The sequence below is a fragment of the Sus scrofa genome, chromosome 14 (assembly GCF_000003025.6).
Source record: "Sus scrofa isolate TJ Tabasco breed Duroc chromosome 14, Sscrofa11.1, whole genome shotgun sequence".
NCBI classification, from domain to species: Eukaryota; Metazoa; Chordata; class Mammalia; order Artiodactyla; family Suidae; genus Sus; species Sus scrofa.
The window spans coordinates 141,086,649-141,219,814 of NC_010456.5; the positions used below are offsets into that span (position 1 = coordinate 141,086,649).

Genomic DNA, 133,166 nt, shown 5'->3' on the forward strand with positions numbered 1-133,166 from the left:
CAGCTGGAGAGAAGAGGACTCGAAGGTCAGCGTGAGGCCAGCGAGCACGGCACCGGCACGTCCTGGGGTCTGGGCGCCTGCCCTCTGCCCTCCCGGGACCTGACGTCCCCACAGACGCCTTTGTCAGGGCTTCTCATCACACAAGTGATGGGGGAGCAGTGCTTGTCACCACCGTGTCCCTGGTCCCCCCACAGGCATGCAGTCCAGGGAAGTCTGCCCACTGCTGTCGTGGGTCCCAGGTGGAGTGAGTGGGGATTTTGAAAAGCATTCCTTGTGCTCACAAGTTGTGCTCCTTTTTCAAAATTCAAGGGTTTTTCTACTTTTATTGCTGTTTATCATGTTTCCTTTTTCTTATTTCATGATTTTTTTTGGTTTGTAACCAGGTTTTTTTTCTGGTGGTTTTTTGTTTGTTTGTTTTTTGTTTTTTGGCCGCACCTGTGACAGGTGGATATTCCCAGACCAGGGATTGAACCTGTGCCACAGCAGCACCAACACCAGATCCTTAACCCGCTGAGCCACAAAGGAACTCTGGGTTGTAACTAATTTCAGTTCTTTTGCCAGCCCTGTTTTGTAACAGAGTAAAGCAAGTAACTACACCTAAGGAGCTGATCGAAAAAACCTCCAAGTCATGACGACTAAAATGTTATCTGTTCTGTTGTTTAAACTGATTCGATTGAGGTTTTTCTTTAGAGGAAAATAGGCCGAGTCAGGTAAGTAGTATCTAATACAAGGGTGCAGCTGAATAATGCACCAACGCCCAGCCGTGAGTACCCTGCCACCCCCGGTCCCCCGAAGGTCCCCAAGCAGGCACAGGTGCACACACATCACACAGGCCACGCTCACAGGCTGGTCCTCGCGCCTTCTTTCCGGGGGCTGCTGATCGGTCACCAGCCAGCAGGTGTCGGTTACCCCAAGCGAGACATTTAGATTGTTTCAAACCCCTGCTACACCAACGGCTCAAAGCAGGAATAACTGGCTGGAAAATGATTAGAAAGTAAAATATAAAGATTATTTTTAGGCTTAGGGAGATTTTAAAAGGAGAGGAAGAAATGGTTCAAGCTACAAAGCGTTGGAAGCCTGTGCTGCTGTGTGCCAAAACGGCTAAAAAACCAGTGACTTGGGAATATTCTCAAACAAATCATTATTTTAACAAAATTGCAACGTGGAGTGACTTGCTTTTGACCACATCTAATTTGGTAGAATTGCTTCCGCCCAAATGCCAGAGGCGTTGGCAGGCACCGGGGCAGGAGGCAGCGGGCAGCCCGGGGAGGGGAGTGGGAGCCAGGAGGGCGGGCTGAGCCAGGCTGGTACCAAGGGCAGCTCAGACCTGGTGGACCGGCCACCTCGTCCTCCCGCGTCCACTGGCCCAGGATGGAGGGCTGCTGGGCGGTGTCCCAGCCTTGGCAGAGCAGGGGCAGCAGAGAAAGGCCCTCCTAGAAAGATTTCTCCCTAAGACCCAGCCCTCCTGGGCGGGTGGACAGGCAAACTCAGCCCCCAAGGCCCCGGGAAGCCAGCGTTTCCACGAAGCAGTGACTTTGTTTAATGACATGGGTCTGGAAACTGCACTCGTCGCCCCTCAGGGTTAACGTCACCGGACACTGGATGACCTGTTTCTGTCCGGATCCTGGGTTTGAGGCCACACGGGCAACCTCCACGCCACCCGGTGGGAAGAGGTGATTTGACAGGGATGGTTGGAGCAGAAGTCCGTGGTTATAAAGCTACACGTTCACAGCAGCCCAAGGACCCACACTCACTTCCGAGAGCAGGAGTTCCCCTGTGCCCTCCACGCCTGCAGAGCCAGCGTCGGGGCCATGGGCCAGCTGTCCGCTTGATGGACCCTGCACCCGAGATAGGCGGGTGCGCCGCCGGTTCTGGGCTCAGCCCTGTGGAAACTCTGCTGCAGGTGAAGCTGCCAGGGGGACCGAACAGGACGCCCCCTGCCCGAGCCACGGGCGGCTGGGCTGGGCTCTCCCCAGCACCTGCAAGGTGAACCGGCCAGATGCCCCTGGTCTGTAGGAGCCCAGCCCCTGTGGAGGGACCAGGCGTCTCCAGGGCCACCATGCATGCCCAGCACTGCCTGGGCCCTCGAAGAGGGGAGTGGGTGGAGGCTGGTTTACCGCTCGGGGTCACAGGGCCCGGAGCCCATCTGGAGGGCAGGTGGCGTGTTTGTTCCTGCAGCAATACGGTCCCCAGCAAGCGTTCTGCTTTCAGAGTTCACGAGGAAAGCTCACACCTGTTCTCTCCCACAAATTAGGGATGCCACTGAGGGCTCCACTGCGTGATGCTCACTCCGGTGCCCACGGCGGGCACTGCCTTTGGGATGTACCACGGCGCAGGGGCCTTGCAGAGAACCGCCGTGGACCCACTGTCTCCCGTGGCTGTGTGCACGGTTTGTTCCCACACCCACTGCCCCAGGTGTCACAGAGAGTCTGGGTCACCACAGGGGTCCCACCTATGGGCTAACCCAGGATATGTGGGGGAGGGGCTGGGTCCTGGGTGGGAGGGTGTGGCCTGTGTGGCCTCAAGGGAGAGCAGGTGGGGGAGCTGAGAGGCGGCAAGCTGATCCCAGGGCTCCAAGCAACAAAGTGGGACATCCTGCCTCACGGCGCAGCTGAGGGCAGCCTGCCCTCCTCTCTCCCTCCCCCCAGCACCAGCCATGACTCCCAGGCACCCTCAGAACCAGCAAGGGTTTGCCGGTGCCAGCCCTCCCAATCTGGTCCCAAACGGCATCCCAGGCTGTTCTCCCTACAAGCCCATCCTCCAGGCAAACCGGTGCCCTGGGTGCCCAGCAAGGCCAGAGCCTCTCCCCGCGCCCAGTACCCTGGCCCCGCCCCCCTCGGGTCAGGCCCCGCCCAGCAGCCCCGGGCCCTGCGCACCTGTGGCTCCAGACACGCCCCTGAAGGGGGGCTCCAGTGAGGGTCTGGGCTCCAGGAGCGTCTGAAGGAGAACAGACGATGGGCTTTGAGGGGAGGAAGCAAGTAAAAGCGGAGTAAATTGGGAGGTGCCAGAAGCGGAAAGAGACACAGGTGGTGCAGTGGTGACCTCCGTCCCCGGCACCTGTCTCTCCCTTCAAGCGGCTCCTCGCAGCCCCACCCCCACCGCCGCAAGGCCGCAGCCGGGGAGTCAGAGCCCAGAGCACCTGGGAGGCAGGGGCTGCGGGGCTCCGGTCAGCACCAGCCACTCAAGATAAAAGATGGGGTGCCGCCCACGCCCAGCCTGACCCCTTGGCTTGCAGGGCCCAGGGTGGGCTGCTCAGGCTCAGGCCACTGTGCCCCTGACCCATGAGCTGGGATGCGCCAAGGAGCCCCGGAGGGGAAGTGCAGACCCCCCCAATGCCTCTCGGGGGCAAGACCTCTGAGCCCCCCCCCCTTCTGTGAGGGCTGCAAACACCCGCTGCCCTTGGTCACCAGTGGCAGTGAGGAGTAGCCCGGGGGTGGCCTGGGCTCCCAGGGGCTCCAAGAGGCTCCATGGGGGAAGGGCCTGTGTGCAGAGAGGCTAAGTTTGCTAATTGTACTGTTTGCTTCTCAGGCTCGGCTTCACCTCAGGGCAGAAGGAATTTGTTGGCGTAAATCTTTGTTAGTAAGTGTTGGGCACGAATTCAAACTGACGCTGCGGGGGGGAGGCTGCTGGTTGCCACGGCAACCGGAGAGCAGTTTTAATTCTGCTCTGTGAGCCTCGGATGCTGAACACAGGATGCGCCAGCGTCCGGCCTCCGGGGCCAGGCTGCCCACGGCCCGGAAGCACCACCTCCGTCCAGTGCACGCGGCTCCCGTTCTGGCCCTCAGCCTCCCACCAGCCACAGGAGAGTGAGCAGCCCCGAGAGCCCTGGAGCCTCCGCAGAAGAGGCAAGTCCGGCCTGAGACCCAGCAGCTCACCTGAGCCAGTCTCAGGGCAATGTGCACCTTTTGCAGGCAGGCGGAGGTGCGGCTGCCCGTGTCCCCCAGAGCTGACCCCCAGCCCACCCTCTGACCCGATACCGCCACCGCAAGGGCGTCCAGGGGCAGCCCAGCATTGTCACCGGGCCATTTCCTGGCCGCCCACAAGCAGCCTGCAGGTTCCGAAACCCAAAGGTACAGAGAGAAGCCCCCCAGGCCTGGGGACAAGGACCCCAGCCCTCCCGCCCCACTCTCCGGGGTGCAGCGGCCTGCTCTCCACCCCATGGGTCCCCTCCCTGAGCGGGCGCACAGGCCACACACGGCCACCCCAGGCCTGCAAAAAGCAGGGGTCCCCTCTGCATCAGCAGTGACTGTCCCTCAGAGGGGCTGCATAAGGGGCAGGGGGCGGCCAGCAGGGGTCGGAGCCCCACCATGTGAGCCAACCAGCGCCTGCGCTCTGAAGACCTTTGGGGGCAGGGTGTCCTGAGCTCACGGAATGTGCCGGAACCTGGCATTTCTGGAAGGGAGGTGGAGCCTCAGTGTGGTGAGGGGCCAGAGAGCTGCAGCCTCCCGGAGATGCGTGTTTTACGTGATGAAGCGAGTCTCTGGATTAAAGTGCAGCCGCTCTCGCAGAGCTCTCGGGCCCATGAGAGGCTGGAGCCAGTGACTATTACGCTCTGAAGACGAGTCTTCAGCGCATTAGAGACAGTGGAGGGCCAGGCCTCCACGGAAGCGATCCACGGTCAGCGGCAAACTCTAGAAAGCAGAGGCTCCGCTCCTGCATGGCAGAGCTGCTCAGGGGCCAGGCCCCTGTTTCCGTGCAGGCCTCGTGCAGAAGGCAGCCTGCAGCTCAGCCAGCCAAGGCCCCCTGGGTCCCGGAGCAAAGCGAGGGTGCCTGTGACTCCCAGGGCGCAGCCGCATCCACGGGGACCCCTCTGGGTCCTCAGAGTTGAGGTCACCGTATTAGAAGGAGTCCTGAGGCCCCCGCAGTGCCTGCACTGGGGGCAGAGGCTGGCCACGGTGTCCTGCCAGTCCCAGCCTGTTGCTGCCACTCTAACCGGTGGCCAGCAGAGCAGCTGACAGCTGGGGGTCTGTTTGCCCATCTTGCAGGTGAGCTGCTCTCGGCTGAGCATGGAGCCCAGCCACCTGTGGGGCTGCGAGAGGCTGGTTGGGCCCATGCCCCCGCCGAGGGCAGCTCCAAGGCCTGGGCACCAGGTAGCCAAGCCCGAGGAGTGGCTGGTGAGGCAGCCATGAGGGCGGCCAGGCCCCCCAACCCCTCACAAAGCCCGTGGTCTGAAGATGTGGCTCCCAGGATGGCCTATTTCTGAGAGAGACCCCCTCACCCAGGCCAACACTGGGATCCAGGGTGCCGGCCTTCACAGTCCCCAGGCCCCAAATCAGGATGTTAGCAGCCAGATAGGCCTGTCTACCTGAAGTGCCCCCCTCCTCCCCCAAAGCACCCAGGGCCCCTCTGCGCACCCCATCCAGCCCCTGGGCCCCCCCCCAAAGCACCCAGGGCCCCTCTGTGCCCCTCCTGGGCCCCTGGCGAGTCTGGGGCTTGTTAGTCTTTGCCTTTGGCATCTGAAGGCCCAGCCCAGGCATATAAGGTGGGGCTGAGGCCTGAGCTAAAGGGGCACCCCCACCCCACTGTCTCTGTGCATCCCTGGGTCATCTCCTGTAAGTTCTCCCAGACATCACCTCAGGGCCCGGCCACCACCTGCTCTGACACCAAAGTGGGTCACTGACTCTCAGGGAGAGGGCACAGGGACAGCTCCCCACAGGGCTTCTGCCTGGGCCCCGTGATGGCCATTCTGTCATCTCTGGGCTGGGAGGCCCCGTGGGCTGACTTGTGTTCACCTGCCTCCCTTTCCTCATCCCTCGCCCTCTCTGGAGGGACCCGCTGGTGGGCACAAGCCTATACGGACCACCGGCCCGGGGAGCCGAGCAGGATGCCCCCCAGTTCAGGATGGCCTTTCCGCCTCCCCCACCCCACCTGTCCAGGACTCGCACCCGGCCCCGGGCATCCTGTGAAACACCATCTCCAGGGAGCAGCCCCAGGAGGCCGGGGGTCCGGGCCTGGGGAGGGTCTCCGCTCAGCGGGGAACTGAAAAATCATGTCAGCGCTGGGGCCCTTGTCCCCTGCCTGAAGTTCGGGCCGGCCGCAGCATCCTGCAGGGGACAAGGGAATACTGGGAGGCTGGGGACATGGAGTGCTGGGGTCCCGGGTGGGCTGGGGCCCCGGAGCAGAGGGGTGCCGGCTCAGAGGTCCTGCTGGCCGGGGGCCCGCCCCCACCGCAGGCAGGACGCCGCTGTGTCCCCCGATCTCCCCTCCTCCCCTCCACGGCTCGCCGTTCTTCTGGGCGCCTGATCACGGGGCTCTAACGCCTGGGGTTGAAGCCCGGGACCCTGGACGGGGCGGGGGTGTCTCCGCACAACCAAGGCTCCTTGGCAAGCTTGCCCTGCTGACTCCCTCGGGCCGGGATGGGCTCGCGGGTTCACCTCTGTGGGGCCAGATTTGGATTCGAGACTCTTTTAAGGCGAGGACGGTGGAGACCCCTCCAAAATCAATGTCCTTGCTGGTATGTGTGTTCCCAGAGCCCTGGACGGACAGGGCTTTCCTTTAAGAAGAAAGGCAGCCACGCAGTCCTCCCTCCGCCTCCTCTCGGGGAGCCGGTTCCGTGCGCCTTGTCCTGCCGGTTGTCTCTTTAAATCAGCTCCGCAGTGTGACGGGCGGGCGGGCAGCCGGCCGGCCGGGAAGAACCCCTCCCGCCCCGCCTGCCGCAGGGAGCCGGGCCACCGCGCCGCCGCCATCGGCGCCTCCCCCATCCCCATGGTTACGGCGCCTGCTTCCGACCGACCGACCGTCCCTCGGCCCCGGCTGTCGCCTGTCGCCCGCCCGCCGCCGCCGCCGAGGGAGCAGGCGCCGCGGCCGCGGGCCTTCCTCCCGCGGAGTTCGGGGGAGCCGCCCGCGGAGACTCGCCTTGAAGGTCTGCGCCTCGGCTCCGACTCCTTCTCCCCGAGCGCAGCCCCGCCGCCGCCGCGTCGCCGGCCGCAGCCTTGCAATCTGTTGATAACTCGCCCTGCGGGCTGCCGCCGGGGGAGGGAAGACTGCCCCCCGGACCCCAGGACGCGCCCCATCCCGCCGCCCACCCGAAGCCCAGGACCGTGGCCGCTCCAGCCGTTTTCGCCCAAATAGGTGAGAAGTTGGGCTGCGTTTCCCCGGGGTCGCCGGGGGTCTGCGCGGCAGGTGGGCCCCGGGCAGGGAGGCGGCGGGTCGTGGGGAGGCAAGGTCGGAGCCCCGGCCGCAGCGTCCACGCCCCCAGCTGTTTCCTGGGCTCCAGTGCCAACCAGGGAGGCGATTCCTGCTTTTCCAAATGCAGATTCTGAATAACTTTGGGTCACGCTGAAGGTGTGAGGCCACCAATGAAAGCAGTCTCGGGGGCAGACTCCGGCCGTACGGGTCTGGCCACATCCAGGCAGCAGGAGCTTCCTCCTGCCCGGGGTCTGGCTGTTTGCTGGGAGATTCATTCAAGGTTTATTTGAGTCTCTCGACTTAAGCTGACAGACAGACATGCCACGCGAGTCTTCTGCAGCCTGAGATGGGGCTGAGTGTCTTGTGCTGGGATGAGGAGCGGGGGTGAGATTGTTAGCTACGGAGAGGGATGCTTGTCCTGGGGGCAGTGACCCAGGCCCTGAGGCCCCAGGTCGTCACCAGAACCTCTGCCTACCCCAGACATGCCCTGAGCCAGACTCTGCAACAGGCTGGCTGGGTTGAAAGCAGTGGGGGGGAGGGGGGGCAAACTTCGGGAGGTGCTGCTGCCAGCTGCGCTGGGGTGGGGGCTGCCCTCAAGTGGGGGTGAGGGGGTGGGGGAGTGAGATGCAGGTGGCAGGGAGGACCCCCCCAACCCTGACCGTGCCGTCTTCCCAGATGGGGGCGGCCTCTCCACTCTCACCCGCCCCATCGCCGGCTCCCGGGCCTCGACCCCGTGGCGACTGTTGGGGACTTTGACCTTCTGGGTGGCCATGGAGGCTGGTGGGGAGAAAGGTGCGACGTAAGCAGCTGGGCCGGCGCCGTCTCCATCCCCGCTGACACTTCGGCAACTTCGCTGTGCTCATGGTGAGTACACGCCCTGGGGTCGGGGCAGGGGGTGGCTGCCGCCCCCGCTACAGGGTCCCAGGCAGGAAAAGCAAAAGCTAGTCACCGGGGGTCAGACTCGGTGGGGGGCACGTGCTCATCCTGCAGCGAGGAGCCGGTGCCGGTGGGGGGCCCCGGCCGGGAGGGGCAGACTGCAGGCCGCCGCTCCGTTGCTCCTCTGCTGGCGGCTCGGTGTGGATCATACTAATTAGTTGCAGGCGAGCTGCAAGGTTGAATCACTGAATCCACGGAGGAGACATGGCCCTGCCCCCACCCAGGCTCGACCTGTGATCTGTGAGGACCTCCCCCGGGCCCGGGCTGGGGTCCCCCCGCCCCTGTAGCCCCAGGCCCCACGTGTGGCCCTCGCATTGCAGCCCTGCCAGCCCCCTTGCCGTCAGAAAGTTGGCTGAGCGGCAGGACGTAGGTGGGCTCCAGCAGAAAGGGGGTGCAGCTGCTGTGGGCAGGGAATGGGGCCATGTGGGGCTCGGCCTGAAGGACTCTGGAGAGGCTGATGCCAAGTAAAATATCGCGTTGTGTGTGGCGGGGGAGGGACAGCAGCTGGGCACGTGCAGAGAATGCCAATGGCCACGGGACAGTGTGGCTGCGGTGGCCACGGCCTGGGCGCCGACAGTGGGTTGGGACTGTGAGCCTGACTCTTCACAAGGGAGGGGACGCGTGAGTCACTTGGTCATTTTCTTCCTGTTCAACCTGAAATGTCCAAACAAGGACAAGGAGGAGCTTTGGCCGAATGTCAGCACTGCCTGGCAGAGCTACCACGAGGCTCAGAGGCTGCGAGCTGCAGCACCTGCCCTCCAGGGTCGGAGGGTGTGTGTCCCAGGCCCAGCCTGGCAGCACCCCCAGCTCTGCGCCCGTTACCCGTTGCCCCACAGGCACCCCCCAACACGGCCAGGGCCTCAGAGTTGGCTGTGCCTGAAGCTTTGCACCCTCAAATTTAGCTCCTCATTTGCAGAATGGATCCTGCCACTGGGTGAACAGAGCTGTCCGGGGTCGGGGGGAGGGGGGGACTGACCCTCAGGGCCCACCCCATGTAGTCCAGGCGTCCCAGTGCCAAGGGGTTGCTCAAGTCCATCCTGTTCCAAGCTGGCCTCTCTAGTACTGTGAGGACAGCTGAGTCGCCCTTGCCGGGAGAGTTTGGGATCTCGGCCGGGAGTTGGGTTTTTATTCCACAAATAACATTCACCCTGGAGAGAGTTCCTGAAAGGAATAGAGGTCGCCCAGCCTAACCTGTGGGGCTGCGGTTCTGCTGGGAGCACTTCCTGCACGTCTGTGAGCCTGCGGTGTAGACACCTGGGCAGGTTCACCCCGCAGCCCCTGGGACGATGGGGAGGAAAGCCAGTGAGGACATCACCGGCCCTGCCCCCGAGGCTGCCACAAGCGGGGCACCTGCTTGGCCCTGGCATCGGTGACACCTGTGGGCGGCCAACCAGCCTCCCTGCTCTGAGTTGAGGACTCCGTGGTCTCCCGGAGGCTGAGACTGGAGCTAAAATTGCCCTGAGCTCCAAGCACCTTCCAGCCGGCTCGCTGGGGTCCGCACCTCCTTCTGAACCTTCTACCTGGTGCCCCAGGCCATAGGATGGGGAATACCCAGCCCTGCCCCTGGTGGGCCGGGGGCTGCAGGTAAAGTCGGGGCCACCCCCGCCGCGGCCCTGCCAGCGGCTCTGTCACAGCAGGTGAACAGGAGCTGGGCCACCCTGGGCTTCTGCGGGTGCTGTGGGGGCTCCAACACAAGCAGCTCCCAAACGCATGAGGCTTTGTGACCCTCGCCCGAGGCTCAGGTGGCAGCGCCCTCCAAGGGAACGAAGAGGCGGGCTGGCTCTGGAATGGGAGTGAAAGTGTCCTTTCTGTGTATGGAGCCTGGCAGCACAGCCTCTGCTCTCTGGCCACCCTGTCACGGGATTAGCTGGGTGACAGCACTGGCCTGTGCGGTGCGGCCTCCTCACCCAGCATCCCCGCAGCCCGCATAGCCTCAAGCGGCGCTGGGAGGGCGAGGTCACCGGTCCCCTGCTCACTGACGCTGCGGCTCCCGCACCACAAAGACCCTCCAGGCGACTTCACTCCACGTGGCCCAGGCCCAGGAGGCAGCCGGAGCAGCAGAGCCCCCACTCGCTGAGTCCGGGGATGACGTCGTGTGTCAGGATGACCTTGGCCACGTCCTGCAGGGTGAGAGGCCCGGCCTGCCCCAAAGGCTGATGCTCAGGACAGCCCTGGTCCACACAGAAGGACCCACATCCGAACAAGCAAGGATGGACTCAAACCCCTGGGAGACCAGGGCTGGACGCAGGGTGGAGACCGGCGGCCTGGTGCCAAGGGTCAGTGGGGAGGCGGGGGCCCGGCCGGTGGGACCAGGGCCAGGGCTGGGAGGGGCTCCCGCAGCAACCTGCCCGCCACCTGCCCATGACACCCCCTGTTGCTTCTGAGGTTCAGTGATTTCCTCCAGTTCGCTGCTTTTTATTCAGGCCAGCATTTAAATGCCTAAAAACTTATAAAACCTGCCTTCATTTCACAGCAGAGAGGTTGTCGCCCACCTAACGCTTTCCCCTTAGTGTTGACGGTTTTAGGCAAGTAACCCCCCGTCTGGAAGGAAACTCCGTGCTGTCTCTCCCTGTCCTTTCTCCGAAGTTCTTCATAATCCGACAGCCCACACAGCCTCAAAAGAAGACGGCAACAAACCACGTGAATGTCCAATTAGGGTAATTTGTGCTCCGAATAAACAAATTACTTATCTTTGCATCCGCCTCTCCCCCGGGACGTCCTCACACAAGGTTGGCGGATCCATCGGAAGGAATCAACATGAAAAAGCAGACAGGGACCGCAGGCTCACCGAGATCCGTCTCAGTCGAGCCCAGGAGAAGGGCCAGGCCTGCCCCCTCCAGCCGCCCACAGGCCGGGCCTGGCCGCCTCGCCACGCGGGGGGACGCCGCGCCCGGGCGCACCTCGGCCCGGACCGGAGGAGCTGCTTTGCCGGGTCTGATCGGACCATCGACGGCCGGCCTGACCGCTTCTCTCCTTTCTTCTTATCTCTCTTAACATCCTGATCTGTTTGCAGAACATCCCAGAAAGGATAGGTCCGACTAAAACAGAGAAAGGGGACATGCCCGCAGACCAGCGGGGACGGCGGCCGCTCCCTGGGACAGCGCCTTGTGGCGCGAGGCCTCGCGGCTCCAGGGGAGACCAGGCTGGCTTTCCCCGGAGAAGGAGACCCGCCTTTGCCGCGGCTCCTACAGCATCTCTGCCCACCGCCTGCAGGCACAGAAGGAGCTGAACCTGGGCTCTGGCCCCACAGGGGGCGGCTGGCCTGGAGCCTCGTCCCCTGGACGGCTGGTGGTGGCCTTTGCCTCCCCTTCCCCGGGTGGCCTCTCTGACCGCTCACCTGCCTTTCTGCCCCGCGGCCCATGCTCCATCCACCGCCACTGGTTCCCAAGGCTCTGCCAGCCCCCAAGCCTCCGAGGGCCGGTCCAGAGGCGCCCGTCCGACACCGTCTGACCACACGTGGGCTGTAGCGGGGTGTTGCCTGTGGAACACTTGCCAAGCAAATTCTTCCAAGAGGAACTTGAACATGTGTGAACTTTAAAATATAAAATATATCTCCCTTTTGTGTTACCTACTTTGAATTTTAAATGTCACCTCTAAAAATGTAGACGGCAATGTTGATAACTCGTTTGGAGAAAGAAAAAAATGACAGACCAAGTGGGATCGAATCTCTGTTCTCCTAAAACAGATATTGTGGGTGCATCTGCTCGGGGTTCAGAGACACCCCCCCCCCGTGAAGCCTCGGAGCAGGGCTCTGGATGAGAAGGAAGGGGCCCCTAAGGTGGGCAACCTCCGGGCCGTTCGGACGCCGGCCGGGCGTCATCCTTGGACGCGTCTCCAAGAAGTTCTCCTGCTACTGGAAAACCGTTCTGATTCTTTCTCGGCTTGACATCAAGGTTTGCGAACAAAAACTGGCCCATGGCTGCGTCTGGAGGTGAGCTTGCCGCCGAGTTTCCCGGCCACTGCTCCTGCTTCCCGGTCCCAGGCCAGATGAGCGGGTGGCCCTGGGACCCAGCACTTCTGGCTTTACCCGGCCCCTCCCCAGAGAAGAGTCCCAGGTCTGACCTCAGTCCCGCCATCCACCAAGGCAACCGCTCCAGAATTCAAGGTACGAGAGTGCCCAGGGCAGGCAGGACGCCAGCGGGAGCCAGGCACCCCCGGGGCAACAAGGGCTGTGGTTTCGGGCCCCGCCCCCTCCGTGTTCCTATAAAGCAGCCCTTCTCCCCCAGGAGACCGTGCTCGCTTGGCACAGAGGCCCATCCTCACCCAGGCGGAGGCTCCTGGTTGCAGGATGAGCGCCGTGGACTCCGCTGCTGTGGTGTCAGACCAGCGGGCCAGGCCGGGCCTGCCGAGATCTGACCACAGACCCTCCCCGAGCCCGGCCTTCCGGGCCAGCTGGAGCGGGCGGGAGCTCCAGGTCTCCCTTGGGGCCGCTGCAGCCTCTGTGTCCCGGTCACCTTGAGGCTGGTGTCTCTGGGCCGTCTCTCCTCCTGAGCTCGTGGTTTTGTGGAACTTGGGCTGTGTGCACCGCGTGCGTCCTTCTAAAACCCTGTGGGTCCAGCTGGGAGCCGTGTGTTCTGTGCCACCCACAGCTGCCTGAAGATGCCCTGGCCCGTGGACGGTCAGAGCTGATGCAGGAGGGCAGCCGTGGTGTTCGGCCTGTCGTGTCCCAAGTGGCGTGCGCCCCTCCCTGGCCATCTGCTTATGCGGGGACAGGGCGTGACTTCTGGCTTCACTTGTCAACCGGGCCTCTGGGCAGCAGACACGGAGGGACCCTCTCGGCATCAAGTCACTCAGAGCCTTTTCCCAGGTGACTGGATCCTATCCACTGTGGTCACAACTGCGGAGACCGCCTCACCAAAGTCCCTGCGCCGGGGCAAAGTCGGGGAGCAGAGCCCTGGCCGGGCCCTGGGTGGCTCCCCTGAGCACCTGCCCTGACCCACTGACGGGGAGTGTCCATCACAAGAGAAGCGGCTTGGGCCCAGACACGCTGGCTTCCTGCCTCCCGCCGCCAATGGGCCAAGGCCCTCTGGGCTCGCCTCTCTGCTCCTGGCCTGACTCTGTCCTGGAGGAGCCACCAGCCACCTCCTGCTGCCCTCACTGCCCAGGAAGTGCCCATGGCACGTCGGGTCTGCCCTTGGCCTGGGCAGGTGCGTCAGCCGTGGACACCGCTGTGGTCTGGGGGAAGAGGGCCAGCATGGCGGCAGCCCCCCAGCCCTGACCCCAGCCCTGTCACAGCTGGGGCAGCCCAGGGCGTCTCACAGCGGATGCCGGTCAGCCGTCTGCAGGCCCAGCCTCCAGCCTGCCCTCCCAGAGCCCAGCATGCCCCTGGGGCCAGGGGAGCAGAGCAGGGGATCCAGAGCAAGGTCACCCTGATCTGGGCAGTGGAGGCAGAGCGCCCACCCCGGGGGGGCGGGGTCCGTCCCCTGGAGCGGCCGTAGCAAAGCCCACAGAGCAGGCAGTTTCCTCCTCACGCGCCTGGAGGCTGCACGTCAGGGTCCAGGTGCCCGCAGGTTGGTTTCAGCCGCGGCCCTGCCCCTGGTGTGTAGACGGCCCCTCCCCCGGCACTCGGTGGCCTCCCTCTGGGCGAGGGCTGCTGTCCCCCTCTCACGGGGACGCCAGTCCTTCTGGGTCAGGGACATCCGTCTATCTTCTCTAACCTGAGCTGTGACCTTAAATGCCCATCCCCCATGACTGTGCGGCAGCTCGGCCCCTAGCAGGGTCCTCGCCATATGAAACGTGCAGAAGGGGCTGATGCGGCAGAGGGTCAGGGGTCAGAGGTGGATGCCACCGGGTCCTGCCTCCCAGCCTCCAGCGCCTGCACAGCAGAGGAGGATCTGGCCCCTCGGAGTCTTCCTCCAGCCCTGGGCGCACCTGGGAGGGTGCCTGGAGGGATGTGTCTGGAGGGGGTACCTGGACGGGTATACCTGGAAGGGGCACCTGGTGGGGGGTGTGCCTGGCGTGGGCGCCTGGCTGGGTACACCAACTCTCCTGTAGGCACATGTCCCTGCTACGTGTCCCGTCCTTGCCCTGAGAAGGCAGCTCCGAGGCAGCGCCCTCCTGGCCTGCGTTTGGGTGGCCTGGCCGCTGAAGCCGAGCACCCAACACAGTGGGGCTCACCTCCCTTGCAGACAAAGGAAAAGGCCGACCTCCCTCAGCTCCGGCCGTGCAGCAAGGGGCATCCTGCCCTCGGTTTTACATCCTCGCAGGGGAAATCTGTGTCCTTTGAGCTCTGACCTTCGCCCCGTCGCCTGGGCTGGGGGACACAGTGCAGGGGGAGCCCCGGGGTTCTCAGTGGCTGCTCTTTCTTCACTGACCTGAGTCAACTCCGGGCGGACTTGCTGAAACTTGACAGAAAGCCCTCCTGGCAGACACTCAGGGCTGCATTTCGGTGGGTGTGAGGCTTAGAGGGGGGTTGCAGTACGTCTGAGCTGCTGCCTCCTGGGGGCAGGTTTATGCCATCAGACACATGCATTGGATAGAAACGGGTGCCCGGAGCCCTGTCACCTCCGGGAGGCTGGGGCCAGGGCTGGGCTCTGCAGAAATGCTGCCCTCTGAGAGCTGGTAGTCAGAGCACCACAAAGATGCCCTCGGCTGGGGGGCCCGATGGGTGGCCCACGAGGCCCCTGCGGGGAGCGCTCCCAGGGGCCTTGCCCCCCCAGGCACGCTGCCTACTTCTGCTGAAACCTCCACTCACTCAGGAAACGCCTCCAGCGACGCGCAGGGCAGAAGCGGGACCTGGGAGGACCCTGGCAGCGCTGCCACCCAGGTCGCGTCCCGGCTTCTTGGGTCGCATGGTCTGCTCTCTGTCCTTTCCAGGATTTGAGGACCGTCCTCTCCCTGCCCCAGCCCCCCGGGGAGTTCCTGCACCCCGTGGTGTACGCCTGCACGGCCGTCATGCTGCTATGTGTGCTGGCCTCTGCTGTCACCTACATCGTCCACCAGAGGTAAGGCCCGCTGCCCCTTCGCCGTCAGCTGCAAGCCCCCCAGTGCCACCTCCGCCCTCACGTAGCAAGGAGGCCCTGGAAGGCACTTCACAGGTGGCCAGCCAGCTGGAGCCTGCCTGGTGCCCCAGGGGGCCTGGCAGCGGCTGCGGATGACCCAGTGCTGGGGGACAGCCGTGCCTTCCATCCCGGGTGCCCCTGTTCTGATGAAGTCAGGTGACACGCGTTCTTCCTCCAACGGCACCATGTCAGCTCAGGCACCCTGCCGGCCACATCGGTGGGAAGTTAGGGCAGCTGGCAGAGCCCTTCAGGCAGCTTTGCCCTCGGCCTTTCATCCCGAGGGGAGTCTGGCTGGTTTCCTCCTGGGCTGCGGTCCTGGCCGCCTCTGCACCAAGTGACGGCCTCACATGAAGACGCCCCGGGACATGCGGGGAGGGTCCTGGCCGCCACCTGCGTCAAGTCCATAATCAAAGTCACGGGTAGCCCCTCGGCTGTGGCCGTGCCGGCTTCGCCCAGAAAGGCCGGTTCCTGACCCGACACCTCTGTTCCCGCAGCGCCATCCGGATCAGCCAGAAAGGCCGGCACGCGCTCCTGAACTTCTGCTTCCACGCGGCACTGACCTTCTCCGTGTTCGCCGGCGGCATCAACCGCACCAAGTACCCCATCCTGTGCCAGGCGGTGAGTGCTGTCGGGCTGCGTGTCACTCCAAAGTCCAGTGTTCACCAGCTTTCCCACCAGAGGGGATGCGGTGATGATTAGCTTGGCTTCGAAGTAGTGCTCGGGCGTTTGTCCTGGTGCCTCTCGTGTCAGGGACATTTAGGCATCTGGTGTGTCTGGAGCAGCTCTTCCCTGTGTGAATCTGACTGCTTTGCTCGGGTATGATCGTGTCACGTCATTTATTTTCCAACTGGACAAGCTTTCTCCAAGGCCCACGGTGGGGTGTTGACTAGATGCTCATGTCCAGCCGGCGGGCTCGGGCAGAGCAGGATGTGGCGCCCTTCCTGCAGGGACCAGTGGGGCGGGACACCAGGGAGGTTGCTGATCCAGGAGGGCAAGCTCTGTTGCTGGCGGGTCCCCAGGAATTCCCAGCCTCGGAAGACCCCCAGGGACACGGCAGCACTCGCTCTGGGGTGGAGGGGGGCTTTGACCCTCTGGAGCGTGGAGAGAAGTCACAGAAGGACCTCCAGCTCCACAGCCCTGCCCGACCTTCCATGAAGGGCAGAGCAGGAGCTACCCTGGTCCTGATGGCACTCAGAAGAGGCCCTTCTGTCAACTGTGAGTCGAGGACAGGTGCCTTTGCAGCTGGACACCAAGTGGACACTGGGTCGGGGCGGCCCACAGCCCGCAGGGCATCCTGCTCCTCTGCTGGGACACCATCTGCCTGGACCACGTGGAGGGAGCATCTCACTGTCCACTAGGATGTCATAGGCTCCCTTACAGCCTTGGTTGAGTGAGTTCAACAAGAGTTTGTTCTAGCTACGGGGCTGCTGAGCCTAATTATCTGACACCTACTGACCTCAGTGGCCGTCTGTCCACACAAAATGACGTGTCCGCCGGCACAGATGGCAGCGGCTGGCAACTCATCTGGGTACCAGTGGGCAAGAGGCTGTTGCTGCAGGGGTGCCTCGGGGAAGAATTGGGCTGTGAGTCCTGGCCTCACACCCTCCCACCTGCAGGCAAGGGGCAGGCCGTGAGACAGGACCCAGGGGCCGGCAGCCCAGCCTTCCCAGTCCTCCACACAGCAAAGACGTCGCTTTTCTGCGAATCCATGTCAGGGCCAGCTGTCCCATCTTGGGAAGCCGATTCTGCCACCTGTTCCTGGGCCCCAGCAGAAAAGTCACCAGCACATCCCTGAAAAGCATGCTGAGAGGCAGACACGCTTCTGTAAGCCTCTTGATAGTGTGGAAACACCCACCGGAAGAGCCCTGAGAAATCCAATTTACCGTCCACCCGCGACCACCTGCGGAGGCCCGGAGCCGTCTGGAAGCAGTGAAATGGACTGTGATCTTCATGTCCACACTTTGCCTCCAGCGATCCACCTGCTGAGACCCTGCGGTGAAGCCAGCACCAGGCTCCTCCGAGCCTCAGCCAATCACGGCCCTGTGGCCTGGGAGCCCCCCATTGCACACACAGCTGGGCTCTGTCCCCAAGTCTGCCAGCCCAGACGGGGGCTCCAGGAGGCCAGGTGTCCTCGTGGTGACCAAGGCCCGACTGGTCCAGCCAGTTGGACCCCCGAAGTGTGGGGTGGGAAAGGGCAGGCCTGGGGTCTAGAGGGGCAGGGTCTGCAGAAGCCCCCTCGGTGTGAGACACACCCCGTCCGCCCGCAGTGATAGCCTCAGGCCCCAGCAGAGGAGCAGCCCCAGCTCCGAGTCAGCACCAGCCTGGCCAGAGACTGCGTTTCTGGAAGGAAGCGGGGGCGTCCCTCACCCACCTGCAGACATGGGGGGCGGCAGCCATAGCGCCCCTTGGGAGGGGCCCACTGGGCGCAGGCTGAACGCCACCCACGGAGAGTGGCGGGAGCCAAGAGCAGGTGCAGACCGCTGCTGGGGCGGGGTGGCCCCAGGCATGGGGACCTCAGGAGCCCTCAGGGGCCTTCTCCCAGTGCCTGCCCACTTGCAGACACAAAGAGGGGTCCGTTCCTACCTCCAAGGGTGAGCCAGGCCCGCCCACCACTCGTTGGAGGAGGGGGAGCCCAGGAGGCAGCCCAGAGCCAGGGTGGCGCCCGGGCATTTGGTCAGACGTCTTCCGGGGCGTGTCTGTGAAGGTGCTTCTGCCTGAGATGAGCATCTGAACCGTGGGCTCAGGAAAGCAGGACACTTCCCAACGCGGGCCTGGACAGAGCAGGATCTGAGTAAGAGACAGCCCTGGACGCCAGACCCTGCCCTTGCCCTCAGGCTCTGACGGAAACCACCACGGCCACACTGCCCGCTGCAGATGTGGGGCCTCTCAGCCTCCGTGATTACATGAGCCAATTCGTTAGAGTAAGTGTGGTTCTGCCCCGGTCAGCAGCCAGGCCTGTGGCCACTGCGACACCAGAACAAGCCACAGCTCAGCACCGCCCAGGGCTGGACGCAGCCAGGCTCCTGCAGCCAGCTCTCCCCATCCAAGCATCATTCAGCATCACAGGGAAATGATACACGAGCGAGGTCCAGAGCCCCCGATGGCTGGAGAGAACAGCGGTTGTTATGGCAATGGAGCGGTGACCGTGAGCCGTTGAAGGGCTGCGTGACATCATGAACACAGTGGCCACCCTGGGCCCAGCACGAGCCCCGTGCGTCAGCTCCGGCCTTGCATCCAGAAGCGTGGGCTGCAGCCAGGATGGCGGGGGAGGCTGCTGGGAGCCACGGTGATGACCCTGTGACCTCTCCACGTGTCCAGCCCAGAGCTGGCGACAGACCAATCCACAAACCTGCACAGTCTGGGCGACGCTCAGAGCAGAGGCCCGGGGGAGGGTGACTGCACCCGCCTCCCCTCCGGCCGTGGGTCAGCTCCTGGGCCCCAGGATAGGGCTCCCCCCGAGGGCTCACCTCTGACGGTTTCTCTTTATGAATGGTGGCAGCCCCTCTGCCGTCCCCTGAAAAGGAGGTCAGACAGTCCCTCAGTGGAGGGCTGGGCCTTCACGGTCCCCTTTCCTCCTTTTTCTGGCACAGGGACTCCCGGCCCCTCCCTTTCCAGCGTCTGCTCCTCTGGGCCAGGCTGGGGTGAGGCCGTGAGCTCGAGGCCACCAGCACACACGGCCTGTCACATGGCCCAGGCCAGGCCACACATAAGGCTGGACCGTCCGCCTGCAGGGGGCCGTCGGAACCTGTAAACACAGCCCGAGGATGCTCCCTCCCACTCATGAAACTCGCCAGTTTTTCCGGCGCTTTCTCCCAAGTAAAAGCTGCACTCTGGGTTCGATGCATCACTAGACCGGCTGGATGGTGCCTTCATTCAGAGAATCGCTGTATTCCTCAAATGTTCCAGTCCTTTCCAGTTACAGCCGTGTTTCACTTGTCATTGCGAGTGTCGGTCGGGTCGTTGCCTGGAGACGCCAGGGTGGAGAAGGCAGAAGAGCTGAGGCAGGGCCGCTGGCCATGGGCGGGCCCCTCACCTCCGGGCCCCACAGCACTTTACCTCGTCCCAGGGCCCCACACGGCGCCCTGAGCGACCCCGAGGGGCCGAGCCGCCCGCCCCGACCACAAGGCCCGGGTGCTCCACTCGGCCCGCGCCCCGTGCTGTGGGCCGCCCTCCCTGCCCTGCAGGAGAGCGGAGCGACCGGTCCTCGCAGCCCATGGTGGCCCTGGAGCTCAGAGGCCCCTGTGAGGCGTGGGGACTGCCCTCCTGCCAGACTCACTGTCGCTTCTGAGCTGCCTTCTGAGGATGCAAAGGAGGAGGGGCCGGGACCCGGGGGAGGGAGCGGGGGAGGGAGCGGGGGAGGGCTGGGACCTGGGGGCGGGGCGTGGTGGTCGGCTGACTGGCTCTCCCCCCAGGTGGGCATCCTGCTGCACTATGCCACACTGTCCACCATGCTGTGGATCGGAGTGACCGCCCGGAGCATCTACAAGCAGGTGACCAAGAAGGCCCCACTGTGCCCGGGGGCAGACCAGCCGCCGGAGCCCAAGCAGCCCCTGCTCAGGTACTGAGCGCCTGCCCGGCCGCCTCCACCCCCGGCCCTGGCCCTCCCCGGGGTCTCGGCAACCTGGCCGCAAGGAAACGTGAGGGGTGGCCTGGGACAGGGTGGGGCGCCGGGGCTGGGGGGAAGCCCGGGAACAGGGCGCAGGTGTGGGGAAGGGCAGCCCGCGGCTCCCAGGGGCTGAGCGACGGGTCTGCATTGATCTGTATGCTGGGTGCACCCTCCGGGGCTGCCGGGTGGCGGCTGGGAGACCCCTCCCTGCCCCGCGTGGGTGTGCGTGGAGCCGGCTCCGCGGGGGTTTTTCGTGGTCTCAGTGAGCTGAGAGGGGAACTTGTTCTCTAGGCGACCACAAGGCCTGGGCACGGATTTGCAAGGGGCCCTGTCCCAGCCAGTCAGCCTCTTCCTTCCCGGGCCAGGAGGGTTCCAGGAGGACCGGGTGGGAGCCCCAGACTCCAGGCTCTGAGCCAGGGACCCTAGGGGAGCCTGTGGGCGATCTCAGCTTCTTTAAATAAGGACACGCCTGCCCCTGTCACCAAGCAGCCGAACTCACACAGTTTTGCTGGGCTCTGCCGTTCACTTTTCTGAGCCAAGACTGAATCCAAATCAGCCATTGGCAAGAGCCAGGCTCAGAGGGGCCTGGTGGCCCTGAACCTGGGCACCGCCTGCCCAGAGCCGCCCGAACTGCCCCCTGAGCTCGGCGAGCAAGAGCCTTGACCACTTGCCGCTGTCGGCTCGTGCAGGCCCCCATCTTGGCCAGAGGCTGCCCTGGCCTGGGGCCGGGGGTGGGGGGGCGGGGGGCTGGACGTCTGGGAGACCTTTGTCTGGGGTCCCTGAGACGGCCTCACGCAGTTGTCCCCGTGAAGTTGTGGCCTGTGGGTGGGCCGCGCACACCAGCCCCTCAAACAGGCTCCGGCCTCAGATCTGAAGGGTGGCCGGTCCGGCCTCAGCGAGCCCGCAGCCTGGAAGACGTGAGCTCAGGCAGACGCACAGCTCGCTGGTTGTTCAAGCGAGTAGCGTGACCCCGGCAGAAGCGGCTGACACTGGCGTGCAGATGAGCGACCAGGGGGTGGCGCTCGGCCGTGGCTGGGGCGGGGGGTGGGGGTATCCCATCCTCTCCCCGCTCCTGCCGGGGAGGCCCCAGGCCCCCCGGGTTCAAAAACCACCCTCAGAATGGTCTGGAACTGACTGGCGCGTTGCCTGCTGTGTGGGGGGATGCGGTGGAGCCGAGTCATGCTGGGCTTTTCTCCGATGGCCTCCGTGTGCACGGAACCTGGCCGGGCCCCAGCCGCCCCGTCACAGCTTCGGGAAACCGGCGGCTCCTCCCGGTGCTGCCTGGAGACCACTGCCACTCCTCCCTCGGGGTCCCCTTCCTTTGGTACAAGAAGCCTTGACACCGGGCGACTTCCACCAAGGGCCGTGGCCCAGGAGCTCCCTGGGCGCTGGCACGCCCGTCACACCCCCTCTCGGCAGGTGCGAATGTGGGACATCGGCTTCGGGCTCTGTCTCGGGCCTGCCCCCCGCTGCTCTCCCACCCCGGCTGGTGGCGAACACGATGGGCCTGAGACGTCCCTGGGGGACCAGAGGCTGACTGCGGGGGCCCCAAAGCCTGGGAGACTCGGTCAGGGGATTTCAAAGCCAGGTTTCCTCACCGTAAACTGGGAAAGAAAGAATTCTTAAATGTGCTGAAACACGAGTTCCCGTGCAACTCAGCAGATTAAGAATCCAACTAGTATCCATCGGGACACAGGTTTGATCCCTGGCCTCGCTCAGTGGGTTAAGGATCCGGTGTTGCCGTGAGCTGTGGTGTAGGTCACAGACGTGGCTCAGATCCAGCATTGCTGTGGCTCTGGTGTAGGCCAGTGGCTACAGCTCTGATTAGACCCCTAGCCTGGGAACCCCCATATGCTGCAGGAGCGACCCTAGAAAAGGCAAAAAGACCCCCCCCAAAATAAATAAATAAATAATTAAAAATTTTTTTAAAAAAAGACAAGGAAAAAAAATAGCAAAGCTGAAGTGGGAGACCTCAATGCAGGAGTCAGAAACCCGAGGACGCGTGGTCATTGTCTGGCAAACAATTACTGGCCACACCCTAGAGGGCAGCATGCGTGGAACTGGGGACAGACGGGAGATGTGCGTCCCTGGGGGGGTGGAGGTGGGGGTGGCTTGCTGTCTCCTAGGGACATTTCATCCTGGGGACTTGTGCCTCTTTCCAGTGGACACGGCCTCGTGTCCTCCCAGAAGCAGATGCCACGATGGGGTGAAAGGCACCAGATGTGGGCCACGAAGCTGCCAGCCCAGGTCCCCAGTGGCAGAGGCCGGCTCCAGCCTGTGCACCTCGACCCCTCCAGGAGGGCCGGTGGGCCTGGGCCAGCGTGGACAACGGCTGTGTTTGCTGATGGAGCCCGTGCTGAGCCGTAATAAGTGGGCAGGGATCCTGGCAGGCGTCCGACCGCACCCCAGGCCACGCACAGCTGAACCTGACCAGCTCTGCCGGGGGCTCTGCAGGAGGCTCTGGTCTCTCCATCTCAGAACGAGGCTGTGAGAGCCTCTTCCCACCTTAGAATCCAGACTCCTGGGCTTTCCTGTCCTTTAAATGCTGAGACCCTTTGCACCTGCCAGGCGCTGGCTGTCCTTTGCTTCATCCCAGCGCCCACGTGCCCTGGGCAGGGCCTCGCCCTGTAATTCCACTTCCGCTCACAATTCTGTCATTTCCACCCGGGATGGCACATTTCTGAGTAGTGTATGCCAAGTTAGGTTTCTGTTTTCTCTCTCTCCTTTTTTTTTTTTTTTTTTTTTGTCTTTTTGCCTTTTTTAGGGCCGCTCCTATGGCACATGGAGGTTCCCAGGCTAGGGGTCTAATCAGAGCTGCAGCCACGGGCCTATGCCAGAGCCACAGCTCATGGCAACGCTGGATCCTTAACCCACTGAGCAAGGCCAGGGATCGAACCCGCAACCTCATGGTTCCTGGTCGGATTCGTTAACCACTGAGCCACGACGGGAACGCCTAGGTTTCTGCTCTTGATGTGACAAATTACTGCCAAATTAAAACAACACAGAGATCAGAAGTCCAAAGTCGGCCTCCCTGCTGTGGGCAGGGCTGGCCCTTCTGGGGGCACCAGCACGGGATCCTTTTCTGCGCTTTTTCCACCTTCCAGAGGAAGGCTTGTGGCCCTGCCAGCTCTGGGGTTACGACCTCACTGGCAAGGCTGTGGGGCTGGAGTGGCTGTGACCCGGTGAGGAGGGCTCCTGGCCACTGGCCAGCCTGGCTGCTGCAGGAGGGTCGGTGTCCAGCATGTCCACAGGGCTGAGCGCCCAGCCCTGAGCCGAGGTGCCGGCGACAGCCTCCAGTGCCCTCTGCTGACCGAGCCGGCCCTGCACCCAGGCCCTGAACTTGGCCGCTGGCCACAGCAGGTGTGGACTTGGAGCTATAACTGCTCAGGAAAAGGCCGGATGAAGCTCCCCGCCGAGGGGGAGGTGCCCACTGGCTGGAGGGGGCCTGGCCAGAGGTGACAGGGAGGCCTTGCAGGACTGGGGGGCGCGGCCTGGCCCAGGCTGCTGCTTCAAGGGCCTCCGGGAGGCAGTGGGCCAGGTGGGCCAGGACTGTCCACTGGCCTGGAGACCCGTCCAGCCCTGGGAAGCACTGGGGAAGGAAGAGGTGTCGGGGTGACTACGGTGGGGTCTCCAGGCAGGTTGTCCCCTGGGACTGTGACCCTTCTCCATCTTCCCTGACACCAGAGGAGAGACCACCCAGGGGCCGCTGCTGCGAGGTTTTGCGGGGGCTCCCCTGGGCCCTGGGGCCGGGCGGGGGGCTGCAGGCTTGAGCAAGGGGCCCTTCCACGCCTATCACATGGCTCAGGGATGCCCTCTGATGCCACGCGCTAAAGGGGCCTCCTAACTGTACCGGGATTTCTGTCCGTGGAGCCCTGTTAGCGGCGGGAGCAGGGCCGCGGCATCACAGGGCGGGGAGACCAGCAGGCCGGTCCCCCAGGCACGTGCTCCCCTGGGGAGGCTTCCTCAACTGCGTGACGCAGGCGGGGACGGTCCCTGTGGTTTTATCTGGCTTGGCCCGCGCCACGCTGCACTGGCTGAGCTGGAATCACCACGGCTGTGCGAGGCCTGCAGACACTGCTCGGTTCCCTCCAGCAGCACCACGTCCGTGGGACCAGCCCCGTGCATTTGGCCCGTGGGTGGCCCCTCACTCGGGCCTTAGGCCACACTGGCCTGGCTCCTTGGCCAGCTTCCTTCCCTTTTCCTTCTGCTCTGGCCTGGCCACGTGGGTCGCGCACTCACATCTGCAGCCCCGGCAAAGGCCCTGGGGGCTCAGGGCCTGCCCCCCTGTGGAGAGTGGCCACGGAAACAGATGAACCTGCTGCACTGGCAGCTGTGTGAAGGGGGCTGGCGGCGGGGGGCAAGACCCCCCCTTCACGGAGAACATGCAGGTGACAGGTGTGCATGGAGCAAAACAGAAGGTGGGGGCGAGTCTGGAGCCGCAGCAGGAGGGCCCTGGGGTCTGGGCAGAGGAGGAGAAGGGAGGCCCCAGGCAGGAGGCGGCAGGCAGGCATCCGAGGGCTGAGCCTGGAGGGGCTGCAGGCAGGGGACGGGAGGCGCCCGGTCACCCATCACCGGTTTTCATTGGACTGAAAGTGCTGCCCCAGCGGGCTTGGGTTTGCTGTTTCCCGTCTCCCCGACTCTTGCCTTCTCTGAGGAGCCCGGCCTCGCCCCTGGAGGGGGCCTGGTGGCGAGACCCCTCACTGGCCCAGGCGGCGGAGCCGGGCATCCTGTCAGCGGTCAGCATCCCTTCCAGGACCGCAGTGTCCTGAGCTGTGGCTTCACAGTACATCCTGCAGTTGAACAATGTGGCCCTCTGCCTTTTTCCAAGACGGCTTTAGCTGCTCTGGGCCCTCTACATTTTCTCGTAAATTTTAGAATAAACCTTTCGGCTTATAAAAAAGAACCTGCAGAGTTCCCATTGTGGCTCAGCGGGTGAGGCCCCGACGGAGTCTCCTTGAGGATGTGGGCTCCGTTCTGGGTCTCACTCAGTGGGCCAGGGACCCAGCATTGCCTGTGGCTGTGGCGAAGGCTGGCAGCTGCAGCTCCCATTCAGCCCCTGGCCCAGGAACTCCATATGCCACAGGTGCGGCTGTAAAAAGGAAAAAAAAGAATTTGCTGGGCCTCTGCTCTGGTGTCGTCATAAACAGCATTTTTATTTTCCAATGGTTTCCTGCTCATGTACAAACTGTAAGTGATTTTTGTGGAATAACCTTGCAACCTTCTACATTCACTTGGTCGTCCAAGCTGTCTCACTGTAGATTCCACAGCATCTTCAGGTAACCAGCAAACACAATCGTCCTCTCTTCGTTTCCACTGGTGCGTTGACGTCTTTCATGGGGCCAGGATGTCCAGGACAGTGCTTGGTGGGACGGGATGGGGCCGGGGGAGCCCGTCTGACTCCTGATATTGGGGACGTTCAACATCTCCTCAAGCATGACACTGGCTACTGGTTTTCATGGCTGCTTCCCAGCAGGTTGAGAAGACTCTGTGCCCGGTTTGCTGAGATTGTTTTGATGATGCCACATATGGAATTTTCTCAAATGCTTTTGCTACATCAATCAAACCGTCACATGATGTCCCCTTGTGTTTCTGCAAAGAACTGCATTGATCAGCGTTTAGGAAGAACAAGCTAACTTTGTTTTTGTTTGTTTGTTTGTTTTTTATGAGGTTTAAAATTGAAAGTTTTTTATTATGCAATGAATTTATTACATGTGTAGTTGTACAATGATCATCACAATCCAATTTTATAGGATTTCCAGCCCTCAACCCCAGCGCATCTCCCCACCCCCCGAACGGTCTCCTTTGGAAACCAGAAGTTTTTCAATGTCTGTGAGTCAGTTTCTGTTCTGAAAAGAAGTTCAGTCTGTCCTTTTTTCAGATTCCAAGTGTCAGTGAAAGCATTTGATGTTGGTGTCTCATTGTATGGCGGTCTTCACTTAGCATGATAATTTCTAGGTCCATCCATGTTGCTAAAAATGCCGGTATTTTCATTCCTTTTGATGGCCGAGTAATATTCCATTGTGTATGTGGACCACCTCTTCTGGATCCACTCCTCTGTCGATGGACATTTAGGTGGTTTCCATGTCTCGGCTACTGCAGATAGTGCTGCAATGAACATCGGAGTCCATGTGTCTTTGAGAACAAGCTCACTTTGCGTTTCTGTGATATTTCTTACTTGTCCCAGACGTTTTCTCCTCTTCACTAGGTCCTACATTTCATCAGCTGACGTGATGGCAGAGATGTTTGTGTCTGTGTGCATGAGGGCCATTGTTTGCTAGTAACTTTTCTAAGCGTCTCTGTCTGGATTTAGTGCTGGCCTCTTAGGCTGCGTCAGGTGGTGGCCCCTTCTCCTTCATTTTCTGCAAGAGCTGATGGCAGATTTGGTCCTTCCCTCTGTGGACATGTGACACTCAAGGGCCTGGTGTTTTCTCTGGGGGATGTTTGTGGTTATTAGAGTCAGTCTTTTTACTAGAAAGAGGGTATATTCAGATTTTCTAACACTTCTTGTTTCTGTCTTGGTAATTTGTTTTTTTCTCAAGTAATTTCCTCATTTCATCCAAGTTGCTGAATAGTTAGCCTACTATTGTCTAGAATATGCCCTTATCTTTCAGTGTCCATGGGGGGGCAACACTGACCCCTCTTTCTTGACGCAGTTTGTATTCTCTTTACCTCTGATCAATCTGGCTGGGAGGGCATAGTCTTGCTGGGGTTTTTTTGTTTTTTTTTTTCAGGAAATCAATTTTGGCATGATAATTTTCACTATTTTCTGTTTTCTTTTTTTGTTTCTTTCTGCTCTGATTTCTGTCCTCCCTTTCCTCCTGGTTACTTTGTGTTTTCTTCCTTGTCAACATGGACTCTTTGGTCCCTGAACTTTAAACCTTTCTTTTTCCCTCATAAAAGTATTCATAGCTATGAATGTACCTCTAAGCCCTGCTTTAGCTGCATCCCAGAAATAATTATGCCGTACTTTCTTTCTCATCCTTGTTAAAATACTTTCTAAATTCCCTTGTGATTTCTTCTTTGATTCATGAATTTTTTAGAAGTATGTCATTTCATTTTCCAAATATTTGTGGTTTTCTTAGTTATTGCTATTAAATTCTAAGTTAATCTCATCATGATCAGAGAATATACTCTGTAATTTCAATCATTTTAAACTTATTGAGACTCTTTTATGGAGCATCACATTGTCTGTGATGTTGGATATATCATGCACATTTGAAAAGAATGAATGCTGTGCAATTATTGGGTATGATGTTCTAAAAAGAGCAATTAAGAAAACGTGATTACTATTATTATTCAAATCTTTTTCTTTACTGATTTTTTTTTAACCTACTTGTTCTAGCAATTGCTAATAGAGGGGAATTCAAATTACCAACTATGATTTTGGAATTGTTTTTTCTCCTTTTAACTTTGCCCACTTTTGCCTGACATATTTTGAGTCCTCCCTATGGTGCCCACTGTGAACTAACATTATTATACAATGTCCCTCTTTCTTCTCTTAAAATTTACTGTCCAGTATTGATGCTGCCATTCTGGCTTTCTTGGGCTTAGTTAGTGTGGATAGCTTTTCCATCCATTCACTTTCAACTTCTCTGTGCCTTTTTATTTTAAATGTTTCCTTCTGTTGCAGACAGTACATAGCTGGGTCTTGCTTTCTTGCTATTGTTAATTAATTCTAATGATCTCTGCCTTTGAATTGGAGTGCCCAGTGGGATGAGCACATCTGCCTGAAGGGGGCCTGGGCAGCTGACCACAGTGTCCATTGCAGTTCTGTCCCCTGTGGAAGCACGCAGCCCCCTCCTACTATGACCACTTCCACTCAGGGGCTTCATATTGTTCTTGTTCTTTCTGCCGCATGAGCCAGAGCATAAGATGCCCCCAGACTCGTGTGCTGGGCCTGGCCAGGTCACCTCTGCATGGACGTGGCAGCTATGGGAGAGGACCTGGGGAACAGAGGGGGAAGGGGAGATGGGATGTTGGGGTTGGGGGGGGTGTGGGGGAACATGGGGGTATGGAGGTGGGGGTGTGGGAGGTGTGGGGATGTTCAGATGGGGGTGGGGACATGGGGGATGTGGGGAGGCCGAGTCAGGCTGGGCCGGTGCCACCCGGACAGCTGCTTGGCCAGGGAAGGCGAGGGGGTGGCTGCCCAGGACACAGGTGGTTCCGAGGCAGTGAGAAGCCCCTCCCACAGGTTCTACCTCGTCAGTGGAGGGGCTCCGTTCATCATCTGTGGTGTCACAGCTGCCACGAACATCAGGAACTACGGGATGGAGAACGAGGCCTCTGCATAGTGAGTACCAGTGCCGGGCGGGTGGAGGGTAGGCTGGGCTGCCACCCTGCGTGGACCCGGCCGTGCATGGGAGCCAAGACACACCTCTGGACCACCCCCACCCCATGGGCACCCGGCCCCTCTGAGCCCCTCCCTCTCAGCACCCCACACCTAGCTCTGTCACCTTCAGTGTCGCCCACATGCCCAAAGCTCCCCTGGCCTCCAAAGCAGGCCTCCCCAGAGGGTGGGGCGTGCCTCTGCTCAGTGGCCCTGCCCGCCCGCTGCTGCCTGACCCTGACCTCAGTGGGGTGGAGAGGGCCTGGGGGAGGGGGGCAGCACTGGGCTCTCCCCACAGCATCCCTCCTGCACTTCACAGGGTAGCCTCCGGGGAGCGGGGGGCAGCCCAGCACCTGCGCTCACATGCACGTAGTGCCAGGCCCAGGTTGCAGCATAGCCCCCAGCAGCCCCTATGACGCTGGAGCCCCTGGCACTCCTCCCTCAGTCACCCCGGGAGGACAAAGCCCTGTTCTTTCTGGGCCCCACCCCTTCCTGGGCTCAGCCCTGAGGATGCTGCTGAAGGTGAGAGGAGAGGCAGCCGCCTGAGAAAACACTAGCAGAAAAGCAAGACCGAAAGAGGTTCGAAACCCAGGCCACACCCCCGTGCCCCCAGGCTGCTGTCCCCGCCAGCTCTGCGACCACAGGGTGGGCGGGCCAGGTCCCGAGTTTGTGTGGTTCCTCATCACACAATGGCACTCCCAATAGAAAATGTCCTTGTCCCCAGAAGCTCAGGGACACAGTGACCCCTGGTCTGACCAGGTCCTCTGCCCTCTGTGAGCCCTCGCTGACGCGCTGTCCCCTCACAGCTGCTGGATGGCCTGGGAGCCCAGCCTGGGCGCCTTCTATGGGCCGGCGGCCTTCATCGCCCTGGTCACCTGCGTGTACTTCCTTGGCACCTACATCCAGCTGCGGCGCCACCCGGAGCGCAGGTACGAGCTTAGGGAGCGGACGGAGGAGCAGCAGCGGCTGGCGGGGCCGGAGGACGGCCAGGGCCCTGGGGCCCCGCCAGGGACCCCCGCCCGCGATGCCCTGGCTGCCTCGCTGCTGCAGAACGAGCACTCGTTCAAGGCCCAGCTGCGGGCCGCCGCCTTCACGCTGTTCCTGTTTGTGGCCACGTGGACCTTCGGGGCGCTGGCCGTGTCTCAGGGCCACTTCCTGGACATGATCTTCAGCTGCCTGTACGGCGCCTTCTGCGTGACTCTGGGGCTCTTCATACTCATCCACCACTGCGCCAAGCGGGATGACGTGTGGCATTGCTGGTGGTCCTGCTGTCCCTCCCGTGGGGACCCCCATGCCACGAAGCTCGGCGCCTGCCCTGCGCTTGATGCCAACGGGGATGCGCTGGGCCATACGGCCTGCCTGCAGGACTCGCCATGTCCTGGCAAGGCGCTGGGCTTCGGCCACCCACCAGCCAGCCACTGCAAGATGACCAACCTGCAGGCCAGCCAAAGCCATGTCAGCTGCCTGTCGCCGGCCACGCCCTGCTGCGCCAAGATGCACTGTGAGCAGCTGATGGAGGACGCGGCCCACGTCCACGTGCACGAGGAGGATGCCTTTGGGCATGACCCGCACCTGCACAGGTGCCTCCAGGGCAGGACTAAGCCTCCGTACTTCAGCCGACCCCGGGCGGCTGCGGCTGAGCAGGAGTGCGCCTTCCACATCCCGTCCAGCCTGGACGGCAGCCCCCGCAGCTCGCGTACGGACAGCCCCCCCAGCTCGCTCGAGGGTCCTGCAGGGCCACACCCACTGGCCTGCTGTGCCCAGGGCGACCCCTTCCCCCTGGTTAGCCAGCCCGAGGCTGCCGACGCCAGCCCCGTGCTCTACAGCTGCCCCCCGCGGCCAGGCAGGGAGGCGGCCCACGGCCCCGGCCACTTCCAGATGCTCCGGAGGACACAGTCCCTGCCCTTCGGAGGCCCCGGCCAGAACGGGTTGGTCAAGGGCGACCTGCGGGACGCCACACCCTACGGCTCTGACAGCACGGGCAATATCCGCACGGGGCCCTGGAGGAACGAGACCACAGTGTAGCAGGCAGGGCTCTGCCACCTTCGCCCACGTGGCCTGGGCGCACTTCAGAGCAGAGCCCGGCCCTCTGCCACACGACCAAGCCTGGTGGTGCCCCCCACTGACCCTTTGGTTGGCACGACCCCAGCAGGAAGACGCTTTGGGCCACGTCTGCCTCCACGAACCCCGAGCCAGACAAGGTGTCCCCGTGCAGAGTCCCTGCTTTCTGTCCCACGGTGCCCAGCCCCCAGGCAGCCCAGGGACAGATGGGGCAGGGGTTCTAGCAGGACCTACCCCTGGCGCCCAGTGTGCCTCCCTGCCACCCCACCTGCTGGTGACCAGCCCAGTCACCGCAGGAGGCACCACCCACATTCCTAGAGTTTCGCGTTTGTGCTGTCAGGTCTGGTTCCTGGGGGTGGGCAGCCTGCCAGTCAGTCCAGAGCACGCTGGGCAGTGGCTCTAGGCCCCTCCATGGCCGCAGGAGCTCGCGTCGGCACCTCCGCCCAGTGACGTCCCCACCTCGGCCCGTCCTGAGTGCAGGCCCAGCGCCCCCAGGCCTGAGAGCACCATGGACGCTAAGGTCACAAGGACGGAGGGGCCGCCGGTGACCCGAGGTTTTCCAGGGAGCCAGTGGGCCTCCGAGGGGCCCGTGCCTTTGGAAACACCCAAATGTCCTTTAATGTAGACTCGACTTCCGTCCAGTGCCACCAGGGCTGGCTCCCACCTCCTACCGTGGCCGTTCGGGACAATAAAGTTCCTGCCCCAGAAAGAGAGGGTCTATGAGCAGTTCCATGAACATCTGGGCACAAAGCTGGGCCTCAGAGAACCGTGATCCTTCTGTGACCGCAAGGGGCACATCCCACAGGAGGGCGTCACGGGTCCCCACGGAGACAGAAGCCCCGACGCCCAGGGGGGTGCGGGTGTGAGCCCTGCGGCCGTTCCTGCCTCCTCCCCGCCCCCAGGTCTGGACACATGTGCAGACAGATGCTACACACACACACACGCACACGTGACATGTGCCCACACGCACACAGTACCCCAACACACACACAAGCTCACACGTGTGCAGCGTGCACAGCATACCTCACTCGCGCTGCCCTGCACGCCTGTGCTGCACACGCCCGCACACTCAGGAGGCTGCTTCCCTGGCGTCCGGGCGTCGGGCTTTCTATGCCCCGCGCAGCCTCATCGTCAGCACTTGTCAGCATCTGCTTGGGGCGGGGGTGGGGGGTCCAGCGGGAGCAGATCCTTCCTCACAGCCTCAGGGGGTGGCGTCGGGTGAGGCAGGTGTGACACGTGTCTGAGTGATGCTGTAACAGAATGCGGGGTCTGGTCCCCACCCCGGGCCCGGGGGTCCTCACAGGCCGGCCAGGCGGTGGCTCCTGTCTGTGCCACGGTCCAGCCCGTTCACCTGCTTCCATAGCTGTCACGCCTGGAGTCAGGCGGAGCTGTGCACACGCTGTAGACGCAAAACCGTCCGCAAAATACAGTGTTTTCCTGTCGCGCTTGTGAGGTTGGTGAGTAGCATCGCGTGCGTTTCTCCGGCGAGGGGCAGGCCCACCTTGGTGCCGGGGCCGGGGGAGGCCAGGAGCCCGCGGGGCTGCCTTTCCCGGCCCCTCCCGAGGCATCCTTCCTGCCCCGCGCTCCCTGCAGAGCAGAGAGAGCAGCTCATCATTCAGACCAAAGAGGCTCCACGTTCAGTGTTAAACATCACGTGTTCCAATATTGGTTCAGCCTCCTGGGTCCGCTTGGGGACAGTGTTGTGACACGTTCCACTTGCAGGTAATGTTTTCCGGGTGTAAACAGCCACAGCACAACTACATCTGGCCCCCCCCCCACGGAAGCTGCTCCTGGAGGGATGCGGGCGGGGAGGTCCGAGCCACCGTCTCTGGTCTAATGTTGGCAGTCACCCCTTCCTGTGCGCCTGTGTGTGCACACGCGTGGGGGTGTGGTGTGAGGACGTGCACGAGCTTGCTGGCTCTGAGTTACCAAGGTGCTCGTAAGTGTGCACTGTGTGTCCAAGTCAGTGTGTGCACATGTGTGAGTGTGTGCGTGACACACAAGTCTGTCGCTTGTGGGTGTGCATGGTGAAGACACAAGGAGAGGAGTGTGTTTCCACATGAGCTGCATGGTGGGTGTGCGCACGAGGGATTATGCACACGTGTGTGTGGCGTGTGCGTGAGAGTATGTGTACAAGGGCGAGTGTGCGAACACAACGGTGAGTGTGTGCAGATGTGCACCCATGAATGTGGGTGTGTGCAGGGATTGTGTGGCTGTGGGGTGAGTGTGTTGTGAGGGTGTCAGACGTGCACACGTGATGCAATAGGAGTCCCTGGGTGTGCGTGTGTGAGCATGCCGGTCACAGGGAGCGTGCCGGGCCTTGCTGGGTGCTCCTGCCTCTCAGGGTGGAGGCTTGTGGCTGCACAGGGGTGTGTGACAACCTCCATCGGCCTGAGCACTCGGGGAACCTGGCAGGTGTAAGCACCTTTTCCCGGAGCTTCCGGCCGAGGACGCCTCGCGCAGCGTCCGGAGCGCTGACGTCTGCCGCGGGGAGCAGCGGCAGCAGGACCCAGGACCCCTGCCCGCGGCACGGCCGGCACTGTCTCCTGCCCCACACAAGATTAAGGGCAGCTCTGCCAGCCCCCAGTTTCTCCAAGGAGCCCGTTGAGCCTCCTCTGAACGAGCCGGCCCTGGAAGACCCTGGCGGGTTTGTGGGTGCTGGTGTTGCTGGGCCTGTGGGAAGGGGCTGGACCAGGGTTGGGGCCCAGCAGCTCTGCCCCTTGTCCTGCCTGCCCAGGGCACAGAGGGCCAAAGACAGCCCAGGACCCCAGGAGCCCACCTGGGGACAGGTCAGATTAGAGGACGTGGATGCCAGGAGAAGGCTCTGGGGCAGGGCGGGCACTGAGTCGAGGTTGCAGAGGCCCCGTGGGGCTGGGGTGGCAGCCGGCAGTGACATGACAGATTACCAAACTGGTGCCTTGGGCTCGTAATGTTGCCTGTTGGATCCAACTTTAAGAATGTTCTGGGGCCTGCAAGTTGGCGGGGGGAGGCCCTGGTCCTGACGAAGGCCAGCTCCGCAGCCCGGAAGGAAGGACAGAGGGGCAGGGTGAGAACCCCGTGAGGGCATGGGTGCAGCCCTGAGGGCACCGAGGCACCTGGGGAGGCCAGCTGGAAGCCCACGGGCACCGTGTCGTAGGCTTTGTCCTTTCAGGAGGAGGGGCGGACGGGGCCCCAGCACGAGCGGGAAAGGCATCCCCCAGACCCAACCTGGGGCCCCCGCATGGCCACTCCCGGTCAGCAGGTGTCCACCTCACAGTGGGCAGGTCAGCCTGCAGGCGTGAGGGTGGCAGCCGGACGGCTTCCCCCTCAAGCTCCGCATGCCCAGGTCCTGTGGATGGCCCAGCGTGCGCGTGCCCCCGGCCTGGGCCTCCTGTGGGCAGAGGAGCCGACGCCCTGAGCACAGACCCTGCGCAGGTCCTCTAGGGACGCGGGGGAGCATGGACAGGGGACGGGCAGCAGTGGACTCAAGAAGTAGAATTGGGGAGTTCCCGTCTTGGCGCAGCAGAAACAAATCCAACTAGGAACCATGAGGTTGCGGGTTCGACCCCTGGCCTCGCTCAGTGGGTTGAGGATCCAGCGTTGCCGTGAGCTGTGGTGTAGGTCGCAGACACAGCTCGGATCCCGCGTTGCTGTGGCTGTGGTGTAGGCCAGTGGCTACAGCTCCGATTCAACCCCTAGCCTGGGAACCTCCATATGCCACGTGTGCAGCCCTAAAAAGACAAAAGACAAAAAAAGAGAAGAAAAGAAATGGAATTTGGGAAGGAGGCCCCAGGAAGTGGGGACCAACGGGACATGGACTTGGGCCTTCAGCTGAGTGACCAAGGGGATGCGTTCATAGGTGGGCAGGGCCACAGCACCCAGAGCCGCTCACGCCGGCCCTGGAGCCACCAGCGGCTCCAAGGAAGCAGCCCTGAGGCCGGCAGTGGGGGACCCGCCTTTGTCCATCAGCTGGGGCTTCTGTCGCCACTCCACGAGCTGGTGGCCATGTCGGCTGTCTGCCACCCACTGTCCACGGCTGCGTCCCGTGTGGTTCACGTCTTCACATCTCGAGAGCAGCTGGGAGCCCAGCTGAACACCCAGGTGGGCACCTTGCAGGGGGGAGCCTGGAGGGGGAGGGGGAGCGTGGGGGGCGCCTCCTGGGCCAGGGAAGAGGCCCCGATGGGTGGATGGCGCTCTCGTGCTGACACCTCCCTCAGGGGCTCCGCCTGAGCCCGGGATGAGGATGGTGACAAGTGAAGAAGCAGCGTTCTCGTTTCCTACAGATGCTCCCAAAACCGAGGCAGGTGAATACACACACCTGCAAGGAGCGCCCTCGGAAAAGTCCGCGGACGTGTGGAACTTGCTGCAGAGCGGCGTGGAAACGTCCTGAACAGAAACCAGTGGCCTCGGGTTCGGGGGGGGGGCACCCCCAGCAGAGACACGTCGGGAGGAGCCGACCGGTGTTTGGGGATAAAAGATAGAACTGAACTCCTGGGAAAAGAAAAGACCCGTCAGTGCGCGGCTCCGACGGTCAGACGCACACGCAGCGGTGGCCGAGGGCACCACTGAGAAAGCTCCAGGGAAAAGTCCCCAAAGCTGTGTCCTGCAGAGCCTGGGAGCCGGAAGGGACCCTGAGCCTAGATGGGCACCCAGAGGGCACCCGGCACAGGGTTCAGAGCAAAGGGGAGATGGAGGCCCCGAGATGCAGGGGTCCCTGCCCTGCTCCTCCCTCGGCCAAGGGTCCTTGTGTCCAGTATGTCCAGAAACTGATAAAGAGCGAAAATAAGCATAAAACTAGGCATCCGAGTCTCAAATCTTCCGTCTTTTTCCGAGTAATGCATCTGCTGAAGTGAAAGAGATGGGGTGTCCCGCTGTCTTCCAAGGAACACAGGATGTGAGCAGCCATCCAGGAAAGGAGGCGGCATTTCAGCTTTTACTTCTCGGAACCTGCGGTATGAACTCGGTTCTGCCTTTCGTGCGTGGGGGAAATAGCCAGCCAACTCCAGGTCTTGGCGATGTCTTGTTTAAACTGGGTTTAATTGAATTTATATGGGAATTTTGTTTTTAAAGATAAACATGTGCTCATAATGGGTCAGTGTCAGTCTAGAGGCCAAGAAAGTCTCAGCTGGTCCCGCCTGGCAAACCCACGGACCCTCCTCACGTTACAAAGGGACAATCGCCCCCCTGCTGGGGACAGAAGTTCCTTTTTGAAGTTGGTTCCATGAGTAGGAACAAGAAAAGGAATGGTATGTGCCAAGTGAGGGGCATTGCTCTGCTTACAGACCCAAGACAGGAGCTTCCACTGCAAAGAGAACCTTGCCAGGACCCTCCAAACGTACCTGAAACCCAGGCTGGATCTTGCCCAATGGAGGGAGGGGGAGAGACGCCTCAGGGATGCCCCCGCCCTGCTGCCCACACAGGTGACTCTGCCCTTGAAGGACCGTGGTGTGTGGGCACCAGGAGGCCCTGGCCCCACCTGCCCCCCGCATGGGAGCAGCCTAAATGCCACGCCTGGCCAGGACTCAGTCATGGCCCGCCTGCCAGGAAGCACAGTGGGTTTCAATCGCTGAAGCTGAGGTTGGCACAGCGGCCGTCCAGCTTGGGAAACGGCCTGTTAGGTGGGTGGGCAGGAGGGCCCGGGGTTCCACCTGACACCTGAGCCCATCCCGTGAGCCAGCCCAAACCGAAGGGCCAGCTCTACTTGGCTGCCGGGAGACACCATGTCTGCCCAGTAAGCACAATCAGGTCACTCACGGCCCAGGAATAAAGACCCCCGGCCTTGGGCCTGCAAGCAGTCCCCCAGGGCGGGGCCCTGCTGCAGGGACTCTCTGACACAGGTCGTGACACAGGGGAGGCTACTTTCTGAAGCTTCTGCAGCGCCCATGGAAACGCAGATACTCCTGGCCAACTTGACAGTGAGGAGGAGAGCATCTCCCACGGTCCAGAGCAGGGACCCTGTGAGCAGGTGCTGAGCTCAAGCTGCACTCCTGGGACCAGACGGAGCTGCTCTCGGCGCCAGCAGAACTCACGGTCCAGAGAATGGCTGGGAATGTGGTAGTTGTTTCCTCACGGTACCAGGACCTGCTACGAGGACACTGTAGTGGGGCAAGCTATGTCCCCCAAAAGATATGTTGGCACCCTAATTCCAGACAGCTTTGGAATAAGGTCTTTGCAGATGTGATCCACCGTGACTGCTGTTCTCACAGAAAGAGGGAGACTTGAGAACAGACACACAGAGACACGGGGGAGGTGGCTGAGTAACAGCAGGGGCAGAGCCTGGAGCCAGTGTCCATAAACCAAGGATTAAGGACCAGAGGGAGCTGGGCGAGGCCGGGCAGATTCCACCCACGGCTTCCAAGGGAAGCAGCCTGCTGACACTCTATTCTAGATTCCCAGCCTCCGGAACCATCAGACAATACATGTCTCTGGTCCATCCCGTGTGTGAGCATCTGTCCTACAAGACACACGGACGCCAGCTCTCTGGAGGGCCCGCCTGACATCAGCAGCTTCTGTCACACATGATGCCTTCCACGCTGCAGGCCCTCTGGCCCCCCTGCTCTTTCCGAGCCAGGACAGGCCACTGCAGGGCTTTCCCTCGGCCACCCCTCCCCAGGTGCCTGCGTGGTCACTCCTCCACCTCCTCCTGACGACTAGCCACCTTGACCCCTGCGTGCCCCTCCCTGACCACCCATTTTAACGGTCATGGGCGCATCCTAACCCAGGCACCCCAACCTCAAGTGCTTTGTTTTTCTCCAAAGCACCTGTCAGTCTCCAATATATTGCAAGTTTTACTTCTTGCAGTCATGTACGAAAGCTACCTTAAAATATTTAGCATTGGGGGTGGTGCAGTGGCGCAGTGGAAGCAAATCCGACTAGTATCTATGAGGATGCGGGGTCCATCCCTGAGCTCGATCAGTGGGTTGGGGATCTGGCATTGCCGTGAGCTGTGGTGTAGGTTGCAGACGTGGCTCAGATCCCACATTGCTGTGGCTGTGGTGCAGACTGGCAGCTGTAGCTCTGATTCGACCCCAGCCCAGGATCTTCCATATGCTGCGGGTTTGGCCCTAAAAAGAAAGAAAAAATTAATGTAAATAAATCCTAGACCTTGAAAAGTTATAACTTAAAGAATGGACTAAATGAATGAGTTTATCATAGATTAGACACAGCTAAAGAAGAAATTCGTGAACTGGATTTTAGACCATATGAAAACATCCAGAATAAAGCCTAAAAAGAAAATATAGAAGAAAGAGTGAAAGACATGATAGTGTGAGGAGATCCGTCCCACGTGTAATTGGAGTCCCAGAATGGAGAGAGACAGAGACAGACGGACAGACAGACAGAGACAGAGAGAAACTGAAATAATATCTAAGGAAGTAGTGGCTAAAATCTTTCTAAAACTGATTTTAAAAACACAAGCCATGGATTCCAGAGGTTCTACAAATGTCTAAACTAATAGAGAAGATGAAATAATAAGAGAATAATGGATCAACACAAAATAAGACACAAGAGAGAGAACACGTAGAGCAAGTGAGAAATAGAAATCACTCAACAGCCATTCCCATCGTGGCTCAGCGGTTACTAAACCCGACTAGGACCCATGAGGAGGCAGGTTCGATCCCTGGCCTTGCCTAGTGGGTTAAGGATCCAGCGCTGCCATGCGCTGTGGCGTAGGCCGGCGGCCACAGCTCTGATTGGACCCCTAGCCTGGGAACCTCCACATGCCGCGGGTGTGGCTGCAGAAGGAAGGAAGACAGACAGAGGATCACTTCAAGATGAAACTGTAACAGCTGGACGTTTCACGTGCGCGTCGCAGCAAATGCGGCAAACACAGCCAGGCTCAACGGGAGAAACGGAGCAACTTCAGTCGTAGTGCAGTTTTCACACACCTCCTCAGAACTGAAAGAGCAGGCTACTAAAATCAAGAGAATAAGTAAACGGGAGCCGCACAGGCAGGAAATCTGAGCTCTGCACACAGACCATACCCCAAATGGAGCACATTCCGGGCCATAAACAAAGTCCTGAACCTTTTCTCACCACAGGGCACTTAGGCTAACACTTAAAACCACCAGCAATGAGATAGCTAGAGAATTCCCACGCATTTGGAAACTCAGAGAGAGAGAGCTAAACAAACCATGGTCCAAAAAGGAATCGCAGTGGACATTAGAAAATATTTTGACTTGAATGTTAACGAAAATATGACACATCAAACCTAGTCATTACATCCTAAAAGTTCTCACAAGGAAAAAAAGTGAACTTGTGAGGGGGCAGACATTAGCCGCACGCACTGTGCTCATCATTTTGCAGTAGACAACTATGGATCACTGTGTCCTACACCGGAAGCTAACATGATGTGATGCTTCAGTTTAAAAGATTGTTTCAGGAGCTCCTGTCGTGGTGCGGTGGTTAACGAATCCGACTAGGAACCATGAGGTTGTGGGTTCAATCCCTGGCCTCGTCCAGTGGGTGAAGGATCCGGCTGCTGTGAGCTGTGGTGTAGGCCAGTGGCTACAGCTCCGATTCGACCCCTAGCCTGGGAAACTCCATATGCCACAGGTGCAGCCCTAGAAAAGACAAAAAAAAAAAAAAATTGTTTTAAACCTTGTCTTGCTGAAACTGTGCTTAGAGAAAAGTTACAGCTTTAAATAAATTACATCACAATAGGAAAAGGCTGAAAATGAGTGAGTTATGCATTTCTCTCAAGCATCCAGAAAAATAATGGTAAATTAAAATCTCCCCAAGTACACGGAACGAATACTAAAGAGAAGAAATTGATAAAATAAATATGTATTCTGTAATAAAGTTAATTCAGTCCGCATTCCCCTGGCAAATCTGATCAAGACAGAAGACAGGCGGTACCCACAATGAGCGCCAGGAATGGAGGGAAGTTTCTGGAGATCGCACAGATACTGGGAGATAAGGGGAGGCTGCTACGTGCAACTTCCTGCCAGTAAGTTTGCAAAACTGGATGGAACAGACAAATCCCAGGAAAGCACAACTTAACGAGACTGACCTAAGAATATGTAGAAACACCTTGAAGTTGTATAACCACTGAAGAAGTGAATCTATAATTTAAAATCTTCTCAGTAAAAGAAAAAAAAAAAGGCCCAGGTCCAGATGGCCAGATGGATTCATCAGAGAATTCCACTAAACGTGTAAGGAAGAAATCATATGAATTTTACAAGAAGCCTTCCAGAGAACAGAAAAAGTAGACGCTCAGGAGTTGCCGCTGTGGCATAACAGGATCGGCAGCAGCACTGGGACGCAGGTTCGACCCCTGGCCAGGCACAGTGGGTTAAGGATCCGGCATGTGCGGTGCCGCGGCTGCGGCTTGGGTCAGTACTGCCGCTTGGATCTGATCCCTGGCTTGGGAGCTCCATATGCCGCGGGGCAGTCAAGAAAGAAAAAAAGCAGCAGCAGCAGCACAGCCCAATTGCTTCCTGAGGTGAGCACAACCTTGATGCAAGGACATCATGGGAAAAACAAACCAAATCAACACCAAAAATCCTTCCACAAAATATCAGCCAGTCAAACAGAGCAGCACCTACAGGAGAGGGTGTGTCTCAGTTGGGAGGTTTGCTCCCGGAACAAAAAGAGTCTAACTTAGATGTTAACACGTGAACAGAATGAAGGGGAGAGATCAAAGCGTCCCCTTAACTAAAACAGGCTGGGTAAAATGCAACATCCACTGGTGACTTTAAAAGAACACTTGGCAAATTAGCAACAGAAGGAACTTCATTAACCTACAAAACCAGCACATTTGTAGTTAACATGAACAGCCCCCGCCCCGCGCCCACTCACCCTGGGGGCTCAGCCAGGAGGAAAATTGTGCCACCTCTGCTCTGCACCGCACTGGGGGCTGACGGCCGGCCGGCCGCTGAGGGCGGGAGAGGTGCGCCAAGCTTGTTCCCGGGGATCGTGACCACGCACACGGGAATGCAAGTCGGTCAGCAGATTGGAACAACTCCGCGGGCCTGACACACCGCTGGACACAAGGTCTTGATGGTGCAAAAGCCGCTTTATTTCTATTCACCGTTGCCAAGCAGGAAACCAGTTCTTCACAGAGATGCATGCACAATAGCGCCAAAATACATCCTGCATTCGTGATACATGCAATAAAAGAGAAACAGAGAAAACTACAAAATACTATGAAGAGAACCAGAAGGGGTCTGGTGCCATGGGGAGGTACCACATTTGGGGTTGGAAGCTTCACTGCCACACAAGCTTGTGGGTGTGTAGACTGCTCAGTCCCAGCCACGTGCCAACAGGACCGTGAAGGCTCACAGAGGCCACCTCTCGCGGGCCCGAGAGCCAAGACATTCTTGGGGGAACAGGGGGCCCTCAGAGCCCCGGGACTTCGGGTGCTTCTGCAGGGCTGCCCAGACCAGTGGACACAGACTCACGCCCGTGCACACAGCAGACGGAGGCTGGTCAGCTGGGTACACGCGTGGATGTGAACACGAGCCTCTCCTCCAAGCCAGGAAGAACAGAAGCACTTGTGCAACGAAACTGGAGCAGAGCGATCTGAAGAGGACCGGCTGTCCGTCCGCGGGGGCGAGGGAGAGCAGCAGCGGCGAGCCAGCGTCTGTGACACAATTCAGCAGCGGCAACGAGCAGCTTCCCGCTCCCAGAACCACTCGGCGTGAGAGGAGCCAGACAGAAAAGAAAATGCACAGAGTGTGATTCCATTTATACAAATTACCAAAAAAGAAAGAATGAGCAAAACTGAGCTGTGTATTTAACAACATGTGCTTAGTGGTAAAACTACACGAAAGAGAGAGCAGGGGAGGTGCTTCCGCAAGGGCAGAGCCGCGACTGCTGTCGGGGTGCAGGCGGGATGGGTTGGGGGCGACCCCTGCTGTTCTGTCTGATAAACCAGGGGGGTGCTCCTCTCCCCCGGACGCGCAGTTTGCAAGCGACGGTAAGTTTCCCAGCCGTCCTTCTCTGGGGCCCCAGGACCTGCTTCCGTGGATCGTGACACCCCCTTGCCTGTGGTTTTATCTGCTGGTACCAAACAGGTGTCCCCGCCAGGGCCGAGGGGCTCGGAGGTCGACCCCCAGCCCTCCGGTCCAGCTCTGAGCTCCGGCGCCAAGGCCTCACCTGGTGTGCCCAGGGCCGCAAAAGCCACCAGTGTTGGGGAGGGGGGTCTCCAAGGTCAGGGTTAGAGACAGGTGGTCTGGCCCGGGGAGCCCCCACTGTGATGGCATCAGAATCACACAGCGTTGGTGGGGAGGGCTGGTTCCTGACCAGCTGCCAGCTGGGGGTGTGGCAGTCCTCAGGGGCAGATGGGACCAGGGCCCCTGCACTCGCTCCACTCACTATGATGGGTCCCGCTGACTCTGTCCAGAAGGGAACCCCAGTGGTGCTCCAGCTCCCCAGGTGTGAGACAGGGAGTTTAGGGTCTCTGAATGCTCCCAGTCAGGCCTGTTACAGAGCAGGGCAGCCGGACTGGGGATCTTTGTGTGCTGTGACCTCACCCCCCCTTCCCCCAAGTGGTCAATAAAGTGGCATCGTGGCCAGAGCAAGGGTTCGAGAAGGCAAAGGGAGCCGGGAGGAGCTCAGCCCAGGCAGCGCCAGCCTCGAGATGCATGCTCGCACACCCCGTGCGCGCTGCCTCCTGGGAACCGCAGAGGTCACTCGCGTGCCAAGCCTGTGCCCTGACTGCAATGACACAGAGGCGGCAGGTCCGCCCGATATCCCCAAGTGAAAGAACTGCGCCAGTCCGGACCCGTGCGGGGGTGGACACGCCGGTGACTTCGACAGGGAGGAGGTGTGCCGGAACGGGGTGCCGACGCCCAGGGCTGGAGGCAGGGGGGCAGGAGGCTCCTTGGCAACAGCGACTGCAGGAGGCGCTTCTAGGCCTGGGGGCTGTCTCTTGGGGCGTGGGGCCCAGGCGTCTGAGGAGGGCACCTCACCCAGCCTGGGGGTCCCTGGGGTGCAATGAGGCTTGTTCTGGAAGGGGGCCGGGAACAGGCCCAGCTGCCCCAGGGAAGGACAGGGGGTGGGCCCCCAAATCTCCAGGTCCTCACCCCCGCAGGGAAGCTGGGCAAGTACAGGAATGGTCCAGACGCGTGGAGAATAAGTGACAGCCAGGCAGTGATGGCCACCGAGCAACAGGTCAGCCCGGGCTGCCCCCCGGGGAGAAGGTCAGCAGTCCGGCTCCTTTGGGTTTGTTCCTGCTGCTGGCAGGACCTCGGTCAAAACAGTTCAATACTGTAAAGTGAGTCTTAGGGTCACTGGAAACAAAAATGCTTAAAATGTTTATCTCATTAATAGCTGACTGAGTCACATTCATTTTTGTTGCAAAGTTGCACAGAATCTGCACAAACGTCCAAGTGTAAACACGCATCACGGGGACGGTCCCGCGGAGCTTCCTGTGTCCCTCGCAGAGGCTGCACCCCAGGCTGCCGGCCTCTCAAGTCCTCTAGATCGAACCGCTCCTCAACTTTTAAAAATTGCAAAGACCTCACGGTAGGCTAGAGCCGTGGCCGACATCAGACGATGGCAGTGAGTCTGCGGGCGAGGTCGTGAGGACGCTTTTCCCATTAAAGGCTCGCGCGCGTGCTCCTCCTAAGTGGTCGCAGGCGGGCGTCGAAACCCGATGGCCGTTTCAGCTCCTTGGGTCCATGTACAAGAGGGACGGACGGCTCTATTTCAAAATGGAGATATTTACACCACAGCAGAAGTTACATTCTTTGCAACTGTTTACATTTTAATTTTTTCGAAAATTCTGATGATGAGACATTCCCGTTGTGGCTCAGTGGAAACGAATCTGACTAGGATCCATAAGGACGCAGGTTCGATCCCTGGCCTCGCTCCGTGGGTTAAGGCTCCGGCGTCGCTGTGAGCTGTGGTGTAGGTCACAGATGCGGCTCGGATCCGGCGTTGCTGTGGCTGTGGGGTAGGCCAGCAGCTGTAGCTCCAATTCGACCCCTAGCCTGGGAACCTCCATATGCCGTGGGTGCAGCCCTAAAAAGACAGCACGAAAAAACTTAGATGATGACTTCAAAATGTACAAATGGTGTGACAGCTTTTCAAAAATCTTTCAGGAAAAATAGGAGCAAAGCCTCTGCAAACCTTCTCCTTGCCCCCACACGTGGCTGGTCAAGCTGCCCCCACGGCGACGTCGTGGGGAAACCAGGAGAGAGCACACCTGCGAGGCGGGCTCAGAAGAACAAGACTGGGTCACAGAGGCGGCTTTGCAGGAGAACACGTCCTCCCTGGGCACTGACCCGGAGGGCGGCGGGGGCAGGGCAGAGGCCCGGGGCTGGCCGGGGGGCAGGCAGGGCGCTCCGACCTGGATCTGCACGGAGGCAGCGTGGATGCAGACGGGAGGGTCTTGGAGGAGAGACAGGGTGGAGCAGCGGGAGTGGGTGGCTCCAGGAAGAGCAGAGAGAAGCGGTCGGGCAGGGCCTGGGCCGTGGGGCTGACCCCGCAGCCAGGAAGCCTCTGCAGGATTCGGGCAGCACCTGGGTCCAGGGAAAAGGCCTGCCCAGGGGGCAATGCCGGACACAGGCCGTGGCGAGAGGCCGGCGCAGGGCAGTCTGCTCGTGAGGACCCTCGGCTCTGATTGAAGCTGCGCTTGGAATTAACTCTGAGGGGGCGCCCAGGACCACTTGGACATTCTGGTCCCATCTGTGTGGCCCACTGTCTACCACGGCCTTCTGGGGGCAGAGGCACACAGGTAAGTGTGCAAACGCACAGTGAGACCAACACAACTCCCAGCAGAAGCTCTGTCACTCCACTCAACAAGGAGACCAGTGACCCCAAACCCTGGGGGGGGGGCGGTGAAGAAGGAGGGGCCTCCCCCCCCAGGCCCTGCCAGCCCCTCCCCCGGCCCTGGCACCCTGCTCCCTGCCTGACCCAGGAGATGGTCACTAAGGGCTTTTAAGCTGCAGCCGCCAAAGTCAACTCAGCCACATCTAAGCCCGTTCTGTTCTGTCTTTTACCCAAACTGGATGCGCCTTTTCCTGACACTGAAGATGCTGTGGGGCCCGGGAGCACTGGAGACACCGCTCACTCCTTCCGTCAGGGGCTTGTCTCCGCTCCCTCCATCCGGCCCTCACCCCAACCCTGGGCCCAGCTGCGCGGAGGCCTCCATGAGAACCAGGTGACAAAGCCTGTGTCCGCCCCTTGGGCAGCAGCAGCAGAGGGCGCTTAGGGGTGGCAGAGGAGGGGTGTCAAGGCCACACCAGCCCTGGGCAGAGGGCAGGGGCAGCCCTGACCTGTCGCACAGGGACCCCGCAGCCACGGCACTCAGTTCTGTGGGCCCTGGGTCCGAGGAGAGGACACAGCTGGAGCCCCGGGTCCCAAAGCAGGGCCCGCCTCCCTCTGAGCATCTGCGGGGTTCCCACCAATAGACCCAGGCATGAATCTCCCACGGTTCTTTGCCAAGCGCTGCTGCCCAACCTCCCAAACACCCGGACCCCCGTGGGCTGCGCAAGGGGAGGCCACCCGGCACCCCGGCCACCAGCCTCCCACGACCTGGGTGCTCCAAGCCCACTTGGGTCCCAGCACAGGGCCCTGAGGCCGGGAGACCTGACCCAGGAGATCACTGCATCCTTGCACTCGCCAGGGCCTGAGGCCAACTCCTTCACGCAGAAGCGTTTGCGGAGTGCCTGCTGTGTGCCTGGCCAGGCTAGGCTGTGGGGACAGGGCTGGCTGGCCACTCTGGGGAGCTAACAGCCAGGCCGCAGTGCCCACTCTGGTGGGAGGAAGGGGGATCCACCCAGGCCCACACAGCCATCCGCCCTCCCGTGGGAAAGGTGGGGGGCTGAGCTGTCCACTGTCTTTGCCTCACTGGGGATGGGGGCATCCTGGCTCTTTGCCGGGCTGGGGCAGGGGTGTGCTGCTCTTTGCCTAGTCGACTCCCCGTGCTGGAGCGACCCAGCCAGAGGCCCCCAGTGGGACAGTGAAGGGTTAGTCAGGAAGCAGCAGGACTGCCCCACGGAAGGAGAGGTTCTTCTTTGGTCTCCTTTCCGCACGGGAAAGGACTGCTGGCGCGGTGGGGCTGAAGCCAAAACTGCTGGTTCATGGGACCCTAACTCAAGGAGGGGCAGGCCGGACCCCGACCTCTCAAACCAGTCCCCACCCCGCCACCTCCCACCCCCGCCCCGCTCCCCCGGGCGCCTCTGCAGCCGCCACCCCCGCTCGGGCAGGGACTGCGGCAGCCCAGCCCTGGGCGGGCAAAGGCGGGAGCAGGGGGAACCCGGAGGAGGGCGGAAGCCCCGCCCGGGACCCTCCTCACTCTCCCGGGGGGCGAACGGGGAGGGGTCCTTGGCGGTGCAGGCAGCCTCCGGCGCGCCGCTCTCAACACCGGCCGCAAGGCTAGCCCCGCCCCCAAACGGGGTCAGCCGCGCGCAGGGTGCCCCTCACCCTCCCAGTGCATCCCCCGCTGCCCCCGAATGCGGGCAACCTCCCTAAGAGACGGAGTCCCCGAGAACGCCCTCGGGGGTCCGGTCTGCCCCCAGAGCCGCCAAAGAGAGCACCGCCTGGACCCCCACCCCGACCCGCGCGCAGGTGTCTCCCCGCCTCCCTCCCGCTCTGGTGACACTGCGGCAGCGCGCGGGCGGGGCGCCCCGGGGGCGGGGTCGCGGGGGCGGGGCGGGGCGGGGCGGGGGCGGGCGGGCGCGTTGCCATGGCGGCCCTGCGCGCGGAGCCTGCCCGGGAGCGCGGAGCGGGCGCCGGCGCGCGGAGCTGCCCGGCCGGCGCGGGGGCCGCGGGGGCCGCGGAGACTCAAGGCCAGTCGGGGAGCGGCCGCGGACCCTGCGCAGATCTCGGGCGGCAGGTGCGCCTTCGGGCCCCGGGCGCCGCGGCGCGGGCGGTGGCCGAGGCTGTGGCGCCGCCGGCGCGCCCGAGGATGCAGGCCATGGACCCGGCCGCGGCGGATTTTTATGAGGAGGACGGCAAGGACCTAGACTTCTACGACTTCGAGCCTCTGCCCACCCTGCAGGAGGACGAGGTACCCCCCCCATGGGATCCCCACCATCCCCCACCTAGGGGTTCGCGGAGAGTCCCCGGGGAGAAGGCCGCCTGCCCCCGGCGGTCGGGCAGCAGGGGGACCCCGCAGCTGTTCTCACAACCCCCCTCCCGGCCTCGGACATTTTCTCTTAGAGGGGACAGGACCCTCTGGATGCCACATGGGACAGCAGCGGGTGGGCTGTCGCTGCCAGAGTTGGTACCCTGCAGCGTGGACCCCCGATTAGAGACCCTGGGTGGATGAGTGTGGGGGCGGGCGTGGGGACAGGGCCAGAGCTCTGCGTTCCCCCTCGCAGTGGCCCTGGGAGGTCAGCGGGAAGCTGCGGGGCGGCAGAGCCCAGTCAGGCCAGACTGTTCAGGATCTGGGGGTGGGGCCCCCATGACTGAGGGAGGCTTCCTGCGCATAGGGGACAGCAGCTGCCTTCAGTCAGGAGCCCATGTCCTGAGCCTCCCCCCCCACAAGGTGCAGAGGGCTGAGGTCTCTGTCACATGGGGCTTCTGGCCACTGAAGAGGCCAAATGCCCCCAGAGCCAGTCTGCCTGTGACTCTGTCAGAGAAGCTGTGGGCACTGGCCCAGGTCTGTCCCTGTAGCTCTGACACCCCCTCTGTGTCCCCACAACTGTGGGCTGGGGAGGAATGGATAAACTCCATGGCCCATGAACAAGCCAGTCTCTCCCCCCGAGAAGTGGCCCCCAGAAGATGCAGCTGCTCCCAGAAGTCCCTCTGGTCTCGCCAGGCTGTGGGATGGGTGCCAGGGCCCTCCCCACTCCCAGTGGCCACGTGCCCCCATCTGTGGGTGGGGGCTGCTGTCACCGTGAGGCTCATAGCAGAGCACTGCCATGGTGCCCCGACCGTGCCTCTCTGGGCAAGCTGGCCGGCCAAGCAGACCAGGCCCGTCCCCGCTGGACTAGAGGGGCTCATAAGGACCGTGCCTCTGGCCCCAGGCCCCCCTCAGCTGCCCACGCCCCCCACCTCCCCAGCAGAGCCAGTCCTCCAGACAGAGGGGCTCAGGCCCTAGGAGCGGGAGCGGTCCTTCCTGGTGGCAGTGTGCCCAGGGCTTGCCCTCCCCCGCCCCCCCGTGGCCTGGATTTGGCTGCGGAGAGGAAAAGCAGAGCTTGGATGGAGCTTGGATGTGGCTGTGATGGAGAGAAGGGGCTCCCAGCCCACAGCCTTCAAACCCTGCCCCAGAGGACGCATTTCTAGTGTCTGTCGGAAGAGTCCCTTCCCACCCAAACCGCCCCCGTGGCCGACACGGGGTGTGGGTCTTCACACAGAGCCTTGCTGCATCAGCCGCCCCACGGCGTCCCCTTGCCTGGCACGCTGGTGACTCGTGCCAAGTGAACAGGACAGATAGAGCCGGGTTTGGACCCTGAGCCTCAGTCCAGAGCCCGCTGTCTGTCCTGCCGCTCTGCCCTGACACCGTCTCCTGGTAGCAGTGTCCCCAGTGCCCCTCTGGGTGTGAGCAGCCTCAGCTCAGCCAGCGCGTGGGGCCCGAGGTCCCCTCCATTCTGTGACCGTCATCTCCAGGTGAGGTGGGTGGCCGCATCCAGTGAGGAAGTTTGGGGGCTCCTCAGCCTTCTCGCAGCCTCTCTGGGTGTGTTCTCACGAGACAGGAAGTGTCCCTGGGGCTGCAGCCAATGGCCTGTCCCTGCTGCAGACTCATGCTTCCTGCACGCATTTGGTGAGGTTGGTGCTGAAGGTTTTAAATCTCCACTGGGGACAGGTGGCACTGTGCCTGCTGCGTAGTCAGGTGGTATCGAAGAGCCTCCTGTGTAAGAGAAGCGAGGGCCCTGCAGGAGGACCCCCTGCAGGGAACCGTGGGCGAGGACAGCAGGTGGCCTCCAGGGAGGGACAGTGGGCACCAGACCTCAGACTGTACCAGCCGCATGAGACACAGGCATTTGCTAATTACACAGCTAATTATATCAACTGACTGTACAGTGAGCTCAAGACACAGAGCCCTGCAGGACCCCCCGCCTCCGCAGGAGCCCTTGGAAGGCGCCTCCTCCACTGGACCCCAGAGAAAATGCATTTGCTCGTGAACCTGGGAAGATGTTCCGTGTCATCAAAATCAGGGAACGCCAAACACCCCCCGCGTGTGCTTTTCCACAAATGCCAGGTTGGCAAGAACCAGAAAGCTGGGCTGCAGCCCGAGTTGGCAGGGAGCTGGCACGGCCGCCCTCCTGAGCTGCTGCTGGGAGGACGAGGTGGAACAGCCTCTTTGGAAAACTTTTGGCACCAACAGTGAAGGGGGGGTACTGGCACCTGTGTCCCAGAAACTTCACTTTGGGCACATGTCCTGGAGACATGTGGTCGGTGGGCGCCAGCGGGAGAAACTGGGGCTGCAGCCGACCCTCAGGCGTGGGAGTGGGTGGCCCTGCCCAGCGAGGCCCAGGAGGTCACAGCCACCTGCAGGCAGCACGGGTGCATGGGTACAAAGGCCCAGGATGGGGCCTGCACAGTGCAGCTGTGGGACCGGCAGACGCCAGGCCATCGGGAGGCAGGTGGTGACACAGGCCTCCAGGTCCCCAGACCCCCGAGGGGTAAGTCCAGTGGGCACCTCCCAGCACCTGTGGACTGGGAGCTGGGCTGGGCCTGGGGGTCTGAAGCAGACGGGGGTCTCACAACGGGGGCCCCTACGCAGGATACCCCCACCGTGCCCTGGGGGTCTGTACAGAAGTGAGCCGCTGGCCATGGAGAGGGGAGGCGAGCTCACGGGGTGACCCTTAGGTGTAGGGTGGCAGGCAGGCCCTGACAGCTGTGCGCGGAGCTCCCCAGGCCTGGGCTCTGGTGGCTGGGAGGGTGCTGTCCTCAGGTCCTGATGACAGTGACTGGGGCTTCGCGTTGGTGGGACCTGCTAGCATGTTCCAAGGCTGAAAAGATTCGTTGCTCTAAGAGTGCATTTGAAATGTGCAAAATGACTTTTGGGTCTCTTGGCCGGTAGGCACCCCCTGCTCACAGTCTACGTCTGAGTGGGGCACAGAAGCCCCTGAACAGGGCACCCCTTGGCCATATCCTGACAGTGGCCCATGGCGGGAAGTGGACACTGCCCTCGGGAACGCAGACTAGGGACAAAGGGGGCCCTGGGAAGTCAAGTCTGCCTGCCTCCCTGCCCCCCTGCCCAGTGGCAAGTGGGGGGACCACTCTTTCATGACTCGGGTGGTCCTGCCTTCAGGCAGCGCCCTGCTGGAGCACGGTGAGTGGTGGGTACAAGCCCCATAGGCTGGGCTGGATTGTGGAGACACTCTGGGCCTGCCCAGAGGGTGGGTCTGTACCCGGGAGATGGAGTCACCGGAGGCTGGCTAGTGATGCCCAGGTCAGGCCATGTGGGCAGTGGCAGGAACATGTCTCCCTAGCCTGCAGCAGCCCCCTCGTGGGGGCTGGGCACAGGGCTGGAGCGCGGGCTCCCGGAGAAGCCGGCTTCTCTCCTCCTAGGCCGCCACCTCACCAAACATCTGCCTTGGCCTGTGCAGCCCTGCAGGCCTCCAGACACTGTCCACCTGCCTGCAGTGACACTCAGGGCCCATGGGGTCCCGAACTGCCCCTCGAGAAAGAGCACAGACGTGCAGGGCGCCCACCAGCTCCCGCCCGTCAGGACTGGAGCTCTGCAGGGCCATGGGCGGGGGGTGGGGGGGGCTGAGCAGCCCACACGTGCCTTTTAGCCAGGGGCATCCCGCACTCCCCCCTCCCTACTTGGGCTGCAGATCCAGGCAAAGGAGAGCCAGGGCAGGGGGGACCGGAGGACAGGTGGCAGGTCCCAGAGGGAGGCAACCGTGAGACCAGGTCCAGGCCCCCCATCACGTGGGAGTGCTTCCCTCAGTGAGTCGGGGGCCTGCAGCATCCCTGAGCTCCGTCCCAGAACCTGCTTCAGCTGAATCCGGCCTCCCCATCGCCTGGTGGGGCTGCGACTGTCCTGCCTGTGGGGGGCCTTGGCCGTATAGAAGCAATGACTCAGGACCCATGGAACTTACCCCTCAAGCCACGTGGAGAATCCTCCCAGCGGGTGCTCCCCCTGAATAGATGCTCCCCCAGCAGGTGCACCCCCAGAAGGTGCTCCCCCAGAAAGTGCTCCCCCAGCAGGTCTCCCACTAGTAGGTGCTCCCCTGAATAGGTGCTCCCCCAGAAGGTGCTCCCCCAGTAGGTCCCTCACCCCCGTGAACAGGTACAGGTCTCTAGCTTCCCGGAGGAGCTTCGGCCTCCCCAGGACATCTTCCCACTGGGCAGGGGTGGCAGGGGCCTGGGCCTGAGCAGAAAGCCGTTCCCTGGGCCCTGAGACACCCATAGGCCCTTCCGCTGGCAGCACATCCCTCACAGCCCGGGAGCTGGCAGGGCTGCCCCTGGTGCGGCCACAGCCTGCGGGAGAGTCGAGGCCCCGCAGTGGGCCCGTCTCAGATTCACCCTCCAGACAGCCAGGCCCCAGAGCCCTCAGGCTCTTTATTAGGGTAGGCCTCTGTGTGTTTACACGCGTGTGCGTGTGTGTTTGCGTGCCTGCGTGTGTGTTTGTGATGCCGAGACGCCTCTCTGACCAGGCCCCGCAGGCACTGCTTCTCCTTGAGGAGCCCTGCGTGGGGTGGGGCAGGCAGGCCCCCAACTTGAGCCGAATCCGAAAGAACTGCATGGGTGACCATTGGGGACGCAGCAGAGAGACGGGGATGAGGCTTCCGGGCTCACCACGCCCTCCGCCGCCCAGGCTGTCGCCGCTCTGCTCTTTGCTCTGGTTCCTCCTCTGAAGGGCTCGGTGCCCGCTCCCCGCAGGGCCCACGGCGGTGTCTGGAAGGCCCTCGGCATGCAGGCCCTGCAGGCCCTTCTCCTCTCCGGTCTGGACCAGCCCGCCCCCGCCTCCCCTCGGAAGGAGCTGGGGGGCCCAAGGGTGAAGTCGTGGAGCCCCTCCCCAAGGCGAGAGGGGAGGGACAGAGGGACGGGCCAAGGCACGCGGCCGCCCAGCCCCGGTCCCCCCTTGGCCGAACGCGCAGCTGCCCTTCACTGTCTCCTTCCTTCTCGGTTCGAACCCTCGGCCCCCTGTGCTCGCTGTGGGGCCCGAGCCGTGCAGGTCGAAGTTCAAGGGCGGGAGGCGCCCCATTGCTTGGCAGTACTTGTGCACAGTCCCGTGCGCTGGGGGTGGAGGCAGAAGCTGGATGGTGGCAGAGGTGGGGGACCCCTCTCTCTGCGCCCCAACGCATGTACCCTGCCTCCCGCCACCACCAGGCCCAGCTTCAGACACACACACACACACACACACACACACACACACACACACACACACACACGGAGATGACCAAGGCGCCACGTGGTAGGCCAGGAAAAGGCTGAGAGATGCAGGCGTCTGGCATGTGGGCGTGTGTGGCGGTGCGTGTGAGCCTGTGTATTGTGCACTCATTGGCAAGCGTGATTGTGCATGTGTGACCTGCCTAAACACGTGTGCGTCTGAGTCAGTGGATACACGGGAGTGCGTGTTGGTGTGTCCGTGTGTGCACACACACAACAGTGTGTTAATGTGCTGTGTGCACACACGTGAGCACACGTGTGAGTGTGAGTGGGGCTGCGCTCTCGTGGTCGGACCTGGAGGCTGAGCCTGGGGTCGGGGAGGGGTGGATGGCCTGGGGTCCAGCTCTGCAGAAGGAGCCACTAGGGCTGCGTCGTCGGGAAGGGGTGTGTGGGGGGGGGTGTGGGGGTGTGTGTGTGTGTTCTCAGACGTCACGTGACCATCTTAGGCTTACGCCACATTAGCTGTGCAGGCAGCTCCCCTGAAAAGGCTGGGCCTTGTGGCACCAATTCCCTGTCCCCAGGCGCCTACGGCCGCACACCTGCTCACAACCTGCTCACAGGAGGTGGAGCTCTGCGCCTGCCGAGCTCCGTGCCGAGCCCGTGGGCCGCTGGCCGTGGGCTGTGTGGGCCGGCGCGTCTGGGACAAAGGCCTGGGTCCCGGCTCCAGGAGCAACTGATGTTTCAGCAGATGCTCTGCGGCCTCTGGCGTGCAGGGACCCCTGGAGAGATGGGGCTGGGTTTTCTGAGACCGGGCCTAAAACCCCGTCCCCGCGCCGTCGGCTTCCCGGGGGTTCGTCTCAGCGGCGGGGTGTCGGCCTCGGCCGAGGGGCGCGTCCCCGGACCCGCTGCCCCTCCGCGCGGCTCAGTGAGGCCTGTCTCGGCAGGAGAATGTGTCCCTGACCGACGTCCTCTCCCTGCGCGACGGCGGCCTCAGCGAGCAGGAGGCCTGGGCCGTGTGCCTGGAGTGCAGCCTGGCCCTGAGGAGTGTCGCCCACTCGGCCCTCTTCCAAATCCTGTGCATCACGCCCGACACCCTGGCCTTCAACACCAGCGGGAACCTGTGCTTCATGGAGCAGCTCAGCGGTGAGCCCTCCCGGCGCCGGGGTCGGCGGCCCCGTGGGGACCGCAGGTCGTGGCCGCAGCCTCGGCACACGCAGCCCCCCCCAACTAGGGAGGCCCGAAGGCCGCCTCTCCCACCCGAGCCGCCCCCCTCCCGGAAGCCAGGCCAGACCTCGCTTCCCCGCCTTGGAGCCACGTCCCGCACTCCGGAGGAAGGCGGCTTCCCGCTTCGGCTGCTGCCGCCTCCGAGGCTGAGACGTGCACCCTCCTTCGAGGAACCCAGGACGGGGTGGGGGCGCCCGGGGAGGCCCGGCTCTCGGGGCTTCCGGCCGTGTGACCTGGCGCCTTCTCTTCCACCCCCCAGACGACCCCGAGGGAGCCTTCGTCCCCCCGGAGTTCGACGTGACGGGGAACACCTTTGAGGTAGGTGGCAGCCAGGGCGCCAGAGCCCCCACCCCCAGCCATGCCCTCCGGAGCCGAGGCTGCTGGCCCCCCAGCAGGGGGGGGCCCTGCCGTGGGCGGCTGGGCCCCGCAACCGCCTCTGTCTGGTGGTGTGTGTGTCGTCCAAGGGTGAATCACTGCCTTTAAGATGCTAAAGGGCCTGGCGTTTCCCGCTGGGGCGGGGGCGGGGGTAGGGGGGTGCAGCTCCTCTGGGGGCGTGAGGGGCGCAGCGCACAGGCTGGGGAGGCTCTCGGCCTCTGGACAGGCACCCTCGCGTGTGGGCGGCAGCCCTGGCCTCGGAGCCTGCTCAGCGGGGTGGACACGGCACCCCCCCTCCAGGGCACATGCCCCAGGGCAACAGGCTGCCCTGGAGAAGTGGGGCCAGCAGAGGCCGAGCCTTCGTGCTGGTATCTTTCTGAAAAGAGCCTCATGCTGCGTGTTAGCTTCTGTAACTTTCTTTTACACGGCTGCCCCTGTGTAGCTTACACACTAAGCACGTGTTGGGTCTTAGTGACGGAGGCCGGCTGGGGCTGGTGCTGCTCTGCGCGGCCTCCTGTGCCCGTGTGTGCGGGCAGAGCCTCCCGGCCGGGCGGCAACCTCACTGCCGAGCAGGGCAGGTGACCACAGCTGATGCCCGAGGGGTTCCCCCAAGGGCACTCCCACCGGCAACCCCACTCCTGCAGATCCAGCTCGGCCCCCTCTGTGGCCTTGCGGGTGCTGGGTGGGGGGTCCCTTAATGGGAAAGCCCATTTCTATCCAGTCATTAGGCTTTTCTCCACACACTTTCACCTGCTTCGTCAGATTTGCACGTGTCACGTCCAGTCTGTGTCTTCTCACTTCCCTTAAGGCAGCCGTCCTCCAACGTTTTGGTTCTTCAGATGCTTTATACCCTAAAATTTTTGAGTCCCCAAAGAGCGTCTGTTTGCGTTACATCTGTCAGTATTTACTGCTCCGCAGATTAAAACAGAGAAACGAAATACCATTTGATATCACTTATAACTGGAATCTAGTATCCAGCACAAATGAACATCTCCACAGAAAAGAAAACCATGGGCTTGGAGAGTAGACTTGTGGCCGCGTGACGGGAGAGGGAGGAGTGGGAGGGATCAGGCGCGTGGGCTCATCACACCCAACTTAGAAGGGATTTACAAGGAGATCCTGCTGAGTAGCATCGAGAACTATGTCTAGATACTCATGTTGCAACAGAACAAAGCGTGGGGAAAAATGTATACATGTAAGCGTACAGCAGGAAAAACATTAAAAAAACAATCAAACAGAGAAACACATTAAAAGCTTACTTGTTAATTCATTTTAAAAGAACGATCATGAACCTACTGCATAGTAACATGTGTCACATACTTTTATGAAAAATGACAGCATGTTCCCCCTGCAAACAGTGGGAAGAGTGGCCTTGCTTTAGGTGTTTGTGACTCTTGAACACGTGGCTCCATGGAGGCCTGGATCCTCCCGGCGGCGGCTGCGTTCAGTCTGCAGTGACGGCCCGCAGCCCCGGAGTCCCCTCCGCGTGTGGTCATGGACCTACTGAGCCTCGGGAACCACACTTGGGGAAAAGCCGCCTGGAGGCATCCCCCCGCGGAAAAAGCTGCTGGTTTCTAGTAGAGCCAGGTTATTGTTGGGTCGTTTGCACCCTAAGACTCCTTCCCAACCTCAGGGCTGAACAGATATTTGCTGACGTTTTCTGCCAAGAGGTTGAGGGGTTTGTTCTTCGTATTTAACCCGCCGGAGGTTGGTTTTGCCCACAGCGCGAAGGAGGGACCCGGTTTCTACGCAGATAACCGTTTTTCCCAGCTGTGGATCGGCTGGCCTGGGCACACGCCACCTAAGCCACACGGACCCCAGGGCCAGACAGGACCTCTGCGCTATTCGTGCCCAGCTTCTCGACGCGCCCAGCATCAGGGCACGTGCCCGCGCCCGGTCCCTTTCAGAAGTTGCCGGCTGCTCTTAACTCTCTTCTTCCATGTCCGTTTTCTAACTAGCGTCACCTTCCCTAAAAGTCTCTGTTGGCGTTTTGACCAGAGTCGCGCCGAATCCACAGATTAGGTGGGGACACTCCACACCCTGTAACACGGTCGTCTCCGTAAACGCCTCGTGTTTACCTCTTCATTCATTTAGCTCTCATTTAATGTCTCAGCAGCGTCTTTAAAGGTTTACTGTAGGGAGTTCCCACTGCGGCACCGTGGGTTAAGAGTCCGACTGCGGTGGCTCAGGTCACCGCGGAGGCGCAGGTTCAGTCCCCGGCCCTGCGCAGTGAAGGCAAGGAACGGACGCTGCCGAAGAGGTGGCTCGGATTCCACCCCAGCAGGGACCTCCCACGTGCCGCAGGTGTGGCCACAAATAAAACTAAAAAACAAATGAATGAATAAAAGGTTACTGTAATTTTTACTTGGATGTCCTTAACCGGTTTATTCTCGGGAAAGGGCTATTTTCTGATTCTCGTCTTTGTAATCACGGTTCTGCTTCTCGTGGCTGGTCTGCAGAACTGCAGCTCGCTTTAGCGTCTTCATCTTACGTCGGCCGTCTTGATAAGTCCTTTTGTTATTTCTAATAACTTATAGGTCTCGTGGGTTTCCATGCACCCGATCAAGTCACCAGCAGAAGGTGGCAGACAGTGCTGTTCCCACGTCAAAAGGTTTGGTGCCAAGTTTGCCTTCCTGCGTCGCACACGTAGGCGGGAGCAGTGGGCGACGGGGTCAGCGGTTACTCCGGTCCTGGGAGAGTGCCTCCCCCTCCCCGTGCAGGTGACATGTGCCTCGGCTCCCGAGGTCCCCGCTGAGCCAGAGCATTTCTTCCATGAAATGCTTCTGCAGCCTTTGAAATAATTGTGAAGATTTTAGTATTTGGGAGTTCCCGTTGTGGCTCAGTGGTAAGGAACCCAACTAGTATCCATGAGGACATGGGCGCCATCCCTGGCCTCGCTCAGTGGGTTAAGGATCCGGCGTTGCCGTGAGCTGTGGTGTAGGCCAGCAGCTGTGACTCCATTTCGACTCCTAGCCTGGGAACTTCCATATGCCACAGGTGCAGCCCTAAAAAGACAAAAAAAATTAATATTTCTGCATTTATTTTCTAACAGTAAGTCATCCTTTTCTACTTAAAGAAAACTAAACTGGCTGTGTCTTTTTTTTTTTCCCTCTCTCTCTCTCTCTTTTTTTTTTTTTTTCCTTTTATGGCTGCCCCTGAGGCATATAGAAGTTCTCAGGCCAGGGATTGAATCTGAGCTGCCGGCCTACACCACAGCCTCAGCAGCAGAGACCCTGAGCCGCATCTGTGACCCACACTGCAGCTTCGTGGATCCTTAACCTGCTGAGTGAGGCCAGGGACTGACCGCACATCCTCACAGAAACAGCATTGGGTCCTTAACCAGCTGAGCCCCAAGGAGATGCCTGTCTCATTCCCGCGTCTGCTCTGCCAACGCCTGCTTTGGGTCTCTGTGTATTTTTCGCAAGTGGACTGGTAGTTTTCCATTCTGTGGGTGTTTCTGACTGGCGTTGCCAGGATCATCCTGCTCTCGGCAAGTGTAAGGGTTTATTTACGTCACAATGAGATGAGCTGCTCCTTCAAAGTCTGGTCAGACGTACTTATGAGGCCATCTGTTTCCTTTGAGCAAAGATTTTTAACTGCTACTCTATTTTCACTAGTTCTAGGATTTATCTGTTTTGTGTTTCTTATTGAGTCGGCCTTTTCATAAGCTATATATTTCTGAAAATGAATCCATTCTCACCTGTATTCTCAAGTGGCAGATGGTATTTTTTCTTAATCCTGCCTTATCGGGGGTCTGGCCCCTCCACTCACTGGGCAGGTTCTTTCTACTTTCCGTGGCCAGGCTTCCAGGGGAGGGTTGTATTTTGCTAGTTTTGTCGACAGAGGTCAGCAATGGCCATCCATGAGGGAACGAAAAGCGTGTTATCTGAGCCAAACTGAGGACTACGGCCCGGGAGACGGGTCCCAGAAGCTCCTGAATCGCGTTCCCCAGACTGCGGAATGGGAGCGCGTGGCTCAGAAAGACCGTGACCAGGTTACACACGTTGTTTGGCAGGAATTAGGACTGGAGCCGGCAAGGCGTTCGGTGCTTGTTGAGCAAGGATTGGGTGGGGTCCAGAACGGCTGCACGGTCACGAGGGGCGCGCCTCCGGTTGCCGTGGCAGCTGCTGGATTGTGCTCTCGAGAGAGAGCGGCTGGCGGTGTCCTCCAGGCTGATACAGCTCAGAAAATTCCAGTTCTTCGTGAACCACGTCCACGATGGCCGCTCAGCTCCTCCCTGGATGCCTGCACCACAGTGACTCCGGTTAGGTTTTAAAGCCATTCTCTTCTTTAAGGGTGAAAGCAGGTGAACAGCGTGCGCTGGACGGGCTGCTCGATCAGCAGGGTCGAGCCCCATCAGTCGAGCCCACCCCCCATCAGTCGAGCCCGTGTGGGAGTTCCCGCATCAGCTCTCCTGAGAGCCGCCGTCACCAGGCAGCACCTCCTGAGCCGGCTTTGTTTTCTTCTCCATCGATTCTGCTCTTAGGTTTCCGCTTGCTTCTTGCGCTTGTCTCGAGTTCGGTGAGTCTCCCTGACTTGGGTCGGACGCTCAGCTCATCCGTCTTGAGCTTTTCTCCTCTCGTCTTGGGGTTCACAGCCGAAGCTGAGAATTTCCCCAGGAAACCCCAGTTTTGCCACATCGTATTCACAGGGTCTTTCACGTCTGAGTGTTTATTTCGCTTGGAATGTCTGCAGAATGAACGGGCTGGGTTCTCCTTCCTTCTTATTTCCGTGCAGGCAGACCTTGCCTTACGGCGCTTCCCTGTGCTTTGCAGATGCTGTGCTTTTCATGAGTCGAAGCTTGGTGTCAGCCTTGCATCGAGCGAGTCTGTGGGCGCCATTGCCCACTGCATTTGTTCACTTTGTGTCCCTTGTCACCTTTTGGTAATTCTCCGTCCATTTCAGACGTTGTTAGTTTTGGCGCATTTGCTCTGGTGACCTGGGATCAGCGGGCGCTCCTCTTGCTCCTCACTGGCGATGGTCACCCTCGGACTTGCTTGGTGGCAGACAACCCGAAGGTGTGTGCGTGCTGACCGCGCCCCTCCCCGGCGGTCCCCCCACCCCTCTGCCCATCCTCCGGCCTCCTTGTTCCCTGGGACGTAAGAGTCATATAAGTTGGGCCAGTGAAGACGGTGCAGTGGCTTCCAAGGGTTCCCGGGAAGGGCAGAGTCGTTGGTGTTCACTTTAAATCAAAGGCCAGACGGGATGAAGATGCATGAGGAAGGCGTGTGGAAAGCCAAGGCTCCTTGTGCCCAATATTGGCCAAGTTGTGGACACAAAGGAACAGTTCCCGAAGGAAGTCGGAAGTGCGACTCCAGGGAACACTAGACAGTAAGAAAGAGAAGCCACCTTCTTGCTGAGATGGAGAAAGTGTGAGCGGTCTGGACAGAAGCCTCGTCCAGAGCAAGGCCCCAACTCTCTCCAGTTCTGTGAAGGTTGAGGGAGGAGAGGAAGCTGCAGAGGAAAAGTCTGGCGAGTTCCCGTCGTGGCTCAGAGGGTTACGAACCTGACTAGTATCTGTGAGGTTGCGGGTTTGATCCCTGGCCTCGCTCAGTGGGTTAAGGATCCGGTGTTGCCGTGAGCTGTGGTGTAGGCCACAGACGCGGCTCAGATCCCTCATTGCTGTGGCTCTGGTGTAGGCCAGTGGCTACAGCTCCGATTCGACCCCTAGCCTGGGAACCTCCATATGCCGCGGGTGCGGCCCTAAGAACACAGCAAAACAAAACCTTCTGGAAAAGAGTCACCATTCTAGATGCCAATAAGAACAGTTGTGATTCATGGGAAGAGGTCAAAGTATCCACATCAACAGGAGTTTGGAAGAAGTAGATTCTGACCCCCGTGGATGACTCTGAGGGGTTTCAGACTTCAGGGGCGGAGGTCACTGCAGATGTGGTGGAAACAGCAAGAGGACTAGAATTAGAGGTGGAGCCTGAATATGTGCCTGAGTCGCTGCATCTCAGGATAAAACTGGAACCGATGAGGAGCTGCTTCTGAGGGGTGAGCCAAGAAAGGAGCTTCTTGAGGTGGCACCTGCTGCTGGTGGAGGGGCTGTGAAGACTGTTGAAATGACAGCAAAGGATTTATTTAGACCATTACCTAGGGAATTCCCGCTGTGGGTTAAGGATCTGGCATTGCCATAGCTGTGTCATGGGTCGCAGCTGCAGTTTGGATTCGATTCCTGGCCCAGGAGCATCCATGTGCTCTGGTTGCAGCCAAAAAACAAAAAGGAATATTACAGAACTTGGTAAAGCAGCAGCAGGATGTGAGAGCAGCGACTTCGAGTTTGAGAGAAGTTCTGCCGTGCGTGAAACGCTGTCAGCCAACAATGCCCGCTTCAAAGAAATCGTTCACGAGAGAAGAGGCACCCATCACGCGGCACGTTCCGTGTTGTCTCCCTTGAAGAAATTGCCACCCAGCCCCAGCAGCCACCACCTGATCAGTCCGCAGCCCCTGGCACCAAGGAAAGAGCCCCCACCGTCAGAAAGAGGTCAAGTTGTGGAAAGCTCAGATGACGGTTAGCGGCTCTTTTAGCAGCAAAGTACTTTTTAATTGAAGTGTGTACACAGTGCTGTTACACACGCCCTGGACCAGACTACAGGATAAACATAGCTTTTCTCCGCACTGAAAACCAGAAAGTCCCCGCGACTGGCTTTGCGGCCATTCTGGCTTCCTTGCGGTGTCTGGAACCGAAGCCGCGGTTTCCTGTAGAAACCCGTGTGCAGAGGAAAACGCACCCGCTCGGATGAGCGCCCAGGCCGCACCCCTGGAACCAGCATCCGGAAGGAAGCAGTGCATGCAGCACGTAGTCACCACAGAACTTTCTTCTCAGCAGCCGCTTGTCAGCTTCAAACACGTTACGAGGTCTTCTCTCTTTCCCTCTGCCTGGACCCGACTGTGGGCCAAGCGCGCCCATGTACGTGCACCTGTCACCAGCGTCGAGGCCGGTCGCGTGTTCTGCGACGACGCCTGTGCGCAGCAGCCGCAGCCCTGCTGGCTCACCGGGTCTTCGGGGGTTCGGGGAGGTGGCCCGCACTCCCTGCAGAGGCTCCTTTTGTGGAGGGAGCCGAGTCCCGCAGGGAAATGAGCCGCCGGCCCCCTTCCAGGCGACGGGGCTGCCCAAGTGGCAGGGGCGTACCCGGGGCACGGGGACAGGCAGGCCTGGGCGGCCCGTGACCGCGAAGGGGATGGGGGCTGTACTCCGAGCATCCTCCGAGGGACCGGGTTCCCTAGTCTCTGATGCCTCCGTCGTGTCCATGGGGCCCCGAGCAGGACGCCACCGTGGACCAGGCTTGTATTGTCTGTGGATGATGCGTTTGTGGGCCTGAGATCTCCGGGGGACTCTGGGGAAATGCCAGAATAAAGGCTGCAGAGGGGGGGCAGCTGGAGACAAGAAGGCTCCCCAGATGAACAGGTCGCCTTCGTGTTCGTAGCTTCCCGTCAGAGGGAAGCAGAGACTGTGCCGGCACGACAGCAGCCGCAGAGCCGGGGGCCGACGGGGCGGGCAGGGCCAGGTTTGTAAAGGGCACTTTCCCAAAGCCGCGCCGACAGGACTCGAGAAAGAGAGGACACGGCCTCTGTTCCCCACCCCACCCCCCCGAGTCTGTCTTCCATCTTTTCTGCGACAGAGTTGACGCGGTCGTTTGAGGCCTGCGACCTCCTGTCTGATGGACTCACATCTCTCCCAACTTTGCACAGCAGCTCGGTTCACAGCTGCTCACTAACCGCCACCTCCTGGTCGCGAGAACCGCAGGCTCTGCTCTCCTGGCGCCTCTGAACCAGACGGAGCAGAGTTGCCAGGCCGTGTGGTCGACGCCAGGCACCGCCTCCTCTTATAACTGGGGGTTTGCGCCCTTCCACCACGGTCTCCCTGTTTCCTGCCCAGGCCCTGCAGCCTCCCCCCGGGAACTCCGCTGTCCTGGCTTCTGCGCACAAGCGGCACCCACCCTGTGTCCTTCTCTGACTCGTTTCACTGAGCATCACGCCCTCGGGGCCCATCCCTCTTTCTCCGGCTGAGCAACAGTCCACGTGCACGTCCGGCACCTCCTTGTCTGTCCGTCCAAAGACAGATGCTCAAGTAGCGTCCACGCCTCACCCGCTGTCCGCGATGCTGCCGTGAACGCGGGAGGCAGGCCTCTCTTGGAGACCCTGACTTCACCGCCTCTGGATGTACCCAGACGGGCACGCATGGGGTCCCGCAGCAGTTCTGGTCCTAGTATTTGAGGAAGCTCCGTACTGTTTTCTGTAATTGCTGCACCAGTTCCATTCCCGCCAACCCCGAGGCGGAGCTCCCTGTTGTCCGCCGCCCGCCACCAACACTCCTTCTCACGTGTCTTTTGACAATGGCCGTCTGACCGGTGTCGGCGACCTCTCGTGGTGATTCCGACGTGCATGTCCCTGATGGGTGGTGGTGTGGAGCCTCTTTCCCTGCGCCCCCCTGGTGTTTTGTACGTCTTCTTGGGGAAATATCTGTTCCGTTCCTCTGTCCACCTTTTAATCAGATTACTTTTTTGCTGTTGAATTGTGTGAGTTCTTTCTGTATTTTAGGTATTAACTCCCTGTGCGATAGACGGTTTGCAAAAATGTTCTCACACTCTGTCGGTTGCCTTTTCATTTGGTTAATTGTTTCTTTTGCTCTGCAGAAGCTTTTTAGTCTGACGTGGTCCTATTGATTGGTTTTTTATTTTGCTGCTTTTGTGGTGTCATATCCAAAAAAATCATTGCCAAGACCAATGTCAAGGAGATTTTCCCCTGTTTTTGTTTGTTTTTTTTTGTTTGTTTGTTTGTTTTCTATGAGTGTTACAGTTTTCAGATCTTCTATTTAAGTCTTTAATCCACCGTGAGTTAGTTTTTGTGTGTGGCCCGGTGCTTCCCAACGCCATTTTTTGAAAAGACTGTCCTTTTCCAGTCAGTAGTCTTAGCTTCCTGGTCAAGCATTCGTTGGTGGTATTTGCTTGGTTTTATTTCGGAGCTCTCAATTCCGTTCCATTGGTCTGTGTGATTGTGTTTATGTCAGTCTCATACTGCTTTGATTGCTAGCGGAGCTGTGTAACACTCACACCAGGAAATGTGACGCCTCTAGCTTTGGTCTTTTTTTTTTGGCTACAGTGTGCACTGGGTTAATGGGGATATCACTTCCCAGAGCAGGAACTGAACCCAGGCTGCAGTGGTGAAAGCACCAAATCCTAACCCCTAGACCACCAGGGAACGCCAGCCAGCTTTGTTCTTTCTCAGGATTGCTTTGGCTGTTTGCAGTCTTTTGTGGTTCCATAAGAACTTTTGGGTTGTTTTTCCCATTTCTTTGAACACAACATGGAACTATTAATGGTGATTTATTCAGATGGCTTTTGGTATGCTGGGCATTTTAACAATATTACTTCTTCTGATCCATGAACACAAGATATCGTACCATTTATTTGTGTCTTCTTTAGTTTCTCTCATCAAAGTCGTATTCTTTTCAGGGTACCGGGCTTTTACCTCCTTGGTTAAATGTATTCCTAAATATTTTGTGTTTTTTATGTCACTGATAGTGTGATTGTTTTACGTCTTTTTCGGATATTCCATTGTTAGTGTATAGAAATGTAACAGATTTATGTATGCTGATTTTGTGTCCCGAAATTTTAGTGAATTTGTTGATTAGTTCTAAAAGGCTTTTTGCAGAATCTAAGATTTTCTCTGTATGAGATCCTATCGTGTACAAATAGAGACGATTTTATTTCTTCCCTCCTACTTTGGATGCCTTGTATTTTTCTTCTCTTGTCTGGCTGTTCTGGCTCAGGACTGTGTCGAATCAGAGTGGTGGGAGTGGGCATCCTTGTCTTGTTCTGAACTTAGAGGGACGCTTTCAGCCTTTCAGCATTGAGAGGATGTGAGCTTGTCATAAGTGGCCTCGGCCGTGTTGAGGACAATCCCTTCTCTACCCAATTTGTTGAAAGATTTTAACCATGAAAGGATGCTGAATTTTGCCAGATGCCTTCTCTGCTTCTATTGAGATAATCCTATGATTTATTTTTCTTTACTCTGTTAATGCGGTGAATAACATTTGTTGATTTGCTTATGTCGAAGCATCCTTGCATCCCCAGGACAGACCCCACCTGACCATGGTGTATGATCCTTTCAACGTACTTTTTTTTTTTTTTTTTAATCTTTTTGCCTTTTCTGGGGCCACTCCCACGGCATATGGAGGTTCCCAGGCTAGGGGTCAAATCGGAGCTGCAGCCGCTGGCCTACACCAGAGCCACAGGAATGCCAGATCCGAGCCGCGTCTTCAGCCTACATCACAGCTCACGGCAATGCCGGATCCTTAACCCACTGAGCGAGGCCAGGGATCAAACCCACAATCTCATGGTTCCTAGTCGGATTCGTTAACCGCTGAGCCACGACAGGAACTCCGCTTTCAGCGTACCTCTGCATTCACTTTGCTGGGATTTCGCTGAGGACTCGTCCACCCACGTTCGTCAGGGACATATTGGCCTGTGGGTTTCTGGTACTGTCCTTATCTGGCTTTGATGTCAGTGCGACGCTGGCCTCGCAAAGTGAGTTGGGAGTGTCCCTCCTCTTCAGTTTTGTTGTTGTTGTTGTTGTTGTTGTTGTTGTTGTTGGAAGAATTTGAGAAAGACTGGTATTAATTCTTCTTTAACTAAATGCTTGGTAGAATTTCCCAGTGACCTCATCTAGTCGTGGGCTTTTCTTTGTTGAGAGGTTTTTGATTATTGCGTCAACCTCCTTACTGGTGATAGTCTGTTCAGATTATCTGTTTATTCAGATGATATAATTGTATGTTTCTAGGAATGTATCCATTCGTCCTAGCTTATCCAATTTGTTGGTGTATGAACAGTGGTCTCTTATGGTCCTTTGTGTTTCCGTCATATCAGTTGTAATGTCTCTGCCTTTATTTCAAATTTTATTTATCGAGTGCTTTTTTCCTAGTTGTCCATCCACAACCGGGGCAGAAGTCTGTCTGCCTCTTACCTGATACACAGCTGGGCAAGACCCCTGCCAGGCCCCGTGGCATGTGTTGCTGGATCCACAGCTCCCACAGAGGAGCCTTTGTCCGTAGGTGAATGCCAGGTTGTCGTGAGGGGGATACAAGCTGGGAGAGCTGTCTTGCCAACGTCCGAAGTCTTTTATTTTGCATAACATTGGTCCTTCCCAAACTCTTCAGTGTCAGGGCTCTTTTCGATAAAATCGCAACCATTCTGGTTTTTTTTTTTTAATAGGAATGGGGGGAGTTCCCATTGTGGCACAGCAGAAATGGCTTTAACTAGTAACTATGAGGTTGCAGGTTCAATCCCTGGTGGGTTAAGGATCCCGCATTGCTGTGAGCTGTGGTGTAGGTCGCAGACCCGGCTAGGATCTGGCGTTCCTGTGGCTGTGGCGTAGGCCAGCAGCTGTAGCTCGGCTTCGACCCCTAGCCTGGAAACCTCCATATGCCACAAGTGTGGCCCTAAAAAAAAGCAAAAAAATAAAATAAAATAGGAATGGGGGAATTCATATCTATATTACACAAAATATATGTTTATATCTATTATATGTAAATATATGTTTTATATTTTTATATTTGTATTTTATATAAAATATGTATTTTATGTATTATATTTTTTAATGTTTACATATTATATATACATATATTTTTTTTTAGCCAGACAGATGTGAAAACAATCAAACTTTGGGGGGGAAATGAAGGGCAGACATGCAAATGCGCTCTGAAGCCACCATCATTAAAATAGCCCAGTCTGAACAGAGGTCACAGACGCAGACCCATGTAAGCAGAGGAGAGGTCAGCCAGTGCCCGGGGCCTGGGGAGCTGAGGGCAGCATGGACGAGGGCTTGGAGGACAGAGCGGGCTCTTCTCTAACGATGCCAGGAGGTGGCTCGCCAGCAGCAAGGAGACAAACCAGTCACTCCAGCCTGCCAGCGTAAAGACAGATTCCAAATGGATTAGAGCTGGATGTTTTAACATAATCAAAATATTGGAAAAACAGCAGTAAATGCTGTTTTTATCATCTTGGGCTAGGGAAGTTCCTGCTAAGGAGCCAATAAAGAAAAAAATTACCCAGTGTCACAAATTAAACATTAGCATTTTTGAACGTCAGAAGACACATGAGCAAAGTTAAAAGATAAGTGACAGAGAGAGCATGTGTGTGACACACAGACCAGGGATCAGCCCCTCATGTGCCAAGAGAGCACCCCAAACCGGCAGCAGCTCCACGGAGAAATTCGCAAGCCCACGACAGGGCGTGAGAGGAAAAAGCAAATCAGCAAATAGACGTGAACAGACGGCCACTCTCATGCATCAACACAGAAATGCAGATTGGCTGGGGGAGCTGCAGTGGCCGCGCCCTGCGGTAGTGCACGCATGCCCACCGGTCACTCGCGAAGGGTGCCCCTCAGCCGTGACCAAACTGCCGGCGGTGTAATGTTGTGGGGCTGAGCCTTCGGGAGTGTAAGGGGAACACACAAAGGCGTCTGCATGAGGACATCAGCCACAGCACTGGTCACAACTGCCACACATGGGAGCTGCCCTGAGTGGCAAGGGGTGGACCCCACGTGCCAGCTCCCGGGACAGACTTTGGCAGAGAGATGGGTCAGGAGAGAGAAGATGTCTCGGCCTGGTGGCCAGTGGGAACCAAGCGGCCCTAATTGTAGGGCTGCAAGAGCTGGTGGTCCCAGACCTGAGCACGGACTGGGAAGGTGGGCCGGAGGGTCACGTGACAAGCCAGGCAAGCCGTCCTTCACAGGGCGCTGGGCTGCCCAGGGAGAAGGCCAGCTGGCCGGGATCCCACAACTTGGCCATCTGGGTCTGTCCCAGGATAGGCTGTTGACCCTGGACCTGAGTGGGCGGAGGGCTGGAGGTGGGAGACACACCCCGGGGGACAAGGGAGCATCAGCCTTGGAGAGCCGGCCTCTACTCCTGAGCTGTGCGACCTGCCTCTCTGTAGTCACACAGTCCAGGGCCCTCACCGTCTCCTTCCCGCCTGGCTGTGTGGCCCTGGGCAGGTTCCTGAACCTCTCTGGGCTCAGCTTCCCGTCGGTAAACTGGGGATGATGAAGTCTGACTCCCTGTCCTGGGATGAATCCTGACTCCCTGTCCTGGGATGGCCTTGGCAGCGGTGGCCCCTCCAGGACCTTCCGAGTGGGGCTGCCCCAGCCGGTATGGGGAGGTGCCACCTCCTCGCTCTTGGCCCCAGAAAGCACAGGTGCGGGTCCCCAGAGCTCGTGGGGACAGATGCTGCCCTGGAAGCAGCGAGGCCACGCCCCACAGCCCTAGCGGACTCTTTGCTGCCGCAGGCTCACATCTACTCCCTGGGGGCCACGCTGAAGGCAGCCCTCGAGTATGTGACGGAGCCCGAGGCCGAGCCCAAGCTGAGCCAAGACCTGGAGGCGCTGCTGGGCCAGATGCAGGCAGAGGACCCAAGGGACCGGCCCGACCTCCAGGTAAGCGGGAAGGCCAACCCCTAGGCGAGACCCCGCCCCCTACGCCCCCCAGGCCCACATGCCCACGCACGCGCTGTGCGTACCCAGGGCCCCCACCAGCCCACTCTGCCCGGCTCCCCCACCCCCACCCCTGCCAGCCCCGGGCCCTGGTGGCCATGCATTTGGTTTAAATGAGGACTTGACTTTTTCATTCTACGTGTTGGCTCTGAGAGGTGTCCCTTACAACTGTCACGGATGGAACAGAACCTGTGGTTTTCCGTCCTCCCTGCACACCGCCCCGATATCCCGCAGGCTAGAGGGGGCGGACGGGGAGGCGGGTCGGGGCTGAGCGCCGGCTCCCGCAGAGCATCGTGGCGCTGTGCGAGGAGAAGCTGCAGCCCGCCTCGTCCTGCCGCCTGTGCCGGAGCCTCTCGGCCGCCGGGAGGAGGGTGCTGTCCATCGAGTCCTTCGGCGCGTGCCAAGGTGGGTGCCCGCGCAGACGAGCCTCCGCACGCGGACGTGCCGGCATTGGCGCGATCACGTACACACGCTCGCACCAGTGCCCGCACACAGCACGCAGACACCCACACCCACCCGCACAGCAGATGACACGTGCCCCCACAGCACACACAGAAACACGCATGTGCAAACTCCGCCACACCTACGGAGACCGCAAACTCCCAGGGCAGGCACACGCACGTCCACACACAGCACACGCCCCACACGCTCACCCCCCACACAGATACGTGTACAGATGTGCACTCACACGCTCTGACCCGCAGGTGGAGATGAGCAGCAGGTCACCTTGAGACGTGGCTGCCCTCAGGTCTGGTCACATCTTAGCTTGTGGGCGCTTGTGTGCGTGGCCACTGCGTGTTTCACAGCCACCGCCCTGACGGGCACTTCCTTCCCCAACACTCAGGCTGTTGCTGAAGCATCTAAGATGTTCGCAGCTCACGAGGCGTGATCTCAGGTGGCATTTTGAACAAATGCCAGCATCTGCTCTGCGCTTGGCTGGCAGCGCCAGTCCGGAGGGCCCTGGGGGGGAGGCGTGGAGGGCCCCCTCCCCCGCCATGCCAGTGGCATTTCCCACCAAGTGGGTGTTTGTGAAGCTGCAGCACCAGGCGGCAGCTGGTGTGTGGCGAACAGCAGAGGGGGTGTTCACACTGTGGTAGGGGGCTGCAGGCCACCAGGAAGGGCGCGGCTCCCTAGGGCGGCTCGCACAGACAGGCGTGGGGAATACTGCGCTCAGGACCAGGGCGGCTGCAGCCAGATTCAGTGTGTTCCTTTGGGGACTATCACTAGTGTAATTATAAGAGTAAAAGGAAGTGGTTTTTGGATGAGATGATTAGACAGGCCTCAGGATGCCCTGTGGGAAGCCCATCCTGGAGGGGGTGGGGCGGGAGCTTTCCGAGACTCATGCATCGCCTGGAAGATGAGATGAAGGCGGCAAAGGAGGATGTTGCCAGGCTGCTGGTGAGGAAGGGCCCTGGGCTGAGGGTCTGTGTGCTGGGGGTGGGTGTCTCGGGGTCCTGCAGGAGCTGGATTCGCTGGCAGCCATGGGGTGGGGGGGCGCAGGGGGAGGCCCTCCTGGCTGTTCCTGGGCAGTAATCACGTCTTGCTTTTGCCAGATGTCAGTGAGAGCACCTGGAGGGGGAGACTCACTCCAAGAAGTGGGGGGCTGAAGAGGCAGCCGGGGGATTGCCCTGCTGACCCAGAGGCCACACCTGCCCCAGAGGGCCCGCCCCAGACCCCAGCCAGAGAAGGCCCAGAGCACCCAAGGACCCTGCCTGCCAAGTCTCTGCTGTCGGCCCCTGTGAGAAACGGTGAAAGCCCCGGCCAGGAGGGGCTGGCCCCGGAGAGGCTGGCCTGCCTCATCCTGGACGCCCAGAGGCCACCAGGTGACCAGGACACGGGCTTCCCGGAGAGAAGCCGCCTCCGGAAAGTGCAGACATTCCCCCAGCTCCCGCCGGATGGCGACGGCCCTGAGGCCAGCCCCCTCAGCCTGACGCTGACCAGCGTGAAAAGCCAGCCGCCTGCATCTGAATTCTTCCCTCCTGACCCCAAGAAGGCCCTTCCAGAAGGGATAAATGGCCCTTCCAGCTTCCAGCCGCTGTGGCCCAATCGAGAGCAGGGGCTCCAGGAGCAGGGGGCCAGAGGCAAGGGCTGCAGCGAGGAGCGGGGGGCAGGGGTGCCCAGCCAGGGCCCCGCGGAGGAGAGACCCCTGCCCAGTTCCGAGGACCCTCGAGATGCAAGCAGAGACCCAGGGACTCCCGAGGCTGATGACGAGATTCGAGCCGGAGCTGGGGAGCCAGGCAGCGCAGCCACGGAGCAGGTGGGTGACCTCATTCGCATGGCCGGGAAGGAGCCTGCGCCCGAGCGCACAGACACGCGCGCGGCGCTCCGCAGGCTCAGGTTCTTGACGAGCGCAGGTCATTTTCTGCCGGGAAAGCGGCCTCAGCCTTCACTCCCTTCCTGTGCTGAAGGAAGCTGTGAATACAGCTTGGGTGCCTGCGGTGCCCCAGGCGTGGTCCCCGGGCCGCAGCGCCTCCCCGCGGCCTCCCTGGAGGTGGCACCCGGTCTCCCAGAGCGCAGCGGCCCCCTCTGGCCTGCAGCGCCCGCCGGCACCACCCCTGCGCGAAGCCAGGCGTCTCTGCTGGGTTTAGGTTTTCTTCCCGATTGCGAGCTGCACAGGGAGCAGTCTTCCCGGGGGGCGGGGGGAGGGTCCAGCGGGGCTGTTTCTGGGCGCTGCTTGCCCAGTCCTGGCGCTCAGGGGCTCCAGCGACTTCCTCTCGTGACTTTAGGTTAGAAACTGGAATGCGGTTGAGGGTGTCCCCCTGCCGAGCTTGGTCCGCGATTGAAAGCCTCCGGCAGGCAAGCGTCGTAGTCAGAAGGGTTGGAACCGGAGAGGGGCTTCTAGACCCGGGGGCGAGGTCTCCGCCGGGAGGGCGTGGCCTCCCCCATGGGGGGCGGGGTCTCCCAGACCTGGCGCTGACCTCTTGAAGGAGAGGAGAGGTTGTCAGGACAGCTGAGAGGGACAGAGGACTCCTTCCAGTGTCCTAGAGGTTTGGGATGTTTTCAGTGTGACCATGGGTCACCTGAGTGGCCCGCAGCTCTCAGCCCTCCTGTGGGCAGAAGACAAGTCGCCCAGCGAAGGTGGGTCCCGGGAGCCCCTGGACAGAGCCGCCTGGGGCTCCTCGGCCTGAACCCACGTGTTTCTGTGGGGCAGTGCTGCCTCCACAAGCCTCCTCCCCACCAAGCTGTGCTGACCCAGAGGTCAAAGGGGAGGACGGACTCTGATGTATTTTTATTCATATCCTGACAAGCACCTGAGGGTTATTTACATGAAAAGTATGGTTACTTTAAAAGGGAAGTCCAGGAGTTCCCGTTGTGGCAGTGAAAATGAATCCGACTAGGAACCATGAGGTTGAGGGTTCGATCCCTGGCCTTGCTCAGTGGGCTAAGGATCTGGCATTGCCGTGAGCAGTGGTGTAGGTCGCAGACACAGCTCGGATCCCGCGTTGCTGTAGCTGTGGTGTAGGCCGGCAGCTGTAGTTCTGATGAGACCCCTAGCCTGGGAACCTTCATATGCCGCGGGTGCTGCCCTCAAAAAAAGCAAAAAAAAAAAAAAAAAAAAATTAAAATTTAAAAATAAATAAAAGGGAAGTCCATCCTGGAGATCCCAGCACACCGACACGTGCCGGATGCCCGCGTGCCTTCCATCATCAGCCCAGGGCACCCGGCAGCCTCCCCGAATACGCCCACACGGCCCCATGCGTGTACAGGGAGCGCCCACGCACCGGGAGGAAATCTCAGGCTTGAGCCTGGACTCTGCCGCCTTCCAACTCGCCCACCAGCCTCCCGGATGGCCCAGAACGGGCTGGGGGCCAGGGGCCGCAGTGCGAGGCTGGGTGGTTGCTGAGGGCAGAGCTGACCAGGAGCCCAGCTGTGGTCTCTTTTTTTGGCCGCGCCCACGGTACGTGAAAGCTCCCAGGCCAGGGATTGAGCCCGTGACCCAGCAGTGATCCCTCTGGATCCTCAGCCCGCTGTGCCACCCGGGAAGTCCCATGGGCTTAACCACCAGGCTTTCCTGCCCCAAAGGCCTCGCGGGATCAGGGCCCACCCGGACCTTGGCTCCCACACAGGCCGGCCGCTGCCTGTTGGGCATCACGCTGCTCCAGAACCAGGGACCCAGAGCTCCTCTGGGTCTCATCCTGGGTTCATGGCAGCTGCTCCAATCCCACATGTAGCAGGAAGCTTGGCGGGGGGCCTGTGCCACGGGCCAGGCACGGCCTGGGTGAGGCAGGGAGGGAGGTGGGGGCCCAAGGCGGCTGCACCCCCAGCAGGGAGTGAGGTCGGGGGCGAAGACCTTTCCTCTAAACACACTTCTGTGTCCAGGGGTGGTGGCTGAGCCCCCAGGTGGAGAACGCCCTTCCAGCTGAACCCGTGCTTCTGACTCAGGGGTTTTTATCCGGGGGGGGTCACCATCATCATTTCCAGAACTTTCTTGTCTTCCCCCTTTAATTTTTTTTTTTTTTGTCTTTTTTTGCTATTTCTTTGGGCCACTCTTGCGGCATATGGAGGTTCCCAGGCTAGGGGTCCAATCGGAGCTGTAGCCACCGGCCTACGCCAGAGCCACAGCAACGCGGGATCCGAGCTGCGTCTGCAACCTACACCACAGCTCACGGCAACGCCGGATCGTTAACCCACTGAGCAAGGGCAGGGACCGAACCCGCAACCTCATGGTTCCTAGTCGGATTCGTTAACCACTGCGCCATGACGGGAACTCCTCGTCTTCCCCCTTTAAACACCAGCTCTGCTCAGCCCTGGTAACCTCTCCTCGGCCCTCTGTCCCTCTGGACCCGACTGCCCTCAGTCCTTGACGTAAGAGGGATCCGACAGCCTTTGTCCCTCTGTGACGGGCTTATTTCACTGACCACAACATCTCAGGGTCTGTGCAGGTTGTAGCACGTGTCAGCGTTTCCTTCCTTTTTAAGGCTGAGCGAAGTCCATTGTAGGGATGGGCCACGCAGCGCTGAGCCCGCCCCCGGTGGGCACGGGGGTGCTTCTGGCTCTTCTGGCTTTAGCTCTGCTGAGTCGCACTCCGAACACAGACGTGCAAAGACGTCCTCACGGCGCTGCTTTCAGTGGGAATGCGCGTGGACTTGCTGCCTCCCGTGGGGACTCTACACCTCGTTCTTTGAGGAGCCTCCACGCTGTTTTCCACGCAGTTGCAGCATTTCTCAGACGGGCCCCCAGCACCTGCCGTTCTGACGCGGGGCCTTCCGGCGGCCTGGGCCCGGAGCGCGGTGTGGGAGGCCCATCCCGCCGCCGTTTTCGGGTGGCGCTCGCCCCGTGCCTGCCTCCTAAATCCCTCCGAGGTGCCCGCCGCCTGACCGTGGCCCCTCCCCCCCAGGACGTCTCCCTGCAGGACCTCCTGTCCAAGCTGGGCCGGCCCTTCAAGGAGTACGAGCTGTGGGCTCTGTCCCACGCGTGCCTCAGCACCCTGCGGACCCTCGGCGAGCACCCAGGTGACGCCCCTCCTGCGGGTCCGGTCCGGCCTGCCCACCCCCTACACGTCCGGCCAGGCCCAGGGGCTGCATCCACGGCCAGTGCAGGCCGCGTGGACGGCCTGAGGCCAGGCAGGAATGTCCACCCTCTGAGCTGGGGGCAGCCGGGGGTGTCTGCTCTGGTCTCAGGATCCAGGGGGTCAGAGGGTTCAAAGTGTGGGCCTTAGAGCAGCGGCCCTGCTGAGGAGGGGCAGGAGCTGTGTGGTGGCCCTCACCACACTCTCTCAGCAGGGCGACACTGTCCCCAAGAGGACAAAAAACGGGGGGGCATCTTAGTTGTTACGCCGGTTTGTGGCCCCGAAGCTCAGTCCTGCAAGACGGCGTGACTGGGCTCAGGCCACGCTGCCGTTTTAGCGCGTCAGGGGCAGGGAGACCCTTCAGCCTGGCCGCCCTCGGTCCTGTGAGCCGCAGGCCCGTGGGGTGCACCCGGCCGGCACCCAGCCTCGCCCGCCCCCTCCCATGTCCCTCAGGCCCCGCCTCTTCCTGTAGCTCCTGGCCATTGCCAGCCTGATGCCCCCCGCAGCCTGGACACAGATGGTGGGGTGAGGGGGAGGCAGCCTGCCGGGGCCTCTCAAGAGGGGGGAGCCAGCACCCCACCCCTGTGCTACATCCAGCGAGGGCCCCAGTGTCCGGCATCCCCTGATGACCCGGGGTGTGGGGTGGCTGAGAGGGGGCAGGTCCTCGGGAGAGCTGGGCCCGGGAGTCCAGCCCCCTGACCCTTGTCTCCTGCTGCAGCCTACCTGTGCCTGGACTCCGTGCTGGTGGCCGAGGATGGGGCCGTGCTGTTCCGGCCACCTCTTGCCAATGGTGCGTAAGTGGCTCAGCCTCAGGGCCGTGCTCCAGCACTGATGGCCGAGGCCGAAGGGGAAGCTCAGCTGGGGTCCTGGGTTTTCTCTCCCAGGTGCTTACAACTCGTTCTTTCTGGCCCCCGAGGTTGCAGAGCAGAAGCTGGTGACGGAAAAGGTACCTGGGCCCTGCCTGTCCCTCCCCATCGCCCCCCCCGCCATGCCCACTCCCTTCGTCCAGACGCTGAGGGGCGGGGGTTGAGGGGCGAGGTCGGGTCAGCCTCAGGACTCAGCAGAGTCTGGGTGGCCCTAACGCAGCCCCGTGGCCTGGGCAGCCTCTGCCTGGCAGGTGCCTCCCGGGGGGTGACAGAGCTGTGGCTCCGGCCGTGTCAGCTCGGAGGGACTTGTGCGTGGACGGCTCTGGGCACCGCGTGCTGGGTCGTTAAGAGCCCACGGTTAAACTTTCAGGGATGTTTGCAGGCGCGTGTCAAATGGAGCCATTATTAAAACTAGAAAAGTACAAACTTACCACCAATTATGCTCAAGAACAAGGTGGAGCTTCTGCTTCTGGGAGGGCGGAGGAGACGTAAGTTCCCTGCTCCCCCGACAGAGCTCACCTGGGAACCCTCATGCCATCTGAAAGTGTGACAGGATGGGCAGGTGGGGGACGGAGGCCTGGCCGGGGGCCTTTGCCCGAGGAGTGGATGGTCCGAGAGCTGCAGGCGTTGTTGCCACTTTGCACGTGGAGGACAAAGAAGCTGCGGCTGAGAAACACCAGCAGCACAGCCAAGCCCTGCAGAAGCCCGCACTCTGGAGCCAGCGCTCCGGACAAAGGAAGGGGGCCTCCGGGGCCTTGGGGGTGCTGTTGGAGAAGGCTGAGCACCCCCAGCCTGTAATGGGGACCCCCACCAGTCAGTGGGAAGTGGCCCTCCCAGTGTAGGGGGGTGTAAGAGGGGCCTCAGAAAGAGTCAGCACTTCCAGAGTTGTCCAGCAGTAATGAGGCCACCCGCCCCCGCCAAAAAACATCACTCAAAAAAAGGAAATACTTGGGAGTTCCCGTTGTGGATCAGTGGTTATCGAACCCAACTAGCATCCATGAAGACTCGGGTTCGATCCCTAGCCTCGCGAAGTGGGTTAAGGATCTGGTGTTGCTATGAGCTGTGGTGTAGGTCGCAGATGCGGCTGGGATCCTGCGTTGCTGTGGCTCCGGCGGAGGCCGGATTGGACCCCTGGCCTGGGAACCTCCATGTGCTGTGGGTGAGGCCCTAAAAGACAAAAAGACAAAAAAAAAAAAAAATGCTTAGGTGTAAGTCTAGCAAGAGTATGCTGAAAGCTGAAGAAGAGAAGTCTCAGCTCAGCGATCTGAGCTTCTCCCTCCAGAATCAAGAAGAGCCCAGCAGAGACCCGAAGCAGAAAGAAGCAGAGACGGTGAAGCAGAAAAGCCGTAGAGGAGGTCAGTGGCATGAAGGTCTGTCTCCCGGAAAAGACCAAAAAACTAACAAACTTCTAGCAAAACTGACCGGGCAGAAAGAGAAGGACGCCGCAGTCACCGATGCCAAGAAGGACCCGGCGGAAGTGGCACAGACCCTGCGGGCGGCAGAGGAGTGATGGCACCACGGACAGCTCCGCACCCAGAAATTCAGACTCTGACGAGACGCACCAGTGCTTCAAACACACACTGCCGCGGCTCACCCAACACGACATAGATCTTTGAATGGCCCCGTAGCTATTGAGAAGATTGACTTGGTAACTTTTAAACTCTCAAAAATCACTCTCTAGGCCAGGATGGTTTCCCTGGGGTGGCGTACCAAATATTTAAAGAAGAATTCTCACCAGTTCTACACAATCTTTTACAGAAAGCAGAAGTGAACACTCCCAGTCCATTTTGTGAAGCTGATAGTACCCTGATAGCAACGCCAGACAACGCCAGTATGAAAAAGACCAGTATCCTTCGTAAATACATAAGGCAAAAATCCTTTTAACGAGGGCGTTCCCGTTAGGACTCAGCAGTAGCAAACCTGACTAGCATCCGTGACGATGCAGGGTCAACCCTGACCTCACTCAGTAGCTTAAGGATCTGTTGTTGCCACGAGCTGCAGTGTAGGCCGTAGACAAGTGTCGGCTCCGGCGTTGCTGTGGCTGAGCTGTAGGCTGGCAGCTGCAGCTCTGAGTCACCTCCTAGCCTGGGAATTTCCATAGGCCACGGGTGCAGCCCTACAAGGAAAAAAAAAGGCCTTAACAAGGTATATGCAAATAGAATTCAGCAATATATGAAAGCAATTATACACCATACCCAGCAGGGTTTATTCTAGGGATATAAGGCTGATTCAGCATTTGAAAATCAGGACTTCCCGTCAGCGGAAATGAAGCTGACTAGGAGCCGTGAGGTTGAGGGTTGATCCCTGGCCTCACTCAGTGGGTTGAGGATCCGACGTCGCCACGAGCCCTGGTGTAGGTGTCTCCCCGCCCCCTTCACCGCCCCCCTCGGCAGCTGGAAGCCAGGCGGGAGCCGTCACACCACGGAAATCAGCAAATGCTCAAACCAGGGTTGAGTCTGGTTCTGTCAACTGAGTCGACTAAGACGTGGCGGGGCAACATGAATGATTAAACCGCCAAGTGTGTCCTGTCGGCACAAAGGCTCCAGGAAACCCCTGCAGGGTCTCAGCCACTGTCGCCCGACTCGGAGCCGCGGCCAGCCCCTCCCGGGTTCCCCTTTCTTTGGCTTATGGAGATAAACGGGGGGCCCCACCATGCGGGCCGATCTCCAGGAGGGCGTTGGGCGGGAAGCAGCAGACCCGGTGGGCCTGCAGGAGAGCGGCGCCCCTTTCATCATTGGTCTCCGGTGCATGTGGCACGTGCTCCATGTCAGCAGGTTGTGTGATGAACCGCTCTGCGTACCAAAAGGCCCGCGTTTTTGCTCAGAGAGCCTGCTGTCCACCATTTAGCAGCACAGCGGTGTCTCGGGGACTCCTGGCCTCTGGCTGCCCGAGGTGCCACCCTCACCCTCGGGAAGAGAGGGAACTGGGGAGGTCCAGGCGAGGGCTTGGACCCGCGGGCACCGTAGATTCCCAGGCTCAGGGTCTGCGGGGGGGCCTCCAGGCCCGGGGAGGGGGGGCTCTGAGCACGGCTGGCCCTCCCTCCCCTCCTCCACCCAGGCCTCCGTGTACTGTGTGGCTGCGGTCCTGTGGACGGCAGCCAAGTTCAGCCTGCCCCGAGACCACAAGCTGGCCCTGCCACGCAGGCTCAAGACCCTCCTCTTGGACATGGCCAGACGCAGCACCCAGGAGCGGCCGTCTGCCGCCGAGGCCATCAAGGTAACTGCGCAGCAGGGGCCCCGGCCTGAGGTCCAGGACCTGGGCGGGGCCTGTGGGGCAGAGGGGCCGGGACGGGTGCCGTTGGACCGGAAAGGGCAAGGGTTTCATCTGCGGACGAGCGGCGAGCGTCTGCGGCTCAGCAGCCGGCTTCCCCCACCGTCCCGAGCCTCCACCGGCAGAGAGGGAGTGGGGGTGTCATGGGCCCAGCTCTGGCCGCTGCCCTGAGCCCCACCCGAGGGAGAAGGCATCCCTCACCCCCCGAGGGTCCTCCAGGCTGAATCGGGGGGAGCCCGGAATCCCTGTTACACAGCTGAGGGCGGCCAGGAGGGACAGCTGGAGACTGAAGTTCATCACAGGCCCCCACAGAGGGGCGCACGCGGCTCCCCAGGAAGGAGAGACGGCCCTGGCCGCGGGGTGGCGGCATATCTGAATGGTGGCCTGTCCCTGCTTTCAGGTCTGCAGCGGCTACCTCCTGCAGCGAGGCATGGACAGCAGAAAGATCTTAGCCCACCTGCGGGAGTCCACCTGTAAGGTAAGCAGAGTCTTCAAGGGACCCCGCGCGCCCCACTCCTTCCCCGGCGGGAGGGAGGCTCCTTGTTCTTGTCTGTGTTTGGACGCGGGCGGAGTTTAGGGCGGAGGCGGCGAATAACTCCTTAGCCTCTAACGACTTTCCTCAGCTTTCCACCATCTGGCACAAGCCCACAGCCCCACGCCCTGGTCTCTGTCGGCCACTGGGCACACGGGCCGGGCACACGTCCTGGGGTCCTGCCACGGGGCCTCAGTGCCTGTCAGCTCCCTGGCGCGCTGACCGGGCGGGGCCGCGTCAGGTGGTAACAGGGTCCCTCGGACGTGTCCATCCCACCGGCATCTTTGGGGAGTGTGGGTTCTGGGTGGCCCCAGACAGTGCCCACGATGTCCCAGGAACCTGCCAGGACTTCGCTGCATTGGGAGCCACCTGGCCAGGGGCTCCCATTCCAGAGAGAAGCAATCCCAGCCCCGCGAGTCAGCGCAGGCAGGGGCTCGCGCCACGGTGTCCCCTCTGCCTCCGAGGTCATCTCCACCGGGGCACCCGTGTCCTCCGGCCCCAGGTCTACCAGGAGGACGAGATCATCGGTCTGCACGACGCGCTCTCGGTGGTTGAGCTGAACCCCATTGAGGCACCTGCACCCAGGCGGGGCTCAGGTGGGCCCCCCACCCACCCAGGTCCGGCCCCGGCACCCCATGCCACCACTGCCCTGCCACTGTCCCACCAGACTTTGCCTCCAGACATCCAGCCCTGAGTGGGCACCGGACACCAGGGTGCGGCCAGCATTGGCACCAGCTGCCTGGCTCCTCACCCACCACCCATCTGCTCTGAATCCTGGCTCAGGCTTCCCTCCATCCTCCCGGCTCGCCAGCAGCCGCGGCGGGCAGCTGGACCGGCCTCTGCTCCCACGCCCCTCCTGGGTCTGTGCTCTGCCCACCCCAGTTCTCCTCCCGCCCCCTCCCCCTCAGCGGCCCATCCTGCTGCCTGAGAAGGCCTCGCCCTGCAGGCCTGCCCCAGGCTCTTCAGGCCTTTCCATCACACCAGCCCCACCCACACCGAGCGCCCACCCTCCCAGCTCCGGGGCAGCCCTGGACCCAGGTCCCTCCTCAGGCCTCCTCCTTGGGGTCGCCCTTCCGCCCAGTGCCTCTGAGGGAGGCTTCCCAGGCCTTTCAAGTCAGCACCCCTCTAAGACAGCACCTACCCTGCACACCCCACACTGAGTCAGCACCCCATACTAACTCAGCACCCCACACCGAGGCCAGCATCCCCTAAGCATCCCCCTCTAAACATTGGTACCCGTCCTGCTCACCCCATGTTTGTCCCCAGGCTTCATGCGGGTCAGCAGCGATACCAGCCTTGTCGCCATGCAGGGGCCAGTGCCCAGCCAGCCCTCCTGCCTCCAAGCGGCGACGTTGCTGCCAGCAGCCTTCACCTCTGAGGCCACTCACTATAAGCCCATCGTTCTCACTCCAGACACAGGTGTCGACAGGTGAGTACCCCCACCGGGGGCTGTGGGGTCCTGGCCCCTCTGAGACTCTCTCCTCTCTCTGCTCACAGGGACTCGCTCGCCCTGTCCATGGGGCCGGAGGAGGGGAGAGGCTGGCTGGACCGGGTGGGTGACGGGAAGCCAACTCCTGAGGCCCACGGAGCGGCCACTGGCCTGAAGACCCTGGACCAGCCAGAGCCTGGCCCCCCAGACCCCCTCAGAGAGTCAGTGCCAAGAGATGCAGCCAAGGGGCCCCCCTGCCCCCCACCCCCTGTCCCAGCCAGCCCACCCGAGGGGGCATCACTGGCGACGCCCAAGCGCTTAGCCCCTGCCCCACCCCTGAAGGCCCAGAGGCCATCCCCAGAGCGAGGCCCAGAGGAGCCCATCCCCAGCGGAGCCCCCGGAGGCCTCGGGCCCTGCCCCCAGGGCCCCCACCACCCCTCTCAGCCCACACCCTGCAGCCCAGCCGCCCAGGAGTAAGGCTGCCCCCGGCCCAGACCAGGAGCCCGAGGTTCCCCCATCAGCCCCACGGGGCCCCTCCCCGGCCACAGTGAATCCAGACAGCCCCGGGGGGACCCCTGTCAGGGAGCAGGAAGGCCAGGCCCCAGAAGGTCACCCCGAGCGGCCCCAGCCAGCAGACCGCAAGCTCTGTCTGTCCAGCCTGGACACTGCACCCCTCCCGAAGGGGACAGCCTGCCCGTCGCTGCAGGAGGCCACACGCCTCATCCGGGAGGAGTTTGCCTTCGACGGCTACCTGGACAACGGGCTGGAGGCTCTGATCATGGGTACCGCCGGCCACGGGGCCCCAGAGAAGCCCCAGGAGCGCACGGGCTGTGGGGGCGCCCTGCAGGGGGAGGTCACGGCGAGGAGGCCCCCGCCCGTCTCTGCACAGGGCACAGGGCGGGCGGAGCGGAGCCCGCCGGGGCAGGCCATCCGTCCGCTAGGGAAGCCTCAGCCCTGCGGGAAGAGGATCTCAGAACACTGCTCTCTGGCCGTGCGCCCGGCCCGCCAGCCCCTGAGCCCGGGGGCCCACAGGAGTGCCCCCCAGCTCTAACAGACCCCGTCGGGGTTTTTTGCTGACTCAGGGGAGTACATTTACGCCTTGAAAGACCTCACCTACGCCACTTTCTGCGGGGCCATATCGGAGAAGTTCTGTGACCTCTACTGGGGGGAGAAGCTGCTGCAGAGCCTGTTCCGGGTGGTGAACGGGAGGACCGCGCCCCCGGAGAAGTACGAGCCCCTCCGCCGCCCCTTCCCCACCCCCGCTGGGCCCCCGAGGGATCTCCTGCCTCCGGCCACCCCCCGCCCCCCGGACCAGGCCCGCTCTCGGGCCCAACCCCTCTGCTCCCAAAGCTCCCTCTTCAGGCTGCAGCTCCTCTGGGCAGAAAGGCGCCGCGGGGTCACAGGGTGTAGGAGGTACAGCCCCTCCCTGGGACCAGGTCGGGAGGCTGGGGGAGGCGGGGAGGATGCCCCCCAGGGAACAGCCCCCACCTGGGGGCTGCTCCCTCCTGGTGGTCAGACAGCTGCAGGAGGAAGGGGGACAGGGAGCTTTCCCCTCCAGCTCCCTCCCCCAGCCCTCCTGACATCCAGCCCTTCCCCAGGGGCTACAGAAGGCCATGTGGGTGGGCATGGCCCTGGGCACGCTGACTCCAGGCCCGCGGAGCCCACAGCAGCCCCAGCACCCTGGGCCACGCGACAGGCGATCGCCCAGCTTTGCTGGAGGAGCTTGAGCGTGCCTGTGGGCCTGAGCACCCCGACACCCCATGCAGAGAGGCGGCGCACACCCCCCTCCACCCCAGCTGAGCGTTGGGGGATCGCCTGGGGGCCCCGAGAAATGAATGCCAAAAAGTCCTCTGCCAAAGGGCCCACGTCTGAGCAGCTTGCGGCCTGCGGCCAGGCTGTCCCCGAGGTGTGGGAGGCCGGCCCCCACCTCTCTCTCAGGGGAAAGCCGTGCTATGTGGGGGGTCACAGGGAGGCCTGCAGCGTCCTGCATTCTGTGGCAGCACTTCTGAGGAGGCCGGGTCACAGCCCGACGGTGACGACGGGCCCAGCGCTCTGCATAGCGGCTCGCCGTCCAGCAGACGGCCCTCTCCTCTCGGGACGGGTAAGCCACGTGGGGTCTGGGCTGAGAACTTCGGGGCCAGGCTCCCCTTGTCCCTCCAGGGTCCCCAGGGCAGGGGGGTCTGTTCTGTGAAGGGGCGTTCTCCCCAGGCCAGCAGGTGGTTGGCAAGCCCAGGTGGCCTTGGGCTGGGGGCATGGGGAGGCACATGCTGCCTGGAATTGCTGGCCGCAGCTCGGTGATGGGGGGTTTTGGCATCTTCTCTGGAAAGGAGCCCTTGAAAGCCCCTGAGGCGCCTTTTCCTGGAGCTGGAGCCCAGGACGCCCTGGCACCTGGGGTCTTTATCATTTCCCGAAATCTGGTCGGAGTGAGACACGACTTTAGATTCGTAGATTTAGGGATTTACAATCACCCTCACACACGCGCACACACGCACACACACACACACACACACACTGTGTGTGGGCTCCGGAAGTTCGGAAGCAGCGTGGGGACCTCTCTGCCTTGTCTGTTGCCAGCTCCAGGGTCCCTCGGGGCTCGCGCTACCCTGCCCGCGCGGCAGCCCCTCTGGGCAAGGCCAGGGGACGGGTGCCCCCAGGGGTCTTTGGAGCCCCTCCAGAGCGGGGCGGCCGCCTGGCCCCTCTCGGACGGGTCCCCTCTTGGGAAACAACCGGAGGCGGACCCCCCTGGGGCCAGTGTAGCCGCTGCAACCCTCCTCTCCTCTGTCCAGGGAAGGAGAAGCCGGACGCGGACTCGGATGAGCGCTCACGGGGCAACTTCGAGGTGGCGTTTCGGCCTCAGAAGTCGGTAAAAGCCGGGAGGGAGCCGCGGCCCGAGGCGGGCGGGGACCTGGCCTCGGGTTCTGAGGCGGTGGCCCAGCCGGCCAGGCCCGCAGAGGGCAGCCCGCGCGTGAACCCCGGCCCGGCGGCCTTCCAGAGCTGCTGCCCCGGCTGGTGCAGCGCCTTCTACGAGGCCGACTGCTTCGGCCCCGACGTGCACAACTACGTGCAGGAGCTGGCGAGGCGCAAGGCCACCGGGTCCCCGGACGCCCAGAACCCGGTAAGTCCTGCGCTCCTGTCCACCGCTGGCGGGAAGGTCACCCCTGGCAGGGAAGGTCACCACTGGCGGGGAAGTTCCCCCCCCCCCGGCGGGGAAGGTCACCGCGGGTGGGGAGGGTCGCTTGGCCCCCGGGGAAGGGCTCAAGCAGGAGCTCCCAGGTCCCTCCGGTGACAGAAGGGCCCTGTGTCTCCCACTCTTGGTGCCCCACCTGCCCCCAGCAGCCACCATGCTGGTCTGGGCTGCCTCCCTGTGTCCCCGTGAGTCCTTCCGGGCGCTGTGCTCATCTGTGCGTGTCCTCCGCATGGCGTAGGAAAGGCCCATTTTACAGAGAGAGAAAAACCCATCCAGAAATTCATGTGGGATCTCAAGGGACCCCCCACAGCCCAAGCAACGGTGAAAATGAACAAAGCTTGAGGATTCGTTTTCCGATTTCAGAACTTAGCACAAAGCTTCCGTAACCAAAACAGTGGGAGGGGGCCCCAAAACAGTCTATAGACCAGTGAAAGAGAATAGAGAGCTCGTGGATACAGCCTCACACATGCGGCCAAGCGATTTTTGACGAAAGTGCTATGACCATTCAGTGGGGAAAGGGCAGTCTTTTCAACAGATGATGCTGGGAAGACCAGATATTCCACGCGAAAAACTGAACCAAGGTCTGTGTACCTTGTGCCACATACAAACGATACCTCAAAAACCAAAGACCCAAACGTGAGAGCTGGAACAGTGAAACGCTCAGAAGAAAACACACGGGAAAACTTCAGGACGTTGGATTTGGCAGTGACATCCTGGACGTGATACCAAAAGCACAGGCAACAAATGTGAAAAATAAACACATCAGGAGGTCCTGTCATGGCGCAGTGGTTAGCGAATCCGACTAGGAACCATGGGTTGAGGGTTCGATCCCTGGCCTCGCTCAGTGGGTTAAGGATCCAGCGTTGCCTCGAGCTGTGGTGCAGGTCGCAGACATGGCTCGGATCCCGCGTTGCTGTGGCTCTGGCGTAGGCTGGTGGCTGCAGCTCGGATTCGACCCCTAGCCTGGGAACTTCCATGTGCCACGGGAGCGGCCCCAGAAAAGGCTAAATAAATAAATAAATAAATAAACACATTGGACTTTATCAACACGAAAACCTTTTGTGCCTCAAAGGACACTATCAACAGAGTGAAAAGGCGACCTATGGAACGGGAGAAAATAATTATAAACATACACTGATAAGAGTTTAATACCAAGAATACGTAAAGAAGGGAGTTCCTTTCGTAGTTCAGCGGTTAACGAACCTGACTTGGATCCATGAGGATTCGGGTTCGATCCCTGGCCTTGCTCAGTGGGTTAAAGATCTGTCGTTGCTGTGAGCTGTGAAGGTCACAGATGTGGCTTGGATCCCGTGTTGCTGTGGCTGTGGTGTAGGCTGACGGCTATAGCTCCAATTCGACCCTTAGCTGGGAACTTCCATATGCTGCAGGTGCAGCTGTAAAAAGAAAAAAAAAAAAAGAATACATAAAGAACTTATGAATCAACAACAACAAAGCCACTTGGTTAAAACACGAGTGAAGGACTTGAATAGACAGTTCTACAGAGAAAATATGCAAATGGCCAAAAGGCACATGAAAAGTCATTGAGTGTCATTACTCATTAGGAAAAAGCAAATCAGGGAGTTCCCTTCGTGGCGCAGTGGTTAACGAATCCGACTAGGAACCATGAGGTTGCGGGTTCGGTCCCTGGCCTTGCTCAGTGGGGTAACGATCCGGCGTTGCCCTGAGCTGTGGTGTGGGTTACAGACGCGGCTCAGATCCTGCATTGCTGAGGCTCTGGCGTAGGCTGGCAGCTACAGTTCCGATTAGACCCTTAGCCTGGGAACCTCCATATGCCGCAGGAGCAGCTCAAGAAATGGCAAAAAAAGACAAAAAAAAAAAAAAGGAAAAAGCAAATCAAAACCACTACCTCACACCCATTAGGATGGCAATGAAGATAAAATGTTTTTGTTTTTGTTTTGCTTTTTTGGGCCACTCTCGCAGCATATGGAAATTCCAAGGCTAGGGGTCCAATCAGAGCTACAGTTGGCTGCTTATGCCACAGCCACAGCAACTTGGGATCTGAGCCATGACGTCTAGGACCTACACCACAGCTCACGGCAACGCTGGATCCTTAACCCACTGAGCGAGGCCAGGGATCAAACCTGCATCCTCATGGATCCTAATTGGGTTCATCAACCACTGAGCCACGAAGGGAACTCCAAGAAAAAATGCTTTTTTTAAAAAAGCAAAACAATGGAGCTGGAGGAATCAGGCTCCCTGACTTCAGACTATACTGTAAAGCAACAATCATTAAAACTGTATGGTACTGGCACAAAGACAGAAATATAGATCAGTGGAACAGAGTAGAAAGCCCAGAATTAAACCCATACACCTACAGCCAACTAATCTATGACAAAGGAGGCAAGAATATACAATGGAGAAAAACAGCCCTTTCAATAAGTGGTGCTGGGAACACTGGACAGCCACATGGAAAAGAATGAAATGAGAACACTCCCTGACACCAGACACAAAAATAAACTCCAAATGGATGAAAGACCTAGATATAAGACCAGACACTATAAAACTTTTAGAGGAAAACATGGGCCAAGGACTCTCTGACATAAACCACAGCAACATCTTCTCAGATCCACCTCTTAGAGTCATGACAGTAAAAACAAACATAAACAAATGGGACCTAACTAAACTTAAAAGGTTCTGCACAGCAAAGGAAACCCTAAACAACACAAAAAGACAACCCACAGAAAGGGAGAACATCTTTGCAAGTGAATCCACTGACAAGGGATTCATCTCCAAAATTTATATACACCTTCTGCAGCTCCATACCAAAAAAAACAAACAACCCCATCAAAAAATGGGCAGAAGATCTAAACAGACAGTTCTCCCAAGAAGACATACGGATGGCCAAAAAACACATGAAAAGATGTTCAACATCACTCATCATTAGAGACATGCAAATCAAAACCACTCTGAGGTACCACCTTACACCAGCCAGAACGGCCATCATCCAAAAGTCTACAGACAATAAGTGCTGGAGAGGGTGTGGAGAAAAGGGAACCCTACTACACTGTTGGTGGGAATGTAAATTGGGGCAACCACTGTGGAAAGCAGTATGGAGATGCCTCAGGAAACTAAACATAGAACTCCCATTTGATCCAACAATCCCACTCCTGGGCATCTGCCCAGAGAAAACCATGACTCGAAAAGACACATGTACTCCAGTGTTCATTGCAGCACTTTTTTCAATAGCCAAGACATGGAAACCACCTAAATGCCCATCAACAGAGGCGTGGATCCAGAAGAGGTGGTACATACACACGATGGAATATTACTCGGCCATTAAAAGGAAAGAACAGCATTCGCAGCAACATGGATGGACCTAGAAATTATCGTGCTAAGTGAAGTGAGTCATACAGTGAGACACCAACATCAAATTCTTTCACCGACATGTGGAATCTGATAAAAGGACAGACAGAACGTCTCTGCAGAACAGATGTTGACTCACAGACTTTGAAAAACTTGTGGTCTCTGGAGGAGACAGTTTGGGGGGTGGGGGATGCGCTGGGGTTGAGGGATGAGAATCCTATAAAATTGGACTGTGATGATCATTGTACAACTATAAATGTAATAAATTCATTGACTAAAAAAAATTTTTTATGGAGTTCCCGTCGTGGCGCAGTGGTTAACGAATCCGACTAGGAACCATGAGGTTGCAGGTTTGGTCCCTGCCCTTGCTCAGTGGGTTCACGATCCGGCGTTGCCGTGAGCTGTGGTGTAGGTTGCAGACGCGGCTCGGATCCCGCGTTGCTGTGGCTCTGGAGTAGGCCAGTGGCTGCGGTTCCAATTTGACCCCTAGCCTGGGAACCTCCATATGCCGCGGGAGCGGCCCAAAGAAAATAGCAAAAAGACAAAAAAAAAAAAGTAAAAACATAAAATGAAAGATCATTAAAACAATAAAGCATAAATAAATAAATGTCTAATAATAGAAAGAGAAATCAGAATCTTTGTGCACTGTTGATGGGAAGGCAGACTAGTGCAGCCACTGTGGAAAACAGTATGGCAATACCTTAAAAAAAAATTGAACCAGGAGTTCCCATGGTGGCTCAGCAGTAACTAACTCACCTAGTATCCACGAGGATGCCGGTTTGAATTCTGGGCCCGATCAGTGAGGTAAGGACCCGGCATTGCCATGAGCTGCAGCGTAGATCTCAGATGCAACTCAAATCTGGTGTTTCTGGGGCTGTGGTGTAGGCTGGCAGCTGCGGTTCCAATTTGACCCCTAGCCTGGGAACTTCCATGTGCAGTGGGTGCAGCCCTAAAAAGCAAAAAATAAATAAATAAATAAATAAATAAACACCGAATTCCCGTGTAAGCCAGCAGTTCAACTTCTGGATCTACATGCAAAAGAACCGAAAGCGGGAACTCGGGTATCTGTACACCTGTGTTCATAACAGGAGGTCGACGGCAGCCGAAAGGAGGCGCAAGCCAGGGTCCCTCGTGGAGGAGAGACCAGCAACATGCTGTCCGTCACATTACTCAGCCTTGAAGCAGAAGAAGGCGAGTTCCCCTCGTGGCTCAGCAGAAACGAGTCCGACCAGCATCCACGAGGACGCAGGCTCTATCCCTGGCCTCGCTCAGTGGGTTAAGGATCCGGCGCTGCTGTGAGCTGTGGTGTAGATCGCAGATGCAGCTCAGATCCCACGTGGCTGTGGCTGTGGTGTAGACCGGCAGCTGTAGCTCTGATTGGACCCCTAGCCTGGGAACCTCCATGTGTCGCAGACGTGGCCCTAAAGAGCAAAAAAGAAAAAGAAAAAGGAATAAAAAGAAGGAATTTCCAGCACTGCTAGGACGTCTGCGAATCTTAAGGACCTTATTCTGAGTGAAACGTGCCAGAGTCACAAAAGGACAAATACCGCATGATTCCACCTGCAGGAAGCCCCTAGAACAGTCAAAAGCAAAGAGGCAGAAAGCAGGACGGGAGCTCCCGGGGCTGGAGGAGGAGGAGACAGAGCTGTGTTCAGCGGCCTCTCAGTTTGGGAAGATGAAGACTCTCGGGGGAGGCGGAGGTGGTGGTTGCCCAACGGCGTGAGTGCGCATCTTGCTGGAACCGCGGAACCGCACAACGAAAAATGGTTCAAGTGGTACCTTGGTGGTATGTGTATTTTGTCACCACAAAAATTTCAAAATAAAAAAATGTTCATGAGCTGAGAACAAAAGTGGGGCCGGACGAACATTGGCCTTGGGGACCTGAAGGTTGAAACAAAGCGTCATTGCGGTTGGATCTAAATGCAGACGCGGGGGCTCCGCCCTGATCCCGGGTGGGTTTCCTTCGCCCCCCTCTCCCCTCCGAGCCCAGGCAGCCACCGCGTCCCGCACCCACTGTTCCGTCGGTGACCTAGCTAGACCACGAGACGGCACCCTTGCTGACCAGGCACTGGGGCGGGGGCAGGTGCCCACATCCCCGGAGCAGCGGCCCCCAGCCCCAAGGACGTGACCTTTTCCGAGGCAGCGCCTGGAAGCCATGGCCAAGGTGGAAGGCTGGGTCCACGTGTGTCCTCTGACGCCGCAGGTCCTGTCCTCTGACCTCAGAAGTCACATCGTCTGGTGTCACAGCTCTGCTTACGGGTGACGTCACACCCTCACGGGTCCCTGTAGACAGGCAGCCCGTTTCCAGCCCTGTGTTGTGTTCAGGGCCGTGGGGTAGGGCTTCCGCAAGGGAGCTCTTCATGGCGCCCACGTGCCCTGCGCAGGTGCCTGGCAGCGGGGCCCTTTCCTCAAGCCTGTGCTCTCCCAGGGGTGGCCACTCCCTGGAGGGAGGCGTGCCCACTGGCGAGCCCCGGGCCACCCCTCCGTTGCACTTGGCCTGCCCCTGAAGGTGGGCTCGGAGACCAGCGCAGGCCACAGACTCGGCTGGGCCGGAATCTGTTCTTATTCGCTCGTGACCCCAAGGTCAGCATGCAGTTCTCTGGCCCCCGTCTCCAGAATGCCAACCCTGGGCCACGCTGGGTCCCGTCCACTCGCTCCCGGTGGCGGCCGTGGGCAGGCTCTGCAGGGGGCGAGGCGTCTGGGAAACGCTGGGCGGACCAGCAGTGACCGCGTTCTGCTTCCTTCCTGCTCACCTGGGAAGGCGTGTCTCCTGGAACCTGAGTGCAGGCAGGTGAGTTTCCCGCGTCGTCCGCTGCCGGGAGGGGGCGCCGGGGGGCAGTGGTTATGGTTTCACGTTTCTGAGAACCCACTAAACCTGATTCGAACAGGAGCCTCCGAAAAATACGAAAGGCACAGAACAGCTAGTGAATACCTTTCACTTTTGCTGCCCACAGAGAGCAAATGCGAAACCACTCCAGCCCCAGGGTGGGTGGGCAGCTGAGGGCGAGCGTCTGTGGCCACACATCGCTGACCCCGGGCCGCACCCGTGTCGTCCCCCCACCACCGCGCGTGGGCTGTGGGGGCATGGCTCGCGTGGGTGAGGGCGTGTGGCCATGTGGCCTTTTCTGGCCCTGGGCATGTTTTCATGGGTGCGGCCGTGGGCGTGTTTGTGGCTGTGGAGCCATGGCTGAGGGCCTGGGTGTGATGTGGGCATGGGTGTGGGTGTGTGGCCGTGGCTGTGGTCTTGTGTGCCCATAGGGCCGGCACCTGGTGGCCTCTGCTCTCCAGTCTGGGCCCTCGGCTCCCTTGGCCCAGCGTTCAGGTGGATGGCACGGATCCTGGCTCATCCCTCTGTTCCCGTTGTCTGCACTTTGAGTTTCCCAACTTCCTTCTCTTCTGTGTTTACTCCCCATGTCTGTCCGCCTTCAGGTCCCTGTACGTGCAGCAGCCGCTGCGCCTAAACTCTACCTCAGGTCCTGCCCATCAGTCTTGCTAATGAACTGATGCTCTTTTAATCCTACAAGAACAGCCTTGGGCCGGGTTAGCCTGAGGAGAAAGTCCTCTCTCAGAGAACTCCGAGTATCTTATTTATTTTTTAAAAATGTTTTTCTTAACTCAATGAATTTATTACATGGTAGTTGTACAGTGATCATCACAACCCAACTTTACAGCATCTCCATCCCACCCCCCATGCCCAACTTGCCTCCTTTGGAGACCACAAGTTTCTCAGTCTGTGAGTCAACATCTGTTCTGGAAAGTTCTTCTGTCCTTTTTTCAGATTCCTCGTCAGTGAAAGCATTCGATGTTGGTGCCTCACTGTATGACTCACTTCACTTAGCACGATAATTTCTAGGTCCATCCATGTTGCTGCGAATGCTGTTCTTTCCTTTTAATGGCCGAGTAATATTCCATCGTGTGTATGTACCACCTCTTCTGGATCCACGCCTCTGTTGATGGGCATTTAGGTGGTTTCCATGTCTTGGCTATTGAAAAAAGTGCTGCAATGAACACTGGAGTCCATGTGTCTTTGCAAGTCGTGGTTTTCTCTGGGCAGGTGCCCAGGAGTGGGATTGTTGGATCAAATGGGAGTTCTATGTTTAGTTTCCTGAGGCATCTCCATACTGTTTTCCACAGTGGTTGCCCCAATTTACATTCCCACCAACAGTGTAGTAGGGTTCCCTTTTCTCCACACCCTCTCCAGCACTTATTGTCTGTAGACTTTTTGATGATGGTCATTGTACCCAGTATAAGTTGGTACCTCGGCATGGTTTTTTTTGTTTGTTTGTTTGTCTTTTTGTCTTATTGCCTTTTCTAGGGCCGCTCCCGTGGCATATGGAGGTTCCCAGGCTAGGGGTCGAATCGAAGCTGCAGCCGCTGGCCTACGCCAGAGCCACAGCAACTCGGGATCCGAGCCGCGTCTGCAACCTACACCACAGCTCACGGCAACGTCGGATCCTTAACCCACTGAGCAAGGCCAGGGACAGAACCTGCAACCTCATGGTTCCTAGTGGATTCGTTAACCACTGCGCCACGACGGGAACTCCCCTCAGCGTGGTTTTGACTTGCATTTCTCGAAGAATTACTGATGTTGAGGAGTTCCCATCATGACATAGTGGAAATGAATCCGACTAGGAACCATGAGGTTGCAGGTTCAATCCCTGGCCTCGCTCAGTGGGTTAAGTATCTGGCGTTGCCAGGAGTTGTGGTGTAGGTCGCAGACACGGCTCGGATCTGGCATTGCAGTCGCTGTGGTGTAGGCCGGCGGCAGCAGCTCTAATTAGACCCCTATCCTGGGCAACTCCATTTAAAAGAACGAGTGACGTAAACATCTTTTCATGTGTTTTTTTGGCATCTCTGTGTCTTTGGAGAATTTAGATCTTCTGCCCATTTTTTGATGGGGTTGCTTGCTTTTTTGGTATGGAGATGCAGAAGGTATCTGTCAATTTTGGAGAGGAATCCCTTGTCAGTTGCTTCATTTGCAAAGACTTTCTCCCCTTCTGTGGGTTGTCTTTCCGTTTCATTTAGGGTTTCCTTTGCTGTGCAGAACCTTTTAAGTTTATTAAGTCCCACTTGATTATTTTTGCTTTTATTGTCATTACTCTGAGAGTTTTATCTAGACCTGCCAGTCTGTGTGTGGTCACAGGGTGTGGCCACGGGGGTGACACCAGCTCACACCGCTGTGAGCTGTGGTTCAGGCAGATTTATCCTGAAAACCAGTGAAAACAATCCTTTCAAAGAGTCTGTCTGCAGTGACGCGAGTACTGCTGACGAATTGAGGCTTTATAAACCAAGGTAAGGGACGTGCTGACGGAGCAAGGCTGCGTGAGCCTTGCGGCAACAGCCCCCCCCCGCCCCCGCCCAAAGCCCACAAGCCCCTCCCCAGGGAGGTTTCTCAAGCCAGCATCGGGACCAAGTGTGGAGGGGCTGCAGGGGCCTCGCAGACGTGGCTTGAAGGTGCCCGCCCCACACCGTCCTGGGGCCTCCGTTACTGTCCTTGGAAAGCCAGGACCACAGCAAAGTGGGCGCAGAGGGGGCTGCAGAGAGAGAAGATGCCCAGGCCACAGAGGCTGATCTGCTGTGAACACAGCCCCAAAGGCCACATCGGCTGCTGCCGAGGCCCGACCTCACCATGCGACAGGGCCACGCTCCGCGATGGGACGCCCTAGTTCTGCTCCATCCACGTGGCCACTGAGCAGGTGAAACACGGCCACGTGGCTGAGAAACTGGCATTTCCACTTCACTCCAACACTACAGACACCAGGCATGGCCCACGGCTCCGAGGTGGAGGCTCAGGTCCCACACTCGTGTCAGGGTGCCTTCCTGCCCCATCTTCTCCCCACTCCTGTGACTGCGGCTGGAGCTGGCCGGCTGTCACAGGGGAGCCAGGCCAGACCGGGGCTGCGCGGCGGGAGCCCACGCGCCTTCATTTCACCAGCCCGGGACAGTGACGTCCGCGACTGCAGGCTGCACCAAGCTCAACTGGAGCACGATCCAGGGTCTGGGGACCTGCTTCTGTGCTCACCACCTCCCCAGCCCTGACCCACAGCTGCCAGGCCACCCCAGGGGCTGCCCATTGCCATCGTCAAACACTAGCATGTGGGCAGCAAGACCCCATGAGCCAACAGTTTTCCGTGAAACCACTTGCTGGCGGGGACTCCAGTGTTTAAATCAAAATGCCCCCTGCGCTCTCATCCCGCAGACTTGTTCAGAAATAGGCGCTCTCAACAAAGCAGAGCCCGTCACTGTCAGATGAGACCGTGGGACAGTGTCCGGACATGGCCACTGAGACCTTGCCCAGGGCTCAGCTCCCGCCGGCGCAGCCATTTCAGGACCCGGGGGCCACCTTGACCCTTGTTCATAGGAAGTGGTTTCCCCAGGAGTCTGAGCGGGCCCTGGGCCCCTGCCCCTGACCTCCCTGGGCCACCCCGCGGGGGCCATGAGGGGTGGTGGCCAAGCATGGGGTGGGGCCTCAGTGGGTGCATGCAGACCTGCAAAGGGGCCTCGCAGGGCACACGTGCCTGTGGCCCTGCCCTGAAGGCCCCACGGCAGCCAGTCCCCAGGACCGGGGAGGCCACAGGAGGTGTGGCCTGGGCCCCCCAGCTGTGGCCGCGAGGTCTGGAGCTCTCTTCCGAAGGCAGGCCTCCAGGAACCCGCTCAGCAGGGGACACACCCCACCCCACTTGCCCATCCTCCCTCCTGGCGCCGTGGGCCCGGTCAGGAAGGGCCGGTGTGCGCTACTGCCTCCCACTTGGCCTCGGTCCTCTGAGCGGGTCAGTCAAACCCGCATCTTGCAGTTCACACAGATGTTTGCTGACACATCCAGGTGGCCGCGTCCTGCTCCCTCCATGCATGGACCCGACGTGCCCAAGTCCCCTCTCTGGCCCCAAGGTCACCCGTGCCAACCTGCCTGCCCTGAGGCCAGGGGTGGGTGGCCTGGGCTCACAGCTCTTTCCTCGCCAGGAGCTGGAGCAGCAGCTCATGATAGAGAAAAGAAACTTCCGGAAGACCCTCAAGTTCTACCAGAAGCTCCTACAGAAGGAGAAGAGGCACAGAGGTGGCTCGGTGGCGTGGGCTGGGGGCAGGGCGGGCTGGGGGCTCCGTGCTGACTCCCCCCCGCCCCCAGGCTCCGAGGTGAAGACGATGTTGTCCAAACTGAAGGGGCAGCTGGAGGAGATGAGGTCCAAGGTGCAGCTCCTCGGGCTGGTCAAGAAGTACCTACAGGCAAGGCCCCCGACCGCTGCCCGTCCGCCCCTCCCCACCCCGGCCCAGCGCTCGCAGGGCCCCTCCTGTCAAAACCTGGGAAATCGCAGTTCCCGTTGCGGCGTCCTAGAAACGAACCCGACTAGGAAGCATGAGATTAGACTGCGGGTTCGATCCCTGGCCTCGCTCCGTGGGTTAAGGATCCGGCGTTGCCGTGAGCTGGGGTGTAGGTCCCAGACGCGGCTCGGATCCAGCGCAGCTGTGGCCGTGGTGGAGGCCAGCAGCTGCAGCTCCGATTCGCCCCCTAGCCTGGGAGCCTCCACAGGCCATGGGTCCGGCCCTAGAAAGCAAAGCAAAAGGAGAGAGCAAACCTGGGAAATCAGTTCACGGGAAACACCCCCACGTCTGAGAGGCCAGCCCGGGGCCCGGGCCGGCTGAGCCGGCAGAGGCCAACCCGTCGGCCGCCTCGCGCCCAGGTCCTGTACGCCGAGAGCTGGGGCCTGGAGCCCTGCGCCCTGCCCGTGATCGTGAACATCGCGGCCGCGCCCTGCGACGCGCTGGGCTTCAGCCCCCTGGACGAGTCCTCGTCTCTCATCTTCTACGACGTCAGCAAGCAGCCGCGAGGCAGCCGGCAGAGGAGGGCGCGCGTCCTGCAGGCCGGCACGCCGCTGGGGCTCATGGCCTACCTCTACTCCAGGTGCCGCCGGGGACCCTGTACCCCAGGGGCCTTCGCAGACCAGGGCGGGAGGCAAGAACGGGTCCAGGACGAGGGGGCGGGACGTCGCCTGCCCAGCCTGGGGCTGCGCTCTTGCTGCGCCGGCTCCTGGCGAGGGGCCCCAGAGCCCGTAGCCGGCAGGACCTCACCCGAGGACCCGGGGTCCGGCTCAGGTGTGCAGAAGGCGGGAGCTGCAGCGAGCCCTCCCTGCAGCATGTCTCGGCCTGAGCAGGGCCTCGGCTCACGGCGCCCCCTGACTCACAGTGCAGGCGTGCAGGTCGCCTGCAGCAGGAAGGGCCAGGTCACATCCAAAGTCACAGAGGCCCCCAAATGACCCCGACCCCGCCCTCGCCCTCCCTGCCTGTCTGCCCTGCCAGCCACGCCTGGTGGCACAGAGCCTACGGGCGCCTCCTCAACGGCCCGCCTCCCCCACTCCACCCCGCCGGGGCTTCATCAGGGTTGAGCACCGACCTTCTCCTCACCCTTTTGGGGCGCTGTCTCCTCCCAGCCAGGTCTCCAGAGGTGGGCTGGGCCCGCTTCTGATGGGGGCTCCTGCTGGCTGTGCCCCAGGCTGTCGCCTCTGCCTCCGCAAGGGAGCATCCCTTCAGGAAGGGTGTGTGTGCGTGTGCGATGTGCGCACGCGTGTGTGATGTGCATGGGGTGTGTGCACGTGTGATGTGTGTGCGTGAGGCAGCATGGCGGGGGTGGGGGAGCCCTCTCGAGGGGGGCTGGGCTGGTGTTGCCAGGCCGCAGCCTCGGGGACAGAGGCACTGGGTGGCAGGATGGCTCCCTTCCTTGGGGACCTCCCACCCCTTTCTCCTCCCCAGCCCCAGCCCCTGGGGGGGAGGCCCCCCTTTCCTAAAGCCCTGATTTCCCACTAGGAGCTGGGCTGATGCACCCACTCAGTGGCGTTTTGAATTAAGTTTCTGGAAGGAGTTAGAGCGAGGGCCTTAAAATGATAAGCAGTCCCCACTCGGGAGTTCCCGCTGTGCCTCAGCGGCAGTGAACCCGACTGGTACCCTTGAGGACGCTGAGTTGGATCCCTGGCCTCGCTCAGGGGGTTAAGGATCTGGTGTGGCTGTGGCTGTGGTGTAGGCCGGCGGTTACAGCTCCGATGCGATACTAGCCTGGGAACCTCCATATACTGTGGGTGTGGCCTTAAAAGAGAGACTCCTCTTTGGCCATCTCCACGGACCGGTACCTCTCCTCCTTTTTCTGAGGGGTGCCCCTGCCAGCCGCCCCCCGCCCCCCGCCCCCTCGCTCCCGCACCCGCCCTGGGCCTGGGGTGGGGCTGGGGGAGCCACGGGCTGATGGCCCCTGTGCCGCAGCGACGCCTTCCTGGAGGGCTACGTGCAGCAGTTCCTCTACACCTTCCGCTACTTCTGCACCCCCCACGACTTCCTGCACTTCCTGCTGGACCGCATCAGCAGCACCCTGTCCAGGTAGGGCCGCCGCCCCGTGACCCCGGCCAAGAGGCCAGGGGCCCCCAGGAAAGGGGGCTGGCAGTGGCAGGAAGGGCCCGTGGCCAGAGGGGGCCGCTGATGCCTGGGGGTGGCAGCAGAGGCAGACAGGTGGGATCTTGGGTGAGCACCAGCCCCATCCCCTGGGGGGCGGGCAGAGGGGCTGCGGGGGGGGGGCGGGGAGCAGGGGGACAGCTGGGGGAGGTGCTGGCCTCGGGCCCCCCAACACACCCACAGCCAGCGGGCTGGGGCAGGGAGGGAAGGCGAGGTGGCAACGGCTGGACGTGCCCTGGCCTTTTCTGAGCTGCCTGTCCTCACCCCCCACCTCCACCCCCAGCTGCCGGGCTCCTTACAGGGAGCTCACTGAAGACCCCAGCCCCTCGCTCCTGCCACGTGGAGCTGGCCTCCACCCTGCCTCTTGAGGATGCCCCTCGGCTGTTCCCCAGCCCCCGCTGGTGTCCTGGGCACCAGCTGCGGGGGTAGCAGGAAGATGAAGGGGAGGTGGCTTCTCCCCTCCTGCCCCGGGGGGGTGGCGTGGGGGGCACTGAGCTGCCTTGAGGCCCTCCCCCACCCACCCCTGGCTTGGGTGTGAGCCCTCCCTGCGAGGCGCTGGGAACCCTGTGCAGCTCAGCTCCGTCTGCCTCCAGGGCCCACCAGGACCCCGCCTCCACCTTCACCAAGATCTACCGGCGCAGCCTCTGCCTCCTGCAGGCCTGGCTGGAGGACTGCTACACCGTGGACTTCACAAGGAACACGGGGCTCCTGGGGAGGCTCCAGGACTACCTCTCCTCCCAGGTGTGCCAGCGGCAGGGGTCGGGGGGAGCGGGGGCCACTCTCCCGAGGCCACAGGCGATCCCCACGCGCTTCTGCCCAGGTCCTGCCCCTGGACAGCTCCGCGGAGCACCTGCTGAGCCTCCTGGAGGTGGGCACGGAGCGGCGGGCCGAGGGCACCCCCCGCAGCGCAGACCTGGAGGACCCCAAGGAGGCGGAGGACACCAGGCCCCTTGCCGCCCTCTGCAAGAGGCTCTCGGAGGACGGTGGCTCCCGGAAGGTGCGGCCTTTCCCGGGGAGGCGGGGCTGGTGCCCAGCCCAGGGCCGCGCACACTCGTGCTCGTGGGCTCACGTGTACATGCACGGCAGACTATAAACGTTCACAGGCACACAGGGGCACGCCCTGGACACGTACACACATGCACACACTTCCCGTGCTGCCTGCCCCTGCGAGGCTGGCACTCCCCGCCCCTGGCCCTGGTCAAGGGCAACAGGGGCTGGCCAGGGGCTCAGACCACCCCACCTCCCTCCCTGACTTCGGGCCATGGTCAGGGTCAGAAGGTGACCTGGGCCGGGGCGGGCCTGAGGGGGTCTCACCATGACACATGCAAACAGGCCCAAACTTGAGCAGCTGTGTCCACGGAGGACTCACTGAATGACCAGGACAGGTGTCCAGCAGCCAACGCGGCCGTGGGCAGGAGGGGTTTGCTCTGGGCCCTGGTTGAGCCAGTCTGAGAGGTCCTGGGCCTGGAGCCAGCCCGGGTTCCCCCCCCGATCCTGACCTGGGGTCCCCTCCGCGGGCCTGGCCCTCCTGCCCTGCAGGCCTTCCCCTGGAGGCCGTCCCGAGGCAACGGGCTGGCGCTGCCCCACCACAAGGAGCGCCCATACACCATCGCGTCGGCCCTGCCCAAGCCCTGCTTCTTTGAGGACGTCTATGGCCCCTACGCCAAGGCCAGCGAGAAGGGGCCCTACTTTCTGACTGAGTACAGCACCCACCAGCTCTTCAGCCAACTGACGCTGCTGCAGCAGGTGGGGCGCGCTGGCGAGGCCCCACGGGCACGGTCCCCTGTGAGCGCTAGCGGGCTCCCTGTCCTGCGGGCTGCATGGGTTGCAGGGCCTGCCCTCCTGGAGCTGGGCGCCCTCGCCCCAGGCGCTCCTTCCCAGCCCCCCGCCCCCATCACTTGGCAGGGGATGGCAGCCGCTGTCATATGGAGAGTCCTTGGCGCCCAGCCACGTAACTGGAGATGCCCTCGCCCCGGGCGCTGCCTGACGTCTGTCCCCTTGTCTCCGGCAGGAGTTGTTTCAAAAGTGCCATCCTGTCCACTTCTTAAACTCACGGGCCTTGGGCGTCACAGACAAAAGCGTGGCCGTCCAGTGAGTGTCCCCTGCCAGCATCCGAGGAGCCTGGGACACAGGGTTGGCAGAGGGGCTGGGGGGCTTCACCCAAGTGTCTCGTGGTGGCTCTCACTCGGCCTCAGAGCCAGACCCCCTAACTTGGAGGGCCAGTCCGGCTAGAGGCCTGGGCTCGAGGGTCACCCAGTGTTCTGGCCACGACAGGTGCCTGTGTCTCTTCCAGAGCCAGCTCCTCCGAGTCCCTGTCGGCCAAAACCTGCAGCTTATTTCCGCCTAATTACGTCCAGGACAAGTACCTGTTACAGCTTTTAAGAAGCGCGGACGACGTCAGCACCTGGGTGGCCGCCGAGATCGTGACCAGCCACACATCCAAGGTTGGGGCCCGGCAGCAAGGGCACTTCCATGGGCACCTGCAAATCCTCCAGGCAAACGCCCCCCTGCTGGGGCTGCACAAGGGCTCCCTGCTCCCAGACACATGGGTCCCACACAGGTGCACGTGTCTCAGTCACATCCCCACCCACAGCCCCTACAAGCCTGGTGGCTCACATGCACGTCCCCCCCCCAAAAAATATACCCCCCCAACACAACCTCCTCGCAGCCCCTGGCATGGTGTCACACACGAACACACACAGCGCCCCTGCCTCGCACGCCCACAGCCCTTCACACTCGGCCCACCCAGAGCCTCTGCTCCATCCTCGGGGTGCCCTTCATGGCCCCCCTTTGTTCTGACACAGAGATTTGTCCTGGGGGAAAAGTGAGGTTGACTTCTTTTCACACCCCTGTGCCTTTGTGTTTTTCTGGGCCTCCTGCCCGCCTCCAGTGCAAAAGGGTGGGTGCGCCATCCTGCACCCTGACGCTGGCCTCCGTGCCCTGGTCCCTCGTCTCAGACCACGGGACAGTGAGTGTCTCCTGTGGTTTCAGCTGCAGGTAAACTTGCTCTCCAAATTTCTGCTGATCGCAAAATCTTGCTACGAGCAGAGGAACTTCGCGACAGCCATGCAGATCCTGGGCGGCCTGGAGCACCCGGCCGTGCGACAGTCCCCGGTGAGTCACCTAGGGGACAGCTGGCCATGGCAGTGCCACCAAGGCCCTGCAGGGGGCACCCCATGGCTGTAAGGGCTTCATCTGTGTTTTGATTTTAGGCCTGGAAAATTCTACCCGCAAAGATAGCGGAGGTCATGGAGGAGCTGAAAGCCGTGGAGGTACCAGCTTGCATGAGCTTCTGCACCCCCGGGGCTCACCCAGCAGAGCCTGCGTCGTGGTACTCACCTGAGCCGAGGCAGAGGGAAGGGTCCAGGAGCGCAGGCAGCCTCGCGGGTCTGATTCCAGACCAGGGTACAGGGGCCCAGAGGCCGGTCTGCGTGTGGCGGACCCAGCCTGAGTCGTGCAGAGACGGCTCCCGACATCGCAGACGAGCCGCGCAGTTCAGATGAGGGAGCATTGCCAGGCCAGCCCCGGACGCGCCTCTGCCAGTGGAGGCTGCCGTGTCCTGGGCTGACAACAGACACGCGCCCTGGGCGGCCCAGCCAGACCAGAGCTCAGGCCGATTTGGGCAGCAGGGTCACTCTGCTCTTTTCCGGGGCCGGTGGAGAGGACGCTGGGAAAGGACTTGGCCCCTTCTGTAGAGGGATGCGCACGGCTTTGACGGCTGTCAGCACTCCTCTGCGGCCGCAGCTTCCCACACCGGGCTTTCCGCTCCCGATCCGCTAAGCCAGGTGCCCCTGGACGGGGTCGTCCATCCGGGCGCGGTAGCGGGAATGCATGCAGCGGCAATGCTGCTGGCAGCTGGGATGGGCTGGACCAGGCCAGCCCCTGCTGAGCACCGGACTCACCTCGCCCCTGGCTGGGCCCCCAGGTCTTCCTGAAGAGTGACAGCCTGTGTCTGATGGAAGGGCGGCGTTCCCGGACCCAGCCCACCCTGCCCTCCGCTCACCTCCTGGCCATGCACCTCCAGCAGCTGGAGACAGGGGGCTTCACCATGACCAACGGGGCCCACAGGTGGAGCAAGCTCAGGTGAGGGGCCTCCCCCACCTCTCCTGCCCCTCTGCCGCCTGGGCCACCTGCCCTGCCCCCAGCCCAGGCCTCCACCCTGTCTCCCCTGGTGACCTCTAGCCACTTCCATCTCCACAAACATGCTATAAACATCCCCCACACTTCGGGGTCTAGGGTCCCAAACACTGCCCCAAGGTCGCCGTGACCTACCTCCCCACTGGGAGATCCAGGCACACGCAGAGCCCCACCTGGGTGCCACTACCCTCCCCCGAAGCCACCCCATCCTCCCTCCCTCCCTGCCTCTGCGATCCCCCTGAGCCTCTCTCCGTAGAGTTGTCCATGGGGGACCTGTGGCCAGTCCCCAGCTGCTGGCACACCTGGGAGGAGCAGACTGGGGGTGCCGTTTGTGAAAACCACCACCGTGGCCCACCAAGAACTTGCACTCCCAGCCAAAGAGGGTCGGTCACTGCCCCTCTGAGCCCTGGAGGATAGGGGTGCCCTCAGATGCCCACCCACCGGCCGGCCTCTGCCAGGGGCACCAGGCCGACAGCGCCCCACCACAGGGCCAGCCCCTCTCCGGAGGGACCCTCCCACCGCGACCTTCCCCCCACTCCATCCTCCCCTCTTCGTGGCCCACATGAAGTCAGGTGGAGGCCGGTCGGGCCTCCTCAGGGTCAAGGGCAGATGGCCTCGCTCAGCGAGCATGGCCCAGGGACCCGGAGCCCAGGGGTTCCAACCCGCTGCCTGCAAGACGTATTCCGGTCAATTTCAAAACAGTCGGAAGAGACACCACAGTGTACACGTGCTGCGAGAGATCAGAAAACCCAGTCGGCAAAACAGAGATTAAGGGTTGGGGGGGGGGGTCACGACTCAGCGGTGGTGAACCCGACTGGTATCCATGAGGATGCTGGGTTCAACCCCTGGCCTCGCTCAGTGGGTTAAGGATCCGGCATTGCGGTGAGCTGTGGTGTAGGTCACAGGCACAGCTCGGATTCAACCCCCAGCCTGGGAACCTCCATATGCCACAAGCGAGGCCCTTAAGGGAAAAAAATAAAATAAAGAGTTAAAGGGGAGCCCTAGCCATGGTCCAGAAAGAGCCCAGCCAGGTGCACGGGTGTGCCTGTCCCCACTCCGTTCCCCCGCGCACGCAGCTGCCGGCTTGTCTTCATTCAGGACGAAATTGCTCAGGGCAGGAACACCCATCCTCCAGCCCGCCTGCCCAGGCAGGATTCAGGCCTCCCCTAGTGGGGCCCATTTGCAGGATGACGCCCCTCAGTGGGCCGGTCGCTGCCTAACTTCCAGCCCTCAGGAGGGTCGGGCTGCTCCCGGCGCTGATTCCCCAGGTAAATACGCCCCCGACGGCGCCTCCGTCCCGTCTCACTCACCGCACGTGGAGCCGGCTCAACTGCGAGCCGCTCGCCCCGCCCTGCGCCCCCTCGGGCGCTCGCTCACGTTGGGATCTTCAGCAGCGACCCGACCCGGGACCCAGCCCCCACCCCCCCTACCCCCGCCCCGTCCCCGCACAGCACATTTCAAGTCTGTGGCATGAGAATGGAAGGGGGCTGGACGAGGGCTGGACGATTACACACAGAAAACGGGTCCCTCGGCCTCTGAGCCTGAGAACAGGCCGGGGACCCACTGGCCACCGAGCGGCGCCCTGGGACTCCAGCTTCGCCACAGCGGCAAAGTCCTGCCTTGCCTCTTCCCCGTCACAGAAACATCGCCAAGGTGGTGAGCCAGGTCCACGCCTTCCAGGAGAACCCCTACACGTTCGCTCCCGACCCCAAGCTGCAGTCCCACCTCAAGCAGAGAATCGCGCGCTTCAGCGGAGCCAACATCTCCATCCTGGCCGCGGACAGCAGGGCCAGCCCCCGGCAGGTGGCCAGCGAGAAGCACCCCAGGAAGATTCAGGACAAGTTACGGAGAATGAAGGCCACGTTCCAGTAGCGGAGGGGTGGCAGGGCTGGGTGTGGGGCTCCCGACCAGAGACAGACTGGGTGGGAGGGCTCTGTTTCGACGGGGTCCCCCGTGGCCAGCGTGAAAGGGGGGGCCCAGGGCTGGGGGGTGGGGAGGCAGAGCCCAGTGCAGATGCAAACCCGAGAGCCCGCACCAGTAGAGACCCAGGGAAGTTCCTACTAGCATTTAAAAATTACATTTTGGAAGTTCCCGTCATGGCGCAGCAGGAACGAATCCTACTAGTAGCCATGAGGATGCAGGTTCGATCCCTGGCCTCACTCAGTGGGCTAAGAATCTGGCGATGCCATGAGCTGTGGTGTAGGTCACAGACGCAGCTTGGATCCTGCATTGCTGTGGCTGTGGTGCAGCTGCAGCTCTGATTCAACCCTTAGCCTGGGAACTTCCATATTCTGCAGGTGCGGCCCTAAAAAGACAAAAAAAAAATTAAATTTAAAAATGTAAATGAAAATAGGGTAAGTAAACCCCTCAGGAACCGACCACCCACTTATACTTCTCAGAGATAAACAGCTCTCACCCAGTTCTCGGGTGATCAGGCCTGCCCCCCAGAAACCCCATGCTCCCACCCAGCTCGGACTCTAAACCAGGTGCCCACTCCGCAGCGTTTCCGTGAGTCTGGCCCACATCTGCCCAACAAAGGGCCAAGACTGCCCTCTGACCTCCCCCATGCCAACCACGGAGTCCAAGGGGCTCTGAAACCTTCCACTGGGCCCCTGAGGCTTCCTGGGAGCCCACGCCCACCCTGGGTTCACGCACCAGATTCACACCCCTCCCTGCCGGACCTCCCTCCTCGGGACCCCTTAGCTGCTCGAGTGGCTCATCCCGTCCCAGGTGGGGAGCCAGAGCTTCGCAACCCTCCAGCCAACAAGCCTGGTGTTGCCTCCATCCCGGCGCGGCCTCCTGCTGCCAGCAGGTGCCCCACAGCTCCACACTGACAACCCCCAAGTGCCCCCGGGCCCTGTGCGCAGCGCTCCCAGTTCCTGGTGGGGCAGGTGCCCCCAGGCCAAGGCTCTGCTTCCAAAGAATGCAGGACTCAGACGCCAGCTCCAAAGCAGAGGCGGCTCCAGGAGCTGAGAATGTCCCTCTGTGCCACCTGGGGGCTGTAGGGCCACAGCCACCTGTCCCTCTCTTCAGCAGCCATGCATGCGATGCACACACCCGGGGCTGGCTGTCACCAGTGCCTCCGGAGGGCTGGTGAGGACATGAAGTTTGCGGCCTCAGGGACAGCAAGCTCCTCCCTGGGGTCCCAACTGCCGGGGTCAGCTCTGCGCCATGGGCGAAGGACGCGCTTGGCCAGGGCCCGGGGACAGGACAGTGGGTCACATCCCCACAGCGTAACTCGCTGGCATCACCCGGGCACCACCGTCTTCATGTTGCGAAACTGCTGCAAAAGACCCAAGACTGTTCTTCTGAGTTTTAGAAAGTAGTGGTTCTTTAGAGCAACTAGCTAGTGATACTTCTAGAAAACCGTGACCTGTGATAAAACACTGACTTTTTAACGTCAAGAAGCGTTTTCCCAAATACATTTCATCTGCAGCATCTCGGTCCTGCTTGCACTCCTGGCCGTGCAAACGGGGGTCATTATTTTTAGGCTTTTATATGAGACTCACGCTCTGCGAACCAACTCCTCCGTTTCCAGAATTTGAGTTCAACAAAGGCAGCGTCGCAGCACCTGAAGCGAAGTCGCAGTGTCCGTGCCAGTGAACATCCGGCTGTAACGGCGGACGGGGCCTTCGGCTTCGGCACTGGCCGCGTGTCACCCCAACGCGGCCCGCATCTCCGAGTAAAGTCTTTTCTACCAAGGCAGCCTCCGCGTGGCTCGCGTGGTTTCTCCCAAAGTGGTGCCTGCTCTGAGGGTGGGGTGGCTCCTTTCAGCCAAAGACAAGCTCAGGGCTGCTCCCAGCCCAGCGGGACCCAGACTCCGTCCCCAGCACCGTGAATGAGCAGGCAGACTCGCTCTGCTGCCTCTGCCAGAGGAGACAGCGAGCCTCCCAAAACAGCTGACCACAGAGGCCGTTGGCCACCACGGCTACTGTCACCAACCCCGCCCACCCCCGCAGGGCGGCCACTCGGCAGCCCGCTGGTCTCCCTAGGGCACAACCTTGACCTCGCCAGGGTAAAGCTGGGGTATGGGCACCCCAGAGAAGGGTCCCAGTGGAAGCCCCACCACGCAGGCAGCTCCACTCCCCCGCAAGCGGTGTGTAAGCAAAAAGCCCAGGGCAGCCCTAGGGCCGGCACAGCACATGCCCCCGGAGAAGGCCATAGGGACCCCAGGTGGCCAGGATGTGGCCCGGGACACAGGCTTGGAATGGCCGAAGGGCTGGCTGGGTGCTGCTCCCTCCCTGGGGCTGGTGGGGCCTGTGAGGGCAGGGCCCCCAGCTGGCCAGCATGCAGTTGTGTCACATCTGCTACTGTGTGACTGACGCCTGTTGCACGGAGCGGAATTCTCCTGGGACGGGACGGGCTTCAGCTGCCACCTTCCCCGAACCCCCATCTCCTCACTGCCTTGCGCGCCCCGCGGGGGCTGGACCTCAGTGACTCCGGAAGCTGTGTCCTCAAGGGGAACTGGGCCCAGGACGAGGGGAACTGCCATGGGGACCGCACTCAGGCTGGTGGCAGCAGCCTCTCCAACACCAGGTCAGCCCTCCTGGCTCCTCTCCGCTCGCTGGGTGGGTGACGCGCAGGTGGACAGGTTGGAGACCAGGGCACCAGGCCTCCTGCCCTCAGAGGAAGGAGTGCCAGCAGAGGCCGTGGTGCGAGGTGGTCAGGTCCCTGTGCCTCCCGGCTGCCACCCCAGTCACATGTGGTGGGTGGCTCTGCACCTGCAGGATGTTTTGCAGGCTCTCTGGTCTCCACCCTCTAGGTGCCAGGGGCAGTGCCCCCTCCCAAGTTGTGACAACCAACAATGTCTCCAGACATTGCCAAATATCCCCCAGGGAGCGAAGGTGCCCGCAGAACCACTGGCCAGAAGCAGTGGCACCACGGTAGCAGCAGGTTCCTCCTGCACCCAAATCCTGGTTTCCAGATGCTATCTCCCCAAAAGGGGGAAGGGATGAAGGGCTGATTCGAGGGCTGGGGAGGGGAAAGCACCTGATGAGCCAGGAGCTAGGAAGTGCTTAAAAGGGGCTGGAGGAGGAGCTCCCGTCCTGGCGCAGTGGTCAACGAATCCGACTAGGAACCATGAGGTTGCGGGTTCGATCCCTGGCCTTGCTCAGTGGGTTAAGGATCCGGCATTGCCATGAGCTGTGGTGTGGGTTGCAGACGCAGCTGGGATCCCGCGTTGCTGTGGCTCTGGCGTAGGCTGGCGGCTACAGCTTCGATTCGACCCCTGGCCTGGGAACCTCCATATGCTGCTGGAGCAGCCCAAGAAATGGCAAAAAAGACTAAAGGGGGGGTGCTGGGGGAATGGGAGACAGATGTCATCAAAAGGACACCTGCTGTTCAGCACAGGAAACTGCATCTAGTAGTTTGTGATGTAACACGATGGAGAAAAATGTGAAAAAAAGAATGTGCGCATATATGTATATATGTATACACACACGTATAACAGGGTCACTTTGCTATGCAGCAGAAATTGACAAACCTCGTAAATCGACTATAATAGTACAAATAAAAATCTTAGTTAAAGAAAAAGGACGCAGGAAAAGCAAAAGTGCTGTGAAGACCCCCAGCCAGAGCTGGGGCCATCTGAGCACCTGCACACGACAGCCACGGGCCGTGACCCAGAGTCCGACAAACGTCCGCCTGTCCACACGGAGGAAAACAGACAACGGCATGAACACAGAAACGGAGAAACCCAAACAGGACACGTGGACGCCCCCGGGAGCTGCGGCTTGTTACCCATCCCCCCAGTGTGGGTGGGCCTGGCGACCGCGCCCCCTGCCAGGCAGGACCCAGAGAGGGTGGGCTGACGGAGGGGAGACGAGGTCGGCGTCACGGTGGCAAGTGCGCGGGCATTGCGCTGCCAGATGTGAAGTAACAAAGTTCCACGTCACCTCGGGTCTCTTCCCAGAACCCAGACTCACCACGAGAAGACACCAGCCAAACCCAAATTAAAAGACACCCACGATACCTGAGCAGTCTCCTCGCGGTGTCAAGGACATGGAAAAGATTTGAGAGACGACCATGGCGGGGGAGACTGAGGGGCAGGGAGACTAAATGCAGCTGGGCACTGCAGTGGGATCCTAGGACAGAAACGGGATTTCAGCAGGAAATCTGCGGTTAGGTCCACGGACTTGCGCAGAGCCAACTTAGCAGCTGCGCCGAATTCCAGTCGAGGAGGCCGGTCCTCCGGGAAGCACAGGGACTCTGCTGTCCGTTCACACCGGCCACAGACCCAGAGTTTTCCCAAACTAAGGAGCTTTATAAACCTGCTGGAGTTGCGGCTGTGGCTCAGTGCAGACGAAGCTGACTGGTATCCATGAGGATGTGGGTTCAATCCCTGGCCTCGCTCGGTCTGTTAAGGACGCAGCGTTGCTGTGATCACCGTTGCAGTCGTGCTACAGGCTGCAGTCACAGCTCAGATCCGGTGTTGCTATGGTTCAGGCCTGCGGCTATGCCTCTGAATCAATCGCTAGCCTGAGAACTTCCATATGCAGCACCTGCGGCCCTAAATAAACAAACCTACTAAAGCTGGAACACAGCAATACGATTGGTGTCATTTTGTATTCAAGCACCTTGCTCAGGTCACTTACTAAGTCTAATGATGTGCATGTAAATTTGCTATTTTCTACATATAATTTGCAAGTAGAGGCTGTTTTCTCCCTCTGCTATTGCTGTACTTCTCCTTCCCTTCTCCTCTCGTGTCACTCTGGCTAGGACTTCCAGAAGGCTGAGCAGAAGCCACAACACTGGGCATCCTTGTCTCACTCCCAATACCTGGGCGGCAAAGCTCCATACTCCGTATTAACCATAATGTTAGCTGCTAACCCTCTGACCAGAATAAAGAAGTTTCCTTCTGTTAAGTGCGGGTGAGTTACGACGCTAGGTCTGACCACGGCCCGCTTTATCCCAGCCGCCAGCAGGCAGCGACGAACAGGGCTAAATCCACACCAGCAAGCGGGGGCAGAGCCGGGACATAATCACCTTTACCAACAACATCTAGGGTACCCCAAAGAAAAAGGGGGCGGCGCGGGGCAGCCTCTGGAACTGGAACATTCCCTAGCTTCATCTGCGCAGCGGTGAAAGGGCATGGCACATGCGTAAATGGGAATCGAACCTTGCGCGCCGCGTGCACGTGGGTGTACTTGTTCGGACCACAATGGAGCCGGTCAAGAAGTGCAAACACCGTCGTTGGGCGGGTTCTTCCCCGCCGGGTGGGCGGGGGCAGAGCTCTGCTCCAAGCGCTCAAGGCCTAAGCACCCGGAGACGGACCTGGAGACCGAGGCGCCAGAGCAGCCAGGTGGAACTTGGCCCGCAGAGAGGCGGGGCGGGGCGGGGCGGAGCAATGGGAGGGCCGCGCAGACCCGGCTGGGCTGCGGAACCCGCTCGACCCCGGCCGGACGCGCAGGGTCCTCCGAGCGTGTGTGGGCGGCCTTTCTCGGGCCTCGGCCTCGATCCCGCGCCCACCGGCCCCGGGATGCTGCTCCGGCCGCGGCGGCCGCCCCCACCCGCGCCGCCGTCGCCCGCCAGCCCGGACCCCGAGCCGCGGTTGGCGGGGGGCGCCCCCGAGACCCCGCCCAGGAGGCCCGCCTCGCCAGGCGCGCTGGCGGCACCCGCGCCCCCGGGGTCCCCTGCATCCCCCGGGTCGCCGGTGTCCCCGGGCTCGGCGCAGCGCACGCCCTGGAGCGTGCGCGAGACGGAGCTGCTGCTCGGCACGCTGCTGCAGCCGGCCGTGTGGCGCGCGCTGCTGCTGGACCGCCGCCAGGCGCTGCCCACCTACCGCCGCGTGTCGGCCGCGCTGGCCCGCCAGCAGGTGCGGCGCACGCCCGCGCAGTGCCGCCGACGCTACAAGTTCCTCAAGGACAAGGTACGAGACGCGCACGGCCAGCCGCCCGGGCCCTTCGACGCGCAGATCCGCCAGCTCATGGGGCTGCTGGGCGACAACGGGCGCAGACGCGGCCGCCGCCGCTCCCCCGGGCCCGGGCGCCCCCCGCGCGGCCGCCGGCCGGCCCCCGCTGAGCCCGGTAGGTGGGGTGGGGGAGGGGCGGGAGGGCGGGGGGAGGGGGCTGCGGGCGGGGGGAGGGGCTGGCGCGTCCCGGACCTCGGAACTGGGTAGGGGGCTGGGGCGGGAGAGGGCACGCCCCCGCGACCCCCCCACCCCCGCTCCTCGTTCCAGGCGCCCCACCGCTGCCCGCCTCCCGAGACCCCGACGCGGACCCAGCCTGGACGCTCAGGTTCAGCCCGTCCCCGCCCAAGTCTGCGGACGCTCCTCGCGTCTCCGGCTCCTCGACGGCCCTCTCCGCCTTGCCCCCCGCGCCCGGCCGCCCCGAAGATCCCGAGCCCTTCCGCGCCCCGGGCTCCTCGCCGCCACCGTCTCCCGGCCCCGCCCGGGACGACCCCGACTCGCCGCCCGGCCGTCCGGAGGAGCACGCGCCCCCGCAGTCCGCTCCGCCGTCGCTGAACGCCGCCCTCCTGCAGACCTTGGGGCACCTGGGTGACATCGTGTCCATCCTGGGCCCGCTGCGTGACCAGCTTCTGACCCTGAACCAGCACGTGGAGCAGCTGCGCGGCTCCTTCGACCAGACCGTGTCCCTGGCCGTGGGCTTCATCCTCGGCAGCGCCGCCGCCGAGCGAGGCGTCCTGACCGACCCGCGCCCGTGAGGTCGGGCCCGCGGCAGCCCCCCCACCCCCGCCCCCGGCCCTGACTCCTCTTGCGGCCCTTCCCCACCCCAAACTTAGGTCCCTTCAATAAAAAAAAAGTTGCTTTTTTCCGACTTCATCCTGTGCACGTGTGCAGGTGCTGCGCTGGGGAGGCACGGCCTGTAGTGTCGCGGAGGTCGGCGAGGTTAAAATGGCCTTGGGATTCCAGGGAGGGGGAGGAGTGCTGGCGGTGGGGGCTGGGCCCCGCCGGGCTGCATCCCACCTTCCCTGGCCAGTCTCCTGCGGGGAGGGGGCTGCGCGCGCAGGGAACCTGAAGTTGGGGGCCCGGGAGCGCACCAGCATTCTCCCGGTCTCCACCCCCTGCCCACCAGGACCTTGCAGCTGCACGGACCCGGCCTGCTGGGCGAGCCCTGTGGGGCAGGAAGGAGGAGGAGGAGAAGGGCCGGGCCTGCCTGGGAGGGTCCCAGGATAAGGGCGGCCGGCGCGCTGCCGAGCCTGTGGGGGAGGTGTGAGCAGCCTCCAGCCCCGACCACCGACCCCGCCCCGGCTAGAGTCTCAGGCTCTGGGCTGAGCTGAGTCCTTGAAAGAGGTCCCTGGGAGCATGGGGGCAGGAGAGCGAACCGACACCCAGGTAAGGGGCTCCTTTCATCCCTGGGGAGGTTGCGGCGGGGTGTCTGAGATTTTCGACCTTGGCCGAGGCCAGGGTTCCTGCAGTTTTAAGAGGGTTTTATCAAAATCGCCCCAGGAGCATTTTCCAAATTCAGGTTGAGGGCCCCACCCTGCTCTGGCGGATCTGACCTCGCAGGGGACTTGGAGGCGGAGGTGCCCCCGCCCAGGTGGAGAGGAGGAAGTAGCCCGAGGCGTTGCCCGCATAACAATACCCGCTCCGGCTGAATGTGGGGCCTCTTTTCACCAACTAGGGGTTCATTCAAAGACTTAAGCGATAGCCCTGGGCCACAAAGGCGGAAGGGGTGGACGCACTGCTGTTCTGCTGTCCAGGGGCTGCAGGTGGCCGGTGGGATCAGCCCCTCCCCGGCCCTTTTCTGGAGACATCAAACAGACCCCCAGCAGGCAGGGACCCTGGCCAGACCAAGAGTGAGAAATGGGGAGTTCCTGTCCTGGCTCAGCAGTAACAAGGATCCATGATGATGTGGGTTCGATCCCTTGCCTTGCTCAGTGGGTTAAGGACCCAGCGTTTGCCATGGGTGCAGCCCTAAAAAGACAGAAAAAAAACACAAATAAAACTGGTGTGGGATAACTCGAGCTTGTGAACACACCGCCAGAAGATAAGGGCCGGGGGCTGAGGAGTCCCAGACCCTGCTGGACCACATCCCCGCACACCCACCAAACCCAGGGGTGGGGACAATGTCACCCAGGACCCTCTGGTTCTGCAGGAAGGCTGTTTGGGGATAAGTCTCCGAGTCTGAGCTATTTGCAGGCACCGAGGAGAACCCATCCGCCCTGCTGCCAAGTGCCCTGTGGATTCCTCCCCTAGCGCCCGATGTTGCAGTGATGACCAAACACCCCTTCCCTGGGCATCTCAGGTGTCCTCCCGTCTCACCCCAGCTGCTTAGTTCGTGGCTGGTTTTTAAACTGCAGCCTTGAGCCCAGCCTTGTGTTCCTGACTTTGAGTGCAGCGCAGGGTCCCCTAGGACCAGTCCTCAGGTTAGGGCCCCCTCGTCTCACCAGGAGCTCCCTGGCCAGTAGGTTCACACCTTTTATTTTCTTGTGATAAAACACACATGATATTAAGTTTACCGTTTTACCCACCCACCCCCCCCTTTTTTTTAGGGCCACACCCGAGGCATATGGAGGTTCCCAGGCTAGGGGTCGAATCGGAGCTGTTGCCGCCGGCCTACGCCAGAGCCACAGCAACGCGGGATCCCAGCCACATCTGCGACCTACACCACAGCTCACAGCAACGCCAGATCCTTCACCCCATGAGCAAGGCCAGGGATCGAACCTGCAACCTCATGGTTCCTAGTCGGATTCATTTCCGCTGCGCCAGAACGTGGACTCCATCCTACTCATTTCAAATGCACGGCTCAGGGGCATCAGGTCCCTCCGCCACCATCACTCCCGAACTGACTCATTAAACACTGACCCTGCAGCCCCTCCGAGAGCTCCTGGCACCCACCCTTCCACTTTCTCTGTGGGTTTCACTGCTCTCGGGCCCTCATGTAAGTGGCACCATACAGTGTCATCTTGTGACGGCCTCACTGCCCTCAGCATGGTGTCCTCCAGGCTCACCCGAGGCGAGCCGTACCGCACAGTTCCCTTCCTCTTCCCGCCGAACGCTATTCGGCTGGACCACATTCTGCTGACCCACTGATCGGATGGCGACACCGAGGTTACTCCCACCTTTACCCACTGAGAATAATGTTGCCATGAACGTAGGTGTGCAGCTCTCTCTTCAAGACCTGCTTTCAGGAGTTCCCACTGGGGCTCAGCAGTACGAACCCAACTAGTATCCATGAGGATTCAAGTTCGATCCCTGGCCCTGCTCAGTGGGTTCAGGATCTGGCGTTGCCACGAGCTTCGGCCTAAGTCACAGCTCAGCTTGGATCCCACGTTGCTGTGGCTGGGGTGCAGCTCTGATTCAACCACTGGCCTGGGACCCTCCAAAGGCCGCCGGTGTGGCCCTGAAAAGCCTGCTCGAAATCCTTTTGCTTGTGCATACAAGTGGAATGGATGGATTCTACGGTAATTCCATTGTCAGTTTTCGAGGAACCGCCGCACTGTTTTGTAGCCAGAGTCATTTTACCCTCCCACCAACACCGCACAGATGAAAGTGTTTGATCTCTCCTCATCTCCGACCACACTTATTTTCTGTTCTGTTTTGGGTTTTTAGCTTGGCCATCCGGCCGTGTGAGGTTTGGACCTTTGATGACTGTTCTTTTTTTTTTTTTTAATTTTTTTGTCTTTTTGCTATTTCTTTGGGCCGCTCCCGCGGCATATGGAGGTTCCCAGGCTAGGGGTTGAATCGGAGCTGTGGCCACTGGCCTACGCCAGAGCCACAGCAACGTGGGATCCAAGCCGCGTCTGCAACCTACACCACAGCTCACGGCAACGCTGGATCGTTAACCCACTGAGCAAGGGCAGGGACCAAACCCGCAACCTCATGGTTCCTAGTCGGATTCATTAACCACTGCGCCACGACGGGAACTCCTGATGACTATTCTTACAGCACGTGGAGTTACAGCAACAGAGCTGGCGCCCTCGGGTCCACCTGCTGTTTCCTGCGTATGTACCTCCTGAACTTAGGTGCCTACTCACAAGGTGGTGCCCTGAGCCCCAGAGACAAGGCACTTGTTCAGACAAACTCCGGCAGTGACTGCAGGGCCCTGCCCGCTGCAGCTTCAGGGACAAGGAGCTGGCTTTGTTTGTCCCTACATCCTTTGTTCTCTAAGTGCTGCCCTGTCGTGTATGCAGGACTCCAGCTGGCCCTCACCCTCGCCACCCCAAGATGCAGGACTACAGCCACGGCACATTTCTCTGTGGGCAGCCAGGGGGCTAGAATCCAGCTCCTGCCTCATCCAGTGCCCTCAACCTTCACCCAAATCCCGTCTCTCCGTGGCTGGCCAGAGAGACTTTGTTTTCACAGCAGGTTCATCGGTCAAGGATCGGCGCTGCCGGGTCCTGGGAAAGCCACTCTTTCCTCTCCATTGATGGGTGTGGGCTCACCTAATGTTATGTGTCTTTTCCCCTAAAAGGCAGCCAACCCTGTCAGTCTGGGGCTTCGTTGCCCCCGATAAGGCCACACTCATCTCCAATTAGCTCTGTCCTGCGCGCCAGCTCTTGTCCAGTGTCCCTACAAATTTCACGGAGGGCAATTTCCCATGTAACCCCTTGTGTCAGGACTGCCCGCTGCTCACCTCCCACATCACTGGCTCTTCTACACGCGTTCCTCTGAGGGTGCCCGTCCCCTAGCGCTCCAGCGAGAAACAGCTTTTGCCACTGGAACACTCTCAAACCCAGGGAGGCTGCGGGGGCCTCAGGGGGCAGGCTCTGACTCTGCACCGTTTTCCAAGACAATGTAGCCATGGCCTGGTGACCTCAGAAAGCACGAATCCCTAAGACTTTGGTAAACATGCACGAATGTGCTGTGTAGCGACACCAGGAAGGCCCCTCTGATTTTCTCCGTTTTTCCTGGAGGCCGGTGGCCTGCCTAATTACCCTCTTCTCTTCCAGGACATCAGCCACGTGTGCAGGGGAGGCCACCACTGTGCCAAGGGGCACAGGGGCACTGGATCCCTCCCACCACCCACTTCTGTGGCTAAGTGGACATGTCTGCCGGGCCCCACGGGGCTAGGTGTGCGCTGAATGTCTCTGTCCCCAACCCCGTGTGACGGTGTTGGGAGGGCCCTTGGGGGAGCAGCCCCAGAGCTGGGCTCAGTGCCCTCGTAGGAAGGGGGGTGACAGCTCGCTTCCTCTCCCAGCTCCCTACCTGGGAGGCCATAGGGAGAAAACAGCCATCGGCTGACGGGAAGCGGCCTCGCCAGAGCCTGCCCAGCCGGCCTGTGGTCTCGGAGCCGGATCCTGCAGGACTGTGACAAGTCAGAGGTCTGCTGTTGAGGCTCCAAGGCTGCGGTGGTGTGAAAGCAGCACGAGCCGGGCTGGACGCTGCTGCAGGCCTCCACTGGCATTCAGCGCTGCGTCCACCCCGAGTCGCCAGACTCCACCCAGCCTGTCCCTCCCCGTGCTGGTGTCCTCCAGGATGCTCGTCACTCAGCAAAAAACCTGTCTAGAAAGATTCTAACCGTTTTTAAAAAGATAAAGGCTCCCCCAGCGTGAGCCAGGCGTGGTCCTCTTTCCTCCTCGGTCACCAGAGGGCAGCTTCTCGGTTCCTCAGACTTACTGGGCACTTACTGAACGCAGCAAAAGGTCACCCACGGGGCTCCTGGGCCCACCTGAAGCAGCCTCGGTATCGCTCTGGCCCCATGTCTCTCTGAGGGACGGCTGCAAGGCCATGGGGCCTGGCCACGGGCCGTGACTTTCCACCGGTCTTCCTACCCTGCACGAGGCCCCATCCCAGGGAGGCCCAGCAGAGGCCCTTCCTGGGACCTGGACACCAGCCTGCAGCTGGCACAGTCTCTGAGGCGCCACCTAGAGTGGGCAAGGCATGGCCCAGAGGCCGAAAGGGGGTGTGAGCAGAGGGAGCCACGGTTGGGCCCTGCCTCGTCTGCAGAGCGCACATGCTGGGGCACCGGCCAGAAAGCGGTGGTAAAGGTGCAGCCTGGGGCAGGGGGGGTGCGAGCGTGCCCTGCCCCCGCCTGTCCACTCTGCCAGCCCTGCAGCCGGCTGGGTGGGCAGGGGGAGGCAGGGCCCACTGCTGAGGTTCCCAGGGCCAGAGCTGGAAGCTCTCCTGCTGGTCCCCTAGGGAGGGATGGGCGTGGGGGAGGGGCCGCCCAGCCGCACGGAGACCCAGAGGGAAGTGAGCGGGCTCCTTGGACAGCCCCTTCCCAGCCCAGGGGAGGGCGTGGGGGCCTGTGCCCATCACACCAGGCCTCTCCCGAGGCCATCGCCCCGCGGCGGTGAGGTCCCAGCCCCACAGCCGCACCTCGGTTCTCCACGGGAAAAGCGCACACAAGCGGTCTGGGCTTCAGAAGGGGCGGGGCGGCGGAGGGAGGAGCCGACCCTGCGGTGGGGGGGAGGGAGTGGCCTTGGCGGTGGCTCCCAGAGAGCGTCGCGAGGCCAAGCGGCCCCGGACAAAGATGGGACGGACAGCGGCGATTTGGCCACACGGGACCAATCTCACCTCTCAGTGGGGGTGGGCGTGGACAAGGGGTCTTGGGAGGGGCGCCATCGTCCCGGCTGACTGTGCCAGTGGCCTGGACTACTCCGAGGCCGTGATGCCGAGAGCCCGGCAGGTCTAAGAATTTAGGCGGCGGGACACCCAGGATCAGGTGCCGGGACGCAAGGCTGAGGCCGCCTTGAGAGCCCGTTTGGTGCGGAGGGAGTTGGCTTTGGTCGCGTTGGGACGGGGTCGCCGGGGCATCCGCGCACCGCTCACCTCCACCCAGCCCGCGCTGCCCGGTACAGGTGGGAGGGAGGTCGACTGCCGCCCAGACTGGCAGACCCGGGGGCCGAGAGCCAAGGCCACGCCGGGTCTCGAGGAAAGCAGCAGAGGGGCCGCAAAGCTAGGGGGCTGGCCCCGGAGCCAGGGGAGGGGCAGTGTCTCGCCCCAAATGCCGCTCCGGAGCCAAGTGAATACTCTGAGGCCACTCGTGGGTGACAGAGCCTGTCACCGGAGGAGGGGAGCGGGGAGACCCCAATAAACACGAGCCTGCCGTGTGAGGACAGGGCGGGCCTGCACCTGTGGCAGTGCCAAAGGAAGGGACTGCAGCCCCCACCCCCCCCAGGCAGAAGCCTGGAGCTGCTAGAGGGGACTCCGAGAGGGGCCATCTGACCGGATGAGGTGGGTCCCCTAAGGACTCCTAAGGGCAGGGAGGTTCAGATAGGGGCGGGGAGAGGCCAGACGGAGGGCCTTTAGAGGGCGGCCCTGATTCGGGATGGAGCCGCCAGGCAGAGCCCGTGGGGGGAGGGGGGAGCGGCAAGAAGTCCCGGGACTGCCCTAAAAGTTTAGAAAGAGGTACTAAAACTGGGTTTTGAAAGTCGTGGCCCGCGTCAATGCCTGAAAGTTCATAAATGACTGCTTTTGAGCACAAACTGCAGAAATTCCCAACAAATGGTCCCCTTTCTGTAGAGGATGCCTGTCGAGGCTGTTCTGTGCACCCGGACCAATGGAGAGGGGTGAGCCTGCTTCCCTGGGCGATGCTTGAGAGGCACCGCCCCGCCTCCACTCGCGTCCGCCGGGAGGGGCTCTGCTCTGCCGCCGTCGCCGTCGCAGGTAGTGGGAGCCATCTTGCAGCAGCCCTGGGGGCTCGCGACTTCCAGACCACCCTGCAGTAATGGCACAAGACGGCCGAGGCCACATATGGCGGGTGACTTAAACCCCCAACCTCCCTCCGCAGGGCCCAGGACCAACTGGACGGACTCGGGGGCGGAAGGGAGACCCTGGGCTAGCCCCCGCCGGCTCCCTGCAGTGCCCGGCCCCCACGTCACCGGCCCCTCCCTTGCCCGAGAGGCTGGAAGGAGGGCTTGGGGTGTTATTCCCGAGGTGAGACCTTTGATGTTGGCTGGGCAGGTGGGGCCCGGGGGCGGCTTTTGTGCTCCGCCCAAGCTGGCGCCGGCGCCCCCGGGGAGCCGAAGCTGCAGATCCAGCCCTCGGCTTGGAAGCCCTGGGTGGGCTATAGGGGCAGGCTCCGGCTGCTGAGGGCGCAGCTCGGATCCAGGGCTGCGCTCCCGTGGGCGCAGGTCCCGACAGGTGCGTCCCCGCCTAGGACGCAGCACGTGTCTGCGGCAGCCAAGGTCGGGAGAGGTCCAGCTGAGTGCCGCCTCCCCGCGGAGCCCCAGCGCCCCAGACCTCGCCGCCCCCTTCCCAAAGGCCAGCGCATCACCAGGGGCACAGACCCGGCCAATGAGGAGTGAAAGTGGCAGTGGCGCTGGGGACCAGGGCCGAGTGACTGTCTCGAGGGCACCCCCTGCACCTGGCGGCTCTGTACTCTCCCCGCCACAATGGGGGGAGCCGGGCAGTGGACACAGGTCCCTGCCGTCGGGTGACGTCCGGCGGAGAGTGGTGGCTCGCCTGACTTTCCTGTTGGGTTTCTCCTGGGAGCGGGGTATGGAGGTGTCCAGTCCTGAACCAGAGGACCCCCTCCTGTCCCCCAAATCCAGAGGTAGCTTCTGTGGCACCAGAGTGAAACCCGGCAGAGGGTCTGGGCAGGGGCTGGGGTGAAGGAGAAGGGTCCTGGGAGCCAGCGACCCTCTCTCATCAGCTCCTCCCCCAGTCTGGCCCATGGCCTCCCTGGCATTCCTACCCAACCAGACGGCCTGGCTACCGCAGACGTGGCCCTGGCCAAGCCCACCCTGTCCTGGGAGCAGCGATGCTGACCCCTAACTCCCTCAGGTGTGCACTGCAGGCGCACGGGGGCAGGCTGGACAGAAGAGACAGCTCAGTACCCACAGGAGTAGGCCCCGACTGGGGTGCTGGATGGGAGGGGGCCTTCCTGCAGCCTAGCCAGCCAGGTGTGTGTGTAGCGGGAAGCAGGGTGTAACAAGCCGTCTGTTAGCACTTCTCCCTTAACCCCGACTGCAGCCGCGCCCCGCCCCCAGACTTCTCGGAGCTCCTTTGTGCCTCTGAATTGAAGGCAATTAGGTACTACTTATCTGGGGGGGAATTTGGGCTGTCTATGCAATCCCGCCTCCCACCCAGCCGCCCCCTGAGCTTCTAAGTGCTGCCCAGCCCGCCACGCCCTGCCTGTGGCGCACCCCATTCCCTGCCATCAGTCCTGCAGTGGCCAGCCTGACCCCAGCATCCCTCCAGAGGTAGAACCAGAGTGCAGTCCCCACCCTCCAACCATGCCTCCCTCCTCCGCCTTCCCCGGTGGCTGCAGGCTGACCTCCAGCTTTGGCTCGGTGGACTGGCTCTCCCAGAGCAGCCACACCACACCGGCACCCACCGCCAGGCCCACCGAGGTCTCCCCAGGAAACCCCTCTGCCCCAGCCCAGGTGTGCAGCACAGATGAGCTCCCCCAGGCTGTGGCTGTGTGGGGGGTGAAGTCCTCGGAAGTGTCTGCTGAGCCTGCAACGCCCATGCCTGGTAGGTGTGGGGCCTGGGGTCCTTCCTTCCCAGATTGGGGTGGGAGCCGGGGTCAGAAGGAGGGTGTCACCCGGCAGCCTCTGCGCACTCTGGCCGCAGGTGCGCGGTGGGGCTTTCTTATGAGGGCTGGGGCTCAGGGTTGCGTGTGACACACCACCACCCCCCCCCCCCCGCCATGCCGGCAAGTGAACCTTACCCTCGGACAGCCAAAGCCAAAGTGGGGGGGTTCTTCCCTGCTGGGCCCCTCAGGGCTCCTCTTACCCTCCCCACCTCCCGGAGGGCTGCCCCCAGCAGCCATGACTCCCACGTTAGCCCTTGGTACACGTGGCTGTCAAGCTCCAAGCCCCGGGACCCACTTGTGCAGGAGTGTCTTGGCACGTGCGTCCTCAGCTGACCAAGACGGCCTGGTTGCAAGGGGTCACGTGGCTCCTCCTGAGAAGCCGGGTGCCCTCGTTTTGTGTCTAGACCTTGGCCTGTTCGCTGGCACCTGGAGTCCTGCAGGTTTGCTTGCGGGCATCCATGACCCGGTGCCCCTGGCATTTCGGTTCTTGGGAGCTTCCCGTGGCTTCCAGACTTGCTGCAACCCTTCGCCATTGGGTTAGTCTGTCTTTTTTAAGTCTTTGTGACTTAACCACTGCTTTCAGATTTAAAGTTCTACGTGGTCCAAAGCGGGCTTATCACCTGTATGGTTTTAAAGTTTGAATAGTGACTGTGGAGAGGTCTTCACCTTGGGGGGTGCCTAGCGCCACCCCCACCTCCTAAGCGCTGCCAGAGACAGAGCTGGTGGTGACAGAGCCCTGGTGGGGAGTCCTCCCTCGAGAGGGCTAGGATGGGCTCCACCCCCCACACACACTGCCACCCTCCCCCTTTCCGCCCATGAGTGGGGTTCCTCGTCTGCGGCAAAAGAAACTGCTTGCTGGAGGGGGAGGGGAGCGCCGGCGCGCGCGGGGCAGGGGGCGCGCGCCACATCAGAACGCTGTCCACCCCGCGTCCTCTTTCCAACATCCACGCCCCTGGACCCTGATCCACCCTCGAGCTGGAAGGGGAGGAGGGGCTGCTGGGGCCGAGGGACAGCGAAGGGCTTTTCTTCTGACGCCCGTGGTGCCGCCGAGAGGGGGAGCAGGTCCCGCCCTGGTAGCACTTTCTGCCTTATGGACCGGGGGCTCTTCCGTCTTCCCCCAGGACTGAGCCGGGAGGCCGAGGGCGCGCGGGCTCCCCGCGTGCGCACGGCCTTCACGGCGGAGAGGTCGGCGCCCTGAAGAGCTCCTTCCGCCGCCGCCGCCGCCGCCGCCGCTACCTGGGGCCCCTGGAGCGCCGGCGGCTGGCCCAGGAGATGCAGCTCTCGGAAGGACAGGTGTGGGGCCGGCGGGCGGGTGGGACGGTGGCCCGTCGCCGCGCGCTGTAATCTTGCTTTCCCCACAGATAAAAACCTGGTTTTAGAATCGATGAAACACAAACGGCACCTACAGGACTCCCAGCCGAGCGCTCCCGTGTCGGCCGCTCCCTGTGCCCCCTACCCCCCACCCTCCGCGCTAGGTGGTGGCCTGCGGCTGCTGTGCCCATGGGCGTCCCTGCCTAGGCCCGCGGCCCTGGCCCAGCCTCCGGGCTCCCTCTGGGGTCCCTGCCGAGCGGAGCCAGCCTCTCTGCTTCCTGCGTGGGCCTCATGAAGCAGGCAGCCCCTGGGGTGCCTGTGCACCCCACCCGAGCCCAAGACCTGGGCTGCCTTTCAAGGAAGTGTGGCCACCCAGAAGCCTGGACAGAAGCATGTCCTGTGTCTGGCATCTAGCTGGAGAGACACCCCTCTTGTCTTTACCACTAGGTGTTGTCGTGGTGTGGGTGGGCGCCCACCCACTGGGGGGACCTGGAACCTGTCTTAAGATTGTGGAGAGTTTACAGTCGAAGACATTTTAAAGCTGCTTCCTGTCCGGAAGCTCCTAAAGGCCCTAAAGGGCTGGTTTAGGGACGGATGGCTCCGCCGACAGTCAAAAGCCAGAGTGGACCTACTGTGCTGGGCCCTCGCACACAGCATAGGCTAACTTGCTGGATGTGAGGTGCTGGGAACTGGTTTTCCAGTTGGAGTGAATAAAGGTGGATTCTCAGTGCCGCGAGCTGCCAGGCCCTGTGTGCGGAAATGGGAACTGAAAGGACGGGGCGGGGGCGGGGGGGGCATTTGTTTATTCCCTCGGGGTCTGAACTCCCCCTTCACCCCAAAGCTGGAAACCCGAGAGGAGCAGAGGTGAGTGATCTGACGAAGAGACTTTAAAATAATCCAGTGGATAGGATTTCCCTTAAGGTACAGCAGGTTAAGGGTCCAGCATTGTCACCGTGGCAGCCTAGGTCACTGCTGTGGCGCAGGTTCCGTCCCTGGCCTTGACACTTCCACACGCCATGGGCGTGGTCCACACAAAGCAGCCTCACCCCCCAAAGGGCCCCCCAAGCCCCAGCGGGGATGGTCGGGCTCTGCCTCCTCCCCTTCTGCTCCTTCCTTCCCTTGGAGAGCCAAGAGCCACGAGGGGTCCGGCCTCCTCCCCCTCAGCTGTCCTTGCTGCCCTGGTGTCGCCACACCATCCTGCGGACAAAGGGCTGGAGGCTCCCCGCACCTGGCTCGGATCCCGCATGGCTGTGGTGTAGGCCAGTGACGACAGCTCTGATTGGACCCCTAGCCTGGGAACCGCCGTGTGCCACGGGTGCGGCCCTAAAAAGACAAATAGACACACACACCAAAAAAAGATGTCTTGTGGGTCAGGATTTGCTTAAACACACAGTGTTCAGGTTTGTGTCTGTCTATTTTTGTTGTCTTTTTAGGGCTGCAGTTGTGGCTTATGCAAGTTCCCGAATTAAAGGTCAATTCGGAGGCTGCCGGCCTACACCACAGCCACAGCAACACGGGATCCAAGCTGCGTCTGCGACCTACACCACAGCTCACGGCAACACCGTATCCTTAACCCACCGAGTGGGGCCAGGGATGGAACCCGCAACCTCATGGTTCCTAGTCGAATTTGTTAACCACTGAGCCACGACAGGAGCTCCTGCTTTGTCTGTTTTAACCTTTAGTTCAAAAACACCTGCTTGAGGAATCCTGCTGTGGCACAACAGGATTGGCGGGTCTCTGGGGCACCGACACAGGTTCAATCCCTGGCCTGGCCTGGTGGGTTAAGGCTCCTGCGTTGCCACAGCTGTAGCGTCGGTGGGGACTGTGGCTCGGATCTGCCTGCGACCTCCATACGCCGAAGGGCGGCCAAAAAAGAAAGAAAAAGCAACAACAATAACACCTGCCAGGATGACCTCTGTCCAGCGGTTCTGGGAGGCTGAGTGGTTCCCTGGGTGTCCTGTGATGTGTGCATGTGTCTTTTGTCTGAGTGCTGTGGCCCCCACTCCCGGGAACGGGCCTCGGCAGTTTTGGGGCACTTGTCTGCACCCTCTGCCCACCTCTGGGCAATTTTTTTTTAATTCCATTTATTAGAGTTGATTTACAATAATTCTGAGCAAGTCTGAACCCCAGTTCTGCCAGCTGCCAAGGGCTCAGCATCGCCCCTTGCCAGGCCCATAAGACCTTCAGGCCGTCGCTGTGGCTTGGATGCCCTAGGGAATCCGTGCTCAGGTCTGTGGTGCAGGATCAATGGCCCAGGACCCCCACCCCACCACTTACAGGACAAGGGCTCCCAACTGGCCCCCTGTGGGGGCATCCTCTGCCCCTCTCCGTGCTCCTCAGCTGAACCAGAGCTCATACAGGACACACTGGACTGCCCTGCCCCACCACCTGGTGGGGACTCCCTGCCCGTTGTGGTGACTGAGGGGTTTCCTTCCCTGGACACTGGAGCCATGCCCTGCTGCTGCTGACAAGAGGATAACGGGAGCGAGCAAGCGGTTGTCTCCCTGGATCCCGCCGTGCCTGCAACCCACCCATCTCAGAGAACACAAGTGTCTGGATCAGTGCTGCTATTACTCTGCACTAGGGGTATTGTGATACCTGCTTCCATTCAATACTCTCAAATATCCCTTGGGGAGCCTCACCAGCAGAGCCAGCCCCCACCCCCCTGGTAAGGAAAGAGAAAGCGCTGTTGGGGCGGGGCGGGGGGGGGAGGATTGCCTGAACAGGGAGGGCCTTGGGGGGGGGGGGCTGCCCACCCTGCCTTCCCTGCTGCGGGCCATCCCTTTCCCCCTCTCGCAGGAGGCCGTGGCCCTCAGAGGGAGGTGCCGCCCATGTCCACGCCCACGGGCGACCACTGATGAAGGGAGCCTGTTGTCCGAGAGCCCCTTCTGCCGGGCGGATGAGCCGCAAGCCTGCCCATCACGGTTCAAGGGCTGGCTTCCGGGGGCTCCTTTGGGCCCTTTTCCTACCGCAGGAAGTTAAGACCAAGGTTGGACCTGGAGCTCCCGCCAGGCCTCTGGGCTGGTGCCCCGAGGCAGTGCTAGTGGGCACCCCCCCGTGGGCGCTCACTCCAGCCCCGGGGCTTCTGGCCCCCCCACCTCACTGCCAGGGCCCTGGGTGTGTCCTGCTCCCGTGACCCTGCTTGTCAGAAAGGTCATCAAAACGCCCCTGTCCCCCCCCAGCTGATGAGTCTGAGAATCATTTCATTAAAGTTCCATTGACACCCGCCCTCACCCCACCCCCCTGCCAGGACAGGACGAGAGGAAACACACACACTGGAAGGAGATTTGCTTTAAAGCAAAGTCACAGTGAAGTCACATCGGTATCTTTATTGGCATTTTCCTGATCAGAAAATCACCCCACACTCACAGGTTCAGCAAAGGTACGGGAGACACCCCCCACCCAGCTTTTCCGTACATCAGACCGGTAGCCCTGGACCCACACCCCGCAGTGGTCCCAGACGAGCTGTCCCAGCTCCTGCTCCGGCACCTTCTGTAACTTCAGGGCAGCCCCAGCGACAGTCACCACAGGGCAGGGGTCTGCACAGCCCCTCAGCTCACACTCCGGGGGCACAGGCCAGCGGGGCAGGGCCTGGACCACGCCATCCGCGGCTCCTGGGCACACACAGAGGCAAAGGTTAACCAATCTCGCCCCCCGACGTGACGCCCACCCCAGCCCGAGGAGGAGGGCCAGGACCCCCGGGCCTGCTGTCCCCCATCCGTCCCGACCCAGCTTGGGGGATGTGGAGGCAGGTCCAGGCGCGGTGGAGGCCGTGGCGGGCTCTGCGGCGTGGGAAGACCTCGTCGCCCCGGTTTCCCATGCCTACACCTCTTCAGGCCAGACCCTCAAAGAAGTATATGCATAGGAAGGCGGAACGGCGAGCGGCTGCGGGGCCCACGAGGCGCAGGTGCCAGGACGGTCGGGCCAGGTCCTGCGAGGCGCAGGGACAGGCTGCGGGGCCGAGCCGGCGGCTGCAGGAGTCCTGTGGGAGGGAGGGGACGGGGACGGGCCTGGGGAGGAGGCAGGGAGGCCGGCCAGGCCTGGGCCTTACCCGGGCAGCCTCGGCGTCCAGGTTCTCGGTGGCCGGCAGGCGAGTGGAGCCCGGAGCGCGGAGGAGAGCCCAGTGCCGCTGCGAGCTCTGCCGCTGTCTGCCCAGCGCCCCATTTATGCCAGGCAGAGACCTTGGCGGGCGGCGCACAGAGCAGCAGCTGTCACATGTGGTCCCGGGCCGCGCTGTGCCAAGGACCCGTCCACCCCCGCACCTGCGCGATTGGGGCACAAAGACCTGCTCTGAGCCGAGCGCGGAGCCCGGGGGCCGCGGCCGTGCCCTGGGACGGGGCCAGCCCTGGCCGGCAGCCTCCTCCCCAGCTTATCTCCCAGTGTGTTTTGCTTGCGTCACGGCCCAGGACACCCTCGGGGGATGAAGCAGCCCCGGGGAGGGGGCGTCTCACCTCCCCACCTGCCGGCCTGGGGAGCCCGGGAGCCCAGAGGATCTGGGGCGAGAGCCCACTCTGTCCGGCGGGGCCGCGCACGCGCCTGCTAGAGCTCAGCTCTGCCCCACAGCCCCCAGGATGGAGAAGGGCAGGGGCTCTGCATTCTGGGGGGAAACGGCAGGACAGCTGGGGGACAGCCCGTCACGGACCCGAGGCTGCCCAGGCAGAGACACACCCGCCTCGCCCGGACTGGGGCCCCGCGCAGGCAGCTCCACGTCCTGCCTCGTGTGTGGAAGTGCCCGGTCAGCCCTGCTGTCCACCACTCTGTTCACGGAGATGCCCGGCCTGTGGGGAGTGGCAGAGGTGGTGGCCTGAGTCCGAACCTGATCAGCCCTCAGGTTCCCCACCTGTGCCCTGGGTCCCGGGGACCCCTCCTGTGCAGCACTCACAGCTCTCCCTCCGCCCACGCAGCAAGATGTGTGTGTGTGTGTGTGTGTGTGTGTGCCTCAGCCTGTCACTCCACAAGTGCAGACGTGGCTTGTGGCCTCCAGGAGGGTGGGCTCCTGGGTGGACAGAGGCAGGTGGAGGGGACAGGTGGGCGTGTGAGGGAAGCGGGCTGAGAGAGTGGCCACCCCGGCCCTCCAGCCACGCCCCCAGCATGGCCTGGACCCCCTGGGGCCGAGGGGTGTGGCTGAGAAGCCTCAGACCTGTGCTGGCTGGACGGTCTCTGCCAGGAGCTGGTCTGCAGCCCCACTGCCTCTTGGGGCGCCGAGTAGCCTAGTGATGGGCGCAGGGCGTGCACATGCCCGTGGGCAGTTGCTCTGGGCTCTCCTGGGTGGGTGGGTGGGGCCAGGTCCACCTCTGGGCTGGATGCCCCCTGAGGCCCTGGCATGAGCAGGGGTGGGGCGGGGCCCTCATGGAGGAGGAGGCCCCAGGAGCTTCGGGGGGGCTGCTCACTGAGTCCCAGGCTGGTGGGTGAAGCTGCCATTCGAGTGGTAGCTTCAGGACCACCTCCTTGGGCCCACGTCTATGCAGAAGCCCTCAGGGTCCTGCACCCCCCACCCTGGGCCTCCCAGGCCTGAGCCTCCATCTCCATCCACCCTCCCCCTCGAAGCTGCCTCCCTGGGCTTTGGGGAAACACACCTGCGCCCTTGACATTGGGCTCCTCGGGCAGCCTGCTGGAGGGAAGGAGGCCGGGGGACAGAGACAGGCGGGGACAGGCCGGAGGGGCGAGGAGGCCCTGCTGCTCCGGGGCGTCTCAGGGGCCTTCGCTTTGTCTTTTTAACCTTATTGTCCTGATTATAAAATGAGTGCCTGCTAATTATAAGCCACTTTTTAAGTCCGGGAAGGAATAAAGACAGGACGAAGCAAGGGCGGCCTGAGCCTTGCTGGCCCCCACCCAACATCTCCGCTGCGTGGCCATGTCGCTCGGCCTGCTCCTCGTCACCTCCTGGGCCCCCACCTCCAACTCTCCCTCCAAAGAGCCCCTGGCGGCTGGGTAGCGCCCCCACCGGCCGGAGCCTGGGGGGCTTGGGTGGGAGGCCGGCGTGCTGGAGGGGCCCCACCCACTGTCCGTGTTTCCGCAAAGGCCACAGGGAGCCAGGAGCTGACAAGGTGGGTTCTGCGGCCGGAGCCTCCCTTGGGCTGCGGGTAGAGTGAGTCGGAGGGAGGAGGCGGCCCAGGGCCTGGGCTCCAGTTCCAGCCACCCCATCTGGCTGTGGCCCCTGGAGAGCCCACGTCCTTGGGGTCTCGGCCTCCTCCAGGCTCTCTCTGCAGATCCTGGAGGCAAAGGAGTGGACTCAGGGTCAGCTTCTGCCCAGGGTGGCTGAGGGCAGGGAGGCCCCAGCCAGTGCCTGCGAGGGCCCCTTGCTGCCCAGAAGGTGCCCTCGAACGCTCGTCCTGTTCTGAGCAGCTGCGTGGCTTTGAGGGGAAGCCGTCCCCGCAGGCGGCACGCTGGCCCCACAGCGGCCCCTGCCTGTCCAGGGGACCCCACCGGCCTCTTCTACGAGCTATGTGCATGGGCTCGCTAAGTCCAGCCCCCTCCCAAAGTGGTGGGGACCGACCCCACTGGGCAGACAAGGTGGATTCCAGGGAGGCTCCCTCAGAGCCCTGCCTCCACTGCTGGGCCATCAGCCAGACCCACCGAGGGGCCTTTCCTTTGGCGGGCCCACGTGGGCCCGGGCATGGCCTCCTGGCCCTGCCGCTTGGGGCAGGCCCCTGCTGGGTCCAGCTAAAGCCTGGGCCCTGAGGATCCCAAAAGTGGCCAACAGGACGTAAATGACAGTGGGCCCGGCCCTCCCTCTGCCCACAAGACAAAGTATCCTTGCTGCCCTGGGAGGCCGTGTTTGGCGCAGAGTCGACTGGTGATAAGGGGTGTCCTTGGGGACAACTCCCTCCCTCCCGCTGCTCCATTCCTGGGGGCGGGGTTCCCAGCTGCCTGCTCAGCTCAGGCTGCAGCCCCCAGCCCCCAGGAGGGGACCGACCATTAACCCTTGGGGGGTCCCCAGAGAGGGTGGCCTGCGGAACACAGACCTTAGCCTCTGCCCCGCACCCCAGTCTGCCCTGAACCCCAATTCTGCCCACACCTGCCTCCCTAAACCCCAGTTCTGTCCATACCCACCTGCCCTGTATCCCAAATCTGTCCTGCACCCAGCCTGCCCTGCACACCCCTGGAGTCACCGTGTTTTCTGGGTTATTATCCACTCGTGCTCCCCGCCAGGAGGGGCAGGCAGGCAGGGTCAGTGGCCTCCCCCGCGGCGGAGCAGCTGAGGCCTGGCTGCAGCTCATGCCCTCTGTGCCATGTAGGCGGCCTCTCCCGGCCTCAGTGTCCCCATCTGTCAAAGTAGGCACTGAGAGTGGCCAACCCCTCTGGAGGCACGAGGTTAGAGCAGCGTCTGCCCTGTGATACGGCAATTCCAAGCCCAGTGTCTGTCTCCCCAAAAGGAAGGCCAGCACCGCCCCAGACAGTTAGGGACAGCGGTGGCCTCAGACTGGAAACCTCTCCAAGGCCCCTCGCAGAGCAGTGGGTGGGAACCCCAGGGCCCGCGCGGTACGAAAGGGACGCAGCCATGGTGAGATTACGCACCGTTTATCTGAAAGTGGACTTTAACTGGGTGTCCTGAATTTCACCTACTACATCTGGTGTCCCTGTGTTGATGAAGAGAACGTGGGGGGACAGGAAGCCAGCTCTGGGCTGAGCTCCCTGGGGCTCCCGGGCTCAGAGCTTCTGGAGCCAAGAGCCTGAGGTGGGCCCTGTCGGGAGGGCCAGGCTGCCAGCATGAGCGGTCAGGGTCCTTGGGTGCCCGTGGGAAGCCCCTGTGGATGCTGGGTCCCCTGGTGGGACCTGTGCACAGGCCAGGCCATGCCCGGTGGTCCCAGCAGGGCCGAGAGTGGAGACAAGGAGTTAAACCTGGGCCTGGGAGCCCCCGAGCTTCGGCGTTGTGGTTTCAAGGCTGTGTCTGTGCAACTCCTTCCCTGGGGAGATAATCGCAGCTTCTGGGTGTTTTCTGGCTCCTCTCGGGGCGTATCCGGAACACTGACCCGGCCATGGGCACGTCCCTCTGCCCTCCAAGGCCATGGCTGGACGGCCCTTCCCGGGCTGCCCTTGGCCTTCCCGGGACCCCCAACCCGAGGAAGACCTGCGGCCGCTCTGTCCGAGCAGCCCCACTCCCAGCCCCGGGGACCCCTCTGAGTACCTTGCCCGGGCGTGTCACACGCGTACACACACACCCGCACGCTTGTGCACACCCCTGCTCAGCCTACCTCTCTCCCGCCCACTCCCCCTGGGTCCAGAACCTGGGTTCAGCCCAGGTCCCCAACCCCTGGCCAGGGCCCCAGTATGGTCGCTACTGTCCATGCCCCAAGAGCTGGGGGGCTCTCTCACAGTGGGGGGCTGGGTCCAGTTCTGGGAGGGACCTGTCACTGCCAGGCCCCCTCCCTCGGCAGCCCCTGGCTCCACAGGCCCTGGAGTCTCCTGCCCTCAGCCTGCTGACCCCCTGCCAGGTGCCCCTTCTCAGGTCAGCTCAGCCTCCCTGATCCAAGGCTCCTTGGGGTCCCCACAGGTACCCATGGCCCCTTAGTAGGGGCCTGGGGGTCCCTTGGGGGTTGGGAGCACTGGGGTGGGGGCCTGAGACTGGTCCCCTCCTGCGACCCTCAGCACTGGCCCCACCTTGTGAGGAGGAAGCGGAAGCCCCTCAGGGTGAGCCCAACTTCCCAAGGTCAAGGGCCAGCCTGAGCCAGAACCAACATCCTCCAGCTCCAGGGACCCCCCAGGGACTCCTTCCTGCTCGCCTGGTCGATGGTAGGGCCCCCTGGCCAAGCAGCCCCCCTGGACTCGCTGCCCCTGACCTGGAAGGGTGCTGGACAGCTGAGGGACCTGGGGCTGGGGAAGCAGCTGACCTGTCCTGGACTGTCCTGATGTGCCACTTCCCCACACCAGCCCTGCACCCCCTGCTCCCTCGTTCCTTGACCTCTGGGCCTGCCCTCTGCCTGGACGGCAGCCACTCAGCCCACCTGAGGGATGGAGAGGAGTGGGGGCCACAGAGAGCAGGCGCCACTTCGCCCCAACATGTGGGGCGGGGGCAGAGGGGCCTGCGCCTGCCGTCTGTCCGCCTCCCCTGGGGAGGTTGCCAGCTCAGCCTCTCTCCTAGCAGGTGGCTCCATTCCTCCTGGTGGGTTTCGGCCGAGAGACAAGGCCTGCCCTGGGCCGCTGAGCGTCTCCTTTTCGGAGCCCGTGAGAGGCACGGGCGCGGGAGTGGCTTTCAAGGACACGTGGGCCCAGCAGCAGGACTGTCTCTCGGGAAGCGTGTTAGAATCACTGTGCTTCTTTTCCCCAATTACTGAACAAGTTGCTTTTGCAGAAACTGTGAACAATACAAAAATGACTGTTCTGCCACCCAAGGGCCACCAGCGTGAATCATTCGGTTTCCCGCCAGCCAGTGTCCCGGGCGTCTTTTTACCACTTTCCGCGCAGGAGCTCCGGCCCTCCCAGGGCAGCCCTAGCCCCGGGGTTTCCAGACGGGGGCCGTGGGGGGAGGGGTGCTCTGGGCCGAGCCCCCTCGCATAGGCTGCACCTCTGTCTGAACCAGCAGCCCGCATTTTCTCCACGCCTTTACTCAGAGGTCAGTCTGGTGGGCTCCCGAGGCCCCAGCCACTCGTCAGGCTCCGTGATCATCTCCCTCCCCAGCTCTGCTTCTGGGGGGCAACCCTCCCCCACCTGTTCCCAGAGGAGAGGGCGGTGCTGGTTCCGTGCAGCCCACTGGAAATGCCTTTTCTGCCTTAACAGAAACCTCCGGAGCCCTGTGGCCAAGCAGAAGCCCCGGATGTGTGTGCACAGCAGAGCTGAGTCTGGCTGGGATGGGGCTGATGTCACCCAGCCTCTCACTCAGAACGGAAGGCTGGGGATTTCCAGTCTTGGTGCAGCAAAACCCGAATCTGACTAGGAACCATGAGGTTGCGGGTTCAATCCCTGGCCTCGCTCAGTGGGTTAAGGATCTGGCATTGCTGTGGCTATGGTGTAGGCTGGCAGCAACAGCTCTGATTGGACGCCTAGCCTGGGAACTTCCAAATACCTAGGATGCGGCCCTAAAAAGACAAAAGACAAAAAAAAAAAAAAGAAAGAACGTGAGGCTGGATGGGTTGTTTCCAAATTCATGAAAACTGACCAAGCCCTGAGCTGGGGGAGGGTGGAGGCAGTGGGTGGGTGTGGGGCTTCCCACCAGTGAAACCACTGTGTTTCCGTGTGTTTCTGCCCACGCTGGGGCCTGCAAGGCAGGGCCCCCGGAGCTGCAACGAGTCCCCCCCACCCCAGCCCCCGCCAGCTGTATCCAGGTGGGTGGAGGCCTGGGAGTTTTCTGGCTAACGCAGGAATTTGCATAAGCCCCTCCAGTCTTTTGGGGCAGAAAGGTCACCAAGGAAGGCCGGGAGTTTACAAAACTGCATCGAAGCGTATGGCCAGTTTCTCAACCGGGAAGGCGCTATTTCTGCACTGGCCACCAGGGGTCCCCCTTGGGTTATAGCCCAGCGGGGCTCCAGGGGCGAAGTGGGGTGGGAGTGGGCGTGACTGCGGGTGCCCAGCCGGCACCTCCACTTCCCCATTTCACAAAGCAGGAAGCGGTTTGGGGAAGCCCAGGCTCTCCGCTGATCTCAGCCCAACCTGGGAGGGGGGGGCGGTCACTGTGTTTCCTCGGGGCCTGAAGGCTCACTCACTGGCCTAGTGGTTTCTCATCAGCAGCTCATAGTTGTATCTCTGTGCCTCTTAAGGTGTCCCCTCGCTCAGTGGGTTACGGATCCGGCGTTGACGTGAGCTGTGGTGTAGGTTGTAGAGGCAGCTCAGATCCTGCGTTGCTGTGGCTGTGGTGTAGACCAGCGGCGACAGCTCTGATTTGAGCCCTAGCCTGGGGACCTCTATACGCTGCAGGCGTGGCCCTAAAAAGGCAAATATATATAATATATACATGTAATTTAACACCTGCAAAAAAGATCTGCCACGTGGTGCATCAGGCACCCGTGGGTCCAGTTCACACCTGTGGCAACACCGAAATGGACCCTGGCTTCTGCTTGCTGGACCTGGGCTGGACCTGGGCTGGACCCGGGGCTGGGGCGGGGCCGGTGCCTCAACCTCCTCCTTGGCCCCCGGGCTCTTTTCCTTCTTGTTGTTTTTCTTTTCCGGCCACCGGCCACCGTGTGGCATGCAGAGCTCCCAGGGCAGGGGTCAGATCCAGACCGAAGTTGTAACCTGCACTGCAGTTGTAGCAACAATGAATCCTCTGACCCACTGTGCTGGGCCGGGACCGAACCCACATTCTCATGATACCAGCTGATTCGTTACCACTGAGCCTCGACGGGAACTTCAACACTGGATCCCTTGACCCACTGTGTTGGGCCAGGGATCAAACTTTCGTCCTGGTGCTGCAGAGACGCCGCCAATCCCGTGGCACTGCAGCGGGAGCTCCCAGGCAGTTTCTAAGCTGCACAGTTTATAGCAGGAGAAAGCTGGCGTGACTGAAATCTGAGCCCAGGGCCAGCAACGAGGGAGTGGCGGCAGTGACAAGACGGCTCAGTGGTGGCCTCGGCTCCTTGCGGTCCTCACCGGAGTCGGCGGGACTCATCGGGCTTTCCTTCCCGGAAGAGCCTTGAGCTGCGGGAGAAAGGCGTTGGCCCCCAACCAAGGGCTTGTGCACGGGGTCCGCCTGAAGCCCTCTCGGGCTGCCTTCCCCTTGGACACGGAGAGGGGTGCCCCTGGTGGGCACAGGGTGGTTCTACATTCCCCACACTGGCACACACAGGGCAGGTGGAGCACCTGCCGGCCCGGGGGCTGTGGGGCCTCGCAACTCTGAGCCCTGGCACCTCTGCATCCCTCTCGGCAGGAAGCCGATACCAGCCAGCGTGGCCCAGAGACCGCAGCTCCAGCAGGTGGGACAGCTGGCCTGGCATCTGGTCTGCACCCTGGACCCCGGGGCCCAGCTTCTATCCTTGAAGGGTCCTGGCCTCGGTCCGGCTTCAGAGCTGGGGACGGAGCACCTGTGAACACCATGCTGACGCGCCGTGGCCATGCAGACCTCGTCCCCGTGGGTCAGACACCCAGGCCTGAGCCCACAGCCCAGGGGCAACTTTGGTTTTAAAAGCAGGGCCCTCTTGGAGTTCCCGTCGTGGCTCAGTGGTTAACGAATCCGACTAGGAAGCATGAGGTTGAGGGTTCGATCCCTGGCCTTGCTCAGTGGGTTAAGGATCTGGCATTGCCGTGAGCTATGGTATAGGTTGCAGATGCGGCTCGGATCTTGCGTTGCTGTGGCTCTGGTGTAGGCTGGTGGCTACGGCTCCGATTCAACCCCTAGCCTGGGAACCTCCATATACCACGGGAGCAGCCCAAAAAATTGTAAAAAGAAAAAAAAAAAAAAAGCAGGGCCCTCCTGGTGGCCGGGGGAGGTGCTGGGCCCAGAAGCACCTTGAATCAGCCCAGAAGCCTGCAGCAGCGGGCAGCACGGGGCGGGGGGGGGAGGCATGCAGGAGGCAGGGGCAGATATGGGATGAGGCCCCTTGGAGGGCACCTGGGGCCCTGTGCTGTGGCCCTCCTTCCCCAGAGGGAGCCCTAGAAGCCTCTTGGGCCAGAGGTTGTGCTGGTCTGACCAAGGGGATGCCCCAGGGGCACAGGTGGAGTGGGGCACCCACAGCAGCCCCACCACGGGGCACTTGTCATCGGCTCTTTTGGGCCCCAAGGGAGACCCCAGCTCTGCAGCCATCCCACGCATGGCCCCCTCGAGCACACCCCACCCCGCTGGCCTCTTCCAGGTGGTGCCCCGAGACACAGGCAGACCTGGGAGGGCCGGGGTGGGCTCGGGCGGTCTGCTCTCCACTGGGGGTTCCAGGGCCACCCCCCAGGCCTGGACCCCACGTGGAGCGCCCTGGCCTGCACCCCCGCCCCACGGCGGGACGTCATGGCCCCCAAGGTCACAGGCAGAGGGAACCTCCAAGGAGCCCTCTTTGAGGCCGCAGCCTTGGGGCCTTTGCCAGCCAAGGCGGGAGTGGGGAGACGCAGCCCCTTCCCTCCCACAGAGCTCAGGATCTGACTGTGGCCTCGAGTCCTGCCTCCTGCTTCTCCCCAGGGGCCCAGGCCTGAGTCAGCTCTGTCCCCAACCCATCACACAGCCACCAGGGCCCCTGAGTCAGGGCCTTCCGAGAGGGGAGCCTTCCAGAGGAGCCCCCCCCCCACCCTGGCCCGGCTACTCCTCTGCCGTCCCGCCCCTGCTGGTGGCACAGTGCCTTGAGGGAAGCAGGGCACAGCCCTTCCTGAGGTCGCCCTGCCTGGCCCCGGCCCCAGCCCTGGGCTAAAGTCCCTGGAAGCTGGAGTTGGGCCGGGGTTTCCAGCGGTGGGGCTCAGGAGCAGGCCAGGCAGCCGGGCCTGCCCCCGGTTTTTTGTGCTGTGAGTCTCACCCGGGAGCCACCCTGCCTCAGGGCCCCGGGGCTCAGCATCTGCTCCCTGGTCCCCGCAGGGAGCAGGTCCCTGCCAGGGCATCATGGTGCCCTGGGCTGCGTTTGACAAGCCCCATCCTCCATCTCCACGCGCCTCCTGATGAGCGCCAGGACAGGCCCCGCACACGTGCTCACAGGCGCAGCCTCCTGCTTCAACCCAGGAGCAGACAGCCTCGCCCGTGGGCAGGTGTCTGGCCCCAAGACAGAGCGGCAGGACGGCAGCCAGGACTGGGGTCTGGAGGGCTCTGGGTCAGGCCCTTCCTCCCTGTCCCCAACAGCATGACACTGTGAGCTCTGGGCTGGGGGAGCGCAGCTGCCATGGGTCCCCTGGCTCCTGACACTGGGAACCAGCGGTGCTGCTTGTAGCCGATTGCCACTGCTACCTGCCCTCAAACACAGAGCCTGTGGTTCCTGGCTGCACCCTCCCCCCCAGCACACAGATCCTGTGGCTCCTGGCTGCACCCCTGAAACACGGAGGCCTGTGGCTCCCGCCCCAGGGGTGCGGTTGCTACCCTGCTGGAGGCGGTGCACAGGCTTGCCCAGAACAGCGCCCCTCTGGCATGCAGGGCCCCCCCGGCCCCACCCCAGGGAACCCTCCTGACCAGGGCGTCTCCAGTGCTTCCTGCGGGGAAGCAGATCCCCCCATCCCGCCTCCGTCATGCTTCTAAGGAGTTTAAACCCCAATTCTCTCTCAGCAAGGGCCTCAGACTGGGGCTGTGACCTGGGCTCTGAAGACTGCAGGAGCGGGGCCACGGGGGCCAGGGCTTGCCATCTGACTCAGGAGGACGTGGCCCATCTGACTCAGAGGGGAAGCAGCTCTGAAACCCGGACAGAGGGCTTCAGCTCTGACGCTGCTTCCTGAAACCCTGCAGGGGGCCCAGGGTGGGGGGAGGTGGGCAGTGAGTCACTGGGAAGGGGGGCAGAACCAAGGCTTGGGGGTGCCCAGCGCCGCCTGGATGCAGAAGCGGGGAAGGCTGGCCGCCAGGACTCAGAAGCCAGCAGGACACAGCCCCCTGCCCTCCCCCAGCAGCCAACCTCAGCATCCAGGGGTATCCTGACCCCCCCACCCTAAAGTCCCCACCCTGGGCCAGGGGCCTCATGGGGACTGCAGGGGGCGCAGCCTGCAGGTCCTGGCTCCACTGACCCCCAAAACCTCCAGAGCAGAGCAAGCTGACAGCATCTTTGCTGATCACCACGAGGGATCTGGAACCTGGGCCATCCCTCAGGGCATACAGCCTCCCGGTTTGGGGTTCGGGACCCCAGGTCAGCTGACTTGAGATGCTGCTGCCTCCACCCCGGCCCCTCTCCACGTTCAAAGACTGATGGCAAGACAGCTCAGGGGCCCAGGGAACAAGAGCCGAGTCTTCATGTCCAAACTGGGCTCTGCGGTGGGGGAAGCGGGAGGACCCCGGGCCACAGGGAGCCCCACGGGCCCAGGCCGCACCCTTGTAGAGGCGCCCTGAGCCCGCTGGACAGTGTGCAGCAGAATGGGAAGCACCCTGGTCCGAGGGAGTTCTGTGTGGGTTCAAGGTCAGAGACTGAAGGACGGGGGAGGGCAGGCCCTGGCCGCAGGAGCCCCTCCATCACCGGGGCTAGCCCCCCTGCTGTACCAGCTCTCTGATCCACTGGTCCTTCAGCTCCACCAGGCGCTCCAGCCTGACCGCCTTCATCTCCAAAACCCTCAGGAAAAGGCACGGCTCTCAAAGACTCAGGCACAGGCAGACGCCCTGTCCGTCCTCCAGAGCCGCGCAGATTCAGCTCTGGTTCAGTGTCCAGCCGGCCGCCCCGCAAGGCCACACGGCCAGTGGTCAGACCATGGGCCCTCGAGTAGGGCATCCTGGACATGAGCCCAAGGGACCTAGGGCCACAGAGGGCACAGGAGGAGGGGCTGGCTTCCTTCTCCCACCCCTTCTGCCTGCTACTGGGTCTCGGCCGGCAGAACTACGAGACCTCAGGAGCCTCCCAGCCTGTCCCGCCATCCCTGGCCCGGGACCCTGCCCAGTGGCCCAGCCCAGCCCGACAGGTCCTCGGAGCTCGCCTGCCAAGTAACGGCTGGCTGAACGCACGCACGGCGGGGCGCAGGTGCAGGGTCCGCCTCTAAAGGAAACCAGCCAAAAGTAGGTTTTCCGGCAGTGACTGGCAGGGGGACCACCTGAGCTGAACACGTGTTCACAGGGAAGCCACCCTCCAGCTAAGGGTAAACGGCTCCAGGCGGCCGAGGCGGGGGTCTCAGCAGACACACCCTTTCCCAGAACCCTGGGCAGCGCGCACAGCGTGTCCCGTGGGCTTCGGTCCCGCGTGGCCGGCCACAGCACACCCGGCCCGGCGGCCACACCTCTCCCCAGGGACGGGCTGCGTGAGCGCTGGCCGCTGTGGCGGCTCTGGCACCTGCACGCCAGGCCCGCAGGCGTCGTTTCATCTCCCATCGGTGACGTTCATGGGAATGGCACTCATGGGTCACCGTTTTCCATGCCAGGCGGGCTCTTCTCCCTCTGGAAGACAGTTGGCCCCTGAACGTGGAGGGGGTGCGTTGAGGTGCAGCCCCCACATAGTCAGAAACCTGCCTTCACCCTGACAGTGGCCCGCATCCCGGTTCTGCCTCCACAGACCGGGTGGCACTGCGGCGCGTCTCTACGGGAAAGCAGCCCCGTGAAGGGGCCCGGGCGCAGCTCAGACGCCTGCTCTTCCTGGGCCCATGTGGCCGTGACTCCCTGTGAGCAGAGCCCCGGGCATGGGCGAGGGCCTGCCAGGGGCCTTGCTGAGACAGCGGCTTCGTCGTCCTTGGCACGTCTGTCCTTCAGAAGCGGAAACCACACTGTGACCTCACTCGCCACTTCCTCAGCAGTGCGTCAGCGAGCACGCAGCCCTGCAGCCCTCTCTGGCCCTGAGGCCTGACTGCTCTCTCCCCCACCCTGCGCCCCCACCTCGCATCCAAAGATGCAGCCTGTGCTTCCACGGGGGCGGGGGGGCACACATAGAGGGCACTGCATGACCCGAGCGCCTCCTGAACCCAGGAAACTGGAGACCCTTGCTGAAAGCTGCGAAACACGTGTGCGCCCCAGAACCCAGCAGCACCCC

The 133,166-nt window shown here is 61.2% G+C and overlaps 3 protein-coding genes and 1 non-coding gene across 4 annotated transcripts; 3 read left to right on the forward strand and 1 right to left on the reverse strand.

Annotated features, from left to right (window-relative positions):
- ADGRA1 (adhesion G protein-coupled receptor A1) lies at positions 6,582 to 31,497 on the forward strand. Its single transcript, XM_021073912.1, has 7 exons — positions 6,582 to 7,071; positions 7,804 to 7,992; positions 14,881 to 15,008; positions 15,560 to 15,683; positions 19,478 to 19,623; positions 27,863 to 27,961; positions 28,804 to 31,497. The coding sequence occupies exons 2-7, from the start codon at positions 7,990 to 7,992 to the stop codon at positions 30,020 to 30,022; spliced, it is 1,719 nt and encodes a 572-aa protein (XP_020929571.1). The 5' UTR covers positions 6,582 to 7,071; positions 7,804 to 7,989; the 3' UTR covers positions 30,023 to 31,497.
- Positions 45,726 to 101,695, forward strand: KNDC1 (kinase non-catalytic C-lobe domain containing 1). Its single transcript, XM_013994153.2, is given in 31 exon segments — positions 45,726 to 45,995; positions 52,162 to 52,360; positions 52,701 to 52,759; positions 66,104 to 66,250; positions 66,595 to 66,712; positions 67,861 to 68,564; positions 71,646 to 71,760; positions 72,535 to 72,606; positions 72,701 to 72,762; positions 75,740 to 75,898; positions 76,353 to 76,430; positions 76,987 to 77,080; positions 77,751 to 77,913; positions 77,982 to 78,343; positions 78,345 to 78,695; positions 78,996 to 79,140; positions 79,914 to 80,014; positions 80,700 to 81,028; positions 91,385 to 91,478; positions 91,548 to 91,645; positions 92,101 to 92,321; positions 93,668 to 93,781; positions 94,447 to 94,594; positions 94,674 to 94,850; positions 95,393 to 95,599; positions 95,865 to 95,944; positions 96,147 to 96,297; positions 96,845 to 96,967; positions 97,066 to 97,125; positions 97,779 to 97,936; positions 99,631 to 101,695. Coding segments are annotated over 31 exon segments (5,223 nt in total). The 5' UTR covers positions 45,726 to 45,893; the 3' UTR covers positions 99,863 to 101,695.
- On the forward strand, positions 103,522 to 106,761 carry UTF1 (undifferentiated embryonic cell transcription factor 1). The gene is made up of 2 exons (XM_021073926.1): positions 103,522 to 106,014; positions 106,167 to 106,761. Exons 1-2 carry the CDS (start codon positions 105,087 to 105,089, stop codon positions 106,649 to 106,651), a joined length of 1,413 nt encoding a protein of 470 aa, XP_020929585.1. The 5' UTR covers positions 103,522 to 105,086; the 3' UTR covers positions 106,652 to 106,761.
- MIR202 (microRNA 202) lies at positions 120,486 to 120,565 on the reverse strand. Its single transcript, NR_035399.1, has one exon. It is a non-coding gene; the product is annotated as a microRNA 202 (primary transcript).

Bases quoted from the DNA above. Each gene is read 5' to 3' on its own strand.
- ADGRA1 (XM_021073912.1), top strand. The intron at 19,624-27,862 runs GTACTGAGCGCC...CCCCTCCCACAG, and splicing joins CCCAAGCAGCCCCTGCTCAG to GTTCTACCTCGTCAGTGGAG. The intron at 27,962-28,803 runs GTGAGTACCAGT...GTCCCCTCACAG, and splicing joins GAGAACGAGGCCTCTGCATA to CTGCTGGATGGCCTGGGAGC.
- UTF1 (XM_021073926.1), top strand. From the start codon at position 105,087: ATGCGTAAATGGGAATCGAACCTTGCGCGCCGCGTGCACGTGGGTGTA. The intron at 106,015-106,166 runs GTAGGTGGGGTG...TCCTCGTTCCAG, and splicing joins GCCGGCCCCCGCTGAGCCCG to GCGCCCCACCGCTGCCCGCC.